At 48.9% G+C, this 140684-nt stretch overlaps 2 protein-coding genes across 2 annotated transcripts in view; both read left to right on the top strand.

Annotated features, from left to right (window-relative positions):
- PHF8 (PHD finger protein 8) overlaps positions 1-19041 on the top strand; it is a 24382-nt gene extending 5341 nt beyond the window's left edge. Inside the window, 20 exon segments of the mRNA XM_031944297.1 lie at positions 539-659; positions 1290-1450; positions 1751-1892; positions 2785-2971; positions 3810-3972; positions 4597-4684; positions 5033-5139; positions 5631-5722; positions 6143-6232; positions 6741-7037; positions 7373-7512; positions 8587-8765; positions 9160-9245; positions 10456-10589; positions 11019-11091; positions 11093-11402; positions 11977-12072; positions 13114-13223; positions 13914-14241; positions 17286-19041. Coding sequence (XP_031800157.1) covers positions 539-659; positions 1290-1450; positions 1751-1892; positions 2785-2971; positions 3810-3972; positions 4597-4684; positions 5033-5139; positions 5631-5722; positions 6143-6232; positions 6741-7037; positions 7373-7512; positions 8587-8765; positions 9160-9245; positions 10456-10589; positions 11019-11091; positions 11093-11402; positions 11977-12072; positions 13114-13223; positions 13914-14241; positions 17286-17374 — 2993 coding nt within the window. The 3' untranslated portion in view covers positions 17375-19041.
- A 6962-nt stretch (positions 19042-26003) lies between these two features.
- On the top strand, positions 26004-124081 carry HUWE1 (HECT, UBA and WWE domain containing E3 ubiquitin protein ligase 1). Its single transcript, XM_031945106.1, is given in 86 exon segments — positions 26004-26085; positions 28939-29063; positions 46488-46552; positions 48402-48500; positions 49097-49303; positions 51541-51693; positions 55076-55138; positions 58191-58268; positions 59000-59047; positions 59158-59226; positions 59501-59600; positions 62186-62286; positions 62875-63025; positions 63132-63259; positions 63704-63844; positions 64028-64133; positions 65781-65906; positions 67451-67552; positions 68234-68314; positions 70884-70990; positions 71182-71359; positions 73176-73267; positions 73836-74047; positions 77448-77505; positions 78035-78211; positions 80655-80900; positions 81426-81559; positions 82201-82304; positions 83091-83282; positions 84735-84951; positions 85379-85501; positions 86103-86337; positions 86699-86929; positions 87702-87824; positions 88765-88860; positions 89069-89338; positions 90702-90854; positions 91009-91136; positions 91329-91410; positions 91777-91953; positions 92530-92695; positions 92866-93245; positions 93708-93903; positions 94128-94295; positions 94733-94878; positions 95556-95622; positions 96085-96299; positions 97723-97934; positions 99264-99446; positions 99980-100152; positions 100487-100635; positions 101145-101220; positions 101892-101990; positions 102545-102678; positions 102769-102937; positions 104659-104887; positions 106297-106475; positions 107008-107097; positions 107202-107344; positions 107712-107760; positions 110278-110545; positions 110655-110788; positions 111674-111891; positions 112324-112612; positions 112717-112819; positions 114274-114808; positions 115235-115802; positions 116310-116428; positions 116536-116611; positions 116614-116691; positions 117184-117319; positions 118007-118085; positions 118312-118437; positions 118547-118789; positions 119013-119283; positions 119381-119626; positions 119826-119943; positions 120355-120495; positions 121110-121397; positions 121494-121599; positions 122107-122224; positions 122439-122611; positions 123631-123821; positions 123912-123948; positions 123950-123963; positions 123965-124081. Coding segments are annotated over 84 exon segments (13071 nt in total). The 5' UTR covers positions 26004-26085; positions 28939-29063; positions 46488-46507; the 3' UTR covers positions 124005-124081.
- The last annotated feature ends 16603 nt before the right edge of the window (positions 124082-140684 follow it).

The raw sequence follows: 140684 nt of genomic DNA, 5'->3' as shown, positions 1-140684 counted from the left end.
GCCTAAGTTCTAGGGACAGCTTCCCCGGGAGCATCGCTGGGACCTTCGGGTATCTTGGCAGATCTACAGCTTTGGGCATCTTCTTGACGTGGAACTCTTTTAGGAAGTCAGCCACCATTTTAGGATCCCATCTGATTCCCCGCGTTCTCAGGTCCGTGGAACTTCGTCCACGGGCCTGATTGTCCCGTGGTGTGAGCTCAGGGCCCTAGGCGCCGGCTCTCTGACCCAAGGCCAACTTCTATTAGGTGGCAGCCAGATGAGGCAGCACATAGAGCTCTGGACTTGGAGTCAAAAGACCTGAGTTGAGATTTGCCTGCAGTGCTGGGCAAGTCACTTCACCTCCGCCTCAGTTTCCATAACTGTACATTGAGGACAATGACAGCACCTGCTTCCCAGGGTTGTTGTGAAGATCAAATGAGATCAGAATTATGAGGTGCTTAGCACGGTGCCTGGCAGATGGTAGGCCCTTCAAATAGATATAAATGCTTGCTTCCTTCTTCCCTTTCTCTCTCCCTTTCCAAACCTTCTCTTGGTGAAGTGAAAAGACGCCGAGGGGCCCCGAAGGTACAGGAACTGGTGGCAAACAAAGACACAGGAAAGACAGTGCAGACCGGGAGTCCCATGTTCATTCGGGAGCTTCGGGGAAGGCCCTTCCGCAGGTGAGGGCATCTGGATGGAGGCAGGAGGCAGCACCTCCGGCACGAAGACCTGAGCGGCATGTCCCTTGGCAGGGATGCTCCACTGCCTCTTCTCATCTTTAGCCCACCTGCAAGTAGAGAGCTCCATTAAGAAGGGGCACAGCCTTCTCTAGCAGATTGTTGGCCAGCATGCGCCCACACACGGAGGCTGTCTGTGGCATCCCCCAGTCTGGCCCCCTTCACCCAAAGTGCTTGACCTCTCACCCTGGCTGCCAGATTGGCTGGGGAGAGGGGGGAGGCCTCTGTGTCTGAATCAGAATCTGAAGTTTTTACAAATTCCCTCCATCCTGGAATAGTTGCCTGATTGATGATAGGATTTTTCTCTAATCCTTTTTGTGCCCCCCTGCCATGTCTAGGCCAGAGGGGGGCAGTACAGCTCTGGGTCTCTTCCTAGAATTTGTTTTGACTTCTGCCATTGCCTGCTCTGTCTCCCTGAAAGGGACAGGGGAGGAGTGGGGAGTTTATGTAAGGTGCTGGGGCAGTCCCGGGGCTTTCAGGAGGGGGCTCACATGGCCATGGCCTGGTCCCACCGTGATGTGCTTTTCTCCTGCATTCCCCCCATTCCCCTCCCCACCCACCCCTACCCCCCAGTGCCGATGAGGTGATCTTGAAGCCCACAGGGGCCCAGCTGACAGTGGAGTACCTAGAAGAGAACAGCTTTAGTGTGCCCATTTTGGTGCTGAAGAAGGATGGCCTGGGCATGACTTTGCCTTCCCCAGCATTCACTGTGAGAGAAGTGGAGTATTATGTTGGTAAGCGTCTCGTGCCTCCCCCAGTCTTGTATGTTGTTTAGCATTTGTGTGAACATGGACCTCTCTGACCCTTAGTTTCCTCATCTGTCAGTAACTAGCTCATGGAACAGTGGTGTGGTAAAAAAAAAAAAAAAAAAAAAAAGATGGTAGTTATGGAAGAGTCTTTTTGCAAAGTCTGTTGCTCTGAAGAAATGGCTGCTTGGGCAGGGACAGGCTTTTAGTCACTTCCCTGAGGAAACCCAGGTAGGGGGGCTGGTGCTGTCCATCCCTGTTTGTATAAGGCCCTTCTTTCTGCCCCAGGTGCTGACAAAGAGATCGATGTTATTGATGTGATCCGTCAGGCTGATTGCAAGATGAAACTTGGGGACTTTGTGCATTATTACTGTAGTGGGAAAAGGGAGAAAGTCCTCAATGTCATCAGCCTCGAGTTTTCTGATACCAGGTGAGTGTGGGGGCGAGGACACCTGCCACATGATCACCTCGCTTGCTTCTTTGGGTCTCCCCTCTCCACACATGCTCAGCGCAGGCTGCGCCTGGCCTTCAAGAGAGGTGCCTTCCCCAAGGTTTCGTAAAATGATAGCACGTGTATAACCTGTATCAGGTGGCTTCCTGTCTCAGGGAGGGGGGGAGGGAAGGAGGGAAAGAGAAAAAATTGGGAACTCAGAATTTTAACCAAAGGAACATTGAAAACTATTTTTACGTGTATTGGGGGCATTTTTTTTTTTTTCAAATACTAAAAAGAAAATTTAAATTAAGCAAAAAAGAAAAAAAAAAAAAAAACAAAGGCATGTTCCTTGATTGACTTTTGTTTCTTTACCAAAACACAGTTCAGTGTGAGCAGCATTCAGGTGGATTTTGCAAAATTGGCCCCAAAGTAATTTTCCTTCCGGTTAAGTTTCTGTCCGCCTTCTAACAAAGCCAACAACCTGGTAGTATATGGTTAGAGTGATTCAGTCGTGTTCCCTGCCCTCGCCTTTGACTCGGCATGTGCGCTGTTGAGCCTGGCAGACACAGACAGATGGAGTTTCTCCAGGATTCCAGAGAGGGAGTTAGACTCCCTGGCCAAAGGGAAGACTGGAGAACAGGAAGGGCTGTGAGGGGTTGGATGGGCCGGGAGATTGTAGATAGGCTAGCCAAAGAACAGGGAACCTGGATGTTTTTTTCCCTTGTGTGCTCGTGGGATTCTGGGAAAGAATTGTTTTCAGACACATCTGGCTCAAAGTACCAGATGAGCCAGCATCTCTTGCTATCTCACCCTTTACCTTAAGGATCTCCCAAGCATCCAAGAGGACGGGGGTTGTGAGTGATGTTTACTCTGACTTCTCTGTTTCTAGACTTTCAAATCTCGTGGAGACCCCTAAGATTGTTCGGAAGCTCTCCTGGGTAGAGAACCTGTGGCCCGAGGAGTCTGTGTTTGAACGGCCCAGCGTACAAAAGTATTGTCTCATGGGCGTGCGGGACAGTTATACTGATTTCCATATCGACTTTGGCGGTACCTCTGTCTGGTATCACGTGCTCAGGGTAGGTGGTGGGACCCTGTGCTGCACTCCAGCCCCTATGAGATTCCTTGCTTATGTTTGACTGTTCCCAGGGACAATGCAGGCCCCCACTTCCACTTCCTAGTCTATTCAGGGCTTGACCAGGTTTAGGCCCACTTTCAGAGGGGATCTCCTAGGTCATCAGGTGGTTCAGACATGGGTGTTGTGGACACGAACTGGCAGTTAGGAAACTCCCTGATCCAATGGGGCCCGCTTCCCTAGGGTACTTGGCTGTCCTACTGGTCGGCCTTCAGCCAGCTTCCCAATTGTTCTTTACCTGAACGATAGAAAGCCACAAAATCTGATCTTCCTGCCCCATCGGGAGGGCCATTCCCAGCCAGGGTCCAACTTGGATCTGGTAGTGATTTTTAGGAAAAGGCAGAGTCCATTCCTGTCAAGTATAGATAGTCTAGGCAGAAAGGAACGAGATGCTGCCTGTTGATAAGAGGCAAAGGCTTCCTCATTAGGGCTTCTCAAGAGGGACCGTGGAGTAGTTCTCTTGGCGGTGTCTGCTTTTGCCCAAAGCACTGTGGATGTTCATATTGTCACCTTCTCTTGGGCTGTTGGCACTGGTGCTAGACAGGGAGGCCAGAATGTGGCCAAGCAGCTGCCATTCAGGCGGATGGGCCCGGGCCAGGTTCTGGGAGGCCTCGGAGCAGCTGCCGTTCAGGGTTGTGTTCAAGTGGTGCTGGACTTGGACCTGCTGCTCATCACTCTGGGTCTCAGTTCTGTCTGTAAAGTGAGGCCATTGGGGTTGATCTGTATGGTGCCTTGCAGCTGCTTTCTCTAGGTTTCCTCAGTGTCTCCTTTTTGTCCTTCAGGGGGAGAAGGTTTTCTACTTAATCCGCCCCACCCCAGCAAACCTGTCCTTATTCGAGTGCTGGAGCAGCTCTTCCAACCAGCGAGAGATGTTCTTTGGGGACCAGGTGGACATGTGCTACAAGTGCTGTGTGAAGCAGGGCCAGACGCTCTTCATCCCCACAGGTTCTGCCTGGGCCTCTGGGGGAGGAGGGGGCCAATGGCGCCGGCTGTAGGAGACCACCCACCATCCTCACCCCTGGGCTGTTGGGAGACTCCCGAGCTCTCTGAGACTGTATTTCTCCAGGGACTTTATGATGGTGGACGCACAACCCTTGGGGTGACAGGAGAGGCGAGAACCGGGAGGGGACGGAGTCCCTGGCACCACAGAAAGGGAAAGGGTTCTAAGAGCGAGATGGGGCTCAGTGGTGACGGTCCTTGGGGTCACAGTGAGGAATGTGGGACAAGGAAGGGAGTCAAGCAGGGATCCGAGCGCGGCCTGTTGTCCCAGCGCGCATGACGTGGCTCTGGCCTCCAAAGTGAAACCCGTGGGCATGGGCATAGTTCACTGAGTGGGAGGGACTAGGAGCAAGGGCCCAGGCCAGGAAGAGAAATGCTGAAGTAGCCCTGGGGCAGCCTCACCCCCAGCACCCCACTCCTGCACTGGGGAATTGAGGAAGAGAACACTGGAGTTCAGGGTTTTTGCTGCTTTTCAGTGAGGCCGGCTGGGTTAGAGGCGGGCTTTGGGGGAGCCCTGAGCCTGACCCCGTGTCCCTGTGGCGGTGTGACTTTCTCCTGTGGTGCTGGCAGGTTGGATCCATGCGGTGCTGACGCCCGTGGACTGCCTTGCCTTTGGAGGGAACTTCCTACATAGCCTCAACATCGAGATGCAGCTCAAGTGAGTGCAGGCCTCAGGTTGGCCACTGGTTCCAGCCCTTCCCTCCCTCTCCCTGCCACGAACCCGAAATGGGGACCATTCGAAGCAGAGGGTTCGAGGGGACGGAGAAGCCCGACAGCGGTCACGGCCTGCTGCCTTACCTGAGCCCAATAAATGGTCACCCCCCCAAAGGCCGAGCAGCACAGAGCCTAGCTTCCTCGGGACCACCCCGACTCAGTGGCCAGATGTGCTGGGCCAAGGGGGGGACAGGACGAGAAAGGGAGGGAAGAGTGAGCACTCGGGGGCAGCCAACCTCTTTCATGTCCCTGATCGTCTCCATCCCCTTGCACCCCCACCCCCACCCCCCAGGGCCTATGACATCGAGAAGAGACTGAGCACAGCTGACCTCTTCAAGTTCCCCAATTTTGAGACCATCTGTTGGTACGTGGGAAAGCACATCCTGGACATCTTCCGAGGTAGGAGCCCCTGCCTGTGTCTCCTCTGTCGCTCTGGCCCTACCCTGCTGGCCATGCCTTAGCTTGGCGGGCCTGAAGCGGGGCTGGAGGCACGATGCCTCCGCGGTTTGGGGTCATAGGCTGCCCTTGGAGCCCAGGCCCCTCCCCCCCACCCCCGGCTCTTTGCTTCTAGGGAGGGCCATGTTCTGGAAGTTCCCTCTTAAGAGTTCCCCTCCTTCTCACTAGATGAAGTGGGGGTACCCTTGGAAGCACCAACTCTAAAGTGGGGGCCTTTAGGGAGCTCCTGTTCCTCTGTGCTGCTTCCTCATCAGCTGCCCGCCTCTTTGTCACGCTCACCCACCCCTTCCAAAGTGACTTAGCCTGGAAACCTGCCCAGATAGTCAGGACTCTTAGCCCAGGCCCCTTTCACCTGTGGAGATGCCCACCAGGGTTGACTTGGGCAATCCAAAGGTGACTGCCAGTAGCATGCTTTCTTTCTCTGCCCCTTCCAGGGTTACGAGAGAACAGGAGACACCCTGCTTCCTATCTGGTCCACGGAGCCAAAGCCTTGAATTTGGCCTTCAGGTCTTGGACTAAGAAAGAGGTGAAGAGTTTCTCTCCCAAGCTCCTCCTCCTATTATCTAGGAGTGTCATACTTAACTCCTGGTCAAGCTGGTAGGCTCCAGTGGGTGTAGAGTGTCGAGTCATGGGGAGAGCTGCCCTCTGATTCATTGTCGCACAGAAACCCAGCTGGGGATGTCAGAGCAGCAAGCTGGCCCAGATGGTCTAGGTCGCCACCCCCCAAGATGGGGAGGAGTGCAGGAAAGATCGTTTTCACCCACCGGCCTCCCTGTTGACCAGACCAGAAACAAAGAGTACATTTTGGGTAGTTAAGGTAGTTAAGGTCTCTGAAAGGAGACTTGAAGGTACAGCTTGCCAGTAGGGGGCAGTGGTTCCATTTCTTTGCCCTGATTAGGGAATGGTTGGCTCCCCTAATCCCATCCTTAACCCTTTTTGGCCGTAGGCTTTGCCAGAGCACGAAGCCGAGATCCCCGAGACCGTGCGGACGGTCCAGCTTATCAAAGATCTGGCCAAAGAGATCCGCCTGGTAGAGGTGAGGGCTCGGGGCTCTAGGCTCCCCTTCTGGGTTTGGTTTTCTGCCTACTCTTTGTATGTCTTCCTCCTCGTGCCTTGGTGAAGTTGTTTATTTTCCTTTGAATGTCCTGGGAGGATGTTTGATTTCTAGTCTGTTACTTTTGACAAACCGGAAAGTGAGGCCGAGAAATTCGATAAGTTGCCGAAAGCAGACATCCCTTGTTGTCCTGGCTCTGTAGAGCAGAGATGTGGAAGAGGCAGGGGATAAATATTCTAGTACCTCTGAGGTATTTCCTGCCCTTTCTCGGGGGCCAGCGAACAAGATTTGGGGGCACCAAACATACTTGTAGCCATTACAGAATCTTCACTAAATCATCATGGCCTGAATGAATTAGGCCACCTCTGAGAGCCTGGGAGCTCTTGTGCATGGATGTGCCTGTGTCCATGGGCACTCTGACACATGGGCCTGGAACGAGTGCACAGCTAGCTCAGCTCCCCATTAGCCATTGGGTCTGCCGTTTCTGCAGGATATCTTCCACCAGAATATTGGAAAGACTGGCACCCCCTTTGGCCTCCAGAGGACTGGTAGCGGCAATGCAGCCAAGTCGGGTCCTGGAGCTCCAGCCTCTGCTGCCAGGTTTTACCCAGCCTCTAAAACCAGCTCCAAAAAGAGAAGCTCCCGGGTCAAGGTGGTGACCGGGAAGAAGGCAGAGCGCAAGGGGAGAGAGAATGTGGCCACAGTGGATTCTGGTAACCTGGACCTCAATGTGCTGGACAAATATACGCGGCAGGCCCTGAAGACAAGTGGCCCTCCCAAGGGCCAGGTGGGCTTCCCCAGGATCCCCTTGCCCCTTCTCTTCTTCTCCCACACCCCCTCTCTGCTTAGGTGAGGCCTTAGGCCTGGGGCTAGAGTTAGGGATTTGGGTCTCAGGCCCTTATGTACTGGGGGCTTGCTGGACAACCCCTGAGAATCTTGGAGTAATATTTCTGATCCTTGATGCATCAGCAGCTTCAGAGAGTGTTGCTCCGTTCCAGTTCCTCCATTTCCCAGCCAGGATGCAGATTTGAATGCAGGAATTAGTTAGGGGGAATCCCTCTACTTTCTTGATTCTCATATGGAGACAGCCTTTGGCTGAGCTTCTGCTGTTTTCTTTCTCAGTTTCTGGTTGCGAACCCCTGCCTGACTCCCCAAGAAGAAGAGCTAAACCTGGACGCAGATCCAGATCTAGACTTAGACTTAGAACCTGACATCGAAGAGAGCCAAGTTACAGCCATATTGGCCAATGGAAAAGCAGCAAGGTGAGTAGGAGCTGGGACCCATTGGGTCCAAGAGTAGTGAGCAGGGCAGGTCTTTTCCTCAAAGTGGGCAGGAAAGGGTCAGAAGGCCATGAGGGGGCAGGGGAGAGCACCTCCAAGAGGCAGTAAGAATCTCTGGAAGACTCGGTTGTGTTAAAGTTGGGGAAATGGTAGCGTGGGCAGTGGGCATTTTCCTTGTCTTGTGCTGCGTCCTGGGGCTAAGTTGTAGCTGCAATCTTTTTCTTGTCTCTGATTGCTCCTGAGCTGTGGGACCATTATCTCCTGGAAAAACATTAGTCAACAGGGCACCTAGAAGTCCCTGGTGACTCAGGGCTTATTGCGAACTAGTGAGAACAAATATTTGCTCTCCTCTGAAGCACATGGCAGCTGAATCATCAGGTTTTCCAGAGAGGGGAGCCGTGCTTGGGGCTGCTGGTGCCATAAGCGTTGTGTGGAGGCGGGCGGCGGGCAGCCTCAGCGGATCTGTCAGTTACAACCAAGAGGCCTTACGCTTGAGGGGATGCACATTTCAGTTCTTTTCAGGCATCTGGGCTTCGATGCCATGCCCATGGAAGACTGGATGCATGTTTAGGGACAGAGAGAAAAGAGGCAGTCAGGGAGTAGGGGGATCAGAAGGAAGGGGCTGCAGGGTGAGTTGTCATGTTGTTGCTGGGGCTCATGTGCTACTATTTGTGGGTCTGTTTTTATTTATTTATTTGCTTCATCACCCACCCAAGGGGGAAACGGATTGTCTGGGCTCCAGCTGCCCAGAGCAGTGGTACCCTGTGGGTCAGATGAAATCAGCCAGACTTGCCAAAGGGTCCTCGGTTGCTTTACCCTATTGGAGGGGATCCAAAGGGCCTGATACTCACTGTGTGTTCAGGCTACAAATGCTCTGCCAGGAGAGCCTTCTGTTTCCTCAAGTGCCGGCCTTTTGTGGGGCTTATCGCCCCACTGGCTCGCTTGGGCCTCCCTGGCAGTGTCTTGGTGTTCTGTGTCTGTGTATGTCTGTGTCTGCTCGCGTGTGTGTATGTGCGTGCGCGCATGCGGGTGCGTATCTGGCTTTATCCAACCCAGTGACAAGAAAGCGAAGGTCTCGGCCCGTTCCCGCAATTCCAAGAGTTCGTCACGACGGGCAACCAAGACCAAGATGCTGATCAAGGGAGAGTTTGACCTGGACTCGGAAGAAGACCTGCAGATCGATGAGACACCTCGGAAGGAGAAGAAGGTCCTGGTAGCCAGAAAGAAGTTACCCAGTGCGTCTCAGTCTCTTGTCCCTGTCTCCTCCTACCCCCTACTCTCTACCCTCACCCCAGTGGTTCTCCTGGGCTTCCACCTACAGCTTCCAAAAATGGGGAATGGCCTCGTTTACTGCTCTAGCCTAGAGGTGTCAGAACCACAGCTTTCTTGATTGTGGCCCAAGCTGGAACTGTTAGGAAATAGCCAAAAAACAAAGATTCTAGAGCAGAGACACGACTAATGTGTGGTGGGTGTGGCCTGGAGGGACCCCTTCTTGCCCTTTGGGCCCCGCCCTGACTGTTTGGGTTTCCCATCACTACCGTAGATCCTCCCAGCCCTGCCACCTGACGCCTCCCCTGCTTTCTTCAGTTCAGAGGTGAGAGGCCAGGCGTTCTCCTCTTTGTGTCCTAGAATTCCCCCGGAAGTTGCCTCGCGCCAAGCCCTGCTCTGACCCCAACAGAATCCGGGAACCAGGGGAGGTAGAGTTTGACATTGAGGTAGGTGCCCACTTCTCGCCCCTGTGCCTTCAGGCTTCGCTAGCTTGTATTAGCTTGTCATTTTAGGATGCCCGCTTCTGGGCAGAACATCCACCATGTTGGGGTGGGGGAGGCCAGAGAAGGGCAGAGTTGAGGCAGGAGAAGGCCTAGGGGTGAGCCAAGGTGTGGAGACCACAAGAGACTTCAGGGGCCTTCAGGGTGGTGGAGGAAAGAGCGAGGGTGAGTGAGAGAGACAGTGAGAAACAGAGAATGCCAGAGAGATAGAGTGACAGTGACAGACTGAGAGAAAAGAAAAAAAATTGAGAAAAAGAGGGACAGAGAGGGAGAGAGACAGAAAGAGAATTGGAGAGGAAGAGAGTAAAAAAAATGGAGGAAGAAAGAGAGAACTAGAAACAGAAAAGAGAGAGGAATAGAGTCAGTAAGAAAATCTGAAACAGGCTGGCAGACAATGAGAGGAAGTGAGAAAGAGAATAGAAAAAGAGCCCAAGTGCTATTACTGGGTTTGTATCTCAAGGAAATCATAAAGGTGGGGAAAGGACCCACATGTGCAAAAATGTTTGTAACAGCTCTTATTGTAGTAGCAAAGATTTGGAAATGTAGTAAGTGCCCAAATGGGAAATGGCTGGACAAGTCATGGTATATGAAGGTAATGGAATATTATTGTTATATTAAAAAATGATGAACAAGCTTGATTAGAGAAAGGCTTGGAAAGATTTACATGTACTGATGCTGAGTGAAACGAGCAGAACCAAGAATACATTATACACAATAATTCAACATAACATCAAATATGCAATCATCAATTATGAAAGGCTTGATTCTTCTCAGTAGTTCAGTGATTCAAAACAGTCCCAATAGACTTTGGACAGAAAATGACATCTGCAATCAGAAAAAAAACTATGGAGACTGAATGGAAATCAACACATGCTCTGTTCCAAAAAAAAGAAAAAGAGCCCAAGAGATAGTGACAATGACAGATTGAGAGAAAAGAAAAGAAATTGATAAAAACCGGGAAAGAGATAAAGCACTAGAGAGAGTAAAAAAGAGAGAACAGAAACAAAAGAGTAATTTAATAAGAAAAGAAGACAGAGAGAGAGAGAGGCTGGCAGAGGGTGGGGTGAAGATCAGAGTCACCTTGTGAAGGGCCTGGGGTTCCTGGTTGTCTTGTGGAATACACTCAAACCACAAATGCTGCTTTGGGCCTCTTCAGGAGGATTATACGACAGATGAGGACCTGGCAGAAGGAGTAGAAGCTCACCTTGGGCCCGGCGCTGGAACGGCAGGGATTCTAGATCTACTCAAGGCCAGCAGGCAGGTGGGGGGACCAGTCTCTGCAGCCCTCGAGTGAGTACCTGCCTCAGTTTTCTCCTTTCCCTGGCAGTCAGACAGTTCATGCCCAGGCCGAGGTGCTTGGCTTCGGTATGTAATAAAGACTAAGCTGCCTCGGTGTCACTGAACAAAGGAGATTGGACACTTGTACCATCAGCAGAAGTCCACAGTGAACCTAAGGACAGTGAGACAGGGGATGAGGGAACCAATCTTGTAGGAGCCTGGGGGTTTGAGGGAGTTCTGTGTTTGCCTGTCCAGCCCACTCCCTGACTGAGCAGTGCCACTCACCCTCTGGGAAGAGAGGCGAAGGCTGAGCCCCCAGACACACCTCCTCTCCGTGACACCCGCTCCTGAGCTGGCTTTCCCATTCCTTGACTTGGCTCTGTTGGGTGGCTCCCTCCCCAGGAGGGCCTGCTTTCAGCTATTTTTCTTTGTCCCTTGCAGCGAGGCCCCCGCGTCTCCCAGCACCCAGGAAGCCATCCAGGGGATGCTCTGCATGGCAAACCTCCGGTCCTCCCTCAAGCTCCCCCTCAGCCTCTACCCTTCAGGCCTGGTGGGCCGCAGGGCACGAAGGTGGCGGCGGCGGTGCCGGCAGCGGTGCCGGCAGCGGTGCCGGCAGCGGTGCCGGCAGCAGTGGCATCTCTGCTCGTGGGAAGACCAATGGCTCCAGTGTCACAACCGGCCAGCGGGCCCCTGGCAAGCGTACTGGGAAGCAGATGGTCATCCAACAGAAGGTGGAAAGCGAGGAAGAAGAGGAAGAGGAAGCCGAGGCCAGTCTAGATGATGAACAGGAAAGCCTGGGGGCTTGCTTCAAGGATGCTGAGTACAGTAAGCCTGGGAGCAACGCATGTGGCTGTGGGCCCGGGGGGGGGCAGCCATGGATCTTTCTGGCCTGTCAGCTTCCATGCGTATTTGAGACCTGCTCCCCATAGGGTTGAGTGCCAGGTTTGTTGTTTTGGGCCAGCGTGTCCAACGGGGATGGGGGATGTGAGGTAGCATGACTTGGCATAGGCTGGACCTTGGGGCAATCTTGGTCCTAGTCTCTCCTGCCCTACCCTGGTACACCCTCCCTCCACATCTTGGGCTTCACCAGGAAGTCAAGGTGTTGACCATTCTGAGGCTCCCAGTGTGGGAACCTCTGATTTTTTTAGGCAGCTCTTGGGTGGGCAGGAGGGGGTATGTCCAGACATTTTCTGCAGATGTGAAGAGAGGGCAGGGCGAGGTGGGGCCCTGGTGCTGGAGTGGGGAGTAACTTTGGAAGCACGGGCCTGGCATGGCTGTGTCACTGTGGCATTCTCCCAGAATCCAAAGTTCTGGGCGTGAACATTTGGAGACGTTAATGTCCGGGTTCATGTGTGTTGACTTCGGCCTGGTAATCAATGTAGCTTTCCCCTCTTCCTAGTCTACCCATCACTTGAGTCAGACGACGACGACCCTGCTTTGAAATCACGCCCTAGGAAGAGGAAGAGCACAGATGATGCTCCTTGGAGCCCTAAAGGTGATTGTTGGGTTACAGCTTTAGGTCCTCAATGAGACACCCAAGCAAAGGCCTCTGACCTTTTGGCATCTTCCCTGCTTGGACGAGGGAACGGGGCCACTGATTGGCAAAGGTCACCATCTGCACAAACGTGGCACTAGAATTAGAAGGTGAACTTGGGAGTCAGATTCAGTTGGGCCACAGGTGGCATTTGCTGGTGGGGGTCCCAGTACTCCTGTGTCTTTATTATTGTGAATCGGGGGCTAGCCAACTACGGCCTGCCTGAGCACCAAAGTCATTTGTCCATATGTAAATATGAGAAAATCCTCATAGATGTCCACACTGTTGTCTGATCTCAGAGGCATGGCGGGATTTGCTTTCCTCCGGCCTGAGGAGATCTGAAGAGAAGCTAAATTGCTAAAAAAAAAAAAGTGCACTTGTCATCTGTCGAAGTGGCAAAAATGAAAGAGGGAATCCATATCAGAGGGGCCACAGGCAGGCAATATACCTTTAAAGCACTATGGGTAGAACTGTTAGGTAAACTGCTTTGGAATCAGTTGCTGAATTGTCCATACCCTTCAACCCAGAGTTCCCACTGTTGAGCAGAGGCACGTCCACAAATACTTTCTAGCTTTAACGCCCTCGGAGTCAGAGAATTTCCCACGGTGTTCAGTGTTAAGTGGAAGGCCAATTCCCTAGTTGAAGTCGGGGGCTGGACTGTGTCTTTGTCAGCCCTATTTTGGGGATGAGGGAAATTAGGTCACAGGAGAAGAGTTGAGGTTAAAGTCTGGGTCCCTTAGGTTCCTCACCCAGTGCTCTCTCTGGGTCCCTCAGAGGCCTGCGGTGGTCGAGCTTAGGTCCAGGCAGTTGGTTTGGTGTACACGTTTTAGTAGGTAGAGGGGAGAGAGGACCTTGGAGAGGAGGAAGCCTGGGCCATGGGAAAGTCATAGATGGATGTGGGTTCCCCTTGTGTCTGGATGATCAGGGCTGCCGGAGATGGCAGCAGGAGCCTCATTTCCCAAACATGGGCACTGTTTTCCATTGACTTTGTTTTCATTGCAGCCCGTGTGACCCCAACCCTTCCAAAGCAGGCCCGGCCTGTTCGAGAGGGGACACGTGTAGCATCTATTGAGACAGGGTTAGCTGCAGCAGCCGCAAAGCTGGCTCAGCAGGTAGGTGTCCAGGGTCCCACCTCTTCATGCTGAGCAAGGAGCTGCCATGTGCCTTTGGTGCTGGCTGGGGAGGCAGAGCTTCAAAAGGTGGCCAGGGTTCCCCAATATATGCCACCCACTATGCATGTGTGTGCCAGGGCACAGACGGGCTTTGAGTTAAGGTCAAGGGAAGCCCCTGGCCGGAAGCTGTTTTTTCCAAGTTGTGACTTGGTGGTCTTGAGCTGGGACTATGTTCTGAGAGCCATCCCCTGGCCAGAGTGCTGGGTAAGGGGGAGGCCCCCTGCCAACAACCTCAGAAGGGATTTTGCATTTTCTGGGGAAGTTTTATTAGGTCAAAAAATATAATATTGATGCTGTCCCAAAGCCTACCGGACATTGGGGTTCTCTTGATTTGGGGCTGGGTTCGGTCACTAGAGCTAGGGTGCTCTCAGGGGAACGTGTCAGTCATTTAGAAGTGACATCGGTAACTTTGATTACTCACTGAGCCCACGTCAGGGCAATCGTTCTGACATGTTACTTTGGGAAGTAGAGGGCAGTAGTAGTTGGGTCTCGATGGAAGATGTGGCATTAATGGGTGACTGACTGCTCCTAAAGTCCGAGTGGATAAATGGCCTCCCATTTAGCGTGTCCAGAACGCTCCCTTCCCTTTCTCTTGGAAGCCCATTTTCTCCCATTTGGCTTGTGTTTCAGGAGCAGCAAAGAGCCCAGAAGAGGAAATATTTGAAGAAGAAACCAGTGGTAAAGGAAGTGGAACAGTCACCATCTCAGGATAGCAGCCCTGCCACAGCTGCTCCCGTGCCAGTGTCCCCACCTGTAGTTGTACCACTCAGCCCCCCGCCACCTACTGAGCCTAAGCAGGAACCCTTTGCTGGCAGCCTGGCTGATCACGAGTATACTGCCCGGCCCAGTGTTTTTGGCATGGCCCAGGTGAACCGAGGCACCACACCCATGGCGCCCGGAGTTTTCCTGTCTCAGCGGCGGCCCTCAACCAGCTCCCAGGGTAGTCAGGCAATACAGGGTAAGCCAAGTGTTCCCATGTTCTCATAGGCATTGCCTTGTGGGAAGCATGGTGATGGTCTCCTTGTCAGTCAGCTGTCCCCTGGGTACTGAGCTGTTTCTGGCCTAAGCTCCAGAGTCATTTCCAGGGGAGGCCTCAGGCAGATCAAAGGGTGCTTGAGCTAAGCATTGAAGGAAGACGGACTTTTTTGAGATGAAGGTAAAGGGGTGATGGGAAATCGACAGGCTTCGGTGACTGGTATGAAATCACATGGAGGGCTTGGAAAGGTATTTGACTGGAAGTAGTAGGGAGCCACAGGAGCTCATTGAAGAGAATGACACGGTTAGACCTTGACATTAGGCAGTTCACATCTGGCTTGATGAAGGTGAGAAATCACTCCATTTGTGATAGTCTCTCCTCGCTGTTCTCTGAGTTACCCGGCCAGTCCTCCTCAGCGAGCCCATCTATGGATGTCTGTCTCCCAAGGCCCTCCCAGTTCCCGTTTTCCTTCTCTCAGCACTCTTGGTGACTCCACCAACTCCTGTAGTTTTAATCGATGTCCCTATGGAGAGGACACCCAGCCTCGGCCTCTTCTTTCCCAAGTTCTGGTCCCTCTTCACCAGCTGCCTGATGGAGCAGATCTGAGAGTCTGGCAACTTGCCGCATTCCAAATAGAACTTACTGTACTTTACTCTTAACTCACTCCTTTCTCAGGGCATCCATTGCTGCTCCCTGCTACTCAGCTTACCAGTCATCTTCTTCCCTCTTTTCTCTCAACTTTCCGCTACTCTCTATGCTCATGTCCCTTTGTCCCTTGTTCTCTTGCCAAGTGGATTTTGCACGGCCTGACTTAAGCGATCCTCACCATCACTGCACCTTGGGTCCCGTCCCCTTTCACCTTCTCCAAACGAATAAATCCACTGTCTTCCTCCCTCTCTAATCTGTGGTCCTTCTCTGTGTGCTGGCTTCCTTCCCTGCTACATACAAATGTGCCCATGTCTCTCTTTTTCTTTTTTTCATTCCCCAAAGTCAAGTCTTTATGCTTTACTGTGTGATGGGTATGATGCTAAATCCCGAGGCTTCCAAAAAAGGCAAAGGATAAACCCTTTTACCAAGGAGCTCTCAATCTAATACTTATGGTAGATGACTGCTGTGTTGTTCATTAGTAAAAGTAATTTGCATTGATTTAGCACTTTAAAGTTAGCAAAGCATTTTTTTATGTTAACAATCTTCTATTATATTTATTTATTTATTTTGAAAAATTCCTTTTGTTGTTCCTGTTTTCAAAACTCCCCCACGTGATCCGATTGTTGGTCCCATTGGCCAATAGCTCTCCTTTTCACGGCTGAATTTCTGAAAGTAGCCATCGACAGCGGACCCCCTGACTCCTTTGTCTTTCGTTGTCATCTTCTAAATCTCCTGCCTCTTGCAGGTTACCAGTGACCTCCTGGCTACCCAACCCAGTCGAGGCCTTTTCTTCAGTCTCACTTTCTTTGCCCTCTCTGCAGCCTCTGCCATCTCCTGGATACTATTCCTGCCATGGGTTTTTTGGACTCCACTCCTAGTTCTGATGTCTCTCTTCTTCATCCAGATCTGGTCCCCCAAGTGTGCCTGGCTTAGAGTAGGTGCTTCTGGACTGTCTGTGGGTGTGCCCTAAGACTGTTCCTGGTTCCTTCCCTCTCTATGCTTTTGTCATTTTGTGACTCTGTGCATTTATCATGGCTATGCAGGTGACACAGCTGGTCTTCCTGTCTCTAGACTCCAAACTCACAGCCACCAGTGCCAGCCGCGTGTCTTAGAGGCATTTCCAGCTCATCACCTCCTCCTCCTGCCCCACCCCCAAGAAGCTTCCCTTTCTCTCCCACGATCCCTTCAGTTTCCTGACCTTGCAACCTTGATATCATCTTTCACTGAACACTATCCCCCTCACCCCTACACTTAGTTGCTGGGTCTTTTCACACAGTTTGCTGTGTGCCCCAGTTTGGGGGCAGCTGGATGGCTCAGTGGATAGAGCTCTGGTCCTGGAGTCCTGAAGACCCAAGTTCAAATCCAGCCTGACATTTGTGAGCTGGGTGACCCTGGATGAGTCACTTTACCCTGTTTACCCATTTCCTCATCTGTAAAATGAGCTGGAGAAGGAAATGGCCAACTTGATATCCTTGCCAAGAAAGGTCCCAAAATAGGGTCACAGAGAATTGATGCAACTGAAAAACAACTGGCTCTAAAAATTTTGGGGCTGAAGTCAAGAAGTCCTGAGATTAAATCCAGCTAAAGTCATTTAACCATTTGAATGCTCCTGGGCAAGTCATTCATCTCTCTCCATCCACCTCATTTTCTTGTAAACAAAGTAATAGGATGCTAATAAGAGCCCCTGCCTCCTGGGGTGGTTGTGAGGATTCAGAGTGCTCGGCACAGTACCTGGCACATGGTGACGAGTGTTCTTCAGATTATCACCAGATTCTGTTGGACTCTGGGAGGAAGGCTGACCTCCCCTTTGGCTCTTAGGGTTCAGCCCCTGGCATGGTACTCGAGGTACTAGAGGCTCTTGACAAACAGGTTTGGGACAAGGACCCTGAGCCCAGGAAGCACACATCATGGCGGAGTTGGAAGCTGGCCTTGTAGCCGGGGTGGGGGAAGCACTAGGGGCCTGGGCCTTCTCCAAGTTATACACTGATAGAGCCCTTCCCTGGGTGAGAGTGGGAATCACAGGTCTCCCACCAGGGTTTCTGAGTCACCTATGGAAACTCTCAGTTCTGTCCCATTCTTAAGGTCAAAGGTAAGCTTGAGATTCCGCCCAGATGCGCGACTGTGACCACAACGTGGCCCACTAGGCTCTTCATTTACGAGGTTCAAATAATAAATTTTCAAGTACCTCTAAGGGCCAGAGGGGTGTATTGAGCTTGGATGGGCCTTTCTTCGGGCCTCCTGGCAACCCTGCCAGTCATTTGGCACTTGATACATGGGGAAGCTTGCAGACTAAGGAGAGGGATTGGGTTGTTGGGCCTCATCAAGGGGCGCCCTCAGTTTGCTTGGGCCTTCATTTCCTTTTTCTTTTCTGCTTCCAGGAAAGCGGCCTAAGAAGGGCCTGGCCACAGCCAAGCAGCGACTTGGCCGCATCTTGAAGATCCACAGAAACGGCAAACTCCTGTTGTGAGCCGCCCCCTTTTGGGGGGCTCTGCTTCAGTCTCCTGTTTCTTGGAGGCTTTGGTTTTCCTTTGCAGACACTCCTGATGCCAGGCTTCTCTTTACTTTGGAACCCTCTCGTTCAGCCTTGGGGACGGCCAGCTCTGTGGCGGAGGGAGGAAAGAAGTCTGGCCTTCCGTTCACTGGCTTCCCTTGCGGTTCCTTTTTGCCTGTTCCTGGCCATTTTTTCTGTTTGCCGCCCTCTTTGTAAACAGAGAAACTGGAGGAATCTAGTTTGACTTCTGAGGGGGGCCTTCCTTCAGTTTCTCCCATTTCAGTTAGGGCCCAAGAACATGGGGACTGGGTGCTCCTTCAATAACCTTTGCTGCCCTTCCCCCCCCAATTTGGGCCCATTTGCCTCGTTTGGAGCAGGAGACCTGCTCTGGGCTCACTGTGCCACTCCTTGTGGCCTGTCTAGAAGCCATGTGTGAGCAGCCAACTTCCCTGGGCTGCTCTGCCTTCCCGACCTGCTCCTCCTCGTTCAGGGTCGGTCCTGTGACACTGGACGCTGAAGAGGCTGCTTTCTTATCACCTCAGACCTGGAAGAGCCCACAAGCAAAGTATCTCCCCCCTGCTCCTGCTTTGGCTCCTTCAGCTCCAATTAGGTTGGGTTGTGGGGGGGGAGGGGGCGCCTGCACACGCTCCCTCTGAGCAACCGGCCAGGGTCGGAAAGTGCCGTCTATGGTTCGGCCCGTCCCAGCTGCTCGCTCTGCGTGACCGGGATCGCCCCGGTGACTCAGGGACCTGGGGGGCATCTCCCCACTGGGATACTGCAAGCGGAAGGGCCGCTCGCTTAAAGCCTGAGCCAGCAGCTGGGGCTCCTCCCCAAGTTCTCCAGCCCCTTTTCCAAACCTCCCTCCTTTACTCATTTCCTTCATCCTGAACTCTTTGCCACTCGGGCGGAGCAGGAGGCGGCAGGGCCTGTGGTGGGACATTGGCTCCCGCTTCGGCCCTGCCCGCTGCTCCGCCTCCTCAGACCTCATCCTTAGTCCCGCTTGCCGGGGCCTGGCACACAGGCAAAGGCAGCTAATCGCTACCAGACGACCCCCCGGTTTGGGGCATCCCAGCCCAGCTCCACCCAGGATGCTCTCATTTCACGTTTTTAATTTCTGAGGTTCGGGCCCGGTTTTGCTTTTTGGTTGTTGTCGATGACGAACGATGGTGAAGGGAAAAGGCCCGTCCCCCCTCCCTCCAAGCGGTCTTACAGAGAGCCAAGTGGGGTTGCCCGTTTTTCTTTTTCAGACTCTGGACTTTTCAGGTTGTAAGTTGGGGGGAGGGGGGGTTTACAGCCCAAGGGAGGGAGCCCGGTCTCGGCCTCTCTCCCTCTTTAGCCAAAGAGCCAGCCGGAGGCTGGGCTGGGGGCCCAGAAGAAAGCATTTCTATTCATCTGGATTCTATTTTTACAAAAGAGAAGACACGCTCGAGCCACCACCACCACGCTTCTGTACATGTTGAAATCTATTTTTAGAAGGGGAGGATTGTGTATTTGGGACACAAAGCCAGACTCTGGTGGCGGTGGCAGTTCCTTTCAGTTGGAGGCCCCCTCCCCCATTTGGTGTTATTACTGATGTAATTTATATTTTTTATTTAGATCCGTCCTTTCCTAGAGAGATAAAACTTGTTATATCTTGGCACTGACTTAGCTTTCAGTTCTTTGTGCGGGTCGAAGTCTTTCCTTCTCGGCCTCCTTGGGTGGGGGAAGGAGGAGGGAACAGGAGCATGAGGAACCCTGTTTCTCAAAATTCCAACATGGGGGGGACCTTCTGTGGCTGACCTGGAATGGAGAGAACCCCTTCCCCAAGTCCTGGAGCAGGGGAAGGGTTGCTAATGGAGAGTTGGGGTAACACACCTAGTTATTAAAAGAAAGGATTTGAGAGGCCTCTTATGGGTGAGTGAAGTTTGAAGTGCCAATAAGACATATGAAGGAGGGCAGAGATCCATGGGTACGAATTTTGATCCGGACCAACAGTAAGAGAACAGCAGCCTGAAAACCTGAAGAGGCATGTGATGCACAACATTTGGACAATGCTACCGGGAGGGCAAAGGGTGGCCGATATGTAAGTGAATTGGTAACTCTGGAGAGGGCCATTTTGGCTGGTTGTAAAGAGGTCCATCAGAAGTCACATAGTGGAGATTTAAAGGCAAGAGGGAGCAAGACTCGGGTTAAGGAGCCCTCTGTCTCAGCAATTAGAAAGAGCAGCTGAAAAGCAGAGGAACAGCTCTTCTCCCGGTGCTAAGCCCGGCCAACAACAAGAGGGGGAAGGGTTGCCGTGCCTAGGTCTCCAAATGGGAGAAGTCCTCATTAGCAGTTGTCTGGCAATGTAAACAGTTCACCGCAAAAGCAGGGAAGGGGTTTTATGAGAAGCCGGGGACTTCTGCACAGATATCCAAAGATATAAGTTGGACAAATCGCTCGGCAAATTGCTCTGCGTCCTCATCTGCATTTTGGTCATTGGCCTGTTTTAGGAACCGCCTTACTGATGCCCTTTAAAATAAAGGATGCCCAGCGCCCACCTTACTCCAGGGTCCAAGGACTTGGGCCAAACAAGCTCATTCCTACATGGGGCAGGCCTGGGAACAATTATACACTGATTCTGTGCCAAGAGGCGAAAGGGAGGTTTCCTCAGACTTGGGTGGTCTGCATTGGGGCAGGACTCTGGGGGCTTGGGATTCTTTCCTAAATAATCTGGACATTCGATTTGAGCCAGGGAGTCTCCTGCTGCAGAAAGTCCCTCTCAATGGGGCAGGGGAAAGAGGGGGAAAATCCTCCAAAGCCGGAGTGGCCCCTGAAACCATTTCCTAGGGAATCCCTTCCCTACATATACCACAGGGGAGTCTGGCCTAGCCAGCTTGGGGGTAGGAGAGTTGGTCTGGGATGGAGACTTGACAGGTGAAACGTGGTGAATCTGTGAATGGCTTATTGGGCTGAACATTTTTGAAAGGGGAGGAGAGCAAGGAAAGGATTAGCCCAACAAGCTGAATAGCCAGTAACCAAGAAACCTTTCCTTGGCCCTGGAAGACGATGCATCAGAAAAACAGCTAGTAACAAGGCCAGCCTGAGCCACGGCCTCCTGCGCTGGCCACCGGGACCCCACCTTAGGGTCCACAATTGGCTTATTTCCATGACCATTCCCAATGGCAATGGATGGGTGGGGATGGCGAAGTTTTCCTCAAGGCGGCCTGGCTCTATTGGAAGAGGGAGGGGCTGATCGGATGAGTGAGCAGAAGAAGATGTGGTCAAGAGCACATGTGAAGGGATTGGTTTTGTGGGGACAAAGCCCATCGTAGACTGAAGAAAAGGAGAGGGACAGGGGTGATGGGGCATTTTGAAATGAAGAGAGGGGGATCTATTAGAGAACAACCTCTGCTTTCACTCAGTGAAATGATTGGCTTCCAGTGGAGTGGGTACCACACATCCAGAAAGGCGAAAGGCCTGGAGTTACACAGCACTGAGAAAAAAGCCAGAGGAGAGTGCTGGTGACTGAAGGCGGCCTTCTGCTGATACAAGGGGCCTTGCAGAAGTGCTTTCATTTCCCTGCTCTCTCATTTCAGTCCTCTGATTTTCTTTCTTAAAACTCAAAAGCGAAATCAGAAAAAAAGCAAAATAGAAAGAGTCGGACAATGTGCTCAGCAGGACACTGGGGAAGAGTCACAATATATGACAACATATTTGGGTTTCAAGAAAGTGGAGATCATAATAGCCGACACTGTATTCCCAACTGCCCCATGTGCACTTTGTACTTTATTCTTTTCCTTCTTTCTCTCCCCCCTCCCCCCCATCTTCCCTAAGCAGACTGCAGTTAAGCACACATGGATTTATGTCTGTGTATATACGCCCATTTGCACTCCCGTGCTCTTATGTGTGTGAACAGATACACATACGTGCCTAAACGTATACCTACACATTTTCAGGTATACACATAATCTAAAGCTATGAACAAAGCTGACAGCATCCAGATTTGTCTTGATTGACTCGTTTTTAAGTTTGACTTTGAGATCACTGATAAGTGCCCCTATTTTTTCTAATAAATTCTCCTCCTGATCATTGTGTTTGTGTAGCTCTGATTTGCTATCCCTGCTAACTCTTTCACTTTACTTCTCCCTATTAACTTGCCTTGCTATTACTTAATCTCCCCATGAATTCTTCCCTTATCTTCTGCCCTCACCTTTTCCCTCCCTCTTTATCCCTTTCCCATTAATCTACACCCCTTATCCCACCCTTAATTTGCACACCTTCTACATCTGCCTTATCCTATTTCCTCCCCCACTTATTTCTTTATAGATTTGGGAGGGTACGCTACCCTTCTTGATTTTTAGGCATGGGTATTGTTCCCTCTTGAGTCCATTCCCTTTTCGAACTTTCAATCTTTATCTATGATCTTGGGAACATCAATTTGTAGGAGGATCTGAGGAATAATTATTTGGTTTTCTTATATTGCTTTAAGGTTGCCAAAACATTTTTTTACACAAGAGAGAGAGAGATCTTAGCAAAATGCCAAAAGATCGTGTCATAGAATTCGGGTTCAAAAAGCCTCAGTAACTAGTCTAAGCCACATCCCAAAGAGATTGCCCTGGAACATGCCCATTAGTGGTTGTCCAACTGGTGCTAGAAGACCCGGGAGGGCAGGGAGAGCCCATTCCACTTCAAGACGACTTGAATTGTCATATATTTGCTGATTTGCACCTTCCTCACCTTGCTAATTGTGGCTCTGCCATAAACTAGTTCTGCAGATGTTCAAATCCAGCTGAGATGTCCAGCCTGAGTCTTTTATTCAGGTGAAAAACTTCCTTCACCTGACCCTGGCCATTTTTTTGCCAGCTGCCTTGCTGCTTCCTCTTTAGAGCAGAGACCATGCCCTTGCAGATGGATACCTCATGTGGCCCATTCTGTCAAGGTGGCGCAAGTGATGGCTCGTATTAATCCTTAGCTGGCTTTTTTCTCACCTGCTACCTCAGAGGCCTCTGATATGTCCTTCTACCTCCTCCCCTTTCCCCCTTTCTAGTACGGGAAACACAAATCCATACAGCTACTGCTCCCTTACGCTTCCACTCAACATCCTGACTTTCCAAAGTCTGATACCCACTCCTTGGCCAAATGGAACACCTCCAGCTCTGGCGAGTAGAAAGGTGTCCACTGCTGTTTCGGGATCCCCAGAGTTTAGCACGTTACCTAGTCAGTACTTGATCAAAGATTTCTTGTGACATACATATTACCATCATCAGCCTCTAGACATCCTGCAGCTTGGCAATGTCCTTCTTAAAATGGGGAGACTGCAATGGAACTGACCCCTCCTTCTTGCTGAAAGCTGGGAACTTGCTATAAAGTCGTAGTGATTTCTTTGGTTGCCACATTATGTCATATTGCTTACGCTCATTGAGCTAGCTGTCCACTAAAACCCCCAGATCTTTTTCAGACAGACACATGGAGTGCTGGACTTGGAGACGGGAAGAACAGTTCAGATCCCGATTCTGATATTTACTAGTTGTATAGTATGGGTGAACATACTTTCCAATCTCACAAGGATGGGGTTAGCCCTGAGGACTATTGTTCTATGACTTAGGCCTCCTTAATCCCGCACTCCTGGTTCCAAGTGAAAGGTGCCTGTGTGTAGTTCTACAGCATTTCATAGCATTTGATTTGGCCCAATGTTGTAGTGTAGTAAGATCGTATTGGATGCTGAGACTATCCCTTGTTGGGTCAGCTTTCCTTCCCAGATGAGCAGCTTGTTGATGATTTCTAAGTTCATAAAAAAAAAAAAAAAGTCAACTAACTCTCTTAAAAAGTTGGATCAAAGAAATGTGTTAAGTGGGAGTGGAGCCCAATCTTCCTGTTTTCAAACCCAACAGTATCCGCTATGGTTCTGATCATCAGGTGCTTTCCAATTCAGTGGCTCCAAGCTTCCCTGGGCCCTTCTCTATCACTATCTGAGCTTAGGAGGTATCCTGAGCAACCTGAATCTTTTGAAAAGTAAAAGCAGCAGAGGGAATGGACAGAGGTGAAATGGGAGACCAGAAGGTCAAATTCAGCTCATCTTAGTATTTGAAATTCTGGGTAAATGACTCAAGTCTTCTTTATTATTATTAAAGCTTTTTATTTTGAAAACATATATGTGGATAATTTTTCAACACTGACCTCTGCAAAACTTTGTGTTCCAAATTTTCCCCTAACCCCTCCCCCCTCCCCTAGATGGCAAGTGATCAATGTATGTTCAACATGTTAAAATATATCTTAAATCCAATATAGGCATACATATTTATACAGTTATCTCGCTGCACATGAAAAAGCAAATCAAAAGGAAAAAAAATGGGAAAGAAAGCAAAATGCAAGCAAACAACAACAGAAAGAGTGAGAATACTATGTTGCGGTCCACACTTGGTTCCCACGGTTCTCTCTTTGGGTAGAGATGGCTCTCTCCATCACAAGATCATTGGAACTGGCCTGAATCATCTCATTGTTGAAGAGAGCCACATCCATCACAACTGATCATTGTATAATCTTGTTGCTGTGTACAGTGTTCTCTTGGCTCTACTCACTTCACTTAGAATCAGTTCATGTGCATCTCTCGAGCCTTTCTGAAATCATCCTGTTGGTCATTTCTTACAGAACAATAATATTCCATAATATCCATAGACCACAATTTATTCAGCCATTCTCCAACTGATGGACATCCACTCAGTTTCCAGTTTCTTGCACAAAGGGCTGCCACAAACATTCGTGCACATAGAGGTCCCTTTCCCTTCTTTATCATCTCTTTGGGGTATAAGCCCAGTAGTATCACTGCTGGATCAAAGGGTATGCACCGTTTAATATTCCTTTGAGCATACTTCCAGAATGGCTGGATCCATTCACAGCTCCACCAACCATGTATTAATGTCCCAGTCTTCCCACCTCCCCTCCAACATTCATCATTACCTCTTCCTGTCATCTTAGCCAATCTGACAGCTGTGTGGTGGTACCTCAGAGTTGTCTTCATTTGCATATCTCTAATCAATAGTGATTTAGAGCACCTTTTCATATGACTAGAAATGGTTTCAATTTCTTCATCTGAGAATTGTCTGTTCATATCCTTTGACCATTTTTCAATTGGAGAATGGCTTGATTTTTTATAAATTAGAGTTAATTCTCTATATATTTTGGAAATGAGGCCTTTATCAGAACCTTTGACTGTAAAAATATTTTCCCAGTTTATTGCTTCCTTCCTACTCTTGTCTGCATTAGTTTTGTTTGTACAAAAGCTTTTTATCTTAATATAATCAAAATTATCTATTTGGTGTTCAATAATGAGTTTCAGTTCTTCTTTGATGACTCAGTCTTCTGGAGCCATTTGTTCCCCCATGTGTTAATTGAGAAATAGAGGTTCTTATATCACAGTCCTAATGCCAAGTCTCAATGCCCTTCTCTCAATCCCCTCTGTCACCTCCTGGATACTCTCTTGTCTAGGTTTCCAGGACACCCTCCCCCTTCCTGATTCTCCCTTCCCTCTCTTCCACTCCTCCTCTGGATCCTCCCCAGCTCAAGCCTCCTCATCCCAGGGGTCTCCGTGGCTCTGTTCTGGGCCCTCTGCTCTTCCCCCTCTCGACCCCGACTCCCCGAGCTCCCGTGGATCAAACGCCCACCCAGCTCTAGACTGAGGAGATCCCAGATCTCCCTTTCCTGCCCCAGCGGCCAGGAGGCATCTGAACCGCCCTCCCCCCAAACCCTCCCTGGGTCATAGAGCAACGCCGCTCCCCAAGGTCTGCCGATTTGTGACATCTCTCGACTACGCCTCCTGCCTGGGTGTGGACCCTCAGCTACTACAATGGCTGCTTTTTTTTGATGTGTGTGTGTGGTGGGGGGGCACTGCTGGCCTCAAGCCTCTCTCCTCAGACAAAGTGATTTTCACAAATCGTGGTTTCCGGTCTAATGAGGTCACTCCCCTACTCAAAAGACCCCAGTGGCTCCAGTACAAAATGCTCTCCTCGGCATTCAATGTCTTTTCTGACCCGGCCTGCCCTTATTTCGGACCTTCCCGATTCATTATTTCGGAGGGGCAAAGGTCCAGCTCCTAGAATTTAGCAGGTGCCTTTTGAACCATCTGGCTTGTTTGCGCTACTCTCTCGCAGCCTAGTGCGTATGAGAGGCGCCCTCTAGAGGCCAGGAACAGCCAGTGCCGTTCCGGCCGGCCCAGGGCCTGGCAGGTGGTTCGATAGCAAGAGCTGCAGGGGGAGAGGCAGGGGACACAGAGTCTGGCACCACGCTAAACCCTGCAGCAGTGGGCCTCTGTGGCCCTGAAGATCGGGAAAAGTTCCCAAAAAGGTTCAGGCGCCGGAAGACCGGATCCGAGCCCAAACCTCCCTTTTCCCTCATCCGGTGTTCCAGCCCATCTGGCTCCTCCCCCTTTCCCCGCCCTTCGGCCCAACCTGTCTGGCTCCTCCCTTTCCTCCGCCCCTCGCCTCAGTCGTCGGGAGGATGGACCATGGGAAGCTCTCGAGATTTGAAGGGCTTCTCGCGTGAGCTCTACAACCAATCGGCACTCCAGGACCCGGCTGGCCGGCCAATCCTGTCGGGTCTCCCAGTAGCTGGGGCGGCGGCGGCGGCGGCGGCGGCGGCGGCGACGACGGCGGCAGCGGCGGCGGCGACAGCGGCGGCGGCGGCGACGCTGGTGGCGGCGCTGTTTCAGGATTTCTCTACAAACGTCTCAGGTGGGGTCCCTTCCACAAGCGAGAGGCCCGGTGGGGCAGCACGAAGTTTCTCCGGCCCGCGACCGGAGGGAGCTGAATAGGCCTTGGTTAGACACGATTTTTTTTTTTAATTCCTGCCCCTCCCCCTCCCCTCAAGACCTGAGACCTAAGAGGGTGAGCTATTATCTCGCGATACCTCTTTCTCTACTCGCGAACTCAGCCCCTCCTTGCTCCGCCTTCTTAAGCCTCGCGAGAATTCGTCAGAGAAAAGGCTTGGCGAGCAAAGTGCTGAGGAAAGCCAGTAGGAAGGTCTAGAGCGGCCGACTTCTCGCGGAATTCCCTCTTCTTCCTGCTTCGCTTGCCCCGCCTTCTTCTCAGGTCTCGCGACACCTCTCGTTAGCGGTGGCTGTGAGGGAACCTGGAAGGGCCGGGCGAGAGACGCTTTGCTACCCACTTCGAAGCTTCGGGAGACCGTGGAGGCCTAGGGGTGCGGGAGCGCGCATTTAGGGATCAGGAGGTGCGTGGCCTAACGTGGATTTCTGACTTGCGAGTTCGCCGCCGCCCTTAACCGGGGTGGGGGGGAAGAGTTCCTTTTCCTAGTTCGGAGGTCCCCGGCGAGGGTTCGTGGGGACGAAGGGGGGAGGGGGCGGTCCGGTTCGATAGAACGAAAAAGCAGCGGGCGGACGCGCGCTCCGGCCCCGCCCCGCCTGCTTAGGCCTCTCCAAGGACTCGAGGGCGGCGGCGGCGGCGCGGGAGGGGGGGGCGCGGAGAGAGGTGGGGGGGGTAGCCTCGTCTGAGATCTCGCGGGAGTCCCCTCCCCTTCTCCCTTCCTCGCTGTGTGAGATCTCGCGGGATCGGACGGGAGGCCGAACGAGCAGGAGGGCGGGAGGGAGGACGGACGGCGGATGAGCTGTGCGGGAGCCAGGGCCGGCTGCTGTTAAGATGGCGGCAGCGGCGGTGGCTAATTTCGAGGCCCTGGAGTGAAGTCGCTTCCGGCCACGCCGCTCCCCCCCTCCCGAGCCCCCTCCTGGAAACCAGGTAAGGGCGGCTGGGATCCCTCTGGCCCCCTTCCTTCTTTCTTGCCCTTCCTCATCCGATCCTCCTTCTTTGGTGTCAGGGCCCCAGCCAGCCTGGGTCGACTCTGCCACGTGCGTTTCCCCGGCCCCGGGAGTTCTTTGGAGGGGAAGGCGGGGCCCCTTTGCAATATTTCTAGATTCATCCTTTCTTCCGCACCCTCGAAGGCACATGGTGACCGCCGCCTCGGTGCAGAATCTATGGCAGTTAACCGCCCAGGTGGCCTCAAATTCCAGAAGAGGGTGGGGTAGAAGGGTCCTGGACCAGAGGCTGGGGAACCTAGAAAGTGACAAAGGAAAAACGCAGCGATTCGGGTTCTTCAGTCTGCTTTCCATTTGACTTATTTCTCATCACCTCTCCCCTTCTCCCCACCCCCCGAATTCAAGAGAAAACCCTGCCCTTTAATGACACTTGCCACCTAGATCTGCTCTAGAACTTAAGCTCCCTGCCTTCTTCAGACCTGCTCGGGTGCCGTTGGGCCATACAGGGTGCCCCATTCTGCAGCCCGTTCTAACATCTGACCTTCATCGGTGACATATTTACCTGTCAATTGCCTGTGCAATTTTGGGGAGCCTCTCATTACTCAGCTTTCCTGGGATCTTCTCAGATGTCTTGTAAGGACCTCCTGACTGAAATTATGCCCATTGTTTGGCATGGTATCTTGAACCAATAGCTTTCCTTTCAATCTGGGAGTTAGTCATTCTTTACAATTAGTAGAAGGATTTCTGTGTATTTACTACTCTGCCTTTTGGAAAAGCATTTGCCCTTTTATTATTTCAAAGCTTAGTGGCTTATGCCACGTTGCCCATAGTATCTGCCTCACAAAGATATTAGGATCAATTGAGGTGATGGATATCAAATTCTTTTCCTCTCCTGGAATGCTTTATAGGTGCAAACTAGTAGTTGTGGTAGTAGGGATGATGGCGTTTTCTAATTGTGTTTGGCTTGGGTTGGAATTCAAATTGTTCTTTAGTTACTAGGCATTACTGGGGAAATAATGGGGTCAAGATTAAGTAGGTGTCAACTAAAAAATTAACTGGGTGTCTTCAGCCCAGATGGCTGTGTAAGAACTTGAGTTTAGGTCAGAAGCACTTTTTTTTTAAAGTGGTTAAAGCTCTTTCTCTCTTCCCCCCCCCCCCCCTTTTGCCTATGCAGTGAAGATGGCCTTGGGGTCTATTTGAAGGCCCAAACATTAATTTTAGGTTTACAGCAACCAAGTGGTTAAACCACAGTTTCAAGATGGGTGTCATCCGAAATTAGGATGCATTAGGTCTAGGTAGGTGTGGTATGATGTGATCTAGGTTGAGTGTGGCAATCTGGAGGGGAGGGTATGATGAGTTTGTCCTAGAGAATGTAGCTGTGCTAAAATCAATTTGAAACTACGTGATCATTAGAAATCTTGGTCAGGGCCAAGTGCCCTGAACTGATTATATCTGAGACTGGACCTTCTTGGGGCTCAATTTTGAGGCTTCAGCACAGCCTTCAATAATGAATAGTGGGTGAAGTGGAGGAAATTGTTTCTGTAAGATGGATCCTCAATTTTCTCCAAAGCTGTCCTTAGTATCAGTGCATTGTGAGATCACTACAAATTGAATTGACTATGGGCTAAGTTGCCTTTGCTTCCAAGGGGGCTTTGATTAATCTATCTTTGGAATTTTTGCTAAAGGGGTTGGGAGATTTGGTTTAGAATTAAGATGTTGAATTACTGCACCATGCAAGTTCTAACACTTAAGGGCATTGCCTTAAAACCAATGGTATTGAAATCAGTATAACTGAGGAATGTTGTTTGTTTTCTTGTAGGCCCTGAGCTGTAGAGGACGGTGCAGACCTTAGCAACTGAGTCTAAGAAGGCTCTGGAAAGTGTTGTCTTGGAGATTCATTCAGCACTTCAGCTTAAGCCCATTATGGATTGGCTGTGATTTTAGGTTTGTTTTCACAGCTCTGTGTGTCTGTCTGTGTGTGTCTGTCCCTTTCATGGAGGAGGGTGGGGTGTGGAAATCGGGCTTCTTTTTGCTATTTGAATTGTTTTGAAGGTTGGTGTTGCCTGGGATAACAGGTATGAGTCCACTTTTTAGCGTCTCTTCTTGAACTTCCTTTGTCAGAAGCAGTAAACATTTGTTAAGTTTGTGCTTTGTGCCAGGCACTGTGTTACAAAGAAAGAAAAGAGAGTTCCTGTCCTTAAGGAGCTCATAGTCTAAGGGGGAGTTTTGGTTTCTGGAGGGAGAGGGACACCTGGTCCTACAGCCACAGATAGACCATTTCAAGAGTCCATATCTTCTTGAAGATTGTCCAAGAGAGTAACCAAGTGAGGAATCAAAAGCTGCAGAATTACATAAAGCTCTTTGCCTAAGCTGGGATGTTTAAAGCCCTACCAGAGTGTGTCATTTTTGTCCTTTTGTTGGAATAACAAATCTCTCTTCTTTTTGATAAAGTGAGACTTATTAGTGGAGAATTTTTAAAGCCTCACTTGAATGCTGGTTGAGGTACTTATCAAGTATTTGGATTTTCATTGATATCTACCTGCATGGCTGCAATGTCATTACATTGGCTTCAGGGGCTGTTAAAACCTCCTTTGTTCATGTTATCCTGAGATTGACTTCTATGTTGCCTTTGACCTTGGATTTTAGTTTCTTAAGAGCCCCAGCCCTTCCAAACAACTTTAACAATTGCTCCTTCTAATCTCCTCTGAGAACCCAATGTGCTTATTCCTTTGTCCTATCTTTGGTGGAATTAAGGTGCTTCCAACTCTGCAGAGATTTGAAGGCATTCTTTGGGGAAGGGGGGGAAGCCAGAAAAGAGGCCTGATGATGGAAGACAAAATCCCATAGGGATTTAGAGACTAGGGGTGCTATTTTCTTCCCAGTCACCTTATTTTAACTGTAGCATTTGTAAAGTGGTTATTATTGAATGGTTAAGGTACCAGGCAATTAGGCAATTGCTGTCTTCATCACTATGATCTTAGGTTTCATTGGAAAGCAGAGGATTTTGTATTTGCTCCTGGAGGTGATAGGAAGCCACTGGAGTTCATTGAGCAGGGCATGGTCAGATCTGTGCTTTAGAAAAAGCACTTCAGTGGCCAAATGGAGGATGGATTGAAGTGAAGAGGAACTTGGAGCAAACAAACTCACCTGCAGGCTATTGCAGCAGTCCAGGTGTAAAGTGATGAAGTCCTAATCCAGATGGAGGTTGGGGGCCATGTCAGCAGAAAGGACGAATTTGAGATGTTGCAAAGATAAAGTGGGAGCTGATTTGATGTGGGGACAGGGGAGAGAAATATTGAGAAATTCAGGGTGACTCCTAAGTTTGGAGAGCAAAATTAGGATTAGAGTAAAAGCAATAGATCTGGGGAGAAGGCCTCAGAATGGTTGCTCTGGAAATTGAGACTGGGTTAAAGGAAGAGAGACTGGGTGTGATGGCCAGGGGATATTATATGCAGGGTAGGAGAGAAGACAACCCTGCAATCTCAATTTCTTCAGTAAAGGGTGGGACAGAGCCTCTTGTTGGGACAGGGGAGCTTGAGGAGAAATGAGAGGAGATTGCTCTGGGGTCACCATTGGGCCCAGTTGAGATTAAAATTTATAGTGAACTCTTCAATCCTCATCAGTTACTCTCTTCAGTACCATTCAGCTGTATGTGAGCAGCGGGGAAGGAGGAAAATCGTAAGACAAACAGTGGAAGATCCCAAGATTACGTGTGGATTGTTCATAGGGTTTGGAGAAGAGAAAATGAGATGCAACAAAGTAGAACATGATAGTTCTTTTGAAAGATATGCAAGATAATTGTTCGACTTGTTCTGCAGAGAGCAGAGTGGGAACCCTAGAGATTGTAGGAAGCAAGTCTACCCATTGGCAGGCATGGACTGCATGCCTTTAATCTGGATCATTGGGGAGGCCAAGGTGTCCTGAACTGCAGTGGGCTAATGGTTCCTTTGAGTCTACCTAGGCAGGGCAGAAATCGAGGCAGACCAAGCAGCAACGGGGTTGGGCAAGAAGGGGAGATCAAGACTCAGCAAAAAGTAAACACAGTCCTGCCCCCAAATGAAGAAGGCACCCCCTTCTGAGAAGTCAAGCAGAGAACAACAACCTTGTTGGGTTTTGGTTATTCTGGTGTAGCTCCACCATCCCTTCCACTCAAATACTCTGCTTTATTTTTGGGGGTAGAACTGTTCTTCCCTTGAGAAGAGCAGGTGACCTGTTGGTTGGACTATGGATTTGGTTTAAAAAAAGATTTCTGCAACACCTCTAATAACACCAATGGCCAGAATTCTCCAAAAGACATGGAAAGCTATTTAGCTTGATGTGGAGAAAGATTAAAAAGAAAAGATGTAACGGCAGGAGGGGGTTGCTTGTACTGGCACGTGTGATGAGCAGGTTTTCTTCGGCTTACCTGTCATTGTTAGAAGAGAGAGCTTACTGGCTTTGGGAAAAAGGATAGTCATATTAGAAAGGAAGGTGACATAAAGACAAAATAATGAAGTTATGCTTTGAAACTTCAGGAAAGCTAGTTTTTGATTTCCTTACAGAGAAGAATGAGGAGCCAGTCCAAGGCCTTCCACTTAGGGGCCCATGGGGAAAATGGTGATTGATTGAAGTTTGGACAGTCCATCCCATGAAGACCTGATGCTATGCCTTTTCTGTTCCCTTGGGCAGGGTCTAGTTCAGATGTGGCTTCCCAGCAGAATTCTTCTGTGCATCTCCTAAAGTTTTTCTTGCTTCTCTCCTTCCCTAAACTGTCTTAAAGAGGCTGAATGCAAGCTCCTTTGCATTCAGCTGCAGGAGAAGGGTCAGTCTTCTCTTTCTATCATCAATTTCTGGTAGATAAGAACTTACCATATGGTAGTCAGAACCGAGCCTGGTTGTATCACCAACATGGTTTCTTCACCCTCAGAAATTTCCATGGTGTTGTGGTTCCAGGACCTTGTTGACAGAGATGCCATCCTCTCCCCAACTACGAAGGCTGTATTGGAAAGCAGGCGATATCTTGTCCTGGCCTTTCCCGTGGGCCAAAACTGGATGAACTTGCTGACTGCCTTTGGTTCAAGAGGCTGTTGTAATTTGAGCAAATAAGTCAGGACCGCTTCTGGGCTGGCTGCCTGGTCTAAGCCCGAGATCTGCCTTTTGGTTGGGGAAGACCCAAGTGCCTTGCCCCACAACTGTGCTCTTGGGACTTGAAGGGAGCTTAGAATGACTGGGAAGTATCTTTAAATCAATTAATTTGTACCCTAAGTGACTCATTATAAGTGTGGTGGCCAAAAGACAGCCAGCCTGCCTGTGAATTGAGATGTGTTATGTCTCTCTCCCCTATTTCTCCTCTCCCGCTCCCTTCATTTTCTTAACCTGCTTTGTTGGGACAACTTAGGTCTCAATTCCTTTTGCAGAGAGGAAAAGTTGGATAGACAGATACTAGATGCTGGTGATGAGAAGCCCTGATGTTGGGGATTGATTTAGTCGTGGTTTTTGACAACCCAAACGGTGTCAGAGGCTGGTTTGTTCCTATATTCATCAGCTTCATTTTCCTGTTCCCCTCCTGGGTTCTCACTGTGATTGATTTGAAAGTTGAGTCTCTGGGGATGCCAGAGAGTGGGTTGGCAGGATTAGGATCCGAAACGATGTTGCCAGGCTACAGTGATGAGCCGTGGCTAAGAAAGCAAAATGTAATTGAAATAAATGGAAAGTTGTAAATTTGGTTTCCAAAAATCAACCGCACACAGACAAGAGAAGCACATTTAGGCTCTTGAAGAGGAACAGGGAGTTTTAGTACACACTTATGTGGGGGTTAACAGCTTGACCTTGGTCGGAATTCATCCAAGTGTGGGGCCCAACAAAGGATGGAAATCGGGCTGTGGGAGTGCTCTGTTTTAGTCATTGTATTCAGTGGGGACCTTGACAAACTGGAGAAGCCTGAAATAATCTGAAACTCCAGTGACTCCCTTTTTATCTCCAGGAGCAAATACAAAATGCCCCACTGTTTGGCTTGTCAGGCCCTTTGGAACTCAGCCCTTCTTTCTCAGTCTTCCTTGCCCCCTGGGCTTCAATGATACTGACCTCTTTGCGATCACCCCATGAGTCCCCAACTCCAGGCCATCTTCACTTCCACATGGGAAATTTATTCCCTCTCCCTGCTTCAGGGCCCAGCTTAAATTACACCTTCTACAAGAAGTTTTTCCTATTGCTTCATAGTGTCTGCTCCCCACCCCTCATTGGTTCTCTCCAGTTTATTTTGTATGAGGTTTGTGCTTTGCCTTTTTTTTTTTGGGGGGGGGGTGCTTCTTTGTATTGTTAGTATTTAGCTCAGTGCCTGGTGGTGGACCCTTAGTAAGCTTTTTGACTTGAATGGGATTATCTCAATTTTTTCTATCTTTGAGGATGAAAAGTTACCATTTGAGTTGAATTCTCATTTTAAGAGTGGAGATGGACTACTTATCGGTGTTATAATCTTTTTGTTGCATCACCTTTGTTTCCAAATATATCCCTCTTCTTGCCCAGTGATCTACCACCTGCATCCAACCCTACTTGCAAAGAAAGGTGAGAGATAGCTTTCTTATCTGTTGGGACAAGGTTGGCACAAACCCTTTACATCGATGCTCTTTTAACTCTTCATGTTATTGTAGTCATGTCCTTGAGCCACATAACTATTGGTGGTCTTCCAAAGGTGAATTGTTTCTAAAAGGTGTCTGAGCTTGTCACTGTCAACATCTCTGGACCTTACATAACCAGCCTTATGACGGCATGTTAAGTTAGAAAACCACATATTAATGTTGTCTAGTTTCTATGATATTTTCATTTATTTTGTTAAATATTTCCCAATTATATTTGAATGAAATTCAGCTGTTGGGGGCACATTGACAGCCCTGGATCTAAGATATCTGCTCCCTGCTCTAAAGAAGGGCTTGGGACCTAGAGAGGGCAGAGCCTTCTCTCCTGAGGCCACATAACCACAAAGCTGGAGGCTCTGGGTTTTCCCTCCCATACTTCAGTGCTTGAGTTGGGGGGTGGGGCGCTACTAATTTCCTGCTTGGCCTCTTCTCATTCGCTCTTGTTCTTTTATCAGCCTCCATGCGGTGTTTGTTGCCCTTGTAGTAGGGTGCATTTCAATCATGAGTTATATTCAGTTCAGAAGCTTGCTTTTTTTTTTTTTTTTTCCCCCACTTACTGTTTCAGATTTTTCATCAACTCTTTTCAACATTTAGCAATTAGAGTTTTTTAATGTTTTGGGTTCCTTAGACATGAGAATCCAGCTCTCTTGTAGCTATGTCCAGTCATGTGAATAGTAGTACCTTTCTTGGTGCTGATTGCGACCCAGCCATATCTTCTCAGTTCTTGGACCTCTTGTCTGGGTCTGCTTGTAAACCTTAATTCCTCAGGGGGACTATCCGCAATTCTGGGGCCCTCCTTCCTTCAAAGTTTTTGGTGTTACTTGGTCTGTCAGTGACCCACTTCCTTAGCCAGGCATCTTATTTTCTGAGAATGCCGTTAGCTCTTGTTCATTCATACATGGTGAGTTGGCCCATACGGTATCAGGGAAAGACTGTTATCATTTAAAAGTTGAGTCTTTGTTTCTGGGAGAAACTTGAGGTTATTCCAAATACTGTGCAGTTTTCCAAAGGCTTAGCTTGCTTTTCTTCAGTTCTGAGCCAAGTTGATCGCCTCTTTGTGGTGTCTGTCCAAATATGCACATACTCGTGGCTAAGTTCAATAGGTTGTCCATTCAGCTGCTCCACAGAGGCTGAACAGGGGACATTTATCATCAACTTGGTTTTACTTGTGTGTCTAGGTAGGATGAAGGTTTTTGAAGTCAGGGACCACTCAGTGGTGAAGAGAATAGGGAATGTTTTGGAGTTGGATGCAGCAGTGGTTTCTGTGATGTGGAGGACACTTCCCATTGGGACTCTTTGAGGGCTGTCCTTGTTAGCCCAAGCTAGTGGTGGACCCTTAGTAAGCTTTTTGACTTGAATGGGATTATGTCAATTTTTTATTTTTCTATCTTTGGGGATGAAAAGTTGCCATTTGAGTTGAATTCTCATTTTATGAGTGGAAATGGACTGCTTTTCAGTATTGTCACATTCAATTTTCCATCCTAAGAACTCTTAAAGAGAAAGAAATTTGATAATTCGATGCTAACTTTTACATTTGAGATTCCCTGGTTTTGTTGCCTTTTTCTTTGTTGACTTTACACTGTTCTAGTTGAATCATTCCTTTACCTTGGCTTTTTGGGGGACAGTAGCAGGCACTTTCCACAAGCCTTTCCATGGCCTGACATTCGTCATTCCAGGGCAGTAATAGGTCTGTCACATTCCCCAAACCTTAGGGCAGTTTGTAATTACAGCTTTCTAGCACTACTAATGCTGCTGGCATCTGCCAGGCCTTTTACTTTGCTCAAGTTCAGTTTTTGAAAATACACATGTAAAGATAGTTTTCCACATTCCCCTTGCAAAACCTTGTGCTCCAAATCCCCGCTCCTTCCCCCCCACCCCCCACTCCAAGTAATTCATTATAGGTCAAATGTGCAATTCGTCTAAATTTATTTTCATATTTATTATGCTGCACAAAAAAAATCCAATTAAAAGGGGGGGGGGGGAAGAGAAAGAAACAAAGCGAGCAAACAACAGAAAAGTGCAAATACTCTGTTGTGATCCATATTCAGTCCCCCCCATTTCTCTCCCTGGATGCAGATAATTCTCCAACATAAGTGTTGTGGAATTGGCCTGAATCACCTCATTGTCGAAAAGTTTGCTCAAGTTCTTAAAGGCATCCTAACACTTCCTCCTCCCCCTCCCATCTAGCAGTTAGCCCTTGGATGTGGGGACAGCTGGTACAGGTGACCATTCTGCTGGCCTGGCTATCCTGGCACCATTGTGTGTGGGGTGTAGAAGACCTTTACCCAAAATGACTTCTCAGAGATCACTCAGTACAAAGAAGAAAGGTTGTTTATTAAAACCCTCCATCACAAGATAAGGGAAAGAGAAAGCTCAAGGTAGGAGGGCTAAAGAAGTAGTAAAGATACATAGCTTTTATACAAGAAATTACATCACAAGTAAGAGAGCCTTGAGAAGGGGAGGGGGAGGCATCTTAATGGTTAAGGTCACAGGGGAAACACAGAAATAATGAAAATAAAATAAAGGAAAAAAATTCATACATCCCTGTAACTTCATCTTATCTCTCTGTTCCACACAATTGTGAGCCTGTGCTTTTCAACCTATGTAGCTCCCAGGGATTTTTTGGATTGTTGTGCTTCAGAAATGAAACACCCTGCCAGCCAAAGGTGATTGGAGCAAGCTTGTTGCAGCACATATCTTCTCCTCTCCCCCACACACACACACAGTCACACCTGGCTGTGATGTGGCCAGGGTCTAAAGTGGAACTTGGCCTTTGACCCTCAGGTGGAACCTTGCTACTGTGATTAATGGGGCTCCCTTGTTTTCCCTGGCATTCCCTGTCAGCTTCCTGAGAGCAGGAGCCGTGTCAGTTTTTTGTTTTTGTTTGTTTGTTTGTTTGTTTGGTCTCCTCTGCTTGCAGTCAGGTGCTTGTCCATTGAGTTAGTGAATTGCTTTTTAAAAGGTACTTTGAGGGAAGGATTATAAAGGCTTTGTTCTGTCTGACACCCACCTGGAACAGGGTCAGTTACTCTGCTCAGTACCCTGCAAGCCCCAGAACTCTCAAAGGGAGTTAGCAGAAGGCCCAGGCTGGGAAGACTGAGGGATTTTGTTGCTTAATGGTCAAGGACAAAATAAAAAAAATATATATATATATATATATATATATTTTTTTTTTTTTTTGGCTCGCTAAGGACATTTTTCCCTTTCTCTGGTGTTCAGAGAGTGTTTATAAACAGATTTTTCAGCCCAATGCACACTGTAAACCTTGCTCTACTGCTACTGTGAGGGAGGCCTTGGCTGACGCAGTGACTTGGAATGATGCTTAGAAGTCTCTTGCTCAGACTCAGGCAATTGGGGACATTAGGCCAAGTGACCTCTTGTGTTATTGTATGGAAGCCAACACCTAGTACGCCAGTCAATAAGGAACACCCAGTGTGTTGTGGATAGGGACTTTGAAGACCATCATGAGCTTTTTGAGCCTCAGAATAATCCTGAAAGTTAGGTGTTATAATTATCCCTGCTTTGCGATGGAGGAAACTGAGGCAGAGGGGAAGTAACTTGCCCGTTAGTTAAGTGTTGATTTGAACTCTACACCCAGCCTTCTCTAGCTGGCCCAGTTCACGTGGAGTGGAAGCAGCGTTCTGAGCAACCTCCTCCCAAACCTTGAAGTTTGAACTCAGAGAATACATCGGGAGAGCTGCTGCATCCCCCATTCTGCTGTTTGCATCGAGAAATACAAAAGCTATGCATGGGAATGATTCATGGAGAGACTTGTATAGGAGATATAGGTGCTTCTTGTCTTTTAGTGCTTGAAATGGATATGGCTGAATCAAAACTAGGAAGCAGCAAGGGAGGACTTTCTTTACCTTGGTTCTTGACTAGTCTGTAGAGGAAGTCAGTGAAGAGAAGGGCCCTTGATGTCTTCGAAAAGCTTTTCCAACACAGTATATCTGGGTGACCTGGCTATTCTGAAGGTTGGCTTTGGCTGTCTGGATGTGAAGGGCGCTTATTTGATCTTCCCCTGGAGATGGGCAGGGCTGAATGACAATGTTAGAGTGTCTTCAAACTGAGTCATCGAATAGGGAAGACCTGAATCATCTTTTGTATCACTGTTACATTTTGTGTAATCTGGCTAATAACATGGTTAGGTGGTTTTTTAAATGACAGAATTTTTGGAATGTTTCCCCCCTCCCCTCATTCTTGTGTGCTGGCTCCCACCTTGGCTTTATATGCCAAAATTCCCGAGAAAAAGAAACTAAAATAAAATAACATTTGTGACATACTTGGAAGCTGCAACTGGTAACTGAATGTAAGGCCCTTTGGGTTTTGGGTCCTTTTCTTGTAATTCCTCCTTTGGCTCATTGCTCCTTCCTCTCCAAATTCGCGCCGGATGCAATTATACAGTCAGGGTGTCCGACTTGGGGGCATCTGCCTACTGTCCATTTTGCCAAATCCCTGCCTTGCCAGTGATCTTCCAGGGAAGATAAGGGGTAGCTCCTTTTGTTTGGTTCTTGTTGTATAGGCATAATAGGGCCTTCTCTGGGGCTTTCTGTACCCTGGGAAATTCCACACTAGAGTACTGTGGAAAATTTTTCTTGGCCTCTAAAAGATCTGCACTTGTTAACTCTGCCACTGTTGGCTCTCTCCATTTTTGGGGGGCATCTGGGCCAGTTTGCTAAATGTGAAGTGAAACCTGAGGGGAGTTGGGATTTGTATGTGGTTAATTTGGAGCATTCTTTCTTCATAGTTGACAGTTGTTTTGAGAGTTGTGCATTCATTTGTTTTGGCCATTTAGCTATTGAAGAATCTGTTAGCTATAACCTTTCTTTCCCTGAGAAATTTACTTCAGAGATGGTCCCCCACCCTCTTTTTGAGCACCTCTCCTTTTATCTTTGCCATATCCATTTCCAGTTGACTGTTTTATAAAGTAGCACCGAGAGCTTCCAGGAGGTCTCATTCTTCCTAGTAGGTTGAGATAGTTGTACTCTCCAGGGTTAGTCTCCTCCAGATCTAATATACTAGAGTGATCACAATGAGGCTTGTTCTTCCTTAGTCCCAATTTCCATCTGCACATCTCTGTAAGTCCAACCAGGTGTGGGCTTTAGAAACATAGAAGCTTTGTGTTGGCATGCAACAAATATTGTATGTTCAATGTTCTTACTTTTGGCAGCAAACATCACAGCTAGAGAATCGTGTTCCCGGTAACGTGAGAGCTAAGACAGTTTGCCTGCTGTTCCAAAAATGCAAATTAAGGCTGTATTTGCTTTGTCTCTCAGATAGCTAAATGATGGTGACCATGCTTTTTTTTTTTTTTCCCTGGTGCCTTCTTTGTGGAGAGTTTTTTTGATTCCCTGCATCTAATACCTCCTTTCCCCCATTCTGCCTTGGAACATGACAGAAGTATATACAGGGATCCTAAGAATGAATGGATACGTCTTTGGACTTTGCTGTTATGTGAGGCATACTTTTTGTTTCTTTCAAGTCTTAACCTTGAATATCTAAGAAACTTGATCTGTAGTCTGCTTCTGCGATTAGAGGAGCCCCTTTTAACTTGTTTTTCATTTCCCTCTAATTGGTCTTTTGACAAGCTGAACTACAGGCTCTCAGAAAGGATGTGGAAATTTTATTTTTAAAAAAATTGTTTTACTTCACTATTCTTTCAATTTGAACTTTTATTTTCAACTAACAAATATTTATTTTCTCCAAATTGGAGGGGGGGCGGGATAGGGGAAACAAGGAATGGAACCATAGAAATAGATTATTAAAGTCCAGCAAAACATTTCCATGTTGTCTATACCCAAGCCTATTTGTTTCATTCTTCGGGTACCATAGTTCATTTATCCTCTGGAAGATTTCCTGGTGGTTCACTGCATTAATCAAAGTTCTTAAATCTTTTCTCTTCCTCCCAACCTCTTCTCTCCTCCCCATTAACCTTGACTTTGAATAACATACACACAAAAAGAGTGATTTTATTTTCAAAATGTTGGTGGACATCAGAGTATAATCCTTTCCATTCAAGTAGCTATTTTATTAGAGAAACTAATCCTCTCGAAGTATAGCCCTGGCAGGCCTACCAAAATCCATGAAAAAAAATTGAGTAGCCATTTCCAAAGGTTCTGAGTTTGTCCTTTGTTCTGGGTTTGTGATACTTACTGGGGAACTAGACTTGGAAATCTCCTCTTAACATACTTCCCTCTCTGAAACCCCCTTTAAAATTAGGACACTGTGAGACAGTGTAGGTCATCACTTACCTTTTCAGACCTAGACATGGTCCACTTTGACGGGGTCGATGGGACAATGAGGAGCAAGGGCAGACAAAAGGTGAGGTTCAGAGTTGGCTGGGCATGCTTTCTTTGGCAAAATTTCTGCTCATTTTGTTATTAGCCTCAGAATGACATCCCTCTTTGGGCCCCCTGTGAGCTGTTCTGTTTTTATTGTCAGATTGGGCCACTTCTTGCTGTTAGAATTCCAAAGAGAAGTTGGAGCCCACTGATAGGAGGGGGTGACTGAAGGATGGATTTTGAGGAAGGTTCGAGGTGGTCAGCTCTCATTAAAAAAAAAAAAAAATCCAAATCACATTCTTTAAGGAGTTCATAGAGGGACGGAATGTAATTGCATAGATTTCTTTCTAGATGACTTCTCTTTTAAGTGACTACAGTGTCCCAGTTTCATTGGATTTAGGATTGAAAGGGACCTTAGTGATCATTTGTTATACCCACCCTAAGCCCAGACTGGAGGAGCAGTTATTGTCAGATTCCCTGTGCTTGGGGCCACTTGTTTCCTTTGAGATAGCGGATTACTATTACACACTCAGTCCTCACAGTTCTCTGGGTTCAGAAGGCTTTCTCCATCACGAGTCTATTGAAATTAGCTTGAATCTGTTCATTGTTGAAAAGAACCAAGTCCATCAGAGTTGATCATTGTGGTCTTATTGTTGTGTTCCATGTTCTCTAGGTTCTACTCACTTCATTCAGCATCAGTTGTAAGTCTCTTGGCTTTTCTGAAATCACCCTGCTGATCCTTTCTTATAGAACAATAATATTCCATTACATTTGTATATTATAACTTATTCAGCCACTCCCCAACTGATGGATATCCACTCAGTTTTCAGTTCCTCGCCACTACAAAAAGGGCTGCTGCAACCATTTTTGCACATGTGGGTCCTTTTTTCCTCTTTTAGGATCTCTTTGGGATACAGCTCCAGTAGAGAGACTGCTGGATCCAAGGGGATGCACAGTTTGATAGCCATAGCATAGTTCCAAATTCTTCAGAATGGAAGGATCAGGTTCACAGCTCTACCAATAATTATTAGTATCTCAATTTTCCCACATCCCATTCAGTATTTGTCGTTTTCTTTTTCTGTCATCTTAGCCAAACTGAGAGGTATGAAGTGGTACTTCAGAGTTGTATTGATTTAGTGATTTAGAGCATTTTTTCATATGACTAGAAGTGGCTTTAATTTCTTTGTCTGAAAATTGTCTTCATATCCTTTGATTATCAATTAGAGAATTATTTGTATTATAAATGAGTCAGTTCTCTATATGTTTTAGAAATGAGGCCTTTAAACGAATGTAAATTGCTTGCATTTTTGTTCTTCCCGGGTTATTTATACCTTCTCAATCCAATTCTCCCTGAGCAACAAGAGAACTGTTCGGTTCTGCACACATATATTGTATCCAAGATCTACTGTAACCTATTTAACATGTATAGGACTGCTTGCCATCTGGGGGAGGGGGTGGAGGGAGGGAGGGGAAAAATCAGAACAGAAGTGAGTGCAAGGGATAATGTAAAAAAAATACCCTGGCATGGGTTCTGTCAATAAAAAGTTATTTAAATAAAAATAAAATAAAATCTAATTGAGGACCAAGATGCAAAAAAAGAAAGAAAGAAATGAGGCCTTTATCAGAAACTTTGGATGTAAAAAATTTGCCCCAGTTTTCTGCTTCCTTTTTAATCTTGGCTGCATTAGTTTTGTTTGTACAAAAACATTAATGTAATTAAAATTATCCATTTTGCATTTCACTATGTTCTCTAGTTTTTCCTTGAACACAAATTCTTTCCTTCTCCATAGATCTGAGAGGTAGACTATCCCTTCTCCTAATTTGCTTATAGTATGATTTAATTTTCTTAATACTCCCATTCTTCATTGAAAGAAAACAAAAACAGAATCTGCTTAACAAATGTGCATCAAGCAAAACAAATAGCCATTTCTAAAATGTATGTCCTTTTCTACAATTTGTCCATTACCTCTCTGCCGGGAGGTGGGTAGTATATCTCATCATTGGTTCTCTGGAACAAGAATTGGACAGTACATTGATCATAGTTCTTAAATCTCTATAGTATTTGTCTTTACCATTCTGCCTTACTTCGATAACCATTTAAAGCCTGAAAAGAATTCTGCTTTCAGAATGTTTGTGGGCATCTGTTAAGCATGAAATAGCATACCTTGTTCAGTCATTCTCCAATTGATAGGTTACCACCATTTAAAAAAAAAAAAATCATCTCTCAGTATTCATACCTAAAGGCCCTCTTCCTTTTGCTTTGATCTCTTTGGGATCTAAGCTTAACATAGTGTTATCACTGGATCACAGGGAATGCACAATTTAGTGACATTTGGGAATATAGTTTCCAATTGCTTTCTAGAATCACTGGACCCATTCATAGCTCCACCAACCATGCATTATTGGCCTGTTTTCCAGCAAATCTTCTAATGCTTGTTATTTCCCATTTTTGTTTGCCCTTGTGCTGGTTTTGAGATAGAACCTCAGGGTTGCTTTAATGTTTCTAATTATTATTCTAATTATAGTTTGGAGAAGTTTTTGCATGTTTGTTGGCACCTTGGATTTTTTCCTTTTGTGACTTATTTGATTGTATCTTTTTGATCATTTATCAGTTATGGAATGGCTCTTCTTGCATTTCTAAGAAATACGACTTATATGAGAAAATTCTAAGTGCAGTTTCGATTTATACTAAAAATGCAGGGTTGGTTCAATGTTGGGAAAACTATAAACCTGACAGTCCCTACAGATACTGAGAACATCAAAGAGAATCCTACTACTAAGTAGATTCAGGAAAGTCTTTGACACAACACAACTTTCACTTCTCTTTTTGAAAATACCATAAAACATAGGTGTAAGTGAATATTTCCTTACTGTGTTAAATAGCATATCTAAAATCAAGATCCAGTATATTGTGTAGTTGTTATAATTTTGAGCCCTTTCCTTTTAGATCTGGATAAAATAAGAGTGACCCTTCTAATAACTGTTATTTGGCTTAGTGTATGAAGTGCTAGTTGCAGCAATGAAACAAAAAAAGAAATTAAGGGAATGAACAAATGGATCAAGGAGACAGAACACAGTTAAAAACAATACAATTAAAACCAACTAAAAATAATGAGGAAAATTTCAGCGAAGTTACAGGATGTGAAATATAGCCACATAAATCTCAACAGGAAGAGATAGAGAAATTTCATTTTAGAAAACTACAAAGTTGTATGATATACTTTGAAGTCCACTTATCAAAACATACATGGAAGAAGCATCTAGATAAAACTATGAAATACTCTTTGGAAATAAAAACAGAGCTAAATAATTGGGGAAATATCAATTGATCATAGTTAAGCTGAACCCATAAAACAAACTTTTCAGTTACCAATGGCTCATTAGGGACATCCCCCTCCCCCAAATATATATACACACTCACCCTCTTCCTCCCTTTCTGTCTCCCTGTGTCCCTTTTTCTTTCTTGAAATTAGTTTATCAGGATAGGAGATCTGCCAGATGATAGAGTAAATATATCTGGTTTGACCTTTTTTTTTTTCCTCTCCCTGTTTGGGGGTGGGTGTTCAATTAGTTACACATTTATTAAATACTATGTGCAAAATGGGCTAAAGGTCAAAACATTCCAATTAGAGTTGTCTTACATTCAGTAATCAGTTGCAGTTTTCGAGTATGCCACGAATGTTATTTTAGTTTAATTTTCATTTCTTTTTCCTGTTTTTGACATATGAGCCAAGATGAGACCCAGAACACAAGAATAGGTGGGACTATTCAAAAATCATGTCAGTAAAAAGCAGCTTAATTTGGGTGAGGTAGTGGGGAGAAGTTGTTTTTTAAGAAATCTCACGTATCCTTCTTTAAATTTTCCCTGGAACTGAAACCAGGGACTTTGATCACCTGCAAGTGCCCATAGGCAGTAGGAACACCAGGTGTGTGAACTCCTTCTCCCCTGTCTGCACTATGTAGGACAAGTGTGGTCAATACAGCAGCACTTGGTCCCCTCAGTGGTGTAAAGTCCTTCAGACTTCTACTCAGACCCCCTTCCCCCTCCTGCCATGTGCCCCCCCTCTCCCAGCACACGCACGCGCACACACACACACACAGTGAGAAGACAAAATCTGAACCCTTGTGACTGCCTTCAGGTCTGTTGCTCATTTTTGAAGAGTTGGCTTGTTGGGGCTGAGCATTTGCCTATGGAGTTCTGGTCTTTGCTGGGGTCTTCTTAACTTCCCTTAGCAGAAAGACTACTTTACCCCAACTTTTGTTTGTTTTCTTCTGCTCCATCTTCCCTCCTTTTTTCTGTAGAGGGAATTTGGAGAGCTGAGAGTTTTCAGGGACACTTGATTTCTGGAAGACTAGTAACAGCCTTTGCAATGGGGCTGTACTGGGGAAATGTGCCTTTTATCTCCTTGGAACCCTTGAAACTGATGATTCCTTGGCTTCTGCTCTGTGTGCTTCCAACCTAGTACTCTCTGTTTTTTCCCTGAGTGATCTTTAAAGATGTTTAAACTGTGATTGTTGCCAGCTTACTAAAACCTTGACTTTTCTCCCTCTCTATTAATTAGACCGTGAACATTCCTGAAGACAAGAAATGTTCTGGCTCCTCTTTGTATCCCCAGCACAGAGCATAGTGCCATGCACAGAGTGGGTACTTCATTAGTGGTGGTTAACCTGCTGTGATCCTCTGGTACTGAGCATAGCCTGTTCTTTTTTCAGGAGAGCAGTTTCATTCTTTCTAAACTTAACCCCCATTGCAGTACTTTGCTCCTTGAGAATCCAGGCAGGCTTCAAAGACATCTCCAGTAGGGAGTGGAGTACCTTCTTAGTTTTGCTGCACTGGAAAGCATTATAGAAATGTGAGGAAGTATAGTTTCAATCATGTTTGACTCTTCATGACTCCTGTTTGGGGTTTTCTTGCTAGATACTGAAGCAGTTTGCCATTTCTTTCTCAAGCTCATTTTATAGATAAGGAAACTATATGATCCTGGCCAGGTCACTTAACCTTATTTGGTTATAAGGTTAAATGACCTGGCCAGGATCATATAGCTAAGAAGGCTTGGTATGCTGTCCACTGCAGCACCACCTTACTGAAATACCGCTTGGGGGTCTTTGAAAGCCTAGTTTGAATCTATCTGTAAAATGGTTGAAAGCTTTTACTCTGAAGAATGAAACTAGAACAGTCAGCTGGATTGGAGATATTTGATTGAATATTGAACCAGTATTGAATATTGATTTTTTTTTTTAAATTGTCTTTTCATTTAAACAAGTTGTTGATGACCTCTTGACTGCCAGGACTGACCTATTTTTGCCATTCCACTGACACATAATACAGTAGGACTAAAACCTTCTCATGGGGGAGGAATGGGATTCTTTTCTATCATTCCCTGGATGTCCTGAATATTGTAGTACATCAGTTAGAGCAAATTGGGGACCATGCCTGAGGTTTTGCCATATGGTCCGTTACTGGTCAGTTCTTGTGGTCAGGTTCCCTGAAAGCCCAATCATCAGAAGATGATCCTTTGAAATTCTGTGGGAGTTGAATTTTGTGACTTGGGGTGGTCCTTGATTATTGTGTTACTAGGTTTGCAGGCACTCGTGTAGGACATGTTCTCAGTCATTGGAGGACAGTGTTGGCTGCTTGCTTCTAAGGAGTTAAGACCACATACTCGGTAAAATCATCTTTAGCAAAATTTTAATCTGCAAAAGTTTATAGCCTGGTTCTTTCCAGACCTCAGTGTTTGTAGTTGCTGGGATGTCATGAAAGAATGGTGATTCATTCCCATTACTAATAGAAAGTGGGAACAAGTTGTTCCTTTTACATTTGAATTGAGTGAGTGGGTCTCCTCAGTTACTGAGGAGAAATCAGGGAAAACAGTTAATTCAGTTACTTTTCACTCTTAGACTTTTGAGTGGGATGAAGAAGGGGGAATGATAGAAAAAAAATCTTTTTCCTTTGGGGCTATTTGATTGTTTTTTTTAAAATGTTGCCATCAGTTGTACTTTCTGTTTTTAAACATTGTCCTCAAGGTCGAGGAGAGGATTTAGTTAGACTAGCCTGGAAGCAGCTTAGATAAGATATTGGGACCTATCCCTTCAAATTCATATGTAACACTTTTTTCTCATTTATCAGCTCGAAAATGGAACAGTTTGCTAGAAAGTTGCTAAACAGAGTCATATTTGCGTGTGTAGGTATCTCAGGGTCTAAATTAGCAGGTGATTATCCTATTTTCAGAATGTAAAATGAATTTGCTGCAAATTGAAAGCTAGTTGTCTATGTGGGTGGACTTCCTCCCCATAGCTGCCCTGGTAACTTTAGGCTGCCCGTGCCTTCCCTGTGGTCATCATTGCCTCATAGCCAGCATGGAATTAACTTCTAGATTTTGAGGTTCCTTATGCTTGACCCCATAATGTAGAGACCGGAATTGGTATCTGCATGGCTTGGCGTTTTTAATTTTGCTAACTTGATTTTCTTTTAGGGACACAAAAAATTTCCAAAATGAAAGTGGACAGGACTAAACTGAAGAAGACGCCTACTGAGGCTGTGAGTATTTGATCTGAGTATTTGGGGTATGATTTCATTTAATGTTTATCTGAGAGAGATTGTAGCCTGTTCTCTGAATGACAAGGAGATTCTTTTTCAGAGATCCTAGCTTGAGATGTTAGGTTGACTTTCTAGTCCTGAGGATCCCTGTCCTCGGGAGGATGCTTCTTAGCTATTTTTGAAAGATCCTGCCAGGGTCAAAATAGGCTCCCACTTACATCCCATGTACCGTAACTGGGAAATACATCTCTTAGACCCGTAGTGGGCCTGAAGTAGTGAAGTATGTTCTCAGACCTCCATTGTTGGACAAACTATAGCTTAACCTTTGGCCCACTGTACTGCTATTCTAATTTTTTTTAGCTTATTTTGGTAAACTAGGTTCAGTTGTAGACATTCTTAGTTTGTTAAATATGCTGCACGATTTTAAGATGGTGTTAACTGTTGAATTGCAATGTTAAATTATGAAAATGTGCCAGTGAATTTAGTGGCAGCCTAGATACCAGGTAAAATGATTGTTATTGGCTATCTAGTCCAAGATTCCTCATTTGGAAACAGCTTACCAAGATAGGCAGCCTTTGAGCAGGGTCGAGGTCTGAAAAGCCCATTTTTGCAGCTGAATCATTCTGAAAGAGTTGAAGCTGTTGAAGGGGAAGAGCCTTTCTCAGAAGTTTCTCTTTTGACTACAGAAACAAGGGGCTGATGAGACTTGATAGTCACAAGGCCAGCTTTGAGGCTTTGAGTTTTTAGTATACAAATCAGAATATGGAGCGCTCAAGGCAAACCAGCCCCAGAATTTAGACTCTGGGTGTATTTAGTTAACAGCTTCCTCAAAGAAACAGCTTCTGCTGTGTCCACATGAACTCTCAGGGAAAAAATTCTGGCGGATGGGCCTCTAGTACCATTCTTGCCAGGATCCTCCTTCATTGAGACTCTAACTGAAGGTATATGAAGTTATAACCAAAGTATGAGATCTCTGGTCCTCTGACTTTTCTTGTGCTGCTTCTCCCAATGGCTTGGCTGTGGGCAAGAATCACAACAAAGAAGGGGATGTGTAGAGTATGAGCTCAGTGCCGGAGCTTGCAGGACTTAGCTTGAAGGAATTTGAGAGAGAAAAAATGGAAAAATATGAAGAGTGACAAGGCAGAGAGGAGCCTCCTGGCTTTGGATCTGGAAGGGATCATCTTATTTCATATCTGAGGAAACAAGTCCATTGTCCACAGTCATACACACTAGGATTCGAAAACCTACTCCTCTGATCCTAAGGTTATCATGTGGTGGTGGATTTGAAGAGAGAAAGGAGAAAGCCTCAGGGGCAGCAGAGCTGTCCCTGTGTGCTGTATTGTGGCCTGTGTTGGTTTTCCTTTTGTCCCTTGGAGCTATCTCCTGTTACCATAGGGCCCCTCCTTGACTTGGCTCATTTGTAGGGAGGGCCCTTAAATCATGGCAGATTTAGCTGTGATAATCACCTTTTCCATCCAGTCCATCATTTGGAGAAATCCCTGCTTCCATGATGATGAAGGCCGGGGTGGGGTGGTGTGGGGTGGGGTGGGGTGGGGGGGATCACTGGGTAGGAGGGAGCAGGCAGTTACTCCAATCAGAGTGTAAAACTCGGTATCTTCCATCCTCCCCCACCAAAAAAGGCAGGGGGATGCACATTTTTGGTGTCTTTTGTTATAGGATCCCCATTTGCTGCCTGATTATAGATTTCAGTGAATCTCAGGTTCCATAGAGGGGTTGGTGAGGAAGAGAGGATTAATGAGAAAATTAGACACATGAGATCTCCAGTGTCTCCATTAATGAGAGTCCTTGTGGTTTTTTTGTTTTTGTTTTTGGTTTTGGTTTTTCCTAGCCTGCTGACTGCCGGGCTCTGATAGACAAACTTAAGAGTTGTAATGATGAGCAGCTCCTCCTGGAACTTCAGCAGATCAAAACATGGAATATTGGAAAGGTGGGTAGGATTTCATGTGCTGTATTTTTCCAAACAAGATTCTCATGAACCACTAAGAAATGGGGCTAAGATGAAATTAAGATACTGTTGATGACAAAAACTGGATCAGTTCTAAACTTCAATTCTCAGTTTGTGCAAATATGTGGTGAGTGATAAGAACTAGACTAGAAGGTGATACTAGTGAGCAACATTAATGAAAATTGCATGCCATCATCAGCTTTTTGCTCTGTTTCTCTGTGTTCCTTCAGGAATCTTAGCGTGTGCTGTTTGCACCAGGTAAATGAAGCCTGAGTAAATAAGATAGGCATTTCTTCCCTGAAGTTGAAGGGGTCAGTAGCAAATGGAGCAGTTCCCTTTGTAGGAATAGACATTCAGGTGATCAACATTTCTCACTGAAATGAGATGGTCTTGGATTCTGGGTACTAGGTTCTAGTAGTAAGCATCCTGGAGCTCCTGAACCCCAACAGGAGCAGAATGATGAGGATGAGCAGAGATGGGCTGGCTGGATAGATGCTTTGGCCAAGAAAGCCTTGTGTCAGGGCCCACAGTTTGTACACGCTGGTCTAGGTTCTCTTCCTTCCCTCTTCCTTTTCTAGTGTGAGCTGTACCATTGGGTGGACCTGCTGGATCGCTTCGATGGGATTCTGGCTGATGCTGGACAGACTGTGGAAAACATGGCTTGGATGCTGATGTGTGATGGGCCCCAAAAAGAACATCTGAAATTACTGCTCTTGGCAGTCTTGAACTTTACTGCCCTGCTCATTGAATATAGCTTTTCTCGGCATCTCTACAGCTCCATAGAGGTAGGTGGGAAAAGAACCCAACAATCTGGTCCCTCATGTTTGCCTGCACAAATGGAAAGGCAGTTATTAAGCACCTACTATAGGTCAGTGCCTAGTATTTGGGGTATAATTTCAAAAACAAGACAGGCCAGGCCCTTTTTTCCAGGAGCTCCAGTCTATGTGGATGTTTTCAACTACAAGCTTAATGAAAAATCCTCATAGTCCTTAAGGTGCAGGGGCAAAGCCAATATCTTTAGTGTCATTTTCCATCGATAAATCCACTGAACCATATGACTGTGCTGTACAAATTACTGCTCGTTCTTTTCTTTCCCTGGGCTTCAGTTATCTGGAGTTGAAGAAAAGGGTTAACTTGCCTGGAATAGATACTTTCTGATTGTGGCCTTAGACTTACCTCTGCTTTGATTGCCTTTGGTCTACAGGTGGTGACAGTAATTGTTAGACTTGACTAGAGTGGCACATGCCTCCTTCTGTCTCTGCCCTCAGTACACCTCACTCCTTTAGCGAGGTTATAAGTGGTGATCACTGGATGTCTGTTAACTCGGCCGGGATGGGGGGGAGGAGAGAGTCATCTCTGTTAAATTCTCTGTCACCTATCAATAGCTAAACCAGTGGTGGAAAAAGGCCGGTGCATTCCTGCCAGGAGTTGGTGCTCCTTTTTTGGTCCCCAGGCAGCCTGACACATTCCTGAAAATACTTTGAGGACACTTTTTCTCAGCATGTTGAAAGCCTATTCTTCATACCTGCCTTCTCGCCCCCTGCCTTCATCCAATTTTGTGTTTCCAGAGCTCTGGTAGTACCCGTTGTGCTTCTCAGGCCCAGGCGGCCCTTTGGAATAGGCCAGGATGGCCAGGGTGCACAAACTGGACAGCAAGAAGAATTGGAGCTTTTATCACCTGCTTTTGTTCTGTTTTCTTCCCCTTTCAAACTGAGCCTGAGGTTAGCAGTGATCTTGTGGAGTATTTGAAGGAGGGCAATTAAAATGACAGTGAAATGGATAGGTCTGAAGAGATTTGGATCAGAGACCTGAGCCTGAGCAACAGCTTCCAGGCTTCTAGTGGAGCCTTGCTGTGGCAATGTGTGTCCTCGTGGAAGTGCTGGCAATTCCTGATTGTTAAATCTGAAAAAGATACAAATGTAGAGTTAAATCTGGAAGTCATGTTAGAGGCCATTTAGTCCAGTCTCTATATTTTACAGTTAGGGAAGCTGAGGTCTCATGTGGCCCAGGGTGGTTCAGCTAAGGCAACACAGCAGTGGGCAGGCCTGCTGCTACCAAATCCAGTATAATTTGGAAGATTTTCACTTTATGACTACATCCGATTGTTTGGTCAACCAAATGAGGCAAATTCCACAAAGGGAAAGCCAGCAAGTATTGCACAAGAGTTATTCTTAGCAAAGTTTGCGGCCACTACTCTGAGCAATTGAAGAGTTACCATCCCGGTAGATATTTTAGAACACGTTTCTACTGTTGTCTATCTCCTAAACAATCCTCTTTTTTTCTCCTGTGTCCCGGAAATGTTTCTTTGTGTGTTGTAATAGATGTAGGCTTAAAAAAAAAAAAAAAGTAATAGATGTAGGCTGAGTGCCTTTTGGTGTTTATCTTCCCTGCCCAGAACTGTTGCCCTTGTGACGAGGTTGGACAAACCTATACAGCTCCCAAGTCAAACGTTGTCTGGAACGTCTCCCACCTGTTTTTGAAATTCTAGTGTGGGTTCTGTGGGGCCTTTTGGAGAGAGAATGGACCCCCAAAATGGGCTCATCTGTATGACTAAGCTGGGGAAAAACAGGCAATAGGAAGTCTTTGCCCATTTCTGGCTCATTGTATCTGCATTTAGTATTCTCCTGTTCATGAGCCTCCAGCAATAACTAGCTTTGGACCATCAATTTCTGGCTTACCTTTCCTAGTTTATTCATCATTTTTGTCCTTCACATCCATTCAATGAATGTTCCAGGTAGGGTAGCCTGTGTGCATAGCATTCCTGCTCCATTGTAGAATATATCACTTCCAAAGCTCTGCCTCTTAAAATTTCCAGCTTCCTTCAGTCTTGAATTCCACAAGGTCTTGCTTATCCCTCATCCTTTCACTTACTAGTAGTTGTCTGCACCCTCCAGGATGGTGTAGGTGTGTCCTCCCCTTCCAAGATTGGTTTCTGGTTTAATTTCTAAGCTCCAAAGAGTTTGGTCAAGCTTACTACAGAAAATTAGCTTTTTCTTATAATCAACCTTTTCTGTCCCTGTAGCATCTGACTACATTACTGGCCTCCTCGGATATGCAAGTGGTACTCGCGGTGCTGAACCTCCTCTATGTCTTCAGCAAGAGATCCAACTATATTACCCGTCTGGGTTCTGACAAGAGGACTCCACTTCTGTCCCGTCTGCAACACTTGGCAGAGGTCAGTCTTGGTTGGTAGTGGATAATGGTGGACAGGGTGGGAGGAGAGGAGGGGAGGGAAGGCCTTAGTACTTGGTGCTTTCAGAAACTTCCAAGTGGCTGTCTGCTAATCCTCTTAAAATAGTATAGATGTAGACCCTAAATGCTTGCCCGAGCCATTCTGTTTGTCCATTGCTCCGTTGATGACCAAATGTGAGAACAAGATGGATTTGGATCGTTTTTGAATGCAAAAATGAGCTGGAGAAGGCCATAGTGAACTGCTCCAGTATCTTTGCCACAAAAACCACAAATGAGGTTTTGAAGAACATGACTGAAACAACTGAACAAAAATATCATCTGCTATGTCCAATAAAGACAAATGAGATGAGTTCAGCTGCATCTGGCTCAAAGTGCCTATGACTCTTGTTCTTGTACTTGTTTTGCCTTTCCCCAAAGCCCAGAAGTGGGTTTCTTTGATTGTGCTTTTGGATCAAGGTCAATTGTTACTTTTTTTTTTTTTTTATGCTCCCTTTGTTTCTTTTTCTTCAGGGTTTGCTGATTTCCTGCCTCTAATACTTTACAGTAGTTGATCCTTGGCCTTCCCATGTTTCTCAGAAGTCGTCATAATCATCATTTATTTATCTTTTATTTGTGCAATAATGATCTGTGATGATCTTAAACTCCCCATGATTCAGAAATTCTCGTTTTTAGCACCTGCTTTGTGTCTGCACATTTTGATGTGGAGACAGAGGCTTTCTTTTTCTTCTCCCTTAGTTCTAAATAACAAGTGAGAGTCTCCACCCTCAAGGAGCTTAAACTGTAAGCATCGATGCTGGAGACTCTATTTGGGGACCTGGTCAGAAGCTTCGGGAACCCAATCAGGCAAAGTGAGAAAGCTCACTAAATTGTTCCTACCCTTGTCAAGGGTTTTATATTCTCCTTGCTCAGCCCAGTACTTGGGTCCCGGTAGCTGCTTTAAAGTGCTTGGTGATAGATTAGCTGCTGAAAGTCCTTCTCTCTTGGAAAAATTCCCATCACTTGGTCCTCCACTTTCCCTCAACTTTACACAAACGTGGACATAACCTCCATCTTACCCATTAGCCAGGAGGCTGGCACTGTGGAGTTAATCAACTCTGGAATTTCTTCATGTGCTCATGATCGTTCCATTTGATCATTTCCTCTTTCTTTACTCTTTAGAACACAATCTCTCCACTGTGATCTTCAGTTCCCCTTAGTTTTTTCCTAAATCCACCTATATTGCTGGCACTCTACTCCCTTTCTTATCTGATGTCATTGGTGAATTGATATCTTTTACGCACGAGTCCCTTGTCCCCTCTCCTGTCTATACTTGATCATTGCCAAATCTGAGCTTTGAACTTAGACCATCAGTTTTCTTGGCTCCTATTAATGTGTTGGTGAAAGAAGCTAGAAGAAATCACAAATTCATCGTGCCTGAGTGCACTTCACATTATATAATCTTAAGTGGGCCCTGGCTACAATTAGGCAATCACTGGGCCCCTTCCTAATTTGGATTGAGGCAAACAGGATGAATCACCTGTCTGGGGTCACACAGCTAGGAAGTGTCTGAGCCTGGATTTGTGCTAATGTCCTCCTGATTCAGCCCCTCTAGCTAGCCATGTATATGTGGATTGTGCCTGTTTATTAATCTAAAGGTCCTGTGGTAGGTGGGAAAACAAAAGATTGACTCTTGATCAGTCAATCTGTAAATGTTTAGTAAAGTGTTTACTACGTGTTCAGCATGAAACAGCCAGTTGCCCCCTCTTGGCTCTCCCTTTTGGTGAGCATTTAACACGCAGGTACTATGTGCCAGGCCTTGTTCTTGGTGCTAGAGATTGGAGTACAAAGAGTGAATTGCTCTGTTCCCCCTCTGAGCTTGCAGTATCAAGGGGAAGACAAGAAATCCTTCTGGAGGTCTGCACGGTGTAAATATAAAGAAATACAAAACCAGTAGTTTAGAGGAGAGGGCAGCGTGAACATGGCAGGACTCTGGAAGGGTGGTTCCCTGAAGACTGCATATCTGAGGGAAGTGGAGGGAATGTATTGCAGGTGTGGGGAAAGCTCAGTTCCAGTGCCTAAAAGGTTCCCTGAGATGAAGCAGCTGTGGGCGAAGCGCACAGGAGTCAATTTAGCCAATTGGGGGGTAATGTCCCATTAAGGTGGAAGAGCTAAAATGGGGTCAGGTTAAGTGGGTTCAAGCAAAGCTTTTTGCATAGCCAGGTCTGCATTTAAGGACAATCAGACAGTGGTGTTGGCTGGACTGGAAACAGCAACTTGAAGCTCAGAGACTACAATGGCTCTTACCATGACCTGGTTGAGAGAGGAAGGCCATAGCCCGGGCTGGAAAGTTGTCTGCTGGGGATGTGTAGGATAGGCACAGCTAATTAATTAGGGAAATGGTAAGTGAGGATTGGAACCTAAGGCTGAGGTAAGGCACCTGAAAGGCTGTCACCTACCTTGTTAGCTTATTTCAAGAGAGAACCTCAGGGGAACAAAGACCCCGAAAGTGTGACAGCATTGCCAAAAGTACATTTCCAGTAGCTGTGTGATCTGAGGCAAGTCATGGAGCCTCTGTTTGCCTCAGTTTCCTCATTTATAAAATCGGGCTAATAATAGGGCCTACCTCTCAGGGTTGTCATAATGTCAAAGCATTGACTATAGTAAATATTTAGCACAGTAACTGATGTGCTGTATGAATGATGAAGAATCTGTGTGAAGCTCTCTGTTTTTCAGTTTTATATGCAAGATGGGAAAGTCGTGAATAGATGAAGGCTCAGGAGGAGTTGGTACGGTGATTGCCAACTGTCTCCAGAGCTGCTTGTCCTCCTTGTAGAGGGAGGGGATCATCCCAGGCAGACCACATGTGGAGTGTTTTGTTGTGGGTGTGTCTTTGGGGGGAAGGACACAAATGGATTTTAGGAAAGTTCTGGAGATCAGGCTTAGATTTGTTACCAGACACTTTGGAGACCCCGTGCTTAACAGTTGAACTGAAGCCCCTTGTGACTGGTAACTTCTACTTGGCTCCAGGGTGTTAGTAAAGGGGACCTTAGTCTTCATGGAAGGACAAAGCTTCTATTTGCTCTTGAATAGAAGGTTGACGTGGCTTCGCATCACAATAATCTCAGCACATTTTTGCCAGTCCAAAGCGTTGCTTCTAGTTCAGTTCACTGGCACAACCTTTGATTCTGTTTAACTGTGTCCTAACTTTAAATGTCTCCTCTTCTGCACCCTAACTCAGACTGTTGGGTGTGTTTTTCCTCCATCCTTGGAGGGAAGGGGGGTGTACAGGAAGTCCCACTCAAGCCAATCTCACTATTGATAGGATCGATGGAAAAGCAGTACCGGCCTGTGTTGGGTAAGTTGTAACTCTGCCTTATTTCCTGCAGAGTTGGGGCGGCAAGGAAAACGGCTTCGGACTTGCAGAGTGTTGTCGAGACCTGCATATGTTGGTGAGTTGGTCTTTCCATTTGGGGTAATTCTGGGGGAATCAAGAAAACACTTGGGCCTACGTTCAGACCTTATTGGAGCCTGTTTGTGGGAATGGCTGTACTGTATTCTGGCTGTGCACATCTCCCAGAGTGGAGTTTGTTTGATAGCCAAACCTGGAAGAGAGACCAGGAATCAAAGGCCCATATGATAGTGTCCCATTGATTTTGGCCCTCAGGATTGGTGCAGCATATAATTGTATAGCGGCGGAACCCTCCAGGTTTGTTGCGTTTACTTTATAGGGCCTATACTCTCAACTATTGAGACTCTTTCAGTGTAGACAGTGCCTGTAATTTTGTATGAGTCGGTATTCCAAGAATAGTGTGGTCCCCAGAATACTTGATCCCCTCATCCATTCACTTTGTGTACAGCTCTGCTTTTGGTCGGCTCAGCTCAATGCAGATCTTTACTCAATTTTAAGTCTGGGCCAAGCTCGGAGCTCAGTCATTAACCACATGTGTTAATAGTAGGGAGGGTAGCACACTTCCCTTTTCCCTCTTTGTTCTGTCATTCTTAATTCCCTTGAGCACACACACTAGCATATCAATAGGGTGGAGAACCATTCTTTATTTTTCTTTTTTTATTTTTAAAACTATTGGTTTGATTTTTGATTTCTCGTCAAGTCATTCACTTCCATTTGTCCAATTCTAATTTTGAGTGAATTATTTTCTTCAGTTAGCTTTTTTACCTCCTTTTGCATTTGGCCAATTGTACTTTAAAAGTTTTGTTGAATGGATTTTTTTCCCATTTCACCAGTTTCATTTTTTATGGAGTTGTTTTCTTAGTATATATTTTTTCCCCATTTCATCAAATTTATTTTTGAAGGAGTTTTTTCCTTCTGGCAGTTTCTGCTTCCATTTTCAAGATACTGACTTTTTCTCCCAGATTTTCATATTCTCCAGCAAGGCTCACATTTCTTTCTATCTCTTAAAATCCTTTTTGAACTACATAGAGCCTTATGAGCTGGAGACTAGTTCAAATCCACCTTTGAGGCTTCATCTAAAGGCATTTTGCCTTTGCTGTCCTCTTTTGAGTTTGTGTTCTGTTCCATTTTTGTCTCCGTAGTAGTTCTCTATTGTCAGAGCTCTTTTTGGTTTTTTTTGCTCATTTTTAGAGGTTGAGGTCTGCTCTTGGGGGCACAGGCAGGATTGCCCTCAACTTGCTCTGCAGGGCCACAGGGACTTCATGCTTGCTATACTGGGGTGAGTGCTGCAGGTGAGAGGGAACCTGAACAAGTCCCACCAGTAATGCTGGGTTCAGTGACTCACATTTTGCCTTTGTGGTTGCGTGTGGCTTGTGCTGGACTGCAGTTCCCCCTTGACCAACTGAAACAGACCTTTTCCAACACCAATGTTTGTGAATTCTGTCACTCCAAAATCTGTTCAGAAGCTTGATTCTGAGGGAAGCTGTGAAGAGAAATGTCCTGTCTACTCCCCACCATCTTGGCTCCACCCCCCGGACAACCTTTCTCTCTGCATAATTGGAGCATGATGTGCATTGGTGTCTTGTTTTCTACAAGCAATCCAATATAAAACCTGTGCAGTTCTGCTAAACATATTTCCATTTTCATTGTGCTATGCAAGAAAAATCAGATCAGAAGAGAAAAACTTGAATGAAAAAAATCAAGTAAACAAACAACAAAGTGAAAATACTTTGTTGTGATCCACTCTCAGTCCCCATAGTCTCTCTGGCTCCAGAGGGCTTTCTTCATCACAGGTCTATTGGAATTGGCCTGAATCACCTTAGTGTTGAAAAGAACCAAGTCCCATCACAGTTGACCATAATATAATCTTTCTGCTGCTGTGTTCTTTTGGTTCTGTTCACTTCACTCATGTAAGTCTCTCCGGGCCTCTCTGAAATCATCCTGTGGATCGTTACAGAAATAATAATATTCTATAACATTCATATACCATAATTTATTCAGCTATCCTCCAACTGATGGGCATCTACTCAGTCTCCAGTTCTTTGCCACTACTAAAAGGGCTGCCACAAACATTTTTGCACGTGTGGGTGCTTTTTCCTTTTTTTTTTTTTTTTTTTTTTCCATAACAGACACTGATGGCTCAAAGGGTATGCATATTTGTTGTTTCCAAATTGTCCAGAGCCTTTTTTTCCCCACAGATAAATTCATTGGTGTTCTGATGGATCCAAAAAAAGGATGCTGTTTTTTCTTTGTTCCTCCAAATTTTTTTTTCAGCCTGGCATCTTGATCACTGTTGGGGTGACAGGAGTTTAAATGATTCTCTCAAGGTTGGGTTCTAGCCTCCTGTTAAGCACTTCATACCAAAGACTAATTATTTTCAAACAGCTTCTACTCTTCAATGCTGCTCTCAAGCTTCATTCTTGTGATTTTACTGTGCCATCTAGGTTATTGATATGATTTGGGATCCTTCCTCCCCAGGGAATTGTATCCTCCAATTTTTTTATTTAAGATGTACACACATATATACACGCATATGCAGGATTAATCCTTGAGATTTTGTTGTTTGGGAATTTTCTTTTATCCTTGGTAAAAACTTTCATGTCCTACCTGCAATTTGTTGGCTCCCTTTTCCTACCTGTTGCTATGAAAAATCCCAGCCTGTTGCATTAAAGCCCAGTTTGAGGAGGGGATTTGCTGATAGGAAGAACCTTCATGGCACAGTGGTTTTGGAAGACGCAAAGACTTGGCACAATTTGCCTTAGCCTTGTTCCAACAGTGACCTTCTTCTGTGGTATTAGTCATTCTCCTCTGCTTTTGCTACCTTTCAACCTGACTCATTGGCAAAGGGAGGCTTAGCTAGGATTGTGCTCTCTAGGGAGAAAAGACAGGCAAGTGTTCTCTAGAAGAATAACTCCTTTACTGTAACCAGAGGCCCCTCCGGAACCCAGTGACCTCACTGCTCCCTGCTGCTGCCACCATTGTGTCATACTCACTTATCAGGATTAAGATGCAACGTAGGGAAGGGGACACTTGCTTTCTTTCCTACACAGTTCTAGCTCAGTGTCTGATTGTGTGCTGTGCTTTATACACAGAAATACCCACCCAGTGCAACTACACTACACTTTGAATTCTATGCAGATCCAGGGGCCGAGGTCAAAGTTGAGAAAAGGGTAAGTCTCGTGCTTGTTCTGGTAGCATCTGGAGTATGCCATCATGCAAATGATTGGCTAGAATACCTCTGTTAAGTAGGGAAGGGGTCCACAGGTAACCTGCCAGCTTTCAAGCTGGCCCCCCCCCCCCAAAAAAAAAGGTCTCATGCTGTCATCCCACAAGGGATTCCTGTGATAGGCTTTTCTTGAGGTGGTTTGGTAATAATTTGAAAAGGCAGAGCTACTTTTCTCTGGGAAAGTGTATTGTACAAGAACCATCATGCTCCTGGCCACCTGTGTCACTGCCTGTTGGCTTAGTCGAGTTTAGAAGTAGATGGTGAAATGCAGTTGATTGGTGCGATTTGTTTGTTAATATAAAATTATATTATATCACTATCATTTGTACTTCTTTACTGCCTTCTAAAAGCTAGTTGAACGTGTAGTGTCCAGAGTTTGTGCACAAGTAAGGTGATGAGAGTATATTGGGCGCAGAATCGATTAGAAGCAGGGTGTCCAGAATAACAGTGGTATTGGGCACAGCTCTGTGTCTGCCTAGCTAGCCAGTAGTCGAGGTTGTGGGCCAGAGGAGCCTGTTGTCCAAGATAGGCCCTTTCTTGACTGCTCAATCTTGAGTTAGGGTGGTTGTGCCACCAATTCCCTCATCCCCTAACTTTAGAATACCAATGTCCCATTGAAGGGAGAGGTATTAAAGTCGACAGCATCTTCTTACTGGTCTCTCCTCTTCCTCTTAGACTCCCAGCAATACACTACATTACATCCACATAGAGCAGCTGGACAAGGTAAGAGAAGTCCCCACAACATCCATAGTCCAATTGTTGTGACTCATTGACTGCTTGGATATTAACTGTTGTCTATCTCAACCCCACCCCCCCCCTTCTCTCTAATATAGATTTCAGAAAGCCCCTCTGAAATCATGGAATCACTCACGAAAATGTACAGCATCCCAAAGGATAAGCAGGTAGAGTATTGTCTCAAAATGGGTCCCTGAGTTGGGAAGGGATCAATAGCAAGGTTCATGCTTACATATATGTTGTGGTGTAGCGTTTTTATTGGGTTCCAAATTTTCAGCAGAATAGTCTCTGAGAAACAAGTTCGGTAGGTTCTGTTAGTTCTCCTTACATGAGTTGGTGTTGGAACCAGTCTCTTGTATCCCTTATGACCTCTTTGGACAGGTCAGGAGACTAACTTGTCTGAAGGCAGCAAGTAAGAATGGACTTCTTTGCTCCTCACAGATGCTGCTGTTTACACACATCCGGCTAGCCCATGGTTTTTCCAATCATAAGAAGAGATTACAAGCTGTTCAAGCCAGACTACATGCAATATCTATATTAGGTAAGGTTTCTCAGTGATTGATCGATGAAGGGAATCACTGACTTCTCTTGTGCCCCTTTTCCCCCACACTGTCTGGTTTGTGATGCACTTTGGTGGATTATCATTCTTGATACAAGCACTGAGGTCACTGTTGGACTGAAGGAGGGTTCCAGGGGCTTTTTGAGACTGATAGTTTTAGTGGGTGGCCATAACAGGGACATGTGGAAGCTTGAACAAGGATGAGCAAGTGTTTTTTTGTTTTTTTTGTTTTTTTTTTCTATATCCTTAAAGGACTTTGAGACCAGCTTTCTCCTCACTCACTGGTCTTGGTTGATCCTCGTGGAGTAACCACTGGCCTTTGCATGCAGCTTTCTATCCAGGGCCCAGTTAGTGTTTGTCAAAACCACTCGTGTTGCAATTGCAATTGCATTGCAGGGCTTCAGCTTACTGGCCAGGGTCAGTGTCATCACAGATACTTTGGTTGGACTACAGAAGTGTTTATTATCAAGGGGAGAGAAAAGAACAGATTTTTCAGTTGCTACTTGAGGGTGATAAAGATGGGGGGTGGGCCAGGAGAAAGACCTATTCGCTCTGGGCATTTTCTTGAGCAGTCCCTTGTGCCCGATTCCCTTTACCTTCTCAACTCTTCCTCTCCTCCTGCTTTCCCCAGCTTCCTTGAAATCTCAACTGAAATTTTTCCCTCTTGAAATTCTTAGTATTCTACCTTGTCTTTAGAGATTGGTTTGTTCTTATTGTCTTCCCTGATTAGGTTGTGAGCTCCTCAAGGCCCCCTTTCTTTTCACATCCTCAGCATGTAAACACAGTCCTGGCCCGTGTAGGCACTTCATAACTTTTGGTTGATGATAAAGGAAGGATGGGAATACACGTTTATTAAGTACCCACTCCATGCCAGAATGAGATAATTTCATTCCATCTACACAACAACCCTGGTATATAGTTCCAGTTCTTTCCCAGGGTCCTAGAGTTAGGAAGTATCTGATACTGGATTTTAACTCGGGTCTTCTGACTACAGGCCCAGCTCTCCATCTACTGTGCCAGCTAGCCCTTCCATATAGTAAGGCTTGACTTGTACATTTAAATCTTTTTTACTTGGATAGTGAAAGGTGAGTAGAGAGCAGGAGGAGAAGTCAGTGCTGTTTTGCTGAATTTCACAACCTTCAGTGTTGCCTTTGCTATTGTGACGAGGTATTGGTCCAGACGCCAGTAGTCTCTTTTACAGAATTATGTAGCAGAAAAGAGAAAGTAATCCAGTGGTATCATGTCATAGATGTCTACCGGGTCTTTCTTTCATTAATAATTCCTGGAAGATTCAAGGGTAGATAAGAATCTCATGGAAGGAAATGAAACAAGTTGCAGTTGGTCCTAGACTCCCGTGAACAGTAGTTACTACCAAAAGTAGTGCTGAACAAAAACAATAGAAAAGCTGGCTTTTGGCTGTGTATCAGCTGAGCAAAATTGAACTGCAAATTAATACAGAATGGCTGGGAGAGAAACCAAGCAGCCCAAATGCCTTGGGGAAAAAGGATTCACTAGTTAATAAAAATGCTGTGAACACTACAAAGTGGCAAGCTTGCTTAGCCTTGCATCTTCGATTGTCAAGCACCATAAATTCTGAGTGTCTCTCATAGTCACATGAGCAAGCTCAGAAAAGCATTTAATACTTTAAAAATCGTTTGTCAAGTTGCTAATTTAAGTATGGAAAAATCTACATTGTAACCTGAGCCATTCTGCAAAATATAAGTAGTCAAGGGATTTGCTCAAGGATCTGAAAAAGGATTTTGGTTGTTTTGTCACCTTCATTTCCAAATATCTCCCCCAGACCCTCTCCCTAGCTGACCGTCATGGTCATCCAGAAGAAGAGTTGGGGAGGTCAGAGTGCCAGCCTCTCTTTTCTCAAAACCACCCCTTTCCCTCCTGGACATAAAGAAGAGCCCTGTATTTGTTCCACTTCTCTGGAGACTCGTGTTGGCTCTCATTTCCTGGTGTTGATCTTTTTCCCTTTCACCTTCCAGTCTAGCTGGAGGGTGTTTTCCTAGTTCTTCATCCTGCAGTTGATCAAAATCTTCTCTCACACCGCACATACAGCCCAATCTTCAAATCCATTTGGACATGCCGCTACTTTTGGCCCTTTTCCTTTATTTTCCTGGGTCATGAGGCTGTGGGTGACCTTAACTCCTCTTTGGCCACAGCTACAAAACTTTTCCATCAGTCTGGGGAAGCTTGAAGTGGCAGTGTGGTTTTGTCCTGGGATCAGTCATCATGTACACAGTCACCATAGGAAGGCTTTCCCAGCCAACATTAAAGTGTAGCGAATTATAGAAAAATTGAGCCCTTCACCTCTATTTCCCTATTGTGGGCAGAAGTGTTCTTCTGGCCTTAGCCAGAGAGCAGCATTTGAATGCCATTTCAGTTACTATGCTAACTGAGGTAGGACTTAGTTGCTCTTTGTCATTTGTGAAATAAGAATCTTGCAGGGTCTGTTTTTCCTCCTAGTTAGACACAAAATGGATTTACATCATACGATTATGCTTTGGGCAGTTTAACTTTTTGTTCTTTTTCTCGATTCTCTGTTTTTCCTTTTGCAGTATATTCCAACGCCTTACAAGAATCTGCAAATAGTATCCTGTATAATGGGTTGATAGAGGAGTTGGTAGATGTCCTTCAAATAACAGATAAACAGCTCATGGTAAGTAAGCTTTCCTCTTCTTGATTTTGTTTGTTCATCTGTGTTGTTGGCATTAAATTGCTTCTCCAATTCTGGCACCCAAAATAAACATAAAATGTAAAAGGTTAAGAGGATTCTTAAGTCAGAGATTCTCCATTTGGAAGTGGCAAAGACTTTAGAGAGCTTTAGCCTTTTTCAAGGGTGTTTTGTTACCGACTTGGTCCCAAAGAGTCACATGCCCAGGTGATGCAACAAGAGCGTAATAGTGGCCATATTCCTGCTTCTCAGCCTAGCAGCCCCTTGGCTTCTGTACAGCCCTATGATCTGCACTAGTGGTTGGCAGAGCCACCTTGAGGAGATATTTGATTAGCTTTCCTGGGCAAGCCAACAAGGAAGCTTAGCTCTTCACTTGTCTTTCTGCTTTTCCTTTCCCCCATGTTGAACAAGAGGTTTTGGCTTTTATGAGATTTGTTATCCTGTCGTTCAACTCATTTTTCCTGGTGTCGTGAAGTTTTTTTACTCCACTGAAACGTTCCCAGAGGCCCTGCAATGTACTCGTTGACATGGTACAAGTTGAAAGGTTGTGCTTATTTTATGTGCTTTTTCTAGGACATTAAGGCAGCCTCTTTGAGGACCTTGACATCAATTGTACACTTAGAAAGGACACCTAAACTCAGCAGTATTATCGATTGCACTGGCACTGCCTCCTACCATGGATTCTTACCTGTCCTTGTACGAAATTGTATCCAAGCCATGATTGGTAAGATTGGGCTATCCCCAGCCTGAAAGACACTTTCTTGCCATTTCTTTTTCTTGGTATGCCAGAATTCTGCGTTTTTCTTCCCTTTCTTTTGTTTCCCCTCCAGATCCTTCCATGGACCCATACCCTCACCAGTTTGCCACTGCTCTTTTCTCCTTTTTATACCACTTGGCCAGCTATGATGCCGGAGGAGAAGCCTTGGTATCTTGCGGAATGATGGAGGCCTTACTTAAGGTATATTATATGTTCTTGTGGCTGGGAATAGCAAAAGCTGCAGAGAGACCTGAGGTGGTGAGCACGAGAGCTGACTAGGACGCCAGTCCAATAATACTAGGGACTCCTAAGAAATTGAGGCTGCATACCCTGATCGCTGTGTCCACACTTGTCTACTTAGGGTTGTGTTAGTCTATTCACATGCAGCTTTCTGTGACATTGGCTTAGCTCTTCAGCTCACCGTGTATACTCCAGAGGTTTTGGGGTCTGGATCTGCTAATAACTAAGGCAAGTTAGCTGTGAAACATTTGAGTCACCTCATCTTTGTGGGTGAACCTCTGTATTCTTGTCTGAAAAGTCTGGGGTTACGTTAGAGAATTCTAGCACATTTACATCCTCAGCTGACCTGACCCATACAGTCAGCTGTGTCCATTTCCAATGGAAAACTCTTTGAACTTTTCATAGGTGATCAAGTTCCTTGGAGATGAACAGGACCAGATAACCTTTGTTACCCGAGCAGTCCGAGTCGTTGATCTCATCACCAACCTTGATATGGCAGCTTTTCAGTCTCACAGTGGGCTGTCAATCTTCATTTACCGATTGGAGGTATTTATGTGAACTTTACTTGCCCCAGTGGATTGCATATGGGCTATTTTAAGGGCCTTCTATCGTTGCCAGTTGTAGATGACTCCTTGCTGAAAATGAGCCCTTTTCTTCCCTTTGCTTTCTCCCAGAAGTAGCTTTTGTAATCATACACTCTCTGAAATTTACTTCTTCCCTTTAATACAGCATGAAGTTGACTTGTGCCGAAAAGAGTGTCCTTTTGTGATCAAGCCAAAGATCCAGAGGCCCAGCACTGCCCATGAGGGAGAAGAAATGGAAACAGACACGGACGGTATAGTTACTGCTTAGCACACAAGTGTCATGGAAGTTGAGGGCTGTGAGCTTTGGCCTGTTCTTGAACACTTGGGGACCTGCCTGTTCAGCACCTATGAACCAAGAAGTTCTAGCCTCATGCAATGCCTCCTTTCTTTGTCCTTTGCTCCTGTAGCCACAGAAAGTTATTTGTTTTCTGCTGTCCACTATCAATGGTTTATCAGATTGTGCAGTAAGTACACTGCTGAGAGGAAGAATTAGATGGAAAGAAATTAAAAGAATAGCCAAAAAGATCTGGGCAGACTAATTGGGATAAGGAAAATTATCTTATCAAGGTCTTTGTCTTATGAGAAACTTACATTGAAAGCACCAGCAAGAACGTCGGCTCGGAAAGATCTGGGGGCCTTTTTAGTACAAGCTCAGTGTGAATCGACATAGAATGGCCTTGGAAATCCCCTAAGAAAATGTGATCTTTTGGGCCACGTTGCAGGGGAGGTAGGGAGATGGAGTTTTGTTAGGCTCTGTCCTCCTCAGGCCCCACATGGAGCTGTCATTTGGATTGAGGACCGCTTTTTTAGCAAGGCCATGACCTTAGGCTATGACCAAGGTCTGTAACCAGAGCATGGATGGATGAATGAAACTGAAACTGCTCAGTATGGAGAATGACAGACTTTCAGAGTTGAAAGGAACCTCCTGAAATCCCTTCTTTAACCCGCTAAGGGAGTCATCTTCTAGCCTTTGCTCAGGACTTGCTGAGAGAGGGGCCTGTTCCAACCCCGCTCTGGATGGTTCAAGTGTTAGATGGTAGAAAATCCTCCTGCTCAAGCTCTTTGGGTTAGAAAGATTTTATTCAGATGTGGGCAGCATTTAATTCCATTCACATTGTTGTGGTTGATAGTTGTGCCAGGCCCTGTTCACAGTGGCCTTGGGCACTCATTCCTTTTTCTTGGCTTTGATTTTTGGTGATTTACCCCTGCCCTCAAACCCTGCAGTCTGTGAGATAGGATTTCATGTGTGACTTGAGTTGAATCATTAAATGATGTGCTCATAGGGTTCTCCAGTGCCTATCACACATGAGGCTTAAGAATACAGGGGGACTTCTTGACCTCTGGTTTGGGTGTGGCTTGTGGCTTCTTGTTTTTGCTGTGTCTCCACCCCGGGCAGTAAGCAACACCTGGCTCACACTCTCTTATCTATCAGGAGTCTATTCTTCTTGGCTGACCAAATTCCGATGCCAATTCTTTCATAACCTCTCTCTTGTTTTCTCTACCTAAAAGTGATCTGTTTCCCCCACTCAGATTTGCTCTAGAGCTTCTTGTGTAGCTCGCTCATTTTCTTCTTTGTACTCTCAGTTCCATGCACTAAATTGCCTTAGACTGTCATGGTCACTAAATAAGGGTCCTGGAGATTTGAGATGTTAATGTAATGGAAATCTGGCTCAAACTTCCCAGGCTTGCCCTTACCAAACACTTTTTGGGGTGGTGTAAGAATTTTACCATGAATCATTAGAAAGTCATTCACAAGGGGTATCTAGGAATTCCTTGTCTCTTATCTGTCTTTTATTTAGATCATCTACTTTGGAAAACTGAGTTTTCTGCATTGAGAGATTTTCTCTCACTTTATTTCTCTCCCCCCCCCCCTTTCCCCACCCTGATTTCTTCCTCAGTTGCCGAAGTAGCCATGGAAAGCAGTCCAGGCCCATCCACCGCTTCAGTAGATCCCCGACCCGATGTGGAAACAAGGTCCCGGGCTCCCAGCATCAGCGGCAGCATCATGCTCCCTCCCCGTACTGGTGTGTAGTCTGACATGGTATCACTGGGCACAGCTGCTATTCATTTGCAGAGGAGAATTTAAAATTGGGGGATCTCTAAGCTGTGAGGGACTTGGAGGGCTCTGGCTGTTGGATGCCCTGATTTCAATTTCTGGTTGAGGAGGCAAAGACTCTTGCCTGTTGGTGAATATATCTTCTCATTGGTTATGATTGAGCTCCATACACATAGACATCCATCTTCTTTCCATCAGGGCACATAGACATCCTTCCACATCTTGCCAGCTCATCTTTCTAATATGCTCACTTGAGGTCACAGGGCGTAGAAGGGGATGGAATGGGTCAGAATGCTTATGATAAGCCTCTCTAGTATAAGCATTTAGCAGCTCACTTTGTCTTCTCTATTTGATGCATTATGGAATCACGGGGTGTTAAGATTTGCAGAGGACCTCAGCGGTCCCAAGAGTGATCTTCAGCCTTCATTTGAATTTCTCCACAAATGGGAATCTACCACCTCTGGAGGCCACCCCTTCCACTTGCAGACAGTTCTGATTGTTGGGAGGCTTTTCTTTATGTTAAAGTTTCAATCTATATCTTTCCCTTTCCCCAAGTGTTCGTGATTTCTGCCTTGTAGTACTGAGCATAAAGTCTTCCTCCTTTTCTACTTGACTCCTCCAGTCCCTTTTCCAGACTAAACAATCCTGACTACTTTCACTTGACCCAAATATGGTTTGGACTCAAGACCCTTAACCCTGTTCATTGCCTTCCTCTGATTGCTGCCAGTGTTGGTCTTAACCGGTTGTACCGAGAACTGCTAGCATCTATTCTGGGTGGTCTCTAGCCAAAACCGACTAGAGGACATAGAATTGAAAGCTGTCCTTCAGCCTAGCCTGCTGACATTAGCTGCTTGGCTCGCTCACACTGTTAGCATGTCCACTCAGAACCCCAGCCACCAATGACTGTCTCCCCTATCTTGTACTTTGGCAGTTTTTAAATTCAGATACTTTTAACTATCTAGATATTTATGGATTCACTACTAGTTAACCAGCTTTGTAGAAGTTGTCCTGCAAATGAAAAATGAACTACCAAGGGGCCAGAAAAGCAATTTCAGTCATTTGGGTCTGACAATACTCTGTTATCCTCATTCATAATTTTTCTACCTTGGAAATAGTGATTGAGGCATTTTTTTTTCCTTGTTTGGATTCAAGCTTAGTCATTAGAAATAATTCTGAAGTCATTTACATTGCTGAAGTCATATATATTGTACCTCTGGATCCTTCCTCGGGAACCCTCTCAATTCTGCTCTTTGGAAATCTTGGGAACTCAGCTGGCAAGTTCACAAACTCTCAGATAGTAGTCAGTTCTCCCTGAGGTTCCCATCACTTCCGTCCTATCTGTAAGAATCCTCTGGACCAGAATTTCCCTGTTGTTTCTTCCTACCACTTTATTAGGATGGAATTCTGATTACAGTCGCTTTTGGCCTAGACAGTGTCATTTCACTTGGATTATGTGCACTATTTGGTGGGTACCCTGTGTGTAACCAGTCTCCTCTCATTTGCCTTTGCCAGGAGTCCAGTGCATTCCTCAACGTGCTGCACTTCTCAAATCTATGCTGAACTTTCTAAAGAAAGCCATCCAAGATCCAGCCTTCTCTGATGGCATTCGTCATGGTAATGGCTCCACTTGGACTGTATTTTCTTGGTGGGGACTAGCATCTGTAGATTCTCAAGGGTGGCTCCTTTCCAGCGATGGATCAGTTTGCTGCTGTTCCTGGGGCAGCTTTCAGAGACTTGATCAAACATCAGAAAAAATAGAACTAGGATCCATGTCAGGGCACTTGGAAAGTTATACAGATTGTCGTTTGAGGGTCACTTTGGAATGGAGCGAGGCCGTCTTGGCCGTTGGCTGTATTGGCTATCGGCTCAGGCGTTGATTATTTCTTCTTAGCCAGCTTTGGGCTCCCAACACAGGGAGTTGGCCTATATGCCAGTGGCACTTTAATTTGTGTTTGAAGACAGAAGAACGTAGGGAAGAGTATTGGGGGTGGGAGATGGGAAGACATCAGGGAATTCATGGAAGTCGGATCCGAGGCCTCTGTTGCTTCATCCCCAAACATTAAGCAACAATGGGCTGCATGCTTAGAGTACTAAGCCAAAGGCAGTAAAAGGCTCAGACTTGTTGAACTTGCTCTTTTGGTTGGTTTTGGGTGGAGGGGGATGGAACAGTATAGAATGATGGTCACAGAAAAGTTGGTATTCCCATGGAATTCCATGGGCTGAGCCTTGAAGCATTTTCCTTTTTGTGATTTTAGAGCGTGATCGTAAATATACCTACTGTTTGTTTTATCTTAGTGATGGATGGCTCTTTGCCTACCTCGCTGAAACACATCATCAGTAATGCAGAATACTATGGGCCTTCGCTCTTTCTGCTAGGTAAGACACGTTGGTACCTGCAAAGAATGACTTTGGGTAGTCTTTCTGGGGAGATTTCACTGTCCTGCCTGTTGTACATTATCAGATTTACTGCTCGAAGGGATCTTGAAAGAGTTCCTTTTTTTTTTTTTTTTTTTAAATCTTGGTCATGAAACATGAAGATATTGTCTGAGTTGTAAAATAATTTTTAATTGATGTTTTTTGTTGCTACTTTGCCTAAATTTCTCCTGAAACCTTTCTGCTCCTGACAGCCATTTCTTACAAAAATATTTAGTGGCGTGGTTTTTTTATTTGTTTGTTTTTTTGTTTTTGTTTTTTAAAGGAAGGAAGAATTTTAAAAACTGAGCAAAACTAACCAATGAAAATAACTGACATCTACCATGTTCCATTCCTGTCTATTCCCTAGTTCCGTTTTAGCTGGGAGGAGTTATTTTCCCATATTTCTTTTCTTTTTTTCTTTATTTTATTTATTTATTTGTTTGTTTGTTTGTTTGTTTTTTGGATCAAGCTTAGGTTCTTTATGATTTTGCAGCATTTATATTTTTAAATTTTAATTTAATTAAAAAATTTTCAGTCAGTAAAAATTGGCCTTCTCTTTCTTCCTCCCCCCAACCCCTCCCAGTTGACAACGAAAGATAAACAAAACATTAAAAATAATCAAAACAAATTTCAGCATTGGCCATGTCCTAAAAAAATATTTGCCTCCTTCTGCATTCAGAGTCCTTTAGCTATCTGGACATGGGTAGCTGACTTCATCATGAGTCTTCTGGAATTGTGGTTGGTCCCTCCAGGGATTAGAGTTCCTAAGTCTTTCATAGTTGAGTATCTTCACATTATCATTGTTATCGTATAAATTGTCCTTGTGGTTCTGCTCACTTCCTTCTGCATCAGTTTATAAAGTTTCCCCAGGTTTCTCTTGACACGATCCCCTTCCTCATTTCTTACAGCACAATCATATGCCTTAATTTGTTCAGCCATTCCCCGAGTGTTTTGTACCCGCAGATTGGTGTTCCAAGAGGTAGAAATGTTTTCATACCTCCCTAGAGTTGGCTTTGTTTAGGAGTAATCCTCCTCTTGATCTTTTGTTGTTGTTCTTCTGTTGTATCCAACTCTTTACTGTGACTTTTACTTGGATTTACCAATCATGTTTGGGCCTGGTGCATTTTCTAGATCTGTTTGGAGAAATTCTTTGGGGGAACTGGCTGTCCCGCTTCCTGTTGCTCCAGCATCCTCAATCTCACAGATTTTGTTGAAGTCATTGCCTTGATTGTTTTCCTGCCTCTGCTTACTTTGCCTTTCAATTACCATTCATCATACTCATCTCTTCCATTTCAAGTGTCTTTGGAATTTTCATGGAGTCAAATTGAACTTCTTTACATCAGTAGTCAATATTTTTATCGTTTTGTTGACCTACATTTCCCTGAGCACGTTATAGTAACAAAAAGAAAAAACTATGAGAAAAAAATTAAGTGGTCTCTGATGTGGAATGTGGTGTTCCCTAGCTCACTTCTTCCCAGTTGGTCCCTGTAGTATACAATGCTGTTCCTCCTGTTGGGATGTTGTCATTGCCTAGTTCATGTTCTGAGTTGTGTTTGCTTCACTTGGCTCTGTATTTTTGATAATTCATTGGTGGTTGGTTTCTCCCCCTATCCCCCAGAATTCTCTTTATTAAACAAAGAATTTTGTCACTTATTATAAGAATAATTTAGTTAGTGGATCAGAGTGCTTTAAATTTCCTTGGTAACATGGGTATGAATCAGTCAGTCTGTATGCCAGATGCTGGAAGTATCGAGGAAAAAAAGCTCTAGGGCAGGTCCCCTGACCTCCGTCCCAGCCCCTTTGTGAGGAAATAGTCACCTGTCTTCCTGTTTTCTCGTCCTTTGATTTTAATTTATTGGGGTTTGTTTGCCAGCAGAGTAGAGTGTAGCCAGGTTAGTATCTATGATGAGAGTTCTCTCTTTGGCACCTTAGCAGCTAGGCTGTTGGTTACTATTTGCCCAAGTTTTTGGAAGGGTCGGCTCAACTACCTCCAGCTCCTGGTTCATCTGAGCAGTTCTTACTGACCACATTGGCCAGTTCCAGTCCCATGGTGCTGGATTACAAGATCCCATTACCTCTATGTGACACTTGTTTAGGAGTAGGGACCCAAGGGGCCCTTAAGGTCTGCAGGAGGGATTAACAGAGACCCACAAGTCACTTGCTGAGGGTGGGACCTCTTGGTCCCCTAGAAAACACCTCTTTTTAAAACTTTTCAGTTTGTTTGCTAGTGTGGTTAGAATGAAAAAGGGTCATGGATTTGACTTAAGAAAATCAATTATCTATAAGCCCTTTGAGGTAGAATGAGGAAGGCAGCAAGCTTGAAAAAGTGGACTTCACTTGTCAGATTGTTTGTCTCAGTTTTTTCAGTTGTAAAATGGGTCAGTGACAGCATCTAAGTTAGGATTGTTGGGAGGATCAGATAAAAAGCACTTAGCACAGTCCCTGCCACAAAGCAGGCACTGTATGCAAATGCTGCTTCCTGTCCTTTGTTTCAATTTGTCTCAGTTCTTCCAAACCATTCTCTCCTCAGCTACTGAAGTGGTGACTGTGTTTGTGTTCCAAGAGCCATCCCTCCTGTCCTCTCTGCAAGACAATGGACTGACTGATGTCATGCTACATGCACTCCTTATCAAAGATGTAAGTATCTCTCACTTCTTAGCTTCAACTCCCACCTTTCCCTGCAGCCTTTGATCACATCTGTACTCGTGAATTTCCTTTTTTGGTGGCTGTGTTTTTATTTTAAATTCCCCATGATTTGGAGCATTCTTTGGGTTCCCATCCTCACTCCACCCCAATTCTTTATATATTCTTTCTTTTCCTTTCCCAAGGTTCCTGCAACTCGTGAAGTACTTGGCTCCCTGCCCAATGTGTTCAGTGCATTGTGCTTGAATGCTCGAGGCCTTCAGTCATTTGTGCAGTGTCAGCCATTTGAACGGCTCTTCAAAGTACTGCTTTCTCCAGATTACCTGCCGGCCATGCGCAGGAGGAGGAGTTCAGATCCCCTTGGTGAGTTCCCATTGCTGGGGTCTGGGTGGACCACAGCAGCCAGCCCTGTTTTCTCTGCCTCTTCTCTTTCCACACCTACCCCAAAGCTGACTCGGTTCTCCACATTTGGCAGTTTGCCCTTCCTACCCCCCATTTTCGAACTTGATTTAAAGGATTTAAAACAAACTAAAAAAGCTGTTTGTAAGTTTAGGTTCTAAGATGCCTTTCTGTTTTTGAACTACTGGAATCTCACTTTGGGTGAGGATACTTTAGATGTAATTTGTCCTCTTCAATCCCCTAGTTCTCAGGTTCATCAGGCTTGTTTTCTGTTGTCCTGTAGTCTTTGCATGTTGTGTCCATTTGTAACCAGTTGGGGTCTAGGTTAGACCTCATTTGCTTTTCTGAGCAGTTGTCAAATGGGGAGTCCTCCAGAGGAAGTTGTGCGCTTATGTGGATCAGATACTGAGTCGATCTTTTAAATTGTTTTGATTCTTGTTTCCCTTATTTATTTATTTGTTTGTTTTTTAACTCGGTACCAAATAACTTGGATAATTATTACTTTGTCATGTAATTTGCTATCTGGACATACTCTTCTCCCTTCATTCCTTCATTTAAACATTTTTTTTTCTGTGATATTCTAGACCTTCTGTACCACCAATTCAGAGGGTTCTTAACTTTTTTGTGTGAGTCATGGAACTCTTTAGCAATGTGAGAAACCCTCTGCCTGAACTCTTTTCAAAATGATACTTTTAAATAATTTGAGAAAATGCTAAATATCAGTTTGAGGTTATTGAAAATAAAGAAGAAAAATTTTTTTTTCTTGTGCAAGTGTCATAGATCCCTTTTGGATTTGTATCCCCTCTGGAAAACCCCTTTCCTAAGAGCATTTGAGTGGTAGTTTGCCTACTTCTAATTTGTAGATCGATTTACATATTACTGTCATTTTTCTCATGGGCGTGATACAAGCATGAGCATTGAATATCCCTCGTCTTTAATGTTTTGGCATGTTGGGCCAAAGAGGTGACACAGTAGATAAAGATCACTGGAGTCAGGAGGATCCAAATTCAATTCCAGCTTCAGACACTAACCCCAATTACCTGCTCTTTCTCTCCCCCCAGCCCCTTACAACATGTGTGTTTATAGGTGTGTATGTGCGTGAATTTCAGTATAAAAATACCTATAAAATAGTCCAAAATGCTTTATAATTGTTATCTATGGTGTTTGTATTTATTTCCTCTAATTTTTTAGCTACAGTTTTGAATGCACACTCCTTTTCTGTTATTTACTTTGACTTACCCTACTGGCAGTAAATAGCTTGAGGATTGATCTAAAGGTTTCTAAACATCTCATATGAGCAGGGTGACAACCTTTAAATTAAAATGATATCCTACTCTCTTAGTAGTATCTGTCAACCTTTTGGAAATAGGCTCCTTCTTCCCATTTTGTTGGCAAGTGAAGAGGCTCCGCGATTTCCTCTAGTGTCTGCTTCTGCCTTTGTCTTTCCCAGAAATACTGGGCCTGTCGGTGCTTAGCACTTTAGCTAGCCTAACTGTAAGGTTCCCACTTCTGGGTTTGGATTCTGAGCAAGTTATCATCCTTTGACTGGGCAGCTGAAGGCTCGCTCCTTTTTTTGGCCAGTAGTACCAATCTGCAGAGATTCGACTAACCTGCCTTGTAGGTGTTGTAATTGGTATCTAAAGCAGCATGTCTCTATCTATGCATATCCATCTATGGATGGTTACTTATAATTAGCATATGGTGGTGCTGGCCTTGGGAGAGAAAAGAGCTCCTTCTATTCCATCACATTTTCTTAAAACAGCTTTTCTTTTTAAAATAGGTGATACTGCTTCCAACCTGGGCAGTGCTGTGGACGAGCTGATGAGACACCAACCAACCTTGAAGACAGATGCTACAACTGCCATCATCAAGGTAGGAGTCATCTCGTGTAACAGGGTAGAGAACGTTCTTTTTGGAAGTTGTTTTAGGGGTTGGGGGGTGTCTCTGTCCTGATGCCTTCAGACAGTGCAATCAAGCTCAGGGCTCAGAACCCAAAACTAAACCCCTCAGAATAAGCCGGGTGAAAAGTTTCCCCTCTCCTGCTGTGAGTAGCTGTTAGGGAAAGACAAAGAGGGTTGTAAAGCATTATACTTCTTGCTGGCTTGTACCTTGGGGTGAGGAAGAGAAGACTTGCATATTATTTTGGGTAGAATAGGCCCTGTTCAGTTCTTTCATGATCTCTGAATCCTGACACTGTCTTTTCCTCACCTGTCAGTCCTCTTTCCCAAGTGCCTCAGCCATTCTCCAGCATTTATCATTATGGGTTATAGTCACTTGTTAAAATTCTGGACTATGAGCCTGAAAAGCCCTTTTCTGCATTCTGTTACCTGCTTTAAGGCTCTGTATCTGACACGGTTCCCACATCATATTCCCATTCTTCTGCACTTCCAGGATTGGCTTTTGTGCATTTTACCAATTCTGTGCTATTCCTGTCTCTTAGCTGTTAGAGGAGATCTGTAACCTCGGAAGGGACCCCAAGTATATCTGCCAGAAGCCCTCCATTCAGAAGGCAGATGGCACCAGCACTGCTCCTCCTCAGAGAGCTAACCATGCCGCCGAAGAGGCCTCCAGCGAAGACGAAGAAGAGGAGGAGGTGCAAGCCATGCAGAGCTTTAATCCCCCTGCACAGAGTGACACCGACTCAAACCAGCAGTGAGTTTCTCCCGTTCCCTCAGCTTTGTCCCCACTGAGGCCAGCTTTTCTCACTCAGTTACCTCCTGTCTTTTGAAAACCTACTTGTCAGATGCTGAACCTCTGCTTGGTGTGCCACTTTGCAAGGTCAGATGCAGTCTTGGGTAGAAACAGGGTGGCTCTGAGCAGGTCATCCCATCTCATTGTGAAGGAACCCAGAGGGCTGTGTACCATCCATTTATTTGGTCCTTGAACCCAACCAGACTGCTCAGTTAACTTGAGAGACAGCTGCCTTTTTTCCTCAGTAGCTTCCCTGTCCCCTTTCTCTGGAACCCTATCTCATTGTAAAAGGAGGCAGCCTGTATAGGGAATAATGTAGTCGTGGCACCATTTTACCTTCACAGGGGAGAGCTTCTTGGAAGGTCCATGTGGCCAACTGGTTTGTGTCAGAGGCAGAGCTTCAACCTCAATCCTTCTGCATTGGAAGCTGGTTTCTAGCAACCAGGTCTTGTTGCTTCAAGTGAGATATCTTGTATTGCCAATTAGAGAAAAGCAGATTCCCGGTGTGTCAGGGGAAGTAGAGTATCGGGAAAGATGGAGATGTTTGGCCTGCCCATAGTAGGCTGGGAATGTCAAGGACGTAGCAGGGATGCTCACTTGGCTGGAAGCTGAGGCTCTGGGTGCATTGCCCAGAGATGACAGACCCAGATATCTTGAATTTGCTGGGGATCAGAAGCTTGATTGGGGGGGTGGGGGGGTGCGATGTAGAGGATCATTTTGAAGCATTCACTTTTTGAAGAGAGGGAGAAGGAACGCCTTGCATAGTAACTTTTAAGCTGCCTTCAGTCCTCCCGTAAAGATTGGAGTTGTCTAATTGTCTCTCAAAGGTGAGGGGAGGCCGGGGTGGGGCTGTGCATCATTGACTCCCGGATTCTTCTATCCCAGCCTCCAGTCCTCTTGGTCTGTCAGGGAGTGTAAAGTTATCTAAGCTTAAAGCTATTTCCTAGTGAATGACCATATGCTTGGTTTCTAGTTCTTGGCTGCCACAGAAATGCTCTATGAGTGAAATGTGGGTCTTTTCCCCTTTCCCCAAGCTTTTCAAGATACCTCCCAGTGGGACTGCTGGGCTTCTTCTTTTTTCATTGGCTCCTTCTCTGCTGTCTGCAAACATGCACGTATCTTCCCCATCCATCACAGTAAGAAACCTTCTAGCAGGGGATGTCATGTCCCCTTCCCTCTCACATCGAGACTCATCTAATAGTCCATCTATCTGCACTCTGGTCTCCATCTTTGCATTTACTTGCAAATGTGGCTTCTAATCCCCTGCTTTAACAGAAATGGCTCTTGCCAGGGTCATCTTGGAACTTTCTTTTTTAAATACTATTAGTATTTTTTGGTTTCCTTTTGAGGTTTTTCTCCCATCACCTATTTCTCAGTATTTATATTTCATCACCTTTACATTATCCCTTGTTTGTAATGATGAAAGAGGAAAAGGGCAGTTCAGCAAAAGTATCCAATGCATTCCTCAAGTCTGGCTGTGGGGACATGGACAAACACATGTATGCACACACGAATTTTTCACAGTCTGTGATGTTCCAAGGTGGTATTAGTGTACACATCGCAAGGATATATATAAAAATTGAACGAAACGGTGATTTGAAAAGCTTGGGAAATCTCATGTCTTTCTAAACCTCCATCAAATATAGACTTGACTCTTGACTTCTTTCCCCTGTTGGTAAAGATGTGATGATACTTTGGTATCCTTTCTTACTTCAGAGTCCTAGATGTCACACAGCTCAGCATGTATGATCACTTGGAAATCATCTTCCCCTTTCTGACCCATTGCTCATCGTGGTAGGGGGTTGGGCACTTGAATGAGGCCAACAGGCAGGTGGAGAACTTTTGGGGGCTCTTTACTGAGCATCTTTGTCAAGGTTGTCCACGGCTGCTTCTTTGGCAGTTCATTCAGGATTCTCAAATGCTAAAATATGACAGTTGTACTGCTGAGGTTGGTTACTAAACAGGCCTTTGGTCCCTCTATGGCACATGGCTTTGATTTGTGATGTTTCTGCTGTTCCTTGCTTCCCAGTTAGTCGTTGGTGGGAGTTTGGCTAAGCCTTTTTAATCTGCAAAGCAGATTTGGGTCCTTCTCTTTGATGTTGCTTTGATGTTGAAGGTCAAGAGGACTGAGAATATATCTTCTTTCTGTTTTTAAATTTTAGAATGTTCTTTATCTAGGTGAACTAGCACCCTAATTATGTGAGATTAGATTGGGGGAGGGGAGAACAAAGGGAGTTGTTGAGCTTGCCATTGTTTACTGCAACTCTCAATGCCATAATTTTTTGTTTTTCTGAGTTCCATTTGGTGACCTCATTTAGGTCTTTTGAAAATCAGTTTGGTTTATGATGAAAGTGGCTGGAGCTACCTCAGCAATCTGGGCCCATTTTCCAAGGTCCATTGGCATTGTGGGAGAAGGTGCTCTGACCTACCCCTTCGTCCTGCCTTCCAATCCCATCCATTGAGCCTGCCCGAAAGCTGCTAGTTTCCCCAAGTGACTCTGGCTCTGTTGTCGCACTCTGCTGCTTCATCCCTTCTACATTTTGCTGCCAGATTCCATTATGCCTGTAAATGCTTTATTCTGCCTGGAGTTGCATTTTCTTCTGCTGCTTAATCCCTTCTGAGTAACTGCCTCCAGAATGGGAAATTTACTGTTTTGTTTCTCTGCTTCCTTCCTACTTCAGTCTAGAATGCTTTGTTTTGCATTTTCTGGGAATATACCCCTATTGATGAGTTTTGCTTCGTTGATCAACACTTCTTTGGATTTTCTCCTGCATGTTAGTGTTTTGTTTGATTCGTTTTCTCCCTTTGGCCATTGTCTGGTCCTTTCCTTTTGATGTTGGTGCTTCTTTGCTTGGCAGATGGTTGGCCAGATGTTTTTTTGTTCTGTGGGAGAGTAAGAATGACAAGGAGGTAGAGGGAGAGGTCCCAAGAAGGACCCAAGGTCAGGAAAACTGGAAGCTCAGCAGTCTGTGCCTTGCCTTTGTGCTGAAAATATTTCGCGCTGGTCTTGTCTTGCTTCCCATCTTGGTTAAAACCTGACGTGAGAACGTGCTGTAAGGTACTGTGTTGTGTACTGTATGTGTTCAGTGCACACTGGCCCTCAAGTGTGTTTCCTTGTTTCCTGCTTTGAGGGGGAATTCTGGAAATTTTCTTTTTCACTGTTTCTTCCTTTAAAAATACCTTATTGCTCATAGTAAGAAGACTTTAAAAACTGTTTCTAGAATAATTCTATAATTGCTATTTCTAATTGTTTCTCAAATTTTCATTTAAATTTGTGTGTGCTTATGAAGCGGTCTTGGAATCAGACCGTCTCCTGTCTCCACTTTCTTCTCAGTGTTGAAGTGTTTTCTTCCTCCTTCAGGGTTGTTGGAACAGAAGAACGGGTTCCCATTCCCCTCATGGATTACATCCTCAATGTGGTAAGCTGATCCAGTCTTGCTCCTTGAGAGGTGGGTGGGCAAACCTTCACGGAGAGAGATAAGATGATAACATTCTACCCCCGACAATCGAAGGAGCAGAGGGCAAAAGGTTGCAGGAAGAGGGGTAGCAAAGAAGTGGCTCCTGCTTCTATCAGTTTCAATCCATGTCCTGGGAGTGAAGCAATCATTTCGTTTATGTGATGCCAGACTCAAATGAACGCTGCTCCAAAACCTCTTAGGCATCCATTTTCAGATTTAAAAATATGAACGGGGAGGGGTACAGTGCTGCTAAGCAGTCCTAACATACTAAGAGAGGATTTGAGTCTTTACATTGGCTGAGGTCTCCATTCATCATCTTAATTTGATTCACATCGAAGTCCCGTTGCCTTTGGTTTCTTGGGGTTGGTGGGCTTGGGTATGATTGTCCGTGAGCAAATGGCATTGGCTTGGGGACTAACAGGATTTCTTAAGCGAGTCCTTACCTGTTCTGTTTCCAAATATAATTTTGTTTGCTTTTTTGTGTGTCTAGATGAAGTTTGTGGAATCCATTCTAAGCAATAACACAACAGATGACCACTGCCAGGAGTTCGTGAATCAAAAGGGCCTGCTGCCTCTTGTCACTATCCTGGGTCTCCCCAACTTGCCCATCGACTTTCCCACATCGGCTGCCTGTCAGGCTGTGGCAGGGGTCTGCAAATCCATATTGGTAAGGTCCAGCACAGTCGTGATCTCCCTACCCACAAGGCCCTTTGACATAGTGGAGGGAGCTTCAATATCTTTTTTGTCTTACGTGTCATCATCACTTTCCTTTATGAATGTATTTTTAGCACATTGGTTTTGGAAATCTAACAGAGCCCATTTTGTACTTTGTCTTGTCTTTCAGAATCAAGATTGGTGGTTGCATTTCATCTGATATCAACCTCCATTTACTATTTTGTTTTTTTCTGCTTTTGTTGTGGGGTTCTTTGGATAGCCTTCTTCCTGTGTTTCTCTCCTCAGAACAGGCAGAAAAGAATACTGCTACTCTGATGGCAATTTAAGGAAGGAGAACTTTTTGATCCCCTCTCCAAGTCTTTCTTTCCTCTTTATCTCCCTTCTTAGTTCTGTTCTAATTCTTTTGCCCTTGACATTTGTCCAAAACTGATTAGACTTTCTTGGGAAAGAGACATCACTTTCATATTGTGCTCAGTCCAGAGGCCCATACCATCACACACACAATGGGCCTTTCATGAGCATCTTCTGCATTTGTTGTAACAAATTTCAAATGACTGCAAAGGACTGACTTGGAAAAATTGGAGAAACTCTAGTTTGGGAGAGAATTCATAATGAGTCCAGGAATAACAGAGAAAAACATAAAAGGATGAGTTAACAATTAGATCAAAAACAATGTAAATGCAGGTAACCTAAGTGGATGGGGGTTGGGGGGGTGGGGAGAAGGAGAGGAGGTCAATTGACATAACTGATTTCTTTCCCTTATACCAAAGTTGTCAAGAAATGAATTCTTTAAAAATAGACACCATTTACAATCATGAGGAAATAATGCAAATCATGAATAATGGACAATTAAAGTAGACAATTCTGAGATCCCAACTGAGTTAGTTGATCAGGGTTTTGATTTAATTTAGCCATTTAAAAATTTTATTTAGTAGTTTATTTTTCCCCAATTACATGCAAAACTTAATTTTTAACATAAAAATTTTGCATCCCAACATCTTTTCCCTCCCCACATCCCTGATTGAGAAGACAAGCAATTTGATATGTTATACTTGTAGTCATGTAAAAACATTTCCATATTATTCATATTGTAGGAAAAAAAAAATAAAAAGGCAGGAAAAAGTCTGCTTTGATATGTTTGGGCACCATCAATTCTTTCTCTGGAGACTGGACAGCATTTTTCATCATAAGTCCTTCAGAGTTGTCTTGGGTCAAGTCCAACCAGTATCGAAAAAAAAAAAATTTGGTAATATATAACAAAATCAACTAAACTATTTCAGTGTCTTTGATTTGGCAGGTCCCCTGCATGGGGTACTTAGGATAGAGAGATTTGGCTGAAATAAAGGTCCCATATTCATTCCAGTACTTTCTGTGACAGAGAAAATAGGCAACACAGTGAGCAAGACAATGAAACAAAGTAACCCTGAGAGGTACCTGGCGCTAACGGGTCTGAAGCTTCCCCATCGGCTCCCATTAAACTGTCAAGGCTATTTTAAGATCAAAACCATCAGTACTGGGAATAATGTAAGCTCATTGATGTACCATTGGTGGACAACGAATTGTTATTTCTATTACAGAGAAATAGTAGGGTGGGAATATGGGCATGAAAGCCACCAGACAGATCACTCAGTTTAGTTCCTTGTCCTGGAAAATCCTGTTATTCTCTTAGTTTAAAAAAGGAAAGCTCAAAATAAGGTAGTCAAAGTAAATCAAATCCAAATAGTAGAGAGTCGAACGCTTTTTCCTCCCAGCTGTCTTTGTTGTTTGTGGCTCTGTTGTTTTTCTTCAAGCCCTTTGACATTGAGCAGTTTTTTATTTTTCTCTTGGGGAAAGAAGCAAGCAAATTTAAAAAGATGGGTGAATTATCTCCTTGTTCACATGTGGACTGGACTAGAAAATGTACTTGAGGATCACTGGGAAGCTCGAAGGAGCCTGGTCTTGACAATTGCTGTTGAGCAGAATCCCCATACATGACAGATCCCCTCTCCTTTTGATGGTACCCTCACAGCAGCAAGGTTGTGTGTCCTCTTTATTCTGGCCTTTCAGGTTTAGGTCCCTCCAGGATATCCTTTTTTAGAATTTACTAAGGAAAGAACTGGTATTGAGAGGGACAAAAACAGCTGGGAGAATACTGTATTCATTGGTCACAGCATTGAAAAGCCCCCAGAACACAGTGACCCATTATAGTTCTAAAGGCTTAGTGAGCAAACCCAGTTCCCTCCTTGGGAGAGAAGTGTAAACTGTGCCTGCGTTACTATGATGGTTTGTTTTACTTCTTTTCAAAAGAGAATTGGGAAGGAAAGGGAAGCAGGAGGCCGAGTTCAGTTGGTTTGGATCTGATGTTTGATGTTTAGAATGAATTTAATTTATGATGTTTAATGTTTAAAAGGAAAAATGTCAGTGAAATATTGTAATCATTGGATTGTTTCTTGCAGACTCTGTCTCATGAACCCAAAGTCCTGCAGGAGGGCCTTCTGCAGCTGGATTCTATCCTGTCTTCTCTGGAACCTCTGCACCGGCCAATCGAGGCCCCTGGAGGATCAGTGCTTTTGCGAGAACTCGCCTGTGCTGGCAATGTTGCCGATGCCACGCTTTCTGCCCAGGCTACCCCTTTACTGCATTCCCTGACAGCTGCTCACGCCTACATCATGATGTTTGTTCACACATGTAGGGTCGGTCAGGTAATGAGATCCTTTGAAATGAATATGCCATTTGGGAACTCAGAAATGCCCTCCAATCCCTGTTAGGTTGCTTTCTTGAGACACCAGGGCATCTGCTTTCTTGGCAAGTTGCTACAAGGGAGGCTAATTTTTCTTGATTAAAAAGAAATCGGCAGGATTATTAGCTTCCAATGTCTGATTTCTCTCCATAGCTTTTCCTGTTTTTTCTGATTGAGGGTGGCAAGTGGGTTAGTTCAGATTATGATGTATTATCTAGGCATGTGGGAAGTATTTTATTTTGGACCTTCAATATTGGGTCATTTCTTTTGAATCTAGTCAGGGCACTATGTGCTGTGGGTGCCTAGCGCGTTGTCCTTAAGGGGCATAGGTGGTATCCTTGATTTGATCCACCATTATTTTCACTAGACTGTTACCTTTTTTGTATAGTGGATGAGATATGGCAGAGTATTGAGGCATTGATCTGTCGTTCTCATCGGGCTGGGATGTACTTGGCTGTGGGGTAGCACTTTTTTGGATCTGTTTCAGAGCGAGATTCGTGCCATCTCAGTGAACCAGTGGGGTTCCCAGTTGGGTCTAAGTGTCCTCAGCAAGCTCAGCCAGCTCTATTGTTCTCTTGTCTGGGAAAGCACAGTTCTACTCTCATTGTGTACCCCAAACAGGTAAGGGAATACAAATGTGGAACAGAATTCCCTGAGCCTCTTCTGGTCAGATAGGCAATTAGGTCACATGATACATGGTTTGGGATTTCAAGTCAAAGATCTCAGTTCAAATCCTGCCTCCAACACTTTGAACCACCTTATCCTAGTTGAGTCCTTCAGTTTGTCTTAACCTATTTTTTGAACTGTAAAATGGGAGTTAAGGAGTTGGCCTCCAAAGGTCCCTTGCAGCTCTAAATCTATGATCCCAGGAGCAGAATCCAGACTGGTTCTTGTCTTTGTGCTTTCCTTGCCATCTTTTTGTCCCAAATGGGCTACGTGAAGAATTGCTTTTGAGGTATCCATTTGCCTCCAGGTTCCCTAATCTGGTTTCTCAGTTCATTTGAGAAACTCTAGAAGAGGGTGGCTGTCAACAGCCTGGCAAGCAGGAACACTGCCATCCATCACCTTAAGTCCTCCAGTGGCTGGTTTGTGAGTGCTCAGTGGTGCTCCCTTGGGATTGCAGCTTTTCCTTTAATATAGCAGCTGCTTTTGATTTCTCTAAGAAGCCTCTTTGCTTATCTCCTGGGCCTTGTAGTCCTAGACTCGAGTCAGGTTGGTGGCCAAGAAGGTAAACCTTTGTCTCATTTCTGGTGTTATTTCAGCCTCCCTTCTGGGTGTGAGTTTGGGCAGGCAGACATGCAGAAGTTGGTCCCAAAGGAGGAGAAGGCAGCCACCACAACAGCCACTCATGGAACCAAGAGAACTGGTAACTCTAAGAAGTTTGGTAACGGTACAGCTTGTAGCCCAGAATTAGAATCTGATCACAAATAGGGCAAGCATTAGCCTTTAGTGAACCTCAGTAAAATGGTTAACTACCAGATTGTCATCATTAGCTTTTTAATCAGAGTCTCTCTGTGTTAACCAGTTCCCTTTTTAATCAAAGTCATATACAGTACACTCCTGCTTGGTCTGACTAGTTGGCTTGTTGGCTCTCACCCCCAAAAGAAAGACTACACAACCCTAAATGTCTGTTGCTGGCTCCCCTTGCCAAGAAATGTAGAGCCAGATGCAGTGCTCCAATGTTGTGACGGCACTTTTTGCTGATACCTATCAGAGTAATTTTCCTTGTGGTCTTGTCAGCAGGTCCCGAGTGAGTTTTTAACTCTCTCTTGGATGCAGTGGACTTTGGAGGATATTTCTTTTTAGAAGTGGGTGAACCATGGACTGAATTTGCCAAATCCAGTTTAACCCCACTTCCACTTTCATAGGTGTCCCAACTCTGCATTAAATGGACCTGCATTACTATCTTCTTATTCTCATGTGCACATTGGTGGATAGCAAAGTGTTGGACAGACTTGGATCAGGGCTAGTTTGTCGGTGACGTCCCTTTTGTGATGTCGATCACCTTTTTCGTTTAGAGTTCCTTTGGATCACCCCTTCTCTACCTTGTGCAGAGACTACTGGGGTCGAGATTAACACAAGGAACAAAGGCCCAAGGAGCCACAGCAACTCCAGTCAACACTGTTTGTTATTTCTGTTTCTAACTGTGCAGAAGGAGAAAGCGATGGGACAACAGCCTCTGTGGAAGCCTCTGCCCAGGGCTTATTGGAAGGCATTGGCCTGGATGGTGACACCTTGGCTCCCATGGAGACTGATGAGCCCAGTACCTCTGATGCCAAGGGCAAATCTAAGATTACTCCTGCCATGGCAGCTCGCATCAAACAGATTAAACCCTTGCTTTCTGGTGAGTGACTCTGCCTTCTACACCCTACACCCAGTGGACAAAAGTGCCTTGGTGGCTCAATTCCACCTTGTGGCCCAAGCTGCACAAAAGCCTTAGGGAAATGTGGTCGGGCATTGCTTTATGGAGATGTTGGGCAAATCAGGGCGCTTATGAGGTATTTGAGTCTCCCGTGCCTTGGTTTTCTCTCTTGAAAGTGAATCGTCGTTGTCTTTGCATCATCATCATTCCTACTGCTCCCTACCTGCAGTATTCCTTTGAAACTGAAACGCCGTTAAGCCCAACCCCATAGAGGCAGCATATGCATCCCAGGGGATCGTTCTAGCTAATCATTTTGACTATTTTTTAGCTTAGGCTCAAGATAGAACAGAAAAGGATCACTTGTCTATCTGAACACTTTAGTGAAGCAATAAGTATTTCTTGAACACTTAAGTACATATGTGGCACCGTGCTAAGTACTGTTGATGCAAAGAATGGCAAGGCTTGGGCTCTGGCCTGGAGAAGCACATATGCAAGCATCTCTGCACGTAGAAAGTAATAGGGTAAAGCCTTGACGAAGGGCTTTAGCAGCATGGAAGAAGGGACAAAATGGGATCTGGCAGTCTCCTGTAGAAGTTGAAACTTTAGCACAGGCCAGAAGGCAGAGACAGGAATGGAGATCGTTTCAAGCCAGACAAAATCCCCACAGCTGAGAGATGGACCATTCTTGCTTGTAGAACAGCCAGGAGGCCAGTGTCTCTGATGTAAAAATACATGTCAGGGAATTAGGTGTAGGGAGACTGGAACAGTGAGAGGGGAGCTTTTTAGATTTGAAGAATTGCCTTTGTGGTTGAGTAGAGGATGGAGTAGATGAGAGAGGGGCTTGAGGCCATCAGCAGGATGTGACAATGGTCCAAGCGAGAAATAAGAGGTTGCATTGTGGAAGTAGAAGAAGGGTTATATTTAAGGATGCGGCAAAGATGAAACCTAGAACTAAGAAGACATATTCAAGAAATGTTTTGTAGGAAGAGATGCATTAAGAACTGAAGACTAGCTATGTGGAATGAGTGTGAGTGAGGAATCGAAGTTGCTTGACAACCTGGGTAACTGGGACTCTGGCAATGCCCTGAAATAGTGCAAGGGAAATAATGAGCTGATTTGAATAGATTGTTTGGACGCTCTGTAGGGTATTTCTTGAATGTCATGTGATTTGGTCACCCTTCCCGTTAGTTTTTCTCTTCCACTGGTACAGCATGACCACTGTGCTAGTGCATGAATGAACAGCCGGCTCTGGTCCACAAAAGCTCTTGTTTCCTTTGATGCCTTCTTTCAGTTCCATCTGTGTACCTGCAGTATTCCCCAGGAGGACGAAGGGAGGCCCGTTTCCCTTTTGCCTCTATTTCTTTGGGCCCTTGAATGGTACCTGCTGTCTTTTTTGCATTTCAGAATTGACTTGGGGGATTTCTTGTGTTTCAGCCTCATCAAGGTTAGGCCGAGCTCTTGCTGAGCTTTTTGGGCTTCTTGTTAAACTCTGTGTGGGATCCCCTGTTCGCCAGCGCAGGAGTCACCATGCAACCAGTACCACAACAGCTCCAACACCTGCAGCCCGCTCAACAGCTTCTGCTCTGACCAAGCTCCTCACCAAGGGCTTGTCCTGGCAGCCCCCACCATACACACCTACGCCCAGATTCAGGTCAGCCATCATCCCCCAGGCAGCACCACTCCCTTAACATTGAATATTACTATTGTCCTTACCTTCTGCAGAAGTGGGAATGAAATTTTAGGAGGGCTTCCGGTAGCAAGAATCTTGTTGGTTTCTGTTAAGCTTCAAATGTGGTCCCAACTGCCACAAACAATGCGGAAGGTACTTAGCAGCCCTTGCCTTTGGCCTAAAGGACATGCATTCTGTGGTCTAAAACAATGGACCTTAAGCTGGAGCTGTTCTTTCTTTCACTTTTTCTCCCTACCCTGAAATGAAGTAATTACAATTTGTGTCTTTATGGCACAATTTCACTCAGTGTCCTGTATATGTGCTCTCTTATCAAAGAAAGAGCACTGTTGTGCTGGTTGTTGGGCCAGGTGGATATGTATCTCATTTAGGACCATTTTTCTCCATACAGACTCACTTTCTTCATCTGTTCAGTCGGCTTCACATCCCCTATGCTGTTTGATGAAAGGAAGTACCCATACCACCTCATGCTGCAAAAATTTCTCTGCTCTGGAGGTCACAATGCTCTTTTTGAGTAAGGACAACCCTGTATACACTAAGAATCAGGCCCTTTGGCCTTTGGGCAAGGTGATTCAGGCCCAGTGATCTCCTGAGGAAGTTAACTACCACAGGGCGAGGGTGTAAGCACCAAAACAAACAAAAAACCCCCAAACCAATCAACATCCTTTTCAATATCACCATGTGGTTTGTATTGTTCTCCTTCCTGATGAAAGTAGATAGTGACTCTCTAAGGGGAGGGCTGTCATATTTCCCTCTTAAATAGTGACCTTTTACTAGGCCTGGATTAATTTTCCAAAGACACCTCTTCCCCAGAGTATAGAAGTATACTCTCCAGTATAGAAGCTTATAGATCTCCGAAGAAAGATTTTGAGTGCATAAAGTACAATACTTAGGCTTATAGAGAAAGCTGAAGAGGGCTTTTGAAATTACTGGTTCCTCCTGGACTTGAGGGGATGTTCCCTGTGGTGTGTATCTGGGCTCCAAATTTAGACTTGCCAAGACCGTAATCTTAAGAAACTAGTACCCCTGAATGAATAGTGGATGCTGAATTGTTCCCCTCTCTCCCACTGGTGTTTCAACATGTTCTTTCCTTGCCTCCCCTTTTTCCCACCTAGAACTTTCAACTGGGCTCTCTCCATGGGAGGCAAGGTTCCAGTTTCTGAGGGCCTTGAACACCCTGACCTGCCAGACGGCACAGGCGAATTCCTAGATGCCTGGCTGATGTTGGTGGAGAAGATGGTGAACCCAACCACTGTCCTGGAGTCCCCCCACTCTCTGCCGGCCAAGCTTCCAGGGGGCCAGACTCACCCCCAGTTCAGTGCCCTACGATTTCTTGTTGTGACTCAGAAGGTGAGTGACTTGCTCCAGGTGTTTTGCACGACCAGGTCTACTCTCTCTACTTGGGCATCAAATGGTAGACTTGTCATTTGGACTTGGCACCTACCTTGATTTGTATGTCATTCTGAACCCAGATTGGCTTGAATCATTGCTGCCTTTCCACTAGCACAAACTTGGCTACTTTGTCTCAGTGTTTTGAGGGACTCTACTTAGTTCCATTGGATTAATTTGGCTTGGGGGACTGAATATAATTAAACAATTATAAGAGCTCCCCTTAGATAGTTGTCTCCAAGCACTTTTGCCCCAGAGGTGCCTGGATACGTTGAGTATGGTGTTGAGCCATCCTGACTTGATCTTCTCCTGCCCCTGGTAGGCCGCCTTCACCTGCATCAAAAACCTATGGAATCGGAAACCCCTGAAAGTGTACGGTGGGCGTATGGCCGAATCAATGTTGGCCATTCTGTGCCACATTCTACGTGGCGAACCTGTCATCCGCGAGCGACTGAGCAAGGACAAGGAGGGAACTCGAGGAGAAGAAGAATCGGGACAAGAGGAGAGTGGTTCCCGCCGAGACCCACAGGTCAACCAGCAGCAGCTCCAACAGGTAGCCTGGATTCCTTTTGGCGTTGGTGGCAGGGAACCCATCTGGTGATAGACTTCCCTTGAGACCATAGACTGTTTTAAGCCAACAAGTACATTTCAGTGATAGCTTTTGCTTCATAATCACACTGCAGGGTGTTCTTGGGCTTCATGCCAGTTAACACTTTAAGACCATTGAGACTTAGGACACCTTTTCTGTATTTCTTTTCTTCAGAGTGGCCCAAGCTTGGCGTATATCCTTGGGAAAGAGACATATTGGTCAAATGGAGTGGAAACTGGCAGGGTCACAGCCTTGGGCAACAAAATGAGGCCTAAAGTTTAACCCTAGGCTGGCCAGGAGCAATAAGTTCATTTAAATAAAGACTGCCCTTCAGATTTGTTGCTGCCATCCCCTACTCCTCAAAAGGAATGAGAGAATATCGTGATTTCCTTAAAAGCTTGGGAATCCCCCTATGCTCCTTGCTGGGTTTTTTGGTAGCTGACAGGTGTGGGTCTTCTAGCAACGGCATAAAACTTCGGTATACCTCCCCCCCTGCGGTCACATCAGATTCACTTGCCAGAGTAGTTCCAAGGCTCAAGCACAAAGGTCTGATAAATCCCTCACATTTAGCTAGCTAAAGCTGTTGAGATTTACCTTCAAAGAGCTGGGCTTCCTTCCCTGAGAATGAGAATGTTGGGAGCAAGTGTCCTGAGCAGCAGTGGCACCTTGGGCCTTTGTGGTTCCGGGGTGAGCCATTGTCTGCTCCATGAGGCTTGAAGAGACTTTCTCCTTCTAGCTAATGGACATGGGCTTCACAAGAGAGCATGCCATGGAGGCCTTGTTGAACACTAGCACCATGGAACAAGCTACCGAGTATCTCTTGACCCACCCTCCTCCTCTCATGGGTGGAGTCGTCCGGGTAAGTGGCAGCTGGCCTCCTTGAGGCTTGGAACTTTCTCAACCTGCTTTTTCCCAGTTGACCTTCTCTTCCACTAGTCTTCCATTTGGAAGTTTCTCACATTTCCTAGATCATCACAAGGAGGAGCCCTAATTCCATGTGCTCTGTGCTCTGAGGGCCCAGGGCTCATTTTTTTTGGAGCATTGTAAGGCTAGCAGGCTGGACGTTTCCTGGATTTCCTGCCACGGGACATTTTGTCAGGGACGCACAGTGGGCCCTTGATCCTTGGGTCTACAAGAATTCAATCCTAGCTTACTGCCATGGCAATTGAAACATTCCCATCAAACCCCTCGCTGCCTTTCATTCTTCTTTGCCACTATAGTCCCCACACTTGCTTTCTAGAAGCTAACCCGGCTCTCTACTAGCACTTAGAGATAACAGATTTTTCTAAAAGGTCCACTTAATACAGTCGGGGTGGGGGGGGTGGCCCTGTTCCTTCCTCAAGCTGTCAATCTTATCACCCAAACATATATCCCATTGTTTTCTCCCCAATATATCCTCTCTCAGGGAACCATCCCAACTAACAAATGCAATTTAAAAAAAAAAAAAAAAAAAAAGTTGAGAGTAAATTGATAAAAGTAATATGTTGGAAGAGTGTGAAAATCTGCTTTTTATGTGCTAGGTGAGGAGGGAGTCCCTTGCTACCTCAACAGGGAGTCGGGCCACGAACATCTCCTATATCAGGGCAGCTCATTCAGCTGCCTCAGTAGGGGGGTCTTTGCATGTCTCCAGGGAGCTAGGCTAGTTCTTTGCACATTTGCATTGTCCACTTTGACAGGGTTTTGTGTAGTGAGTGCTTCTTTCTACTGATGGAAGGATCCTGGTGTCTCTTGGTCTCCTGGCCTCCTAGCTTGGCATCAGAGGTCACACGGCTTACCATGTTTGTCTCCCACTGCTTTAGGATCTCAGCATGTCAGAAGAGGATCAGATGATGAGAGCCATTGCCATGTCTTTGGGACAGGACATCCCAATGGATCAGAGAGCAGAGTCCCCAGAGGTAACAAGTCATGTGCCTTTGGGAAGCCCAGCTGGGAGATAGGAGTGCTGCCCACTCCGGTTTTTGAGCTCTGGGTTGCCCCTAGGCCTGCTCTTCCAGAACCTCCCTGAGAAACCACCATCAGAATTGGACACCGAGAAAAGCCACACACTCGTGAGCCCTTTGCTCTCTAATCCCCTAACATGTCCGCACTTTTCCCACCTCTCAGGAAGCTGCTTGCAGGAAGGAGGAAGAAGAGCGGAAAGCACGGGAAAAGCAAGAAGAGGAAGAGGCTAAGTGCCTGGAGAAGTTCCAGGATGCTGAGCCCCTGGAGCAGGAGGAACTTCACGGTTTTACAGACACCATGTTACCAGGATGCTTTCATCTCCTGGATGAGCTGCCAGACACTGTGTATCGTGTGTGCGACTTGATCATGACCGCCATTAAGCGCAATGGGGCCGATTATCGGGACATGATTCTGAAGCAGGTGGTCAATCAGGTGAGCATTCCTCAGCTCTAAAGCTTCTTTATAATTAATCATGCACAATTAATGCACTTACCAGAAAGGAAACTCTTGGCTCATCTCTCCTCATGTGCTTGAAGACCTCCATTTGCCTTGGGGAAAATTACTATTGTTGAGTTCATCATTTGAAGAACTTAAATGCCTCTTTTCCAGATCGCCTCATTCCCTCCCTCTCTCCTCTTCTCTGATTTTGTTTTATTGTTTTACTCAAATGAAAGACATTCTATGTGTAATGAATTTCAGCCCAATGCTCTAGACCGTTGAGGTCCTTTTAGACCCCCAACTCTGTCATCTACCATCTTCATTATTTCTCCCCGCTTCTTATCACCTGAAAATCTGAGAGACAGATCCCAGGCAGGCCTTTCCAGAAGTCATAGATACACAGAAACATTCAGTGGCGCCCTGTCTCCCATGCTACGTGGACAAGCCCTTTCTCGACTGTCTCCTCTTGGGAATGCCCATGAATACAAAATCAGACTTCCTAGCCCATTTGCCAGCACTCTCATCCCTCTTGAAAAGTGGCATTCTACCATTCACCAGTCTCGTGGGCATGCTCCCATTTTCCATGATCTTTCCTATGGTCCTCCACGGTACTCTGCAGCCCCACCTGCCGGTTCTCTCAAGCTCCAAGGGAGACGGGAGGCTCTCCACCTCTTTTGGACCGGGTGACCTGAATTCACTTGGGGTAACCTGGGCCCCTCCCTTCTTCCCCAGCATCTGAGCCGCGTTTCTCTTGAGGCTTGTCCATCCCAAAGGTCGGTCATCGTCCTTGATGGAAGCCAGAGGCAGCTCTAGCCGCCCCTCCCTGTCTCTGGTGCCTGGGAATCATGGTCACATCCATCCAAACAGCAGTTGCATCTCTTCTTCCATTCTTGCCTTTCCCTCGAGATATCAGCCAGAAACCCTCACCTTTTTGTTGACCTTGGCTTCCCTGGGCCATCATCAGCTCATTGTGAACCTGAGCATCCTGGTCACTCTGTAGACACCTACCTTCATATATAGATACATACCTCCATTTAGAGGGCACGTGCTTCTAACCATGATACCCCATTCCATGTGTGGAACGGGCTGATTTCGGTAGTTAGTACAATGCCCTCCTTCTAATGGGCTCCCTTTAGTCTTCATTTTGCTCCTTGGAATTACTCAGAAAATATTGGGGGGAGGGGTGCCTTCAAGTGCTGGTGACTAATCTGGGCCACATGATAGAAAGGAATGGAATTTGCATGCCTGGAGCCCACCCACCTTAAGCTGCCACTACCCAACTGTCTCCTCCTTTGACCTTTTCGTAGAGAAGCCATGTATATGGAACTCATCTGTCTGATGTTTTTGTCCCTTTTAGGTCTGGGAAGCTGCTGATGTTTTGATTAAAGCAGCTCTCCCCCTGACAACCAGTGATACAAAAACAGTTACTGAATGGATCAATCAGATGATCACCCTTCCTCAGGCCTCAAACTTAGCCACTAGGATTTTGTTGTTGACGTTGCTATTTGAGGTAAGTTGCTGTGCTGCATGTGAGACCTGAGGGTCACTAAATTAAGGGATATCTCAAGACCTTGGGCATCGAGCTATCTACAGTGCGTCATATTTTCTTCTTTCTGCCTCCGGTGTCACAAGGTATCAGATCATTCTTTCTTTTGCTACCTCAGGAATTGAAACTCCCATGTGCTCGGGTGGTTGAAACCAGTGGCATCCTCAATGTACTCATCAAGCTTCTGGAAGTGGTCCAACCATGCCTTCTGGCTGCCAAGGAGCAGAAGGAGATCCACACCCCAAAGTAAGTCCTGGGTCCACTGATCATGACCTCCTTTGTCAGGAAGGGAGCACTTTCTTGGGTCCCCCACAGGCTCTTGGCCCTGTACCATGTGAAGAGCTGAGTTTTCGGCAATCATTCAGTTGGGGATGAGAGGTCTCCCGAGGATGGTGGCCTTCCAGATTTCTTTAGGTCCTTTGCTGCCTCTCCTTGCAGATGGATCACCCCAGTGCTGCTTCTGATTGACTTCTATGAGAAGACATCCATCTCCTCCAAGAGAAGAGCGCAGATGAACAAGGTAGCGGTCCTGGACAGAGGCCAGTGTGGGTGTTTGGGAGTATTGGTCATTGATAGTGTGGAGGCGCTCGGGCAAAGTCATTGTTTGCTGACCTTGGTCACATTTCTTCTCGGCCCAGAGAGAACCTAAGGGGCAAGTTGGGTGGCTTCTTCCCAAGGTTCCACTGGCATTTTCTGAAGTAGATGTTGCCATTAACCGAGTTCCTCCCAAATAATAGTCCTTTTGAACAGAAATACTGGTTGGTTGTGGCTGTCGCTTCTCCGTTATTAGAAGGGACTGGTCTTCCTGAGGAAACCTTTCTCCACATTTGACTTGGGAAGACCTGCTTTCATCAGATGGTAAACTACATGCTCTTTTCCACACTAGTACCTCCACCTTAGCAATAACAATTGGCGCTGGTTTGATGACCGGTCCGGACGCTGGTGCAGCTACAGTGCGAGCAACAACAGCACCATCGATTCTGCTTGGAGATCTGGCGAGACGAGTGTCCGCTTCACAGCAGGGAGGCGGCGGTATACGGTGCAGTTCACCACAATGGTGCAGGTGCGCATGGATACTTTTTCTCTTACCCAGCCTCCCATCCCACCATGGCCCTGCAGAAATCGGACATACCCATTGTTAGACATACAGTTGGGGTTGGTGGTGGCAGTGGGGATGGGCTTGGACTGGATTTATCCCAAATGATGACCGAAAGTAAGTCACATAGGGCGATATGTGAGTCAACAAGCCCAGGTCAGAGCAGAATTGCAGTCATCCAAAGATAGGCTGGTCCTTTCTAAACACCAGAGGCACATTCTGATTTGACCCAATAGTGGTCTTTGTTGTTCTTATATTTGCCTCATTGAGGCGCTGCCAGTATCCTGAGTATGTATCCATGTTAATGGTGAGAACTCTGTCTTGGCATTGAATGCCGCCAGCAAACCTGAGGGAGGACTTGGGCTCAGCCTGAGACCAGAGAAGTAAGGCCTGGCCCAAGTACGGCAGAATTAATACTCAGTCTGTCCAGCTCTTGATTTGCAGCTGGATTCACACAGGATCACCAAAATTTGGGTATGTTTGTTCAATTCCTGAAATGAGGTGGGGTTCATACTCTGTGTACCTTCCTCCTTAAATGTCCAGGTCAATGAGGAAACTGGGAACCGGCGCCCTGTGATGCTGAGCCTCCTGCGAGCACCACGGGTTAATAAAATCCCCAAAGAGAGCCATGAGCCGGAGCTGGACAAGACCCTAGATGAAACCAAAGAAGCTGAGTCCAAGCCTGCAGAGGAGGAGAAGACCTCCAGTGGTATGAGCCTTTGGCATCCTCCCCATGTTTGGGAAGTTGGAGCTCCCAGTTTGGCTGAGTTCATTTTGTTAACTGGCTCTTTATTTTTCCCACCTGGTGAAAGCTTAGGCCTTTGTCCCATGGAGTTGGAGCCATCTCAAGAATCTTTACTATTCTCCTGTCTTTCATAGAATGCCCCTTGGCTCCTGAGAGTCCTGCACTGGAGAAGGAGGTTGTTGTTCAGAAGGAGGTTGTTGTTCAGAAGGAGGTCCAGCTCGGGGACATCCTGATCCAGGGTCTCACGGGGGAGATGGTGACAGTCCTGATCAGGGCCTGTGTGAGCATGTTGGGTGTCCCTGTGGACCCAGACACGCTGCATGCCACCTTGCGCCTCTGTCTCCGACTCACCCGGGACCATAAGTATGCCCTGATGTTTGCTGAACTGAAAAGCACCCGCATGATCCTTAACTTGACTCAGAGCTCGGGCTTCAATGGATTTACCCCCCTGGTTACCCTGCTCTTGAGGCACATCATTGAGGATCCGTGTACCCTGCAGCACACCATGGAAAAGGTGCGTGGCCAGTGTTCTCTCTTCCACCCTTGGTCTGTTGTGCGTGAATTGGCGAGCATCCCATTTGCTGCTTTTCCCGGCCAGTGCCACTTGATGTTTCTAGACCCCTGTTAAGAGTGTGAGCACTCAAATGACAATCTCATGCCTGGGCTCAAGGCTCAGCTCTTCCAGGGACTCCTTGCCCAGCCCATTAGGAAGATGTTCACTCCCTCCCCCACCTTATCTGAAAGGGAAAGAATTGCATGGTAGCTAAGTTTAAGCCCATAAGGCAAAGGCTAACTTACTTAATTCTGAGCAGTGCAGGAGCCCTCTCGAGGTCACATTGGGCTTTGTCTCAGTTGGGCACGTGAATATTTTTTGAGCCCTTCCTATAGACTGTCCCTAAGATGGTCCAGAGGCCCTTGGAGTAGGCATATATCTCGTTTTCTAGAGCTCCTTTTGACACAGTGCATCATCCTGCAGGTTGTGCGATCTGCGGCCACAAGTGGAGCAGGAAGCACCACATCTGGGGTGGTCTCCGGCAGCCTGGGCTCTCGGGAGATCAACTACATCCTCCGTGTCCTTGGGCCAGCTGCGTGCCGTAATCCAAACATCTTTACTGAGGTGACAAATGGCTGTATCCGGATTGCTCTTCCCGCCCCTCGAGGCTCAGGAACCGGTGAGTGTCGCGACCCTATGGGGATTGCTTTAAGGAATTCTTAAGTTGAGCTCATTCTCGTTTCATATGTTTCTTAAATGCTGTCGAGTCCTATCAGACTCAGAAGAGGCCAAGTATTTGGATTCATAGTGAGGCTCCGGCTCTTGCCCATTTCTTTGGGGCAGAGGATTATCACCATTGCTGACCAGGAAATCTTCACTTTTGTGTCTCCCCCTTTGGCCTAGCATCAGATGATGAATTTGAAAATTTGAGAGTCAAAGGTCCTAATGCTGTACAGTTGGTTAAGACGACCCCAGTCAAACCCTCTCCTCTGCCTCTCATTCCGGATACCATCAAGGAGGTGATTTATGACATGCTTAACGCCCTGGCGGCCTACCATGCTCCAGAGGAAGGTATGTGGCTCGGCAAACCGTGGAGTGGATTGCATGTGACCGAGAAAGGCCCTCTGCATACAGGGCTTCTGATTTGGGGATCTTGGGACACTAGAAGGATATGTATCAGGTCGTCTCAGACATAGACTTTCTGCAGCATCTTAAATATCTAGCCCCCAGTTAGGCTGCCATGCTCAATTTCTGGCCTGTGGAGTTAACTTCCAGGCGTAACACGTTAAGTAAGAGCCGTGATCAAGGAGACCCTAAAGTCAAATAATTTGGTGTGTTTGATTAGTTTTGTACTCAATCTATTCTCTGCTCCTCATCATTGGAGTGGCGTGATCATGCCATCGCCCTGTATCCTTTGTCCCAAAGGAGCACCTGACTGGACCAAAGTACATTTTCTGCTGGCCCCAAAAGCATCCCGATATAAAGTTGTACGTTTATTTGTTTTTTAGCAGAGAAATTGGACCCCAAACCTGGGGTGACAACTCAGGAGGTTAGCCAGATCTTGCAAGACATGGGCGACGAAGTATACCAGCAGTATCGAACGCTGACACGCCAGGGCAGTGACTTTGATGCTCAGGCCGGCTTCGCCATTAATGTAAGTCAGCTGATTCCAGGTGCCTAAATGGGCCTTCTTCCCTGAGGGTGAGAGTCATACCCCCAGGTGTCACTGGGGCATGTTGGATGATTGAAGCGAGCAACTTCTTTTCTTGGCGTTGCTTGTTCCCTGTTGGAACGGCTGTCTTCAGCTGCAAAAGGATTTCCTTGTTGTTCAGCTTCTGAAATCCTGGAGGGCCCTGTATGCTGGAAGTCGGGAATAGGGAGGAAGCCAAATTGGAGCTCACCTCTCTGACCTTTGTTGTCATTTGGCCCCTGGAAATATAAAAAGCCATTTCCTGGTACTTTCTCCACCAAGATCTAGTATTTAAATAATACTATCTGTGCTTGTATATTGGCCTGTATTGGGCAGATCGGGGCACTGAGGCACCTGATATAAAGTGCATGACTACAGGATGCCACTCCTCTGAGTTGTAATTCAAACCCAAGTCTCTCAAGCCCAAGCCCTGTGTCCTCTCCACAAGTTGGGGGGGGGGGAACGGGACAGGACAGGTGCTGAGTGTGAAGGTGTGATGGCTGGAACAACCAGCTTGTCCTGGCATTCATGGGAGAAACACGAGTTCACTTCCCCTTTCTAGAAGAGCTTGGTCGCTGGCTCCCTGGAGATGCAATATCAGAATCACAACCGTACATTCTTCCTTTTTCCTCCGCCCACAGGCGCAAGTCTTTGCTACTGACAGTTCTTCCACTGAGACACCTCAGTCGGGAACCCCACAAGGAGGAGGTAACAACCCAGCTGTTTTGAAATAATTGGCTTTCAAGAAACTTTGGCCATCCTGCCCCAGTGCCCTAGCCTGGTGGTGTTTGTGGAAGCGTGTATATAGTGGGCCTTCTGGGCCAGAGCTCCTCAGTTAAGCTTGCTTCTAGGCAGGGCTCCTGTTACTCTTTTCTAGAATAAAATTGACTCTCTGAAGCTCCTCAATAATTGACCTACCTAGTCCAAACTCAGGGTTTTGAGAGCAGCATCCACATGGCCCCCTGGGAAGCTAGACATCATGGGGGCTCACTGTAGGACCAGAGACCCAATCTGGAGTCAGGGTCAGTAACACTTAACGGGTCTGTCATTGTTCCAATAACTGCCAAGGCCTTGAGCTTTGCATTGTGTATATCTACAATCCCTGTTGGCATTGGGCGTACAGAGGCAAGGCTGAAATGGTGATTTGGCCCCCTCTCTCTGTCTTAGCAGCTTCTACTCCAGAGGAATCTCGGGAAGGGAAGAAAGACAAGGAAGGGGAAAAAGTCTCTGAAGAAAGCAAACAGAAAGCCAAAGGCAGCAAGCCTTTAATGCCAACCTCCACCATCCTTAGGCTGCTGGCTGAGTTGGTGAGGTCCTATGTTGGTATCGCCACTCTGATTGCCAACTACAACTATGCTGTGGGCCAATCAGAGCTTATCAAAGAGGTATTTCCTGTTTCAATGTCATCAATTGTCTATGGGGGCTGGGGGCGCATTGAGATGGGAAGATTGAACTAGGGATTTCATGCCACTTGAGGACTCGGTCTCTCAGTTTGTGGTGCCAGTCCCCACTCTTGAAAACCCTAATACTGAGTTCTCAGTGTTTTTTTTCTTTGAAGGCTTGCCTCAAAAATCAGAGCACAGGAAAGGAGACATGTCTCTGTGCTAGGAGATTGGAGGCCAAGGCTCTTGTGGTACTTGGTCCATGAATCTGGGTCTGTTTCTCCATCTTAGCAATCAGGAGATGGCCCAGCAGGCCTCTTTGTCACTTCTTTTCTGGTATTATTCTGAAAACGAAAGCCACAAGTATAAGGCCAAGGTATTCCCGGCCCAGTAATAGCTTGGCCTTTGTCAAACCTCCCCTGGTAGCTAGTCCAGGTCAGGGACTGAGGACTGAGCCCGGTTGATCGGAAAAGTTCAGGAGCAAGGAAGTCTTTAGGTGGATCATGTTAAATACCTCCTGTAGAGAGAGTGTGATCCTGCTTTGAGCCCCACCTTTTGTTTTGTGGGTTATGGAAGGATATTGTAGCAGGAAATTCTCTAGGCTGGTTAGCCAAGTGCTTGCCCTGACCTCCATTCTCTTTTTTTTTTTTTTGGGTCCAGCTTGTGAAGGACTTTATTTTTTTTTTTTTTTTTTTTTGGTCCAGCTTGTGAAGGACTTTTTTTTTTTTTTTTTTAAATTATTATTATTTATTTATTAGCCTTTTATTTACAGGATATATACATGGGTAACTTTACAGCATTAACAATTGCCAAACCTCTTGTTCCAATTTTTCACCTCTTAACCCCCCCACCCCCTCCCCTAAATGGCAGGATGACCAGTAGATGTTAAATATATTAAAATATAACTTAGATACACAATAAGTATACATGACTAAAACATTATTTTGCTGTACAAAAGAATCAGACTGAATTATTGTACAATTAGCTTGTGAAGGAAATCAAAAATGCAGGTGTGCATAAATATAGGGATTGGGAATTCAATGTAATGGTTTTTAGTCATCTCCCAGAGTTCTTTTTTCTGGGTATAGCTAGTTCAGTTCATTACTGCTCCATTAGAAATGATTTGGTTGATCTTGTTGCTGAGGATGGCCTGATCCATCAGAACTGGCCTGACCTCCATTCTCAACTCTCCCATGCACTTTCTGTTTCATCTTGGCTGTGACGCTTTCTTTCCCTAGAATTGATGTGATTCCCTCACATGTGAGGGAGTCTGGCAAGCTCTCAGGAAGTCCCCTGTCCAGCAGTGGATGCCAACTTTGTAGAAGCTTTGGGGGGTACTGGTATTGGATGTTTTCTTCATTGACGATGAGGTCAAGGGAGCCGTTACCAGAAGGCCTTGTGATCAGTTTGTGGCTTATATTTTTAGGACTGCAGCGTGCTGGCATTCGTCCTGGACCACCTTCTCCCACATACCCAGAATGCCGAGGACAAAGATACTCCAGCACTAGCCCGCCTCTTTCTTGCCAGTCTGGCTGCAGCGGGTAGTGGCACAGATGCCCAGGTGGCTCTGGTGAATGAAGTCAAGGCCGCCCTTAGCCGAGCATTGGCAATGGCTGAGAGCACAGAGAAACACGCCAGGTAAATGATCAAGGCCCCCAAATATCCTGTCTAGCCCTTGGATAGGTAAGTATTTGTTAAACACTTATTTTGTGCCAGGTACTTGCTTATCTCTATCCCCAGCGCTGTGGACAGTCTGTCCCTCAAGGATCTTATTATAATCTAACCAGGAAGACACCAGACATCATGCACATGTATACAAGCAAGCTCTGGATAGCAGAAAGAGGAGGAGGTAGAAAAGGGGGCAGGAGTTGGGAAGGGGTTCCCGTAAAAGATTGAATTTAAAGCCAGAGAGGTGAGGTGAGGAGGGAGAATGAGACAGTGAGAGACAATGTCCAGATGGAGGCTCTTGTTCAAGAAACAGCCAACAGGCCATTGCCACTAGGTCACAGGGCTTCTCAGGTAGGAGCGGACAGGTGAGGAATTTGAGGCATCAAACAGCATTTTATCTTGGAGTGGTGTGGCGACTAAGTTGAGAATGGACTAGAAGGGTCTAGGGGGAGGGATCTGAGGCAGGCAGGGCCACCAGTGGGGTATTGGAATAGTCCAGGTGTGGAGAGATGAGGTCCTGCTGCACCAGGACAATAGGCAGCATGTTGGATGGATCCTGCACAGGACGCATGCCTAGGCCTTGGACTGTATTGGGGAGCGGGCGGGGCGGGGGGTAGTCCGGGATGACAACTAGATTATGAGCCCTGGTACTTTAGGGGGAGAGATTGAGTTCTGTTTTGGACATAACTAGATGTCTGTGGGGCAGTGGAAATGACCAGAGGTTAGCTAGATAGCAGGAGTTGGGAATCTTCAGCATAGAAAGAGTTCAATCCTTGGGAGCTGAGGATATCCCCCAGGGCAGTAAGTCCAGAGGACCCAGGACAGACACCCAGAGGATACCTGTCGGTTTGGCGGTATGATCTGGAGGAGGAAATGGAGAGAGTGCTCAGAGAGGAAGAAGGAGAACCAGGGCCAAGATTGTCCTGCAAATACAGAGACAGGAGTATTGAGGAAAAGAGGATGATTGACAGTGTCCAAAGCCACAGGGAAGTTGAGTAAGGTGAGAATTGCTCTTGTATTTGCTGGCTAAGAGAGAATTGATAACTTTGGAGTTATTTTTGCGGAATGATGAGGTCAGAAGCCCTGTAGCGCCTAGAAAGCAGGACCAAAACTCCATCACCGTCACATCAGCAGTAGTGCTGTCTGCTCCCGGTTCTTGAGGTAGGAGGACCAGAGGCCAGGTCATGTCATATATCAAGGGAGGAGTTCTGACTCCAAAAAACAAAGCCCTTCCCCCCCACCCCCCAGGCTGGCTCTAGCCCTGAGCAGGCCCTGGAATCCCTTTCTCCCTCACCACAGGCTCCAGGCAGTGATGTGCATCATAAGCACCATCATGGAGTCCTGCCCTTCCACCTCCAGCTTCTATAGTAGCACCACAGCCAAGACCCAGCACAATGGCATGAATAACATCATTCGCCTCTTCTTGAAGAAAGGACTTGTGAATGACTTGGCACGAGTGCCCCACAGCCTGGATCTCTCTAGGTAAGGCCCTGTCACACAAGATGGGTGAGTGGCGTCCACCATCTTGACCCCAGTGAGCTGTCTTCTGCCTTGCTCCCGCGCGGTCTTTTGACCTTGTTGGCTGCCTGTGAATGTTCACCTGGGCAATCTTGGACGATTCCCGCTAGGTTTCTGATTGACCTGACCAGGGAAATCTTGCGTCCTGGCTTCTTCCCAGCTGGCACTGCTGACTTTTCCAGGTTCTAAGCCTTTTGCTGTCCCAGAGCTGAGGAGACTGCAGACTCCATGTTTAGAACAATGTGTTTAAATACAGAAAGCAGCTCCATAGGATGCCAAGCAAAGCCATTTCTGTTCAAATATAGTGGTTGAGGAATTGGGGGTGGAAGGGGGGCCAGGCTGGAGTAGCATACCTGGAAGGTTCACTTAACTCAGTTCTCATTTGTCCAGAGGTTTTTGGCCTCCAGTACTGCATGCTTGGTGCATAAAGATGGTGACTTCCACTCTGAAAGCTGTCCAGAATCCCCTGTGCTCACTTCTCTCTCCCTGTCTGTCAGTCCCAACATGGCCAACACTGTCAATGCTGCCCTGAAGCCTTTGGAGACGCTGTCGCGGATTGTGAACCAACCCAGCAGCCTCTTTGGCAGCAAGAGTGCTTCTGGGAAGAACAAAGCTGAGCAAGATGCCCAAGGCGTAGCTCAGGATGCCAGCAGCAATACACAAGACCCAGGTAGGAGAGCACACGATTTGGGCTGGGAAGCCAAATGGTGTGCTCACACGTGTATGCACAAGGACTTCCTGGGTGACGGGATAAAGTAGTGCCTTCCTAAGAGGGCTGCCAAATGTGATGGGATTTCTTAGTCATCACTAGTCCAGACTGTAGCCCAACTGCTGAGAGAGCCACCCAGGGCTGCCTCAGCTCTTCCCTGGGACCACGGTTTTCTGTTACTGCTGCTGCTGCTGCTTTTCCCTCAGCTGGACCCTGCTTTCACAGAGTGATGTGACCATCCCAGGCTCCCTTTCCCCTCATCTAAGTGTCCCAAAACATATGTTGATTGTTTCAGGAGAGCCTGGGGAGGCCGAGGTACAGGAGGAGGACCACGATGCCGCTCAGACAGAAGTAGCCGATGGTGATATCATGGACGGGGAAGCAGAGAGCGATGCTGTAGTGATTGCTGGGCAGCCACAGGTGCTCAGTACTCCAGAGATGCAGGTACGGCCCCTGCTTGTCCCACTCATGATCATTGCCAAGGTCTCCAAAGTGGAAGAGGCGCCGTCTATACTTTTCTCCATCCCTTTGTTGAGCTCGATGAGTCGGGACGCTTCTAAGTCCCTGGTTTCCTGTGTATGAAAAAGAACAATGGGCTTGAAGGAACAGGCAGCATCTTGTTAGTATATAGTATGAAGTAGCTGAGGTTCTTTCCCAACTTGAGCTAGAGGAACTGTTTTAGTTGGCCTTCACCTCAGGACCGAGTCCCCTCCTTCCAGGCTCATCAAGCTGTTAAGGAAGCGCAGCCCAAAGGCATTAGGTGTTAGCCGTGGTGCTGACGTGGCCCCAAAGGAGGGCCGTGAGCCAGTGGGTATCAGGGCCCTTGCTCGGGAGTGAGTCTCGAGGATCTGGCGCTCTGCACTTTCTGTGCTCCGACTACCTTTTTGTACTCCCAGGTGTGAGGTAGGTCATGAGGAGAGCCAGTGGCATTGCCGCCTCTTGTTTCTCCTCAGGTTGAGAATGAACTCGAAGACCTAATTGATGAGTTGCTGGAGAGAGACGGTGCCTCTGGGAACAACGCAATTCTAGGTAAGGCCTGTAGAACTAAGCAGTCATTCTCTTCCTCCAGACCTCTCTTTCCTCTCCCCCACCCCACATTGCCCTCCTACGTCTTGCCTTTCCAGTTTCTGCCCCCTTTCCCTCCTCCCTGTCTCCCTTCCCATCTCTCCTCTCCTCCCCTTTTCTTTTACACAACTCCCACCTCCACATCCGAGAGAATGTTGCTCCCTTTCTCAGCCCCTGCTTGCTCAGCTCTACCTCATTGTGTTTCGGTCGCATGTTGGGGCCTGGGGCCCAGCCTGTGTGGCGCCACCAGGAAAGCAGCCATGTTTCTCCACATCCAGAGTCGTTGCTCTTCCTGGGGGCTTTGCATGAATCGTAGGTTGAAAGAGAAAGCTTGACTCTCAGGGGCTTAGCCCTTCCAGGCCTCAGCAGTCTCGCCATGGTGGTGGCCCTCCCCCATGGTGCCAGGATCGTGTTGTGGAAGGGGCTAGCACTCCTTTGTTGTCATTGAGTTATGTTTCAGGCTGGGCTGAGGAGGCTAGGAATTGGTCCTCTGAGCCACAAAGAAGGAAAAGCTCTGGGAGCAGTGTGTGTCCAGGCTCAGGGTTCCGGAGGTAGCCTGGGCGGCCTGAGGTAGAAGGGGAAGCCTTTCCCTCCGATTTCAGTGGCCTTGGTGGGTTCTGCTCTGTAACCTTCAGTGGGCAGAAGCGGAGAGGACGAGTCACAAGAGGATGTGCTGATGGATGAAGCTCCTTCCAACCTCAGCCAGGCTTCCACCTTGCAGGCCAACCGAGAAGGTGAGAGTGCAAAGGCAAATCAACCCTCCCATCATGCCCTTTCAAGCCTGGCACTCCACCCTGCCCAATTGGATGAAGTCATGGGGTCTCTGTTGGTCTGCATATGGCTCCCAGACCATGTGTGGATCCATCTACAGCCGGCCCAGTGTGTTCTGGGGTAGTCGGCAATTTACCGGCGTGGCATGACTCAGTCTTCCTTAAGGTTTTCTCCTGCTCCATCTACCCCTTCCCATTGATTCCTGAAAAGTTTTCAGTCAGAAGGATGTGACAGATATGGGGAGAAAGCCAAGAGAAGGCGGGGGTACAGCCTGGGGTCCAGCATCTAGGGATGTGCTCCCCTCCCCACCCACCTCCCTCCCCTCCCCAGCCTCCTCATCGCTACTAACCTGTACAGCTTGTTTTCAGGGTAGGGGCCTCTGGGGCCTTCAGGAAGCCTAGGCCAGCCGGAGGCCTCCAGGACTTGCCTTCATTCCGCCTCTCTCCCCTCCCCTCCTTCCCAGCCACCTGCTGCCCCCTCGGGTGCCCCAGCGCTCTAGTGTGACTCTTTGTTGTAGATTCAATGAATCTCTTGGACGCCGAGGACGAGGAGGAGCACACGCAAGAGGAGGACAGCAGCGGTAGCAATGAGGATGAGGACGAGAGTCAGGATGAGGAGGAAGAGGAGGAGGAAGACGAGGAGGACGATCAGGTTGGTCCGTTGGGCCGATCGCCCAGGGGCGTCCGGCCCAGCCCTCCCCCTCCCCTTCCCCTCTCCTCACACGGTCCGCCTCCTCCTCAGGATGACGAGGAAGGAGAAGAGGGGGATGAGGACGACGATGACGATGGCTCAGAGATGGAGCTGGATGAGGACTACCCCGATATGAATGCGTCTCCCTTGGTCCGTTTTGAACGCTTCGATCGAGAGGATGACCTCATCATCGAGTTTGACAACATGTTCTCCAGTGCCAGTAAGACCCACACCAGTCTTCCCCACAGGAGCCTTTCTTTCCCCTTTCTACACAATCACCCTGTTCCTAGGTGATCCCTCTCGGATGCACCTGCCCAAAGCCACAGTCTCTGGCTGCTTCAGCATGTTCCGAGAATACCAAGGTAGAGACTAGGGAACCTGTCTCTGCTGGCTCTCCCTTGGGAAATTGGGCATTGCATAATTTGAGGGGAAAGTCTCCTTCCCTTTGCAACAGAGCCATCTTGGTTTGGGTTTGCCGAGAGAAAGCCCCTTAGACTTGCTATCCCCGGGCCCGCCTGGCTGTCCAATTACTTGCCCTCCCTTTCTGGAGCTGTGCTCCAGAAGAGATCAGGGCCTGTCAGCATAAGATGTCCTTATGAGAGATGTTGGGTCTTCTCACCTGGCAGGTTCCAGAGTACAGGCAAATTGCATGCTCTGGGCACCACACACACTCCCACTCCCACCTTCACCCTCAAGACACCAAAATGGGGAAAGCGTCGCTGGGCCATTGAATTCCCCTGGGGCCTTTGAATTTCCCCGAGGCTTATGGGGCCTAGGAACAAAGTAGCCCCTACCGACTTGCCACTTTACACAGAGACCACCAGATTGTCTCAAGGCCTACAGTGGCCCTGAGTGCCAGGCCACCTTGAGACTAGATCACCAGTGGTTCATGACAGGGTAGTTTGAGGATTCAAGGGAGCTTGGTCCCCAGAGGCCCAGGCAAGACTTCTTAGCTGTGTGGGAAGAGTACAGGGGAAAGGCCCAAGCCTAATGCTGAGCTGGTCGTGGAGGTGACAGGCTTGGATTTTCATGACTAGATGTGTCACATGGTCAGATCTGCGCTTAAAGGGAGGCACGTCGCCTGGCATAGGCCCACGGGCTCAAGCAGAGCCTGAGTTGAGCATGGGGCAGAGGTGCTATGGATGCCTTGTGGGCCAGGCGGGTGGGGGGAGGAAGAAGGAAGAGTCTCTAAGCTACAGGAGTGGGGTGCTCTCAGAATGGGATGTGCCTTTGGCAGAGAAGATAAGTGGTTGATGTCCCCTGAACATCTAGTTTGGGTAGTGTCTGGGACACAGTTGCCAATGGGGCCTGAGGACCATGAGCTCACCAGCAGCAAGTGTAGACCGAACACTTATGGCCTAGAAGAGAGCCTTAGGGAGCAACCACTACGAGGGACCATTTTGGGGGCAGGAGCCCCTAAAGGCTGCTGAAGGAGGATTCAGCTAGATGGGCTGAAAGGCCCAGGGAGACAGAGGATCTAGACTAAGAAGGGCTTGGGCATGTCAGGTGCTGCCCTTAAGTCAAGACAGGAGAATGAGTTTTTTGGTGACTTTAAGGAGAGAAGTTTCAGGGGTGAGGAGGGTGGGCAGCTGGCCCACAAGGAGCGAGAAGAAAAGAGCAAGAACTAACGGAGGTTCTGCGGGTAGATGGACACTAAAGGCCAGCATCTGGAGGGTAGTCTGAGTCCCATTGAGAGTTTCATAGACATGTTTGAATGCAGGCAGAGAGGGCCAAGGAGACACAACCTGGAGAAGACAGGCTGAGGAAAGGCGCAGTCCCCGTTGGGTTCCCTTGGTCTAGTCCCAGGCAAACACAGCCTTAGCTCGTGGCGGCTATCAGTTCCCCTATGAGGCCGACTGTGTGGCCGGCCAGGGGCCCAGGAGACAACGGGGGGTCGAGATGGCCCTGCATCCCCTAATCCCTCGTTTGTCTTCTTTACAGCAGATATCCCCCCATCCCCTGGGAACATCCCTACCACCCACCCATTAATGGTACGACATGCAGACCACAGTGCCCTGACCCTGGGCAGTGGTTCTTCTACCACCCGCATCACCCAGGGCATGAGCCGCAGCCAGAGGACACTGAGACAGCTGACAGCCAACACTGGGCACACAATCCACGTGCACTACCCTGGGAATAGACAGCCCAACCCTCCTCTCATACTGCAGAGGTGAGTTGACCACAATGTCCCCTGCCTTGAGCAAGTTCCTCTTCCTTTATGGGCGCGGAGAAGAAGGGACCCGAGCTAGCATCTGTCTCATTGGTAGCCTGGAAATGTGTCCACCCTCATTTTCTCTCCCCCCCCTCCCCATGAATCCAGGTCTCCCTGGTGGTCCAGAGCAACAAGATGGTTCCTGTGTCAAAGGTGGAATAGGAACCCAGAGCAGGGTGGGGACAAAAGAGAGAGACCAGAGAAGGGTCTGAACACTGTGTAGCTTGATTTTCTTTCTGGCCAGAGTCTGGAAGCCACCCACAGTGGCCACCCCAACTCTCTTCCTTTTTGGCACAGTGACAGAAGTTTCTCATTTTTAGCGTGGTGGCCGATAGAAGTTCAGCTGTGGGGAGATGGGCCTTATTTGCCACTGCTCAGTCTCTGCAGTTGTGTCTGGCCCTTCCTGATCCCATTTGAGATTTTCTTGGCCAAGATACCCGTGTGGTTAGCAATTTCCTTTGGCTTGTTTTACCCTTGGGGAAACTGAGGCAACAGGTTAATGTGTCTGAAGGTCTTCCGGACTCAAAGCCTTGGCCCTCTGGCCATTATGACACCTCACTGTCTCTAGGGTTTAATGGGTAAGCTTTTTAAATGACTCTGTTATACTGGAGATTGGGACCTCCCCCGAGCCAAGCCCTCCCCTTGCTCAGCAATGTTGGCGATGACACGTGTGGCCACACACATGTGAACAGCCAGCAAGGTGGGTCACCTTCTGAGGACTTGATTGGCTGGGCCCCAGCGGGCCATGGTGGAAAGTCACCTGGCAATGGAACAAGGCCTTCAGGGAAAGATTCCATAGTCGTGGAAAAGAGCCTGCAGACTGGGAAAGGCTTTGGCAAGAGCCCTGTCCAGAAAACTTGAGTTCAGGGTGGTACTTGTCTGAGGAAGGGCAGCCACCAGTGGGGTTCAGGAAGCTTGTCTGGAACCCCCATAAAAGCCACAGATCTCTGGCAGGCTGAGATGAGACTGTTGTCCTTGTTAAAAGAAAAGGGTGTAAGACAAGCTCTCTGCAGGTGATTGCAAATGGAGTCTGGAACTTGTTAGCAAGGTAGTGGAGTGCCGCTGCTGCTGCTGCAGGTGACTGCTCCTCTGGTCCATGTGCTAATAGCCAGGCTGCGTCATTTCTCTGAAGCCCTTTGAAAACCCAGCGAGAGGTGGCCAACAGTGGGGCGGGCTGGGAGTCGTCTGAGCACAAGCTGGATGGAACTTGCGCTCCCTAGACTTGCCATCTATTCTTGGGGAGAGGTGGAACCCGGAGATGGAAAGACGCTTGAGACCTAGCTGGGGCAAAAGGGGAGACGGGAAAGGCACCAGGACTTCAGTGGGGAAGCTGGCCTGGCCACCTAGCTCCCTCTCTTCCCACACAGGTTGCTGGGTCCATCTGCAGCGGCCGATATCCTTCAGCTGAGCAGCAGCCTGCCCCTCCAGAGTCGTGGCCGAGCCCGCCTGCTGGTGGGCAACGATGATGTGCACATCATTGCCCGCTCTGACGACGAGCTGCTGGATGATTTCTTTCACGACCAGAGCACGGCAACCAGCCAGGCGGGTACGTTAGCCCAGTTCCTGATCTGTACTCAGGGGATCCCTATGCAGCTGAGAAGAGGACAGTCAGTGATGCTCCCCAGGAGGGGTATACTGAAACTCCACGGGTGGGAGGGGATTAAGAGCAAGCTCTCTTTGCTTCCAGGCAAGCCTCGGTGGAGCAAGTTCTTTCTTTCTGGCTCTGAGGGGCTTTGCGCCCTTAACCCTCCTCTTGCCACTCCTTCTTAGAAAGCCTTGGGAGTTACTTTGAGGGGGGAGTCCCTGGTTTGGAATTCAAAGGCCTGGGGCCAAAGTCCAATACTGCTGTTGCTCATAACACAGGAGACCTCAGACAGATAACTCCCACTGACCTGTAACATTCGGGAAGTGAGGCTCAACCTCGGTTCCGGCTCTAAATGTGGAACTCTCACCATCATTCATCCCCGTGCCTGTTCTGGGGCATCTTAAGGGGATAGTCTGCTGGGCCTGAAAGCTGGGTGGGGGCTGGGCGTGAGACCTAGAGCAGGTGGCAGTCATTCCCTTGCCTCCTGGCACAGGGACCCTGTCAAGCATCCCCACGGCCTTGACCCGCTGGACAGAGGAGTGCAAAGTGCTGGATGCCGAGAGCATGCACGACTGCGTGTGTGGTGAGTTGGGGCCAGGGTCAACAGGCTTCTCTCCCCTCGGCTGAGCGGCCTCCAATCTAACCCGACCCATGGCCTCATTGGGCCGGGCCGTCTCCTGCCCACAGTGGTGAAAGTGCCTGTCCTCAATCGCCTGGAGTTCCTTAGGGATGAGGAGCTGGAGGAGCGGCGTGATAAGCGCCGCCAGCAGCTGCTGGAAGGAGAAGCCAAAAGCAAAGAAGAGAAGGAGAACAAAGACCAGAATCCACAGGTCATTAGGCATTTAAAGCTGGCATGGAGGGTGGGGGCAAGGGGCAGCGGGTGGGAGAGCTAGGTCCAGACTGCCCGGGAGAAAATGAAGGGCTGTGTGCGCCATCCCCAAGCTCTTGTCCACATTTGGGGCTTGCAGTCGTGATTGGCCAGTAGAGGTGGCCTAGGGCAGCACATTGAAAGATCCTGAAGTTGGCCTCTTCACCTCTTGCCGTCATTCACCGTAGCCCTACCCCCCACCCCCTCCAGGCCCATCCCCAGCCTCTGAGACAGAAAGCGGTATAGCAGTGAGCTCCTGGCCATCCCCTGACGTCATAGGGCCTCTTAATCAGAGCAATGTCACGTTGGTCTTTTGCTTCCCTCCACAGGACACCACACCCAAAACGGACTCTTCCTCTACCAAACAGAGTATCGCAGGTAATTGGACCCTCCTTCCCTTGGTTTCCATGCTCTCTCTAATCTTTAATGCCCTTTTCTCCATTCTGAGTGAGCGGCTCTAGGTGGGCCGCATCTGCAGGAAGAACCTCTGTGCTCTGTGGGATGAGGTAGTAGATTGTATAGTTTTAGGGTCACACCCGATCTCGGAGATAACTATACAGTCTACTGTCTTTCCCACGGGGCTCCACTGTCACCAGGGCTCAGCCCATTCATGTCCCACACGTGCTGAGGCGCTACTCACATCTCGCCTCGAGGCTGGTATGGCGCAGGGTACTTGGCCTGCCTTTTGCCATAGGAAGTTTGGGACGGAAGCTGCTCTGGGACCCTCCCAGAGGGGAGCACTGTGGACCAGGGCAGCCATGTCTAGATGAAAAAGGGGCTCGGGCTCCCAGTCCTCTGCTGGCCGTCCTCTGCCCCCCCTCCCGCTGCCCCCAGTAGCCAATGGTGTCTAGAGGGGGCTTGTCTACCCAAGGAAGGCCCCTTTGCCTTTTACTCACTTGGTCCCCTGAGGCCTTCCCCCGGGCAATAGGGTCAGATGCTGCTGCCACTATGGACAATGACTTCCTCCATGCCAGACGCCGAGCTGGTCACTGTATAAAAAGGATCTCACTTGGTCTCCACAATAACTCTGGCAGCTGATGCTGCTATTATTCCCATGTTACAGTTGAGGAAACTGAGGCAGACACGTGAAGTGACTTGCCTAGCCTGTCACGGTTCTTAAGGACCCAAGGCCAGATTGGAACTTGTCATGCTGCCAGGCCCAGCTTGCCCATCCATTGTGTTGTTCTAGTTACCTACTTGGCCTGGAGAACAGCTAGATCCAGGGTCTGAGCCCAAGTCTTTAGATTGGCCTCTCATCTGAGAGTTGCCCCTGAGGCCACAGCCAGTATTGGGGACCTGAAGCAGGTTTTGAAGGGAGCCTTTGTTGCTTCTAGGGCTTGCTCACTTGCTCGCTCACTTGCTGCCTGCCTCTGTCCCACTTGTCCACCTCCCACCCCTGCACCGCCTTTTCTTTAGTAAGAGGAAACAGGTCTCCACGGAGATCAAAAGGTAGTAAATTGTTTGGGAATTGTTTGGATTCTTTCCCTCCCGTTGGGAGCTGCTAGCTAAACAACTTTGTACGATTTGCTGCTCACCTGGGTGTGTATAGTACACATAGCCACCTTGTTCCATTCTTGGCTTGAGGCCCAGGCCCATGGGCACCAGCGCCCTTCCTGGCAAGCTGCTAGCCGGAAAAAGTGGTAAAATCTCCCTCCTGACTTTGATGGGAACATAGCTAAACCGAAACTGGGCACATCACGGGATCACCGCCATTATCGGCCCAGGACACAACAGAAACGCACCCGGAGTGAGTTCGGAGCCCTGAAGCCACGGGGTTGCAGAGGCTCCACATTCCCGCCTGCCGCTTTAAGGACATGCCCCTGAACAGGCCCAGCTTCCCCATCCTGGCCGCATGTGGAACAGTTTTTCTGGGCTGGCTGGCCCAGGGTTGCCCCAGCACATCCCCCTTTCCTGCTAAGGGCTGGCTGGATTCTTGCCTGCAGGCTACTCAGCCATGTGTCCCGACTTTTTTTGTGAAAGATCAGACTGCTTGATCCACCAACAACCCCCTCTCTAGCCAAAGGCGCCTCAGACCCAAACAGACCCTTGTTACTCTGGAACCCTCCTCAACAGCCTCTTCTGGCAGCAGTTGACCCTTGACCAAGAGCTCCCTGGACCGGCTTCGGCTCCAGGCCCAGAGGCTGCCACCCAGCCACTGATGCCTACAGAACACAAGCACTTGGGCTCCGGGCAAGCTGGCGGGGAAACTGAAGCCATACAGTTCTCCCTGGCTCCCAAGATAAGTAAGCATCAATCAAAAGCTGGGCCCATCCCTGGGACACAGGGACGTAACCAACGATGTAGTCCCAGCCCCTCGTTCAAGGAGGAAAGGGACCAAGAGAAGAAATTGGGTGCCAAATCTGAATCAAGACCCTTGGACTAAAGCCGACTGCCTGGAGGGAAGTGCCGGATGCTCTTTGTGCCCTTTGCGGATGAATTTAAGCTTCTTGAGCTCCTTCTAAGACCCACCCTGGCAGGCTCGGGGAGAAGGGGAGGGAAAGGAAGGGAGGGGGTGCATGTATACTGGTGTTAAACAACAAACAATAAAAAAGATTTCCACCGCCGAGGTTCTGGACCTCTGTAGAGGGCAGACAGTGAGCCCTGGGGAGACTGATGGCTTCTAGTGGTGAGGAAAGCAAAGTTGAGACTTGAGGTGGGCACCAAAGAGGTGACCAGGAGACACAGAATGGTCCTCTGTATGATGGACTTGGATGAGGAGTGGTCTGGGGAAAAGCCCACCTCTCTATCGGAAGGGGGAGGACATAGCAGCTGGAGGCCATGAGGATCGTGGTCAATTGCCCGTTGCTCTCGTGTTGCTGCTCCCATCTCTCCCCTCTCCCTGAAGGCCGGCTGGCAGGCATGGACTTGACATCATCTCTCCTGGTTTCCACACAGCCTCCCTGTCTCCAGAAAGGGCCGAGGATTCTGATGCCCTGACAGCTGTGAGCAGTCAACTGGAGGGCTCCCCCATGGACACCAGCAGCCTGGCTTCTTGCAACCTAGAGGAAGGGGTTGGGGATGGTACCACGACCAGCGGCGCTGAAGCTCCCGAACCCGCTCCCACCACTCCCGGAGATGCCCCGCAGACTGGGGCCGAAACCCAAGGTAGCGGCGACGAGCCGGGAGAGTCCCCGGAAGAGTCCCCACAACAGGCCGAGGACAGGTATGGTCAGAGAGCCCGCACCGCTGTGGGAATCCAGTTGAGTCATTCACAGAGTGCTCCTCCTTGGATGCTCACCTAAGTGACCTTTTCTCCCTTTGTGTTTTCCTAGCTCTCCCCAGGGCTCATCCTCAGAAAGCTCCTCCACCAGAGATTCGGCCGTGGCCATTTCCGGAGCAGATTCCAGGGGCCTCCTGGAAGAACCGCTGCCCTCGACTAGCAGTGAAGAAGAAGATCCTCTGGCAGGTGAGGCTCAAGATGGGGCAGGCTGGCCCTGTGGGCTCCAGTAGCTTAGTGGCCACTAACCTCCCTTCTCAGGTATTTGGAGGGAGGTTAGGGTGCCCTGTACACCTGCTGCTCCCACAGCCCAATTGCGGCATTCTGGGCCCAGGGAGGTGCTCGTGCTCAGGTGCTGTTTGTTGTCGCTGCTGACACATTAAAGAAACTAAGCGCAAGTACAAAATTATACACGTGAGCAGCGAGAATAAGAGATGACAGAGGACCTGAGCTCAAATCTCAGCCTAGTTGTTGAGTGGCCAGCCGGCCATGTGACTGGAGACACTGGGTTTCGATTTCCTCCCCTCCTAAGTGGGGCCAAGATCCATGCTCACAGGATGAGACGAATGGGAGTCCATGCTCTAGCTGAGGAGGGGGCAGAGAGAGTGTGGGGCTGTCCATAGGGCGGGCCTGAGCATGGCACGCATCTGAGCATCTCAACAGGGAGGTCGGGAGTGAATTCCTCCTGCTTTTTTGCCAAGCACCACGTACGGGCAGCTCTAGCCGAGGTTCCCACTTTGCCTGGCCCCATGGAATGCTCTCCGAGGTCCTGTTGCTTCCCAAAACGGGAATTCGGGTTCAGATTGTCCAAGGCTAAGGTAGCTTGTTTTTGACCCAGAGGGCCACAGATCCGTCTGTGGGCTGGGAGAGCTTGGAACCCCTGCATGCAGAGCTGCTCCCAAGGCTATGGCCAGGTATCAGTCAACTGCCACTTATCCTTTTCTGGTCTATGCAGAATTTGGACTCGGTTGCCCTGTACCACATTGGCTGCTTTCCTTCAGGGGGTTTCCTGGTCACCTCTGGGAAATTGAGACACAGTTGAACTCCACAGACAAGTTCTGTTACTTCCCCTAGGTATTAACCTTCCCGAAGGTGTGGATCCCTCCTTTTTGGCCGCACTGCCTGATGATATCCGCAGGGAGGTCTTACAGAATCAGCTGGGCATCCGACCCCCCGCCCGGGTCGCTCCTGCTGCCACCACTCCAACTCCTCCCCCCGTGGTGGGGAACCCCAATGTGACGGAAGTGAGCCCTGAGTTTCTTGCAGCCCTGCCCCCTGCCATCCAGGAAGAGGTATGGGGGGGAGGGGGGCTGTGTGCCTTATTGAATTCATTTTGTAGGGGTTTTCTTGCATGCCTCCTCACCCCCATTGACTTAAATCAATTTAGCTGACATGTGGGCCCATAGCACTGGCCCTGCAAGCTTTCTTCCTGCTCGGGGCAGAACAGAGCACCTGAAAGAGAGCCCACAGACTCAGAACCATACGGTGGCCCTCAGTCACTCCCTCAGGCTGATCACTTGTCCTCCAAGTGGCCGGGGACTGGAGCATGTTTATGGCAGACCCAGGGGGCCAAGTCTTTTGGATTTCTCTGGCCCTCGGTGCTTTCGGTTGGCCAAGCCGGTGGGCCTTTGCCTCGGCTGCATCAGGCCCACCCAGCCTTTGCTGAGTTGGAGGATTAAACTGACTACTGATCTCTTTGGCCTTTCGTTCCCCCTGTTCGACAGGTCCTTGCCCAGCAGCGGGCTGAGCAACAGAGGCGAGAGCTAGCCCAGAACAGCAGTTCCGATACCCCGATGGACCCGGTGACCTTCATCCAAACTCTGCCATCAGACCTACGCCGTAGCGTGCTAGAGGACATGGAAGACAGTGTGCTGGCAGTGATGCCCCCTGACATTGCTGCCGAGGCCCAAGCCCTTCGGCGAGAGCAGGAAGCCCGGCAGAGACAGTTGATGCATGAGAGGCTCTTCGGACACAGCAGCACATCAGCCCTCTCGGCCATCCTCAGGAGCCCGGGTATGTGGTGGGGGTGGGGCAGAGGAGAGGCCTCTGGGGAGTGGGGGAAGATCCAGGCCTGGCATATACCTCCATTTCTCTCACCTTCTTCTTTACCTTGGCAGCCTTCACAAGTCGCCTGAGCGGCAACCGAGCAGTCCAATACACACGGCTGGCTGTCCAAAGGGGTGGCACTTTCCAGATGAGTGGGAGCAGTAGCCATACCAGGTATGTTCCTCCCCAGGTCCCCATTGCCAAATGCCCTCTTGCTTCTGGGCATGACCACTGTGGCCCACAGAAAAGCCGTTCTGCTCCCACCCGCTCCTTTGGGCATGGGACAACTGAGCAACCTGTAGGGGCTTGCAGTTTGGCCAGGGCAGGGCCATGCAACCCTCCACTTTTTAGCAGATCAATAGGTCCCTTCTGGTCCTGGCCTGGATGGGACTTGCCTACATTTTCTCACCTTCAGCCGTCTGACGCTGCTTGGGCTAAACTCTGTAAGGAGTGATGGAAGAGGAGGCGAGAGCGAGGCCCCAAGCGAGCTTACATAGCCGAGCCCAAGAGGCCCAGAACTGGGGCTCCCAAGCATTGCTTCTCTAGATCAGATTCCCAAGCCAGGCTAGATCTGCTGTGATAAAGGGCCCTCAGGCCATGGATTCACCTTCCATACGTCTGATTGCTGTCTAAAGACAGGCCTTGTGTTGCCCTGTATCACCCAGCACATAGGTGGGGAATGGAATCGGGGCTCCTTCGTGCCCTGTACCCCACAATCCTAAGTCGTATGCTTGTTGGCTTGAACACCCACCTGAGCATTTGCTACAAATGTCCTACCTTTGACCAACACCAGAAGAATAAGGAAAAGATGGGAACGGACGGGACAGCTGCCTCCCTGAGGGAATAGTGAGTGGGACTGCCCCCCCTGCAGGTGTTCCCTAAACAGGTTGCTCTTGCTGGGCAGAGGACAAACAGAAGCCTCTCTGGTCAATCACAACCGGCACTTTTAAGTTGCAGAGAGAGACTCCTTTTCCGTTCCCTGTGTCCCATACCCATGCACACAAGTGAAACTGAGAGGGACTTTTCCAGTAAACCCTCACGCCAGCCCCAGGTGCCCTTCTTTGTTCACCGATGAGGGGTCGTGCCTTTGGAGGGACATGAGAGATCACATGTAGCCCAACTCCTCTCGCTGGCTTCTTCATTTATCTCCTTTTTCTAAAAGGAATAACTCAAGCCCAGGTTGAGCCCGAGGTAGAAGAAAGCCCCCCAAAAGGGGAAGGGGCCGCAGGACACAAGTTGAGGGCTCTAGATTCCCAGCAAGCCCTCAGAGCCGCGTTCATCTCGCTCCTTTGTATGCCATGAATGCTTGGAGTTCAGTGTTCTCTGTGGAGGTCGAGAGAGCCTGGTGTTTGGAATGGTAGCAAGCCGCGGCTTGCTGGCTTGGCGAAGGGGGAGCTCCGCTTCCCCTTGATGCTTCTGAGGGAGCAGATCCCGAATTGTGTGTCTGTAATATTGCAGGCCCCAGGAAGCTTTCCAGGCTAGCTCCTCTGCTCCTTAGCTTGGACAGCTCTCCTTGGGCCTTCTCGGGGGGAGTTTAGCTCCCCTTTCACCCTGAACTCCCAGCCCCGTTTGTATTACGTCAGTTGTGAGGCAAACCGGGAGCAAGCTGACAGTCCCCTGTCTTGCAGGCCCTCCGGCAGCAACGTGGACAGCCTCTTGCGCCTCCGGGGCCGCCTTCTTCTGGACCACGAAGCCCTGTCGTGTCTCTTGGTCCTCCTCTTTGTGGATGAGCCCAAGCTGAACACAAGCCGCCTCCACCGAGTCCTGCGTAACCTGTGCTACCACGGCCAGACCCGCCACTGGGTTATCCGCAGCCTGCTGTCCATTTTGCAGCGGAGCAGTGAAAGCGAGCTATGCATTGAGACTCCCAAGGCCACTGCCAGTGAGGAAAAGGGCAAGAAGGCAGCCAAGGTCTGCCCCACAGGCAGCCATGACAGCCGCCCCCTCGACCTGCTCCACAAGATGGAGTCCAAGAGCTCCAGTCAGCTTTCGTGGCTGTCTGTATCCATGGATGCAGCCCTAGGCTGCCGGACTAACATCTTCCAGATCCAGCGGGCAGCAGGCCGCAAGCACTCTGGCTGTGGCTCCACCGTCCATATCCACCCCCAGGCTGCTCCCGTGGTCTGTAGGCACGTTCTGGATACGCTTATACAGTTAGCCAAGGTGAGGACTAGTGCACTCCAGGGTACCATGGGGCCCAGGCCTGAGGCCTCGCACTTGGGAAGCCCGGAGATGAGGTGGGATGGGGATTTGGCGAGTACTGAGATGTTGGGTACCAAGAGAGGCCGATTCGTTCATGTGCCAGCTCTTGGGGTTGGCGGTCAGGGTGAGCTTGGCATGGCTCTCGTAACCATGTGGCAGAAACAGTCTGAGAAAGATCACCAGGGACAGGGCTAGGAGTCGGGAGGGGGGAGGCCATGTATTCTGGTCCCTGATGTGCTTCTGTGGGCTCATCTCCCCAATAAACAGTCGGGCGGCCCCACACACACACACACACACATTCCCCCCATGTGAGCCAGAGCCGGCTCACTTTCTGGCCTTTGGGGCCCGCCTTCCGCCCAAGCACAACCTCTCCCTGCTTCCCCACAGGTTTTCCCCAGTCATTTCACGCAGCAGCGGACCAAAGAGACAACTTGTGACAGCGATCGGGAGAGGAGCAACAAACAGACCTGTAGCCCCTGCCCCGGCCAGTCAACCAGTAGCGGCATCTCCACTGACTTCTGGGACTTGCTGGTCAAACTGGACAACATGAACGTCAGCCGCAAAGGCAAAAACTCTGTCAAGTCAGGGCCCATCAATGTGGGCAGTGAGGGAGAGAGCTCTCTGTACAGCCTCGAGGCCTCTCCTCTGGGGCAGCTCATGAACATGTTGTCCCATCCGGTCATCCGGCGGAGCTCCCTCCTCACTGAGAAGCTCCTGCGTCTCTTGTCCCTCATCTCCATTGCACTGCCTGAGAACAAACCTCCAGAGACTGTGGCCAACCCCAGCAGCAGCACCGGCACTCCTTCCACCACCACTGCCTCCTCGACAAGTGCCGCCTCTACCAACACTGGAGTCGCCACCCCGGCCACCCTCACTCCCAGCCCCACCCCAGCTGGAGCTTCAGCCGCCGCCCCGGTGGCTCCCACCACCACAACCGTCCCGACCGTGGTCGCAGGTGAGTCGTCCCGGGTGATTCGGGCTTGTCCACTAGAGCCTTCCAAATAAGACCCAGCCTTGAGGAGAGCTGCCGTGGTGGCCGTTTGAGTCACGCTAAGATTCTGCTAGTCGTCACTTGTGTGCCAGCGTGGGGGGACATCGACCCCACGCTTAGCCCATATGAGGGGGGGGAACCTAGCACAGGTTTGTGGCATGGCCCACTGAGCCTTTTGCTGGGCTGAGAGAAGAGCGTTTCAAGGAGCAAGAAACGAGGTTGGGGTCCCAGTGCCATGGAAGGAGTTATTACAGCAAGTTAAGACAACCAGACCCTCTTTTTGAGTATCCAGTATTAAACCTGGTCCTTGACTCTAGCCCCCTTGGCATCAGACTGCTGGCCACTCGCTGGGTAACAGAGGAAAGCACTTCTTTTGATACTCCACCAGGCTGCCCGGGCCAATTGGGTGGTGTCCTCGTCCCGCCGGGCTGCCCCCTTGTGCTCACTCCTGGCATTGTTTTTCCTTTGAAGCTACTGCTAAGAGCGGCAAATCCCCGGCAAAGGCTGGTGAAGGAAGCAGCGCGGGGACCATGGATAGCAAGATGGCGGCCTCAGGCCTGACGGAAAATCAGCTCCAGCTCTCCGTCGAGGTGAGCTGGGGGCCGGGCGGGGCTGAAAACCCTGGGGTAGGGACAGCAGGAGTACCTGGCCCACACTTGGGAGCCACTCTAATTGCACGCACCCACTCTGCTCCTAGGTGCTGACCTCCCACTCATGTTCAGAAGAAGGCCTGGAAGATGCAGCCAACGTCCTCCTGCAGCTTTCCAGGGGTGACCAGCGACCCGAGATACCGTTCTCAAGCTACTGTTGAATGGAGCCAGGCATCTGGGTTACACCCTGTGCAAGCAGATTGGTAAGAAGGGAGGGTGCCCCACATCCTGCTTCGGGACCCTCGTTTTCACCCAGACTTCAGGCACAGCCTCCATTTTCAAGGCCTTCAAAAGTGCCACCTTGGGTTCCCAGGCAAGAACTTGCCTCAAACAGAACCTTGTGCAAATGAGGGCGTTCAGTCTAGTTCCCTTTTCCTTGGGTCTTGTAAAAAGGGAGCCCAAAGACATCTACTGCTTCCAGCTCAGCTCCTAATAGGTGTAGGACGGCCAAGGGGGCTACGCCAGCCTTAACTCTGATGGGCCAAGGAGAAGGGCCCTTGAAGGCCATTTGGTCCACCCAGGGGGAACAAGTCTTATTACCTCCCTCCTGGCTACAGCTAGGGGTCCCACCGGCCCGCCCCCTTTGGGTGTTCTGGGGGGATCAGATGATGAGTGGGAAACAGGATGGAGGTGGGTGCTGCCCCGACTCTCACCAGCAGCCTCTCAGAATGCTTTGCTTTTTGGGCTCGCCTCAGGGACTCTCCTGGCTGAGCTGCGAGAGTACAACTTGGAGCAGCAGAGACAGGCCCAGTGTGAGATCCTGTCTCCAGACGGGCTTCCCGAAGAGCAGCCACAGGCCACACGCTTGAAAGGGAAGATGCAGAGCAGGTGAGCCACCTCCCTCGTTCGGGCAGCCCTGGGACACACGGCCTCGCCAGCCGAGACCTGGCCTGTGGCAGCAGCACCGTTTCTTTCCCTGGGCGTGTATTTCCTACTCTCACCTCCTCTTCTCCTCCCTCCCCCATCCTTCTTTCTCTTTTCTCTCGCTCTCTCCTGTTCCTTCACTCCATCTCTCCTTCTGTCCTTTCCCACCCTTTCACTCTACCCCCTTCCCTCCCTCCCTCCCCTCCTCTCTCTCTCTCTCTCTCTCTCCACACACAATTCCACACCACACACACACACACACACACACACAGTAAACCCCCTACGGCCCCCTAGGTTTGCGCCGAGCGTGGTCATGGGCATCTCAGGCGTCCTGGGGGGAAACTCCACTGCCATCCATGTCCATGCTGACATCCAAAACGTCCACGCAGAAGTTCTTCCTCGCGTTCCGATATCATCCAGCTCCGGTGCCCGCGCCCAGAGCTAACAAGAAAGGAACGAAGGCCCGGCTGGTAGGCTGTTTAGCTGGGGGTCCCGGCCACAGGATGCGGCGGCGCCTCTCCACCTGTTCTCTGGGCCTTGGCTCTCGGGTGCCCAGTGGGGGAAGAGAAGAAAAGGGGAAAAAAACCCCCCGGAAGGGTTGGTGGCGCCCCGTGGCTTCCCCGGGGGTGACCTTACTCTATTCCCCATTCCCAGGCCCCTCCACCTGGGCCGGCTGCATCCAGGCACTGTTCGCGGGGCTGAGGCGTGCCTTGCCCAAAATGGACGTTTGAGGGTCAGAAGGCGGGACAGCACAACAACGATTGGGCGTGATGCCTGGGGCCTCTCATTTGTTCATTTTCTTTTTCTTTCTTCATCTGCATGTCTTCTCCCTCCACCCCCCCCACCCTCTTTCTTGACTTTGTCCCGGGACTTCTAGGGGGTCATGTTTCCTCTTGGTGTTTCTTGGCCTTTCTTTGGCACCTTTGACCACCTGGTTGCCATTGTGCCCCTTTCTGCAGACTTCTGGGTCCCAAGTAGGAGTTGGGAACCATCTGGTCCCAAACGGCACCCCTTGGAGCCCTGGCAATGCTCGGAGCAAACACCCCCTGCCACAAGCTCAGGCCCTTCCTCAGGAGGGCAACGTGGTAGCTTCCAGTACAAATGGCCCCGGTCCTCTTCTCTTGCCCAAGTAACTCAGAGAAGAAAGAAGGTCCAGGAGGGTTTTTGGCCCGTATGACACCAATCTTTATCTAGGGTAAAGGGGAGGGGACAGAACGGGAAGGCTCTAGGTACCTGAGCGCTGCCAGGGCTCCGACAGAACACCGCTCTTGTTTGTGTCAGTTCGGGAGGACCCCCTCTCAAGGAAACGAGGCCCAGACGCCCCGGGGAGCCATGTCTCCCTTTTTGTCCAGTCGGAGTCCAGCCAGCCATGCCACTCGGGGGCAGTTCCCATGGATGTGGACCACCGTCCCCCCTTCTCAAGCACCCCAGTCCTCGGTCAGTGCGTTGGTCCTGGGAACATGGGAACTTGGCGGGAAGCAGGTTTTCCAGGCTTATCTTTTGTGGGGTGGAGAGGCAGGTGTGGGGCCCCTGTGCTGAGCTTTCTCCTTCAGGGGCGGGGGGGAGCGCAAAGCTGCCCCTTGGGAGTAGACCTGGCCTGGGGGTCTAGGGGCAGCTTCCCCAAGGCCCTTGAGAAAAGGCACCGGCTGTATCTGGTAAGGCATCATGTTCGGCCCTGAGACCCTGTGCTAGTAAGCAAGGTCTCTCTGGAGCCCAGTGGACAGGTTTTGCGGCCTGTGGCCTTCATGTGTTTGTTCCTCTCCTTCTCCCCCCAGGCTCAGAAGGAAGTCAACAGAGCGAGAAGGAGAAGGAAGAGAGACCACCTGACCTGCCCCTGCTTAGCGAGCAGCTGAGCCTCGATGAATTGTGGGACATGTTGGGCGAGTGTTTGAAGGAGCTGGAAGAATCCCATGATCAGCACGCAGTGCTAGGTGAGCCTGTGGGGCCTCCCGGCGGCAGTCCCCATGTCCCCTGCCCCAGAGGCCCATGACGTGACGCACTCCCATTGGCCCTTCTTCCCCTTCACAGTGCTACAACCTGCTGTTGAAGCCTTCTTCCTGGTCCATGCTACTGAGCGGGAGAGCAAGCCGCCTGTTCGGGACACCCGGGAAAGCCAGCTAGCTCACATCAAGGATGAGCCGCCACCGCTGTCCCCTGCTCCTCTGACCCCTGCCACCCCCTCTTCCCTGGACCCCTTCTTCTCCCGCGAGCCCTCCTCTATGCACATTTCCTCCAGCCTGCCCCCAGACACACAGAAGTTTCTCCGGTTTGCAGGTGAGGGGGACGGGGCCTGCATTACATCCATCCGATCTCCCTGCCTTCGGTTGGCCCCGAGTTGCCCTAAAGGGCTGGGCGGGGGACTCCCCTGTCTCCAAGCTCATTCAGAAGGGAAAGAAGAGACAGCAGAACAGAAAGGCCTGGGCCTCAGCCCTCTGATCCCGGACCTGATACCTGCCTTCTCTCCCCTCTGCAGAGACTCATCGCACTGTGCTCAATCAGATCCTCCGTCAGTCCACCACCCATCTTGCAGACGGGCCCTTCGCCGTCCTGGTGGACTACATCCGCGTGCTTGACTTCGACGTTAAGCGCAAGTACGTGATGGGTGGGGGGGTGCGTCTGGGTCACTTACTGGGGGAGAAGGGCTTGGCTCTGGATCCCAGGCCTCAGCTTCCCAATCTGGAAAAGGAAGGGGGCGATGGGATATTCGATGGGACCAAGTCCTACCAGCCTGGGCCTGAAGTGCGCGGTGCAAGGGGGCCTGTCTTTTTCTTCTTCTGTGTGGGCATACACAGGCGTGGTCTGAGCATGGAGGGTTGGGGGGTGCAGCTTCATGGCTTCAGCAGCCTGCTCCTTTCAACTTCTTACCTGCCTGTTGGCTCAGTTGAGGCAAATGCTTCCACGTGGTATCACCACGTCCCCTTGGGCTAACCCAAACTGCTCCTTCGGTATAAGGTGGCAGCCCGAGGCCCCACAGCATGACCCATCTAGTCCCCCCCCCCCAGGTATTTCCGCCAAGAGCTTGAGCGTCTGGATGAGGGACTGCGCAAAGAAGACATGGCTGTGCACGTGCGCCGCGACCACGTGTTTGAAGACTCTTACCGGGAGCTACATCGCAAATCCCCAGAGGAAATGAAGAATCGCTTGTAAGGGCCCCAGGGGTGATGGGCCAGGCAGCTGGCTGAGGGCCCCCCTCCCTCCCCCACAAAAGTCAAAACAAGACTCCCATCTCAGGGCTCGACCTGCATGTTGAGCATTGCGGCTGCTCGGCAGACCCCTGCTCCCAACCCGGGGGCTCCCTTCTTGGCTTTGGCCGAGTCCCAGTCGGTATCTTTGGAGGAAAGCTTTGAGGGGCCTGTCTTGGAGGCAAGGACAGATGCCATCTGAGCCATTCCATTTGGGGCAGGGGTTTTGTTGGGGCCTTTCCCCCACATCACCTCAGGGCCCCCCTCCTGCTTTCACCACCCACTGCAAAGGATCAGGGCCTGGTTGGCCAGCTAGGGAGTGTGGTGGGGGGTGGGGGGTGGTTTGAAGAGCTGACTTGGATCCTGGCCCTCAGTTTACCCACTTATCAGATGATCTCACAGGCCCCTTAGAACCCTAACCAAAGATCCTATGATCTTAATTGTCAGTGGTCCTGGGGAGCGGGCCATCTTGAGCATGGGCTCAGGGAGCCTCTGGGTGGTGCTGGCTGGTCTGGGGTGGGGTGGGGTGGGGTGGGGTGGGCTAACGCCATCCCATCCCATCTTCCCCATGCCAGGTACATAGTGTTTGAAGGAGAAGAGGGCCAGGATGCCGGGGGTCTCCTGCGAGAGTGGTACATGATCATCTCCCGAGAGATGTTCAACCCCATGTATGCCCTGTTCCGGACCTCCCCTGGCGACCGGGTCACCTACACCATCAACCCCTCTTCCCACTGCAACCCCAACCATCTTAGCTACTTCAAGTTTGTCGGACGCATCGTAGCCAAGGCTGTGTACGACAACCGCCTTCTGGAGTGCTACTTCACCAGGTCCTTCTACAAGCACATCCTGGGCAAGTCGGTCCGGTAAGGAGACACCCGCCTCGTGACCACTGCCACTCCCTACCCCTGCCTCATGCCCACCACCACCGCCTGCTCACCACGGCTTGTGCTTGTCTTTAGGTACACAGACATGGAAAGTGAGGACTACCACTTTTACCAAGGCCTCGTTTACCTGCTGGAAAATGACGTTTCCACTCTTGGCTACGACCTTACTTTCAGCACAGAGGTAACTGGCGGGGAAGATGCCCTGGGATGTTTCCCCTTCTCCTCACCTATGGGAGAGCCAAGGTTTCCTGTGGGCCAGGCTTGAGCCATCTGTAAATCGAGGTTCCCGGGCTCGGGTTTTCTCTGCAAGTTTGGCGGGTAGGGAGCAAGCGAGCATTTCTCTTGTGCCGGGCCCCATGTTAAGCTTTTGCGAATGTGCCCTCTCTTGTTCCTCACGATGGCTCTGGGAGGGAGGGGCCATCATCATCCCCATTTTCCAGCTGAGGAAACTGAGGCGGGCAGGGCTGCCGTTCAGTGTCTGAGGCCAGGTGTGGAGGCAGGTGGTCCGGTCCCCCGGTTTAAAAGAAATCCAGTCCCCCAGCCCTTGGTCACTTAAGTCAAAAGCCAGAAACCCCAAATGGGATTTGAGGAGAACAGCATAGTAGCCCCTGCACCAAATCCAGCTGCCAAGGGGAGGGGATGCTGTCCACTCAGCACAGTTGAGGTGGCTGGTCTTTCTTGCTTGAAGGTTCAAGAGTTTGGGGTCTGCGAGGTCCGGGATCTGAAACCCAATGGAGCCAACATTCTGGTGACTGAGGAGAACAAGAAGGAGTATGTGCACCTTGTGTGCCAGATGAGGATGACAGGTACCCCGGGGGGGACTCAGAGGTACTTTTGTGTGAGCGTCAACTCGGGCCCCAGCAAGATGGCGGGAGGGACACGCCCAGGCACCGTGCTCCTGAGGCTGCCCTCCTTGGTGAAAATGAACCCAGCATGGGGGACTGACGTGCAGAAGCGTGGGCTTTGGAATGGGGATCCACCTCGCTCCTGGAGCAACGGTGGGCCTTCTCTTCCCTGCAGGAGCCATCCGGAAACAGCTGGCAGCCTTCTTGGAGGGTTTCCTATGGGGATTTCCCAAGCCCTCATTTCCATCTTCAGGGCAGGGGCTGGAGCTTTCTCTCTCAGGGCCCACCTTCCAGATGACCTCGGTCCAACCACGGGGTATCCACAAGTACCAGTCCAACTCCATCCAGGTGAGTGACCCTGGGGGGCGGTGGCTTACATGTGCGAGCAAGTGTGCACCACCCTGAGGAGTGGCCCTCCCGGGAATCATATGGTGCCCTGGCACCTCCCGGCCGGAGACTCTCCCTGCCCATGAGGGAAAATTGGCCAGAGCAGGCCCAAGCAGGAAACAAGGCCAGTCTGCCGCGGTCCAATGGGCTGGTGCAAAGCCAAAAAAAGTCCCAGCTTTCAAGAGCTCACACCAGCAACCGGATGAAAGGGAAAGAAGGCACTTTAGTTAGGAAGGACCCATGGTCCATCCACATTGTTGATCTCCACTCGCCCAGAGACATCCCAAAAGGAAGCGGAATCTTTCCCTCTGAGGCCTCCCCACCCAGCAGCGGTCTCGTACTTCTGTCCGGGTCTCCGGCTCTGTGTGGCACAAGGGCCCTCCAAGGCCCGTCCACATCCCCGCTGTGGCCTCCAGCCCTTCCCATCTCTTGCTGTGGCTGCCTCATTCTCTTCCCCACTTGAGCCATCTTTAATTGAGCCCCCAAAATTGCAAAAGAAGACATAATTTCTTCCCCTTCCCCACCCCCTCCCCCCATTCAATAAGCTCCTTGGACTCCCTGTCGTTTCCAGGGTGTTTCAAATACTGGTTGGCGATCAGAGCCCTCTGTAATGTGCCTCCTCCCCTTCCTGTCTCTTTGCACCTTGCACTCTTTGATCCAGTGGCCCCGGCCCTGGCCGTTCTCCTAACAAGAGCCCTGCCTTCTGGTTGTTTCTCATCTCTATCGCCTGAATGAGGCCCTTCCCAGACCGTGTTTGGCCCTTTCTCCTCCCTGGAGTCATTCTCTATCCCTGGCATGTAGTAGGCACTTGACAGTTGCTTCTGGACCAACCCAACTGTTGATTTGGACGAGGGTCACCAAGTTGGGGGAGGGGCGTGTTCCCTGAAGGGCTGGAAGTTCTGAGACCAGATGCAACCAAAAACCCGGGGCTCTGGGTGTGGGGTCCTTGGTGCTCAACCCCCGGTGTCTTCTCTCTTTAGATCCAGTGGTTCTGGAGAGCCTTGCGTTCTTTCGACCAGGCCGACCGTGCCAAGTTCCTGCAATTCGTGACGGGCACCTCCAAGGTGCCCCTGCGAAATTTTGCCGCCCGGAGGGGCATGAACGGCATCCAGAAGTTTCAGATCCACCGAGATGACCGCTCCACGGACCGCCTGCCTTCGGCCCACACGTGGTAATGGGAGGGCGCCTGATGTGGGTGGGAATGGGGGCCAGTATCTGGGCTGGCGGTACCCCGCTGAGTCCTCTTGCTCCGTCCTTACAGTTTCAATCAGCTGGACCTGCCCGGCTTCACGAAACTGCCGCCACATGCTGCTAAGCCATCCCAGGGGTGTCGGAGGGCTTTGGCCTGGCCTAGGCCCGAGGGCCCTCTGCTCGCCACCCTGTTACTTGTGTCTACTGTCAGACTTGGGGATGGGGGAGGGAGGAAGAAGGGGCGCCCCAAAGGACCCACACAAACGGTTGTCCAAAATAAAGGAAACAAGCAATAATCAACCCAACCCCAACCCTTGTCCTGCCCGTTTAAGCGCCCCATATGGGAAGCACCCTGGGAATTTGGCCCCTTAAGGGAAATTTGGCCCTTGAGAAAGCATTTGGATGGGGGAGGAAGCGGAAAAATTCTCTCTATATATATACATATATATATATTTTTTGGTTCTGTTTGCATTTCTTAATTCGTGCTTGGAAAGTGTTGGTGCGCACATTAAGGAGGCCACGGTGGGGGCTTGGTAGCTGCCTCCCCGGCTCCAGGTGAGGGTTACAATAAAGAGTTCTTGGCAAGACCCCGGAGCCCCAAGCCTCGTTCTTCTGCTTTGTCCGTCCGGGATGTGGGCCCCACAGGTGGCCTCCCCTCACCCTGCCTGTCCCTTACCCATGCCAGGGGGAAATTGGAAAAGAACAGTGGGGAGGGTCCCATTTCTTTATTCAGGACAATGGATGCGCCACATTTTGAAAAGTAACTGAAGATATTAGAAAGGGGGGGGGAACTGCTTGGCAGAAAGGCCCTAGATCTAGGGGTGGGGGAGGACAACAACGGCACCCAACTAACCCGCAACAAAGGGCTTCACGAAATTAGGGTTACACATCTCTGCCCCAGGGGTGTGTCCCTGTATGTGCACACACCTAGGCATGACCCCTGTGAGGGTTGTATTTTTTTGCTTCTGGGCTGGGAGGCGTGTGGCCCCAGGGCTTTGCGTGGGGGTGGGGCCGGGGGTGGGGTGGGGTCCGGGGTGGGGCCCACTGTCACAGAGGCCGCTCCCCGCTGCTATTAAACCGCCCGCAGGGAGTGTGCGTGGTCAGTGTCTGGCCACGGGGAAGGTCGGAGGGGGAGCAAGGGGGCGTCCCCCCGCCCGATCCGGCCCGCCCTCCTCCACCTCTAAGGCCGGAAGCAGCGGCGGGCGGGCGACCGTGGCTCGGCCCCGCCCCCCCCAGGGCGGCCCCGGCGCGGTGGTCGGCCCGGCCACCCCCGCCGCCTCTGGGGAGCTGGCCAGGCGTGGAGGTGGAGCTGGAGGAGGAACTCAAAGGGGGGGGTGGGGGGGAGGGGGGGCCCAGGGCACCTGGGGCCCGTTTGGGCCCAGGCGGGGCAGCGACCTTGATCTAACCGGTGGCCGGGGGGGGGGGGGCCCGGCCCCTTCCCTTCTTGCCCCCTTTCCTGGCACCATTTTCCCAGTTTGGGGGCGGGGCGCCGGGAACCAGCTTCAGCCCTAACGCTCCTCCCCCCCTCCCCGCCTGCCCCGCAGCTGTCCCTTCAGAAGAGGGAGGGCCGGGAAGGGAACCTGGCTGGGGTCCATTCCCTACGGCGGCCAAGGGGCGCGGTGGGGTTGTTAACACCTCCATGGGCGAGCTGCAGGGCGGCTGTCAAAGGCGGTCCGGCCCTTCAATCGCCCCAGGAGGCGACTTCATTCAGGTGCCGCAGCCTGGGCCCAGGCCCCCCGCCCCTCCCAAGAGGCGTGCTTGAGGGCCCCGAAGAGCGGGCAGGGCAGGCCGCCCCCAAAGCTTCAAATGGCCCCCGCCCTCCCAAGAGAATGGACTTGGAGGCCTAGCCCCCCCATGGGCTTTGAGGCCCCGCCCTCCCAAGAGAATGGACTTTGAGCCCTTCCCAAAGAACTGGTTTGGGGTCTGGCCACCCCCGCCCCCAGAGAATGGGCTTCCCCCCCCCCAGAGAACACCTTGGGGTGGCCCGGGCCGGCTCCCCCCGGCCCCTCCCCCAGCACTCTCCTAGTTAAGGCTCTCTGCCGGCCACCCACTGGCTCCCAGGGTTAACGGCGGTGGTGGCGGCTCCCACAGGTCCACCAATCTCATTTCCACCCGTGGGTTGAAGGTACAAGGCCAAGGCTGGGGGGCGGGGATGGTCTGAGAGGGCTCCACTTTAGAGGGGTGGGGAGAGGGAGGCCTCCGAGCCCTGAGGGCAGGGGCTCTATCTAGGCAGGATACCTGGCAGCCTCCAGTCCACTCAGAGGAGGAAGAGGAGAAGCTGTTCCACAGCGGGCATCTTGGTATCGCGCCCATGTCCCCTCCCCCCTTACAGATCAGCAAGAGAGGCGAAGTCATCGACGTGCATAACCGGGTACGCATGGTGACAGTGGGCATCGCGTCCACCAGTCCCATCCTGCCCTTGCCCAACGTCATGCTGCTGGCCCGGCCTGTTGTGTACCTGGAGGACCCCCCGCCCTTTCCAGAGCCGGGCTCCAGGAGCATGCTGCACTTCCCTTCCAAGACCCTAGAGTTGACCAGGTGAGTGGGACAGCAAACCGCCCCGCCCCTGGCCCTGCCCAGAAAATTGCTTCCACCTCCTTGGTGCTAATTCTTCCATCCAGCTCAGGGGGGCCCCTGAGTTAGGGCAGGGGAGCCGGCGGTCCGCGGGTCTGCATTTAGGCCCTCAATTTCCTCCTCTGTCTCCTGTGGGAGGGGGCTCCCCCACCACAGGGGTTGAAAACCCTTCCCACAAAGGGAGGCCTGCCATCATTCACCACGAAAGGCCAGGTGGGAAATAAGTGGAACCCTTCACCCTGGACACCGGGCCCTGGTGGGAAGCTGGGAGGGAGAACCTGGGAGGGAGGAGGCCCATGGGGAACCCATTAAACCTGGGGGGGGCCTTTCATTTCCCCGAAGTTGTAATTTCCGTCCGACCGTGACAAGCAGCAACCGCTAAAAAGCTGGTGGGGATTCATTCCCCTCCAGCTCTGCCCGCCCTCCGACGCCCGGGAGGACCTGTTCTCCCCTCCAGGGAACTCTTCTACCTCCGGCCCGTGGGGCCAACGCCCACCCACCGCCCGGGGATGGGGTAAAGCCCTTGTTCATGGCCGAAAGGGAAGTCTCCCGTGGTGGGAGCTGCCGGCCCTCCTTCCTAATTTTCCCCCCACTTGCCCAGGCTGGAACGATGGGGAAGGGAAGGGAACAAAGAAATAGTGCCATTTCCCCGAGAACTTCCCCTACGTTAGCCCTCTGTCCAGAGTCTGCGAGGGGGGGGTCCCAAAAACAAAGGGTGGGGGGCGGGGTGTGTTTCTATGAACAAATGCACCCCCTTCCCTGATGCTTCGGCCACTCGCCCCGACTCTTCGGGGTGGGGGTTCCATCAATCTCCTCCTCTATCCTAATGGGGTGGGCCCAACCCTCTTAAGTATTTGTAAGGCCCTTCAGGCCCTCTCCCCGTCTCCCTTGGCCCACTCCCAAGGGCCCATTCCGGCCATAAAAAACAAATTAAATCAAAACCATCCGGGTCCCCAAGATTCCCCAATTTCCCTGCCCGGAGCACTGTGGTGGCAAAGGCCAGAAATTCCCTTCAAAGGCGGCCCGGGAGGCCTTCCCTTGGGGCCCGGGAGAACAACCCGGCCAAGGGCTGCGGGCCACCCAACGCCATCCGGAGGGAGGAGGAGGAAAGGGTTGGCTGGTCCCCTTGGGCCCCACTTCCAGCCCCGGTGGCGTTGCCCAGCCGGGGTTCCCGGCCAGGAAGAGGCCCGGCCCGGGGGCCAGGCCCCTTTAAATTGGCCCGGGTTGTGGAAGGGGCCAAAGGGCCGGCCCCAGAGCGCCCGGGGCAAGGAAAACTTCCCGGGGCGGAAACCAAAGGCCGGCGGAAGGGAGGCCGGGACGCCCGGTGGCGAACCTCCCGGGAGCATTGGATTAAAGGCGGGCCCCCGGAAGCCTCGCCCCCCGGCCCCCATAAGCCTGGCCTCCCAAGGCAGGGGCCGGGGCCTGGCCCTCGGGAAGGGTCCTCCCTCCCCGGGAAGCCGCCCCTCCTTCCCTTCAGAGGAGGGCAATGGCAACAGGACGGAAGAGGAGGCAGGGGAGCCCCCCGGACCCTTTCCGGGGTTTCCCGGGCGGTCCCGGCAGGGCCAAGGGAGGCCGGAAGAAGGAATTTCCCTTGGCTAAGGGGCCTCCCGGCCGGGGGATTAAGAAATACTCCGGCCACGGCCGGGAAGCCCTTTTGGCCTTCCCAACCTTCCCTTCCAAGGTTAGGGAGCCGGGCAGGAGAGAGGGAGGCCCAGGAAGGGAAAAGGGAAGGAGAACGGAAGGGAAGGGAAAGGGGGGAAGGGAAGGGCCCAAGAAGAAGGAAGGGGGCCCTTGGGGAGGGGGGAGCCAGTAGACAAACTGGCAAATAAAATTTGGGAAACCCTCCCATTAACCAATAACCCCCAGAAACCCAACAGGCCTCCCTTCTTGGGGTTTTGGGGAAGCAGGAAACCCAAAAAACGGAAGGGAGGGAGGGAGGAGGAAGAAGCCGGAAGGAAAGGGGAAAAAAGGAAAGCGGAAGGAGAAAGGGAAAACCGAGAAAGGGGGAGAAGGGGAGGCCCCAAATCCCCCGAGTTGGTTTCCCCCCATTTGAAAGGGGGGAGGAAGAGGAAGAAGAGGAGGACTGGGCACCCTGCCTGAATGGGGGCCCCAAGGGCACTTCCCACCCTCCGGGGCCCCTGGAGGCCCAGATAAAGGGGCCACCCTTGGGCCCCCAGGAGGAAGGGGAGGGGGGGGGAAAAAGGGAATGGGTCTTTGGTCCCCAAAGGCCAATCCGTCCCCTTTGAGGGCCCGGCCCCTGGGCTCCAATCCTTTCCTCCTTTTCCCGCCACCTTTGGGCAGCGGCCCCGTTTCCTAAGTGGGGGAGTTTGGGAGGAGGGGTGGGAGGGCACGCAAGCGGGGCCGCCCGGGCTGGGGGCCGGTGAGGTGGCGCTGAGGTCACAGTGGAGGGGCCTGTGACCTCCAGTTCACCCCAGCCCCAGAAAGCCTAGCTCCGCTGTGGGAGGCTCAATCCCTCTCAAACGGCCAGCCCCTGAGGAAAGGAAGGATGGAGGCCGTTTAAGGCCTCTTATGGCCTGTTTTCTTGTCCTGTGCTCTGGTTCTATTTCTGGGAGGCAGGGCAAGGGCAAGGGGCCCCATTTCCCATCCAACCCTCCCCTCCCTCTCACTTTCTGGTCCTCTGGCGGAAAGAACCCTTTAATTCCCAAATTTGACAGGCCAAGTTATCTAAGGAAACTTGGCCTCCCACCAGCCCCCTTAACCTTCCATCCTTCCCAATAGTCTTTCCCTGCAACTCAAAAGCAAGACTGGGGCTTCTCAGGAGGCTGGGCTGGCGGTGGCTGGGGTGGGAGGTGCCGTGGAATTTCGTGGCCGGGCTGTGCCAGGGATTCCGGACCGCTGGGGTTCTTTCCACTTGCCGGCTGTCCCACAAAATACGTCGTGTCTGGGGTTTGGGAGGGCCAAGGCCCAATGGGGTCAGGGCAGGTCCTTGGGAAGAAACTAAGGCAGGGCCCGGCCCAGTCTTGAGTTGAGGTCCAGTGGGAACAGGGCAGTGGGAATCTTTGCCTTGTGTTAGTGGATTCAGGGAATCCTGGGCAGAAGTAAGAGGAACTCTGTGCTAGAAGTGAGTTGCGATCAGTATTCCAGGCCACCATTGCTTGCAGGGGAGGCAGTTAGACAAAGGCTCGGAAAGGTGGACCCTGCCACTTGGCCCCTTCTCAAAGGGTGGGAGGTCTTGAAACCCTCATTTCCAAAGAGGGTCTTCCAAGAACCAAATCTTCTTGGGGTTTCCCCCTTTCCATTTCCATTGGGTTTGCTATTTGGGATCTCCTGCCCTCATTTCTTTGGGGTCTGGGCGTGGTCTTAAGGGGATGATCCTGGGACTTTCGTTTCCATAAACTTAAATTGACCTTTTTGATTCTCCGTTTTTTTCCATGGAAGTCTGCCCCTTCCTTCATTGGGAGGCTCTGCCTCGTTTATGGGAGGCCTTGACTTAATCTTTATTTGGGGATTCTCCCTTTTCTTTGGGCCCTTCCTTATCTTCATTGGGGATTCTCCCTATTTTTGGGAGTTTAAACTAATCTTCATTGGGGATCTCCTGCTTCTCCTTTAGGGCCCTCACCTTGTTCTTCATTGGGATTCTCTTTCTCATTTTCCTTGGGTCTCGGCCTTGATCTTCATTGGGGATCTCTGCCTCTCCGTTTCCATGGGGTCCCAACCTTTTATCTCCCTGGGGATCTCTCCCTTTTTGTTTCCTGGGGATCTGCCCGGTCTTCATTGGGGATCTCGCTTCTCGTTTCCATTGGGGGTCTGTGACTTGATCTTTTTTGGGGATTGCCCCCTCATTTCTGTTGGGGCCCTTCCTTGATCTTCTTGGGGATCTCTGCCTCCCTGGTTTCCCATGGGGTTCTGTGACCTTTATCTTCAGGGGATCTCTCCCTTTTTTGTTTTCCATGGGGGTTCTGCCTGTGATCTTCATTGGGGATCTCTGCCTCTCATTTCTATGGGACGTCTCTGACCTTGCTCTTCATTGGGGATCTCTGCCTATCGTTGCCATGGGGAGTCTGCCTGTGGTCTTCATTGGGGATCTCTGCTTCTCATTTCCATGTCAAGTCTCTCACCTTGATCTTCATTGGGGATCTCTGCCTCCTGGTTTTCCTTGGGGGTCTGTGGCCTTTATCTTCCTGGGGATTCTCCTTTTCCCTTTTTGGATTTTCCATTGGGGGTCTGCCTTCCTTGCCCAGAGTCTTCAATTTTTGGGGATCTTACCTCTTTTCCATTGGGGTCTTGACCTTTAATCTTAGGGGATCTCTCCCTTTTCTTCTTTTTCCATTGGGGTCTCTGCCCCTTTTGAATCTTCATTGGGAAACTCTGCCTCTCATTTCCATTGGTTCTGACCCACTTATGGGGATCCTCTCCTCTCATTGCCATGGGGGAGTTCTGACCTTGATCTTACCATGGGGGGTCTGTGGGGATCTTCCTGGGGGATCTCTCCTTTGTTTCCATGGGGGTCTGCCTTGATCCATTGGGGGAGCTCTGCCTCTTGTTTCCATGGGGTCTGCCTGTGATCTTCACTGGGGTCTCTGCCTCTCGTTGATGGAGTCTCTGACCCTGATCTTCATTGGGGATCTCTGCTTCTCGTTTCCATGTCAGGTCTTTCACCTTGATCTTCATTGGGGATCTCTGCCCCTCATTTCTGTTGGGACGCTTCCTTGATCTTCATTGGGGATCTCTGCCTCTGCTTTCCATGGGGGGGATCTGTGACCTTTATCTTCACTGGGGATCTCTCCCTTTTGTTTTTTTGTTTCCATGGGGGTCTGCCCTTTGTTTTTGGGCCATCTTCACTGGGGATCTCTCCCTCTGTTGCCATGGGAGTTCTGCCTAGTCTTCTTGGGGATCTCTGCTTCTCGTTTCCATGGGGGCCTCTCACCTTGTTCTTCATTGGGATCTATGCCTTTCATTACCATGGGGAGTCTCTGATCTTGATCTTCATTGGGGATCTCCTCTTCTTGTTTCCATGGGGGGTCTGCCTGTGGTCTTCATTGGGGATCTGCTTCTCATTTCCATTCAGGTCTCTGACCTTGATCTTCATTGGCATTCTGCCTCTTGTTTCCTTGGGGAGTCTGTGACCTAGATCGTCATTGGGGAATTTGTTTCGCAGTTCCATGGGGCGTCGGCCTTTGATTTTCATTGGGGAGCTCTGCCTCTCATTTCTATGGGACGTCTCTGACCTTGCTCTTCATTGGGATCTCACCTCCTTTACTTCCAATTTCAGGTCTCCTTTTTTTCCAGGGTGGGTCTCCCCCAGGGGGGCTCTCTCTCATTTCCTGGGGTTTCTTTCTGACCTGATTTTCTTTTTGGGATCCCCCTCTGGTTTCCATGGGGGTTTGGGCCTTTATCTTCATGGGGCTCCCTTTTGCTTCTCCTTTCCTTTTGGGGGTCCTTCTCTTTCCATGGGGTTTGACGTCTGTTTGGGGATTTGCCCTTTTCTGTTGGACCCTTTCTTCATTGGGGATCTCTCCTTTTGCCATGGGGTTTTTGTGTCTTCATTTGGGATTTGCTTCTCTTTATGGGGTCTTACCTTGATCTTTTTGGGATCTCTGCCCTTCCTGGGAGCCGCCTTGATCTTCATTGGGGATCTCTGCCTCTTTTCCATGGGGGTCTTGACCTTTATCTTTTGGGATCTCTCCCTTTTTTTTCCATGGGGTTCTTTAAATTGATCTTTTGGGGATCTCTGCCCTCATTTCTGGGGGCCTTCCTTATCTTCATTGGGGATCTCTCCTTTTTCATGGGGGGTTCTTGACCTTTATCTTCATTGGGGAATCTCTCCCTTTTTTCCTTGGGGGGTCTGTGATTGATCTTTTTGGGGATCTCTGCCCCTCATTTCTGTTGGACCTTCCTTGATTTTCATTGGGGATCTCTCCCTTGCATTTCGATGTTTTTGGGCCGTTTCTTTCCCCGACCTTGATCTTCTTGAGGATCTCTGCCTCTGGTTTCCATGGGGGGTCTTGACCCTTTTTTGGGATTTTCTTTATTTTGGGGATCTTTTTCCCCCCCATTTCTGTTGGACCTTCCTTGATTTTTGGGGATCTCTGCCTCTCATTTCCATGGGGGTCTCTGACTTTAATTTTATTGGGGATCTCCCTTCTCTTTTCCTGGGGGGTCTTGACCTTGATCTTCTTGGGGATTCTGCCTCTTTTTTCCAGGGGGTTCTGACTTTAGGGATTCTTCTTTTTGGGGATCTTGCCTTCTTTCCCCGGTTTTTCCATGGGGGTCTGTGACTTGATTTTAGGGGATCTCTGCCCCTCATTTCTGTTAGGGGCCTTCCTTGATTTCATTGGGATCTCTCCTATTTCCAGGGGATCTCGCCTAATCTTTTGGGGACTCTGCTTCTCTTTCCTTGGGGGTCTTGGCCTTGATCTTCATTGGATCTCTCCTCTTTTCCTGGGGGTCTCTGACCTAATCTTATTGGGTTTCTTCCCTTTTCCTGGGGTTTTCCCATTTAGGGATCTTGACCTTTTTCTTCATTGGGATCTCTCCCTTTTGTGGTTTTTTCCTTTTGGGGATCTTTTCCTTGATTCTTTTGATTTTTGGCTCTTTCTGTTAGGGGGTTTCCTTGATTTCATTGGGGATCTCTCCTCCATTTCCATTGGAGGGGTTCTTTCTGGGACTGAATCTTCATTGGGACTCTGCCCTTTTCCGGTGGGGGTCTTGATTTATCTTCATGGGCCTCTCCCTTGGTTTCCCATGGGGCCTGGGTGTCTTTTGGGTTCCTGCCCTTTTCATTTTGCCATTGGGGGTCTCGCCTCTCATTTCATGGGGGGGTTCTCTGACCTTGTCTTCATTTGGGGAATCTCTGCCTTTTTCCATGGGGGTCTTACCTTGATCTTCTTGGGGATCCCCTTTTCCAGGGGGGTCTTGACCTTGATCTTTTATTAGGGGATCTCTGCCTTCCTTTAGATTTTTCATGGGGGTTCTCCCTGGTTTCCATGGGGGTCTTGCCTTTATTTCCTGGAGTCTTCCCCTTTTTTTTCCATGGGGAGGGTCTCCTGTTATCTTCATTGGGGACTCTGCTTCTGTTTCATGGGGGGTCTGTGACTTATCTTTTGGGGCTCTCTCCTTGGTTTCCATGGGGTCTGTGATTGTCTTTTTGGGGATCCCCTCCCATTTCCTGTGGGCCTTCAAATCTTTTGGGGATCTCTGCCTCTTTTCCATGGGGGTCTTGACCTTTATCTTCATAAATCTCTCCTTTTTGTTTATGGGGGTCTTTTGATCTTTTGGGGCTCCTTCTGTTTCATGGGGTCTGTGACTTGTCTTTATTGGGGTCTCTGCCCCTCATTTTCTGGGACTTTTTAAGTCTTCATTGGGATCTCTGCCTCTTTGGTTCCATGGGGTCTTGCCTAATTTTCATTGGGGATCTCCTTTTTTCCATGTCAGGTCTCTGACCTTCCCTCTTCTTGGGTCTTTCTTGGCATTGGGGGGTCTCTGCCTTTCTTTTCCATGGGGGTCTGTGACCTTGATCTTTGGGGATCTCTCCTTTTTTTCCATGGGTCTCCTTGATCTTCTTTAAGGGTTCCTCTTTTTCCATGGGGGTCTGTGGATCTTAGGGGATCTCTCCTTTTCCGGGGGTCTTATGATCTTCTTGGGGGATCTGCTTCTCGTTTCCATGGGTCTTTACCGATTTATTTTCTGCCCCTCTTTCTGTTGGGACCTTCCTTGATCTTCATTGGGGATCTCTGCCTCTTTTCCTGGGGGGTCTTGACCTTTATTTCATGGGGATCTCCTTTTTTTTCCATGGGGGGTCTTGCCTTAATCTTCATGGGGATCTCTGCCTCTCTTGCCTGGGGTCCTCCTGACCTTGGGGATTTCTTTCTTTCCATGGGGCCCTTACCTTGCTTCATTGGGGATCTTCCTTTTTCCATGGGGGGTCCGCGTCTTCATTGGGGGATCTCCTCTTTTTTTCCTGGGGGGTCTGCCTGTGTTTCATTGGGGGACTCTGCTTCTCTTTTATGGGTCTCCCCGATCTTCATTGGGGATCTCTCTTCTTGTTTTTGGGGGTCTTACCTGGTCTCTTGGGGAATTTGCCCATTCCTGGGGCTGGCCCGGTTTTCATTGGGGGGTCTGCCTCTCATTGCCATGGGGGTCTCTGGTAGCCCTGGATCTTCATTGATGATCTCTGCTTCTTGGTTCCATGGGTGGTCTGCCTGTGATCTTCATTGGGAGACTCTGCTTCTCATTCCATGGGGAGATTCTCGACTCTCATTTCAAATAAGTCCTCTGACATGGCTTCATTGGGGATCTCTGCCTCTGGTTTCCATGGGGGGTCTGTGACCTTTATCTTCACTGGGGATCTCTCCCTTTTGTTTCCATGGGGGGGTCTGCCTGTGATCTTCATTGGGGAGCTCTGCTTCTCGTTTCCATGGGGGGTCTGTGACTTGATCTGTATTTGGGATCTCTGCCCCTCATTTCTGTTGGGACGCTTCCTTGATCTTCATTGGGGATCTCTGCCTCTCATTGCCATGGGGAGTCTCTGACCTTGATCTTCATTGGGGATCTCTGCTTCTCATTTCCATGTCAGGTCTCTGACCTTCATCTTCATTGGGGATCTCTGCCTCTCATTGCTGGCCAGGGTCTCTGACCCCAGTCTTCATTCCATGGGGGGTCTGTGACCTTGGTCTTCACTGAGGATCTCCCTTTTGTTATGGGGGGGTCTGCCTGTGATCTTCATTGGGAGCTCTGCCTCTTGTTTCCATGGGGGTCTGCCTGTGATCTTCACTGGGGATCTCTGCCTCTCGTTGCCATGGGGAGTCTCGGCCTGATCTTCATTGGGGATCTCTGCTTCCACCGTTTCCATGTCAGGTCTTTCCTTGTAGCTCTTTGTTAGGGATCTCTGCCCTCTGCTTTCCATGGGGGATCTGTGACGCTATCTTCACTGGGGATCTCTCCCTTTTGTTTCCATGGGGGGTCTGCCTGTGATCTTCACTGGGGATCTCTGCCTCTCGTTGCCATGGGGAGTCTCTGACCTAGATCTTCATTGGGGATCTCCTCTTCTTGTTTCCACGGGGGGTCTGCCTGTGGTCTTCATTGGGGAGCTCTGCTTCTCATTTCCATGTCAGGTCTCTGACCTTGATCTTCATTGGGCATCTCTGCCTCTTGTTTCCTTGGGGAGTCTGTGACCTAGATCGTCATTGGGGAATTTGTTTCGCAGTTCCATGGGGCGTCGGCCTTTGATTTTCATTGGGGAGCTCTGCCTCTCATTTCTATGGGGGGTCTGTGACTTGATCTGTATTTGGTTCTCTGCCCCTCATTTCCTGTTAGAGACGCTTCCTTGATCTCATTGGGGATCTCTGCCTCTCATTGCCATGGGGAGTTCTCTGACCTTGATCTTCATTGGGGATCTCTGCTTCTCATTTCCATGTCAGATTCTCACCTTGATCTTCATTGGAGATCTCTGCCTCTCATGGCCATGGGGAGTCTCTGACCTTGATCTTCATTGGGCATCTCTGCCTCTTGTTTCCTTGGGGAGTCTGTGACCTAGATCGTCATTGGGGAATTTGTTTCGCAGTTCCATGGGGCGTCGGCCTTTGATTTTCATTGGGGAGCTCTGCCTCTCATTTCTATGGGGGGTCTGTGACTTGATCTGTATTTGGGATCTCTGCCCCTCATTTCTGTTGGGACGCTTCCTTGATCTTCATTGGGGATCTCTGCCTCTCATTGCCATGGGGATTCTCTGACCTTGATCTTCATTGGGGATCTCTGCTTCTCATTTCCATGTCAGGTCTCTCACCTTGATCTTCATTGGAGATCTCTGCCTCTCATGGCCATGGGGAGTCTCTGACCTTGATCTTCATTGGGATCTCTGCCTCTGGTTTCCATGGGAGGGTCTGTGACCTTTATCTTCACTGGGCATCTCTCCCTTTTGTTTCCATGGGGGGTCTGTGAATTGATCTTTATTGGGGATCTCTGCCCCTCATTTCTGTTGGGACGCTTCCTTGATCTTCATTGGGGATCTCTGCCTCTCATTTCGATGGTGGGCGTTCTCTGACCTTGATCTTCATTGAGAATCTCTGCCTCTGGTTTCCATGGGGGGTCTGTGACTTGATCTTTATTGGGGATCTCTGCCCCTCATTTCTGTTGGGACGCTTCCTTGATTTTCATTGGGGATCTCTGCCTCTCATTGCCATGGGGAGTCTCTGACCTAGATTTTCATTGGGGAACTCTGCTTCTCATATCCGTTGGGGGGTCTCTGACCTTGATCTTCATTGAGACTCTCTGCCTCTGGTTTCCATGGGGGGTCTCTGACCTAGATCTTCATTGTGGATCTCTGCCTCTCGTTTCCATGGGGGGTCTGTGACCTTGATCTTCATTGGGGATCTCTGCCCCTCATTTCTGTTGGGACGCTTCCTTGATCTTCATTGGGGATCTCTGCCTCTCATTGCCATGGGGAGTCTCTGACTTTAATCTTTATTGGGGATCTCTGCCTCTCTTTTCCATGGGGGGTCTGTGACCTTGATCTTCATTGGGGATCTCTGCCTCTTATTTCCATGGGGAGTCTCTGACTTTAATCTTTATTGGGGATCTCTGCCTCTGGTTTCCATGGGGGGTATCTGTGACCTTTATCTTCACTGGGGATCTCTCCCTTGTGTTTCCATGGGGGATCTGTGACTTGATCTTTATTGGGGATCTCTGCCCCTCATTTCTGTTGGGACGCTTCCTTGATTTTCATTGGGGATCTCTGCCTCTCATTGCCATGGGGAGTCTCTGACCTAGATCTTCATTGGGGAGCTCTGCTTCTCATTTCCGTTGGGGGGTCTCTGACCTTGATCTTCATTGAGACTCTCTGCCTCTGGTTTCCATGGGGGGTCTCTGACCTAGATCTTCATTGGGGTTCTCTGCCTCTCATTGCCATGGGGGGTCTCAGCCTCTCATTTCTATGGGACGTCTCTGACCTTGCTCTTCATTGGGGATCTCTGCCTTTCATTTCCATGTCAGGTCTCTTACAATGATCTTCATTGGGGATCTCTACCTCTCATTGCCATGGGGAGTCTCTGACTTAGATCTTCATTGATGATCTCTGCTTCTCGTTTCCATGGGGGGTCTGCCTGTGATCTTCATTGGGGATCTCTGCCTCTCATTTCCATTGGGGGGGTCTCAGCCTCTCATTTCCATGGGGAGTCTCTGACCTTAATCTTCATTGGGGATCTCTGCCTCTGGTTTCCATGGGGGGTCTGTGACCTTTATCTTCACTGGGGATCTCTCCCTTTTGTTTCCATGGGGGGTCTGCCTGTGATCTTCATTGGGGATCTCTGCCTCTCTTTTCCATGGGGGGTCTCTGACCTTGATCTTCATTGGGGATCTCTGCCTCTTATTGCCATGGGGAGTTTCTGACTTTAATCTTTATTGGGGATCTCTGCCTCTGGTTTCCATGGGGGGGATCTGTGACCTTTATCTTCACTGGGGATCTCTCCTTTTGTTTCCATGGGGGATCTGCCTGTGATCTTCATTGGGGAGCTCTGCCTCTCGTTTCCATGGGGGGTCTGTGACTTGATCTTTTTGGGATTCTCTCCCTCATTTCTGTTAGGGCCTTCCTTGATTTTTCATTGGGGATTCTCCTCTCATTGCCATGGGGGTCCTCGGCCCTTAGATTTTTTCAATGGGGAGCTCTGCCTCTCATTTCCATGTGAGGTCTCTGACCTTGTTCTTCATTGGGGATCTCTTTCTCTCATTGCTATGGGGAATCTCTGACCTTGATCTTTATTGGGGATCTCTGCCTCTCATTTCCATGGGGGGTCTCAGCCTCTCATTTCTATGGGGAGTCTCTGACTTTAATCTTTATTGGGGAGCTCTGCCTCTCATTTTCCATGGGGGGTCTGTGACTTGATCTTTATTGTGGATCTCTGCCCCTCATTTCTGTTGGGACGCTTCCTTGATGTTCATTGGGGATCTCTGCCTCTGCTTTCCATGGGGGGGATCTGTGACCTTTATCTTCACTGGGGATCTCTCCCTTTTTTTTTCCAGGGGGTTCTGCCTGTGATCTTCATTGGGGATCTCTGCCCTCCGTTGCCATGGGAGTCTCCTGACCTACATCTTCATTGGGGTTCTCCTTCCGTTTCCATGGGGCCTCTCTTGTTATTCTTCATTGGGATCTATGCCTCTCATTTGCCATAGGGAGTTCTGACCTTGATCTTCTTTGAGGATCTCTGCCTCTGGTTTCCATGGGGGGTCTGTGACCTTTATCTTCACTGGGCATCTCTCCCTTTTGTTTCCATGGGGGGTCTGTGACTTGATCTTTATTAGGGATCTCTGCCTCTGGTTTCCATGGGGGGTCTGTGACCTTGATCTTCATTGGGGATCTCTGCCTCTGGTTTCCATGGGGGGTCTGTGACCTTGATCTTCATTGGGGACCTCTGCCTCTGGTTTCCATGGGGGGTCTGTGACCTTGATCTTTATTGGGGATCTCTGCCTCTCCATTTCCATGTCAGGTCTCTTACAATGATCTTCATTGGGGATCTCTGCCTCTGGTTTCCATGGGGGGTCTGTGACCTTTATCTTCACTGGAGATCTCTCCCTTTTGTTTCCATGGGGGGGGTCTGCCTGTGATCTTCATTGGGGAGCTCTGCTTCTCGTTTCTATGGGGGGTCTGTGACTTGATCTTTATTGGGGCTCTCTTCCCCTCATTTCTGTTGGGACTCTTCCTTGATCTTCATTGGGGATCTCTGCCTCTTGTTGCCATGGGGAGTCTCTGACCTAGATTTTCATTGGGGATCTCTGCTTCTCATTTCCATGTCAGGTCTCTGACCTTCATCTTCATTGGGGATCTCTGCCTCTCATTGCCATGGGGAGTCTCTGACCTTGATCTTCATTCCATGGGGGGGTCTGTGACCTTGATCTTCACTGGGGATCTCTCCCTTTTGTTTCCATGGGGGGTCTGCCTGTGATCTTCATTGGGGAGCTCTGCCTCTTGTTTCCATGGGGGGTCTGCCTGTGATCTTCACTGGGGATCTCTGCCTCTCGTTGCCATGGGGAGTCTCTGACCTAGATCTTCATTGGGGATCTCTGCTTCTCGTTTCCATGTCAGGTCTTTCACCTTGATCTTCATTGGGGATCTCTGCCCCTCATTTCTGTTGGACGCTTCCTTGATCTTCATTGGGGATCTCTGCCTCTGCTTTCCATGGGGGATCTGTGCCTTGTCTTCACTGGGGACTCTCTTTTGTTTCCATGGGGTCTGCCTGTGATCTTCATTGGGAGCTCTGCCTCTTGTTTCCATGGGGGAGTCTGCTGATGATCTTCACTGGGGATCTCTGCCTTCTCGTTGCCATGGGAGTCTCTGACCTGTCTTATTGGGATCTCTGCTTCTGTTTCCATGGGGGCCTCTCCCCTTTTTCTTCATTGGGATCTGTCCTTTCATTCCATGGGGTCTCTTCTTGATTTCTTGGGGTTCCTCTTCTTGTTTCCATGGGGGTCTGCCTTGGTCTTCATTGGGGGCTCTGCTTCTCATTTCCATGTCAGGTCTCTGACCTTGATCTTCTTGGGCATCTCTGCCTCTTGTTTCCTTGGGGATTGTGACCTAGATTCATTGGGGAATTTGTTTCGCAGTTCCATGGGGCGTCGGCCTTTGATTTTCATTGGGGAGCTCTACCTCTCATTGCCATGGGGAGTCTCTGACCTAGATCTTCATTGATGATCTCTGCTTCTTGGTTCCATGGGTGGTCTGCCTGTGATCTTCATTGGGGAGCTCTGCTTCTCATTTCCATGGGGGGGCCTCAGCCTCTCATTTCCATGGGGGGTCTCTGACCTTAATCTTTATTGGGGATCTCTGCCTCTGGTTTCCATGGGGGGGGTCTGTGACCTTTATCTTCACTGGGGATCCTCCCTTTTGTTTCCATGGGGGTCTGCCTTTTGATCTTCTTGGGGAGCTCTGCTTCTCGTTTCCATGGGGGTCTGTGACTTGATCTGTTTGGGGATCTTGCCCTCATTTCTTGGGACCTTCCCTTGATCTTCATTGGGGATCTCTGCCCCTCATTGCCATGGGGGATTCTCTGACCTTGATCTTCATTGGGGATCTCTGCTTCTTTTCCTTCAGGTCTCACCTTATCTTTTGGGGTCTCTGCCTCTTTGCCTGGGGTCTCTGACCTTGTCTTTTCCTGGGGGGTCTTGTTTTCTTCATGGGGATCTCCCTTTTTTTTCCTGGGGGTTGTTGTCTTATTGGGGACTCTGCCCTTTTTCCTGGGGCTTCCTTGTCTTCTGGGGGATTCTGTTCTTTCATGGGGGTCTCGCCTGTCTTCATTGGGGTTCTTGTTCTGTTCCTTTC

The sequence above is a fragment of the Sarcophilus harrisii genome, chromosome X (genome assembly GCF_902635505.1).
Source record: "Sarcophilus harrisii chromosome X, mSarHar1.11, whole genome shotgun sequence".
In the NCBI taxonomy this organism is placed as follows: Eukaryota; Metazoa; Chordata; class Mammalia; order Dasyuromorphia; family Dasyuridae; genus Sarcophilus; species Sarcophilus harrisii.
The sequence above is the reverse complement of the archived record's forward strand: the minus strand, read 5'-3'. Positions and strand labels throughout refer to the sequence as shown.